The sequence below is a fragment of the Coffea eugenioides genome, chromosome 10 (genome assembly GCF_003713205.1).
Source record: "Coffea eugenioides isolate CCC68of chromosome 10, Ceug_1.0, whole genome shotgun sequence".
NCBI classification, from domain to species: domain Eukaryota; kingdom Viridiplantae; phylum Streptophyta; class Magnoliopsida; order Gentianales; family Rubiaceae; genus Coffea; species Coffea eugenioides.
The window spans coordinates 32,660,971-32,804,178 of NC_040044.1; the positions used below are offsets into that span (position 1 = coordinate 32,660,971).

The 143,208-nt window shown below is 35.8% G+C and overlaps 10 protein-coding genes and 2 pseudogenes across 10 annotated transcripts; 6 read left to right on the forward strand and 6 right to left on the reverse strand.

The window, feature by feature from the left end:
• LOC113749836 overlaps positions 1-321 on the forward strand; it is a 2,288-nt pseudogene extending 1,967 nt beyond the window's left edge.
• A 17,946-nt stretch (positions 322-18,267) lies between these two features.
• LOC113749353 (protein S-acyltransferase 8-like) lies at positions 18,268-25,870 on the reverse strand. Its single transcript, XM_027293053.1, has 5 exons — positions 25,363-25,870; positions 22,326-22,511; positions 21,302-21,607; positions 20,972-21,205; positions 18,268-19,197 (listed from the first exon to the last, which is right to left on the reverse strand). Exons 1-5 carry the CDS (start codon positions 25,399-25,401, stop codon positions 18,691-18,693), a joined length of 1,272 nt encoding a protein of 423 aa, XP_027148854.1. The 5' UTR covers positions 25,402-25,870; the 3' UTR covers positions 18,268-18,690.
• A 13,748-nt stretch (positions 25,871-39,618) lies between these two features.
• LOC113748591 (leucine-rich repeat receptor protein kinase EMS1) lies at positions 39,619-41,563 on the forward strand. Its single transcript, XM_027292063.1, has one exon. The coding sequence runs from the start codon at positions 39,815-39,817 to the stop codon at positions 40,976-40,978; it is 1,164 nt and encodes a 387-aa protein (XP_027147864.1). The 5' UTR covers positions 39,619-39,814; the 3' UTR covers positions 40,979-41,563.
• Positions 41,564-47,852: 6,289 nt separating this feature from the next.
• On the forward strand, positions 47,853-50,239 carry LOC113749929 (peroxidase 12-like). The gene is made up of 3 exons (XM_027293809.1): positions 47,853-48,107; positions 48,682-48,876; positions 49,508-50,239. The coding sequence occupies exons 1-3, from the start codon at positions 47,853-47,855 to the stop codon at positions 50,123-50,125; spliced, it is 1,068 nt and encodes a 355-aa protein (XP_027149610.1). The 3' UTR covers positions 50,126-50,239.
• Positions 50,240-52,133: 1,894 nt separating this feature from the next.
• LOC113749563 (peroxidase 12-like) lies at positions 52,134-55,291 on the forward strand. The gene is made up of 4 exons (XM_027293345.1): positions 52,134-52,410; positions 52,766-52,960; positions 54,338-54,988; positions 55,099-55,291. Exons 1-3 carry the CDS (start codon positions 52,159-52,161, stop codon positions 54,950-54,952), a joined length of 1,062 nt encoding a protein of 353 aa, XP_027149146.1. The 5' UTR covers positions 52,134-52,158; the 3' UTR covers positions 54,953-54,988; positions 55,099-55,291.
• Positions 55,292-59,322: 4,031 nt separating this feature from the next.
• Positions 59,323-61,693, forward strand: LOC113749858 (annotated as a pseudogene).
• A 4,469-nt stretch (positions 61,694-66,162) lies between these two features.
• Positions 66,163-70,110, reverse strand: LOC113750697 (probable serine/threonine-protein kinase At1g54610). Its single transcript, XM_027294645.1, has 7 exons — positions 69,544-70,110; positions 68,970-69,254; positions 68,557-68,874; positions 68,073-68,294; positions 67,707-67,801; positions 66,946-67,045; positions 66,163-66,786 (listed from the first exon to the last, which is right to left on the reverse strand). The coding sequence occupies exons 1-7, from the start codon at positions 70,108-70,110 to the stop codon at positions 66,394-66,396; spliced, it is 1,980 nt and encodes a 659-aa protein (XP_027150446.1). The 3' UTR covers positions 66,163-66,393.
• Positions 70,111-71,852: 1,742 nt separating this feature from the next.
• LOC113749151 (light-harvesting complex-like protein OHP2, chloroplastic) lies at positions 71,853-75,588 on the reverse strand. The gene is made up of 2 exons (XM_027292820.1): positions 75,022-75,588; positions 71,853-72,483 (listed from the first exon to the last, which is right to left on the reverse strand). The coding sequence occupies exons 1-2, from the start codon at positions 75,471-75,473 to the stop codon at positions 72,369-72,371; spliced, it is 567 nt and encodes a 188-aa protein (XP_027148621.1). The 5' UTR covers positions 75,474-75,588; the 3' UTR covers positions 71,853-72,368.
• A 1,768-nt stretch (positions 75,589-77,356) lies between these two features.
• Positions 77,357-81,174, reverse strand: LOC113749408. Its single transcript, XM_027293138.1, has 3 exons — positions 80,847-81,174; positions 79,476-80,125; positions 77,357-77,890 (listed from the first exon to the last, which is right to left on the reverse strand). The coding sequence occupies exons 2-3, from the start codon at positions 80,024-80,026 to the stop codon at positions 77,821-77,823; spliced, it is 621 nt and encodes a 206-aa protein (XP_027148939.1). The 5' UTR covers positions 80,027-80,125; positions 80,847-81,174; the 3' UTR covers positions 77,357-77,820.
• A 16,224-nt stretch (positions 81,175-97,398) lies between these two features.
• LOC113749567 lies at positions 97,399-101,572 on the reverse strand. The gene is made up of 3 exons (XM_027293349.1): positions 101,294-101,572; positions 99,143-99,223; positions 97,399-98,251 (listed from the first exon to the last, which is right to left on the reverse strand). Exons 1-3 carry the CDS (start codon positions 101,450-101,452, stop codon positions 97,844-97,846), a joined length of 648 nt encoding a protein of 215 aa, XP_027149150.1. The 5' UTR covers positions 101,453-101,572; the 3' UTR covers positions 97,399-97,843.
• An 8,620-nt stretch (positions 101,573-110,192) lies between these two features.
• Positions 110,193-114,473, forward strand: LOC113749135 (UDP-rhamnose/UDP-galactose transporter 6). The gene is made up of 6 exons (XM_027292801.1): positions 110,193-110,484; positions 111,061-111,315; positions 111,836-112,020; positions 112,128-112,328; positions 112,789-112,950; positions 113,891-114,473. The coding sequence occupies exons 2-6, from the start codon at positions 111,186-111,188 to the stop codon at positions 114,209-114,211; spliced, it is 999 nt and encodes a 332-aa protein (XP_027148602.1). The 5' UTR covers positions 110,193-110,484; positions 111,061-111,185; the 3' UTR covers positions 114,212-114,473.
• Positions 114,474-114,727: 254 nt separating this feature from the next.
• On the reverse strand, positions 114,728-118,191 carry LOC113749808 (MDIS1-interacting receptor like kinase 2-like). The gene is made up of 2 exons (XM_027293667.1): positions 115,386-118,191; positions 114,728-115,296 (listed from the first exon to the last, which is right to left on the reverse strand). Exons 1-2 carry the CDS (start codon positions 118,180-118,182, stop codon positions 114,959-114,961), a joined length of 3,135 nt encoding a protein of 1,044 aa, XP_027149468.1. The 5' UTR covers positions 118,183-118,191; the 3' UTR covers positions 114,728-114,958.
• Between the last annotated feature and the right edge of the window lie 25,017 nt (positions 118,192-143,208).

Genomic DNA, 143,208 nt, shown 5'->3' on the forward strand with positions numbered 1-143,208 from the left:
GACAGCAGCCTGCAGGCTTGTTAGAGCAAATGTACTATGCTTCTTCATTGGCTCTACTGCATTCTCACTCGTTGCCTTCTACTACTACTACCTTCGCTGCATCCCCTACCCCCTCTTCTTCTGCTTCACATCCTCTGCTGCTTCCTGGCCAGCAAAGGAATAACACCTTCCAAACACAAGGAAGTCAAGATCAGGGAGGCAGCTCGAGTTTTCCGGCACCGTCCTGGACTGATTCAGGCCATTATCCTCCATCTTCAAGTTGATTTCGCCTTTGTTTAAATTTTTTTCAATCAATATACTCCACATTATTTCTTTTTTTTTTTTTGCTATTATGATTTTCTTGGTTCATTTTCTTTTTTTCCTTTTTTTTTTTTTTATAATGTACTATGTACTTGTATGCAGGTTAGGCACCATAGATATCATTATTATTGATGCCATAATCATAGAGGAGGATGAAATTATAGAGATGAGAAAAGCAGTATTTAGGTCTCTTAGGCAAAGTTTGGATTAAAGATTTGATATGCAACTTATCTTTGCTTAGTAGCATCATACAGGAAGTTAGAGAACTGTCAATTTGTCATGTTATCCTTTCTTTTCTTCTACTCTTTGCATTCTCTACCTTGCAAGCTTCTTTAACCTCTCATTTCAACATTTTCCACACTACACTATAATCCTTTAAATTTTCTTGGGACATCAATGTACTTATTTTGCGACAATTCATTTACCAGTTCGATATGAATTGTTGGGAGGAGTCAAACATGAGTTGCTAATGGTTTTTTCAGATATAAACTTATGCATTTGTCTCTTAGTGGAGTATGATTTGGTTTCCTATTGTCTATGGCGTGAGAACACTACTCACTACTTGCGCATGTAGTAGTCTTGTATCAAACTACTATATGTTGTTATTATTATTATTCATTTATTCTTCTTTATATTATCAAGTTTCGTATTCGTAGTCTCATCAAAGAAGTCCTTTAGGAGACGTAATCTCAGAAATAAACCTTTGTCAAAAATAAATTAATTAATGTGGTAGCTGGATTTCGATCAGACGAGGAGGATGCAAATTGCAAAAGCATTTTTGCTGTTTTGGTGATGATGTAATCTCAGAAACTGACGATGAATGGGTGATCTGGAGCTATCTGGACATTTGCTGGGGATCGGTGGTCGCTTTTGGCATTTCTTTGATTTATGTCCTGAAGAAGCTTATCGTACTCTCTGCTTTAAAGCTTCAAGTGGACAATTTGCATGGTAGGCCAAAAGTGCTGTGCCACAAATTACTGCCTGCCTTTGAGTTCGACGTGTTCCACTTGCCCTCTACTCATTAAAAATTACTTAAAAAAGAGAGAGTGTGTAAGATAAGTTTTAATAATAAAAACATTCGACTCGAACTCGAGTTGCTGTATGCTCTTTCGAGTTCGAATTTGTCGAAGTTATTGAAGAAAAGACTTTAGTTCGAATCAATTATTTATCGAGCTCAAAATCAGGTCTCTCTCTCTCTTGTTTCCTAACATTGCGGAGCTCAATTCGAACTTGATTTGACCAATTATAGTTCGAATTGAACTCAATCCTTTTTACGCTCTTTAAGTAAAACAAGAAATTAAATAATAAGAAATATTATGGTGACAAACTCCAAGATTTGCTAATAACGTGCCCTCCTCTATAGAAATGTCTGATTGCTACTATGAGAATCCTTAACCTTCGTGGAGCCTGATTGCTGCTACTTTCCTACCTTAAAAAAAAAAAAAAAAAAAAAGAACCTTAAACCACAAGAAAATGGAAAAAACTAGACAAGCAAACAGAGAAAGCACACTCTGTTGGCGGTGGTGGTTAATAGAGAAGGAATATATTTGTGGGAAACAAGTCGAGCTTTTCAATTTGATTTTCTTCCTCTTCTTTTTGGCCGCTGCATTCGGACTCTCGGAGTCCTTTCGTATCGTTTCGCTTTCATGAAGCTGTTCAAGATACAACATGAACGGTGCTAATTAACTAGGGGGGGAAAAAAAAAAGAAAAGAAAAGCAGATTCTATCAAGGGTGTTAATGTACCAAGAAGACCAATTTGATTAATAAAAGTGCAGATTTTAGTACCCCACCGAAATAAAAAAAAAAAAAAAAGTGAACAATTTGGAGAACAACATCTTATGTGGATCACACAAACATCAACAAAATTATTAACTCGTGAAAATAGAGTTGCAAAATTTCGTTTTCATGAACACTGCCTAAAGCTTCTGGCTCATGATTTGCGTTCCCTGCCGACCTGTCTTTTCCCATTAGTTGCCTAGTGATCATGATAAATTGCGAGTCCATTAAGGCCACGACAAAGATCAAACATATACCCGAATTTAGGAGTCTTGTACACTTTTGGATTGAGACATGAACGTCCAACAACCTTTCAAGAAGCATCCTTGAAGCTTAGGTTTTTACATGCCTGTAATAATAATATCTCTTTTGCCCTAAAAGCAGAGATAATTGCAGAAACATCCTCTAACAAATTGCAGCCGCCTATACCGATGTTTGAAAATTACATAAACCTCCTTTGGAAAGTATGTTTTTGATAACCAATTAGTGATGTAAGTATAAGAAGTCCAATGCGTATCCTAAATTATCCCTATTTGATGTCTAAACAAATTAAGCAATAAAAGAAGTTAGATATGATCACTTCTGTCATCCGTTAGGTAAAAATTTCGAAGGAAGTTCTTTGTAGGAAAATTTGAGCTGCATTTTAAAGGCATCCTTACTTGGTGTTCGGACTTTGATTTGACAAGATACTCGTTTTAACAAATGCATCCTTATTATTAGCTCGTTGCTCTTTGCAAAACTACGTAAGAATTCCATTCAAAGAACTCGGAGTGGAATATAATGTGCTTTCTATGTAAGATGAGATTAGAGATTTTCAAAAAAAAAAGTGTTGGGGAAAAAGAGTTTCCGTTTTGCTCTTTTAGGCTTATTTTCTTCGTTTAGATTTGTAGAGTTTTATGAAGGCTATTGTAATGTTTTCATTTCATGACACTAAGAGCGATAAATGTAATTTTTCAAATTTCAGAAAAAGCCGCTTCAGGAAAGGTTTATGAAAAAAGTATTTACCACAAATCTAAATGAACAAGTGTCGCATATAATTTGATTAATTAGTTTTTTTTTTTTTTTTGGTTGCCCGCCCGGTATCCGAAGCTTTATCCCGACTAATCCGGACCCGACCCGCGTCGCGCACCTGGCTATGGTGGGTGAGTCTCCCAACAGGAGTGTCTGCGTACACTAAGACTCGAACACGAGACCTGCTTAAGCGAATCCGAGCCGCTTACCACTCGGACCAATCCCTGTTGGTGATTAATTAGTTGAGGGACTGTTAGGAGAAAGCAAATTTGATGTAGTCAATAAGAGAAACATAGAAGGGAAAAATATTCGTACACGGTGGGCTCCAAGAAAGTGGAAAAGTGTCTTGAACATGAAAGAATCTCACAGACCCATAATAAATCAAAAAAATAAAATCGATTTTCTCTAATTGTATTCATTTTAAAAAAAAATAATTTCTGCAGACGTGTCAAATAAATTTTCTTTTATGCTTTTCACATTGCTTTAAATAGTTCGAAAAAGGGATTCCAAACTCTAAAGAAATGCTTCTTCCTGTTCATATTGCAAACACAATTGACGTCTTGAGAGTTGATCCTTTTGCATACATCTCCTTTCTTCTTCTTCTTTTTTTATTTTTTTTTTGTATATAAAAGATATTTAAAAGACTAGCAAATATGAACACACAAAGCAAAAAAGAATAATTTTTCATTCTTCAGAAGATTGTTAAGCTGCCCTGCCAATTAAAACCTATCTGTACCTAATTTTTCTTGTGATGATATAAGACACGTTTTCACTATAAACAATGGAGGATATTTTTTTTAGGCCACCAGCTTTTGGCAGCTAATCCCGGACATTGAAACTGGAATTTTCTCACTTTTGTATGCTTTTTAATGGGCAGATATTACTTTGACGACAATAAATTTAACAAAGTGGATTTGTTCTAACCCCAGTTACAATAAACTAGTATTAAAATGACTTTATTAGAAAACGCTTCTAAACAATGAACCCAAAAGAACAACAATTTTTTTATTTTATCATTTATGCATAGCAAAAAAAAAAAAAAAAAGAAAAAAATTGATAGAGACTTGAGATTGAAGTTTTCGTCTGGATCAAGATTTGCTGGTCGCTTTTCCGTAACAATACACGTCATTTTGTATTAAAGATTGAGGCGGATGAGAGATCGGTATCCACGTGGAAACCACGTGATATGATGTGGTCAAGTTTGAGGTTTTGAAAAGGTCCACGTGTGGTGAGTCTAGTTTGTGTATCGAAACTAGGGATCCATTTATGAAACCAACAACCCGGAATGGGCCCGCATAATATATATATATATATACATGTGTGTGTGTGTTATAAGTGTTTTTATGTGCCTAGTGTGGTGCGTGTATATGTTTATAACCATAAATTATTGTGATCATTGTTGGGATATAGGACACGTGCTCTTTTGCATCTTTTGATTTCTCAAAAGTGCTAAACTAGATTCCTTAGAGTGGGAATTGAAGTTCAACTTTTGGAGTGATTGGTTGTTTACCTACCCAATTTGGGTAGAGAAGTTGAATGATATGATATCAAAATTATGCTTGTCAATGAGTTAATTTGAGAAGGTAATTATTACTTTCTTTCACTATTTCTTAGTCAATTCATAATATTGTTGAGTTGTGATTTTTGTCATTGTGTTATTTATAATCTTACAAGAAAAAAAAAAAAAAAGAAGAAGAATACTTCTCTTCTAATCATCAACATTTGTATTTACGGTAAATTTTACATACACTGACAGTATATACATTATCACAGTTAGAACAAAATTTGTTGCTAAGTGTACAATCTTTTTTTTTCTTCAATAGTTTACAAAATTTTCAGCAGATATATATATAGAATAAAATGTATTGTAACATCTTAAAGGGGAATCACACGGACATTAGATAGAGGAGAATTGTTTGGACTGTATTCATATAGTATTAAGGGCAACGTCGGTCGTGTCCCAATCCATTCCTAAGGTTCCCCAACCATCCAAGAAAAGAATCAAAGAGGAGAAAAGACAGAAAAATAAGGCAAACAGAATTTTTCTAATGGTTTGATGGATGCAAGTAAATAATGTGCCATTGTGTGTGTTGAGTCACCAAATAAATGCTACCTAACAAATGCTGCAGCAATCATCAGGGCTCAACTCTCAAGTGCATGAATGGGAACACTCAATCTAAGGGATTAGGCAGTTTTATCATTTTATGTCAAGGAGTATTGTAACATGTTGGCAGTTTGGCTATTTTTCGTTAGGTGTTGATTAGATTTAGGCTCACATAAATGTAAGTTCAGTGAACCAAAGACAATTAATGGACACATTTGAATCCCATTCCAAGCTTTCGAGATGACATAAACCTAACTGTTTACTTTAGTAATGATACTTAGAACCAAGAATAAAATAAAAAGGGAACATTAAGGACAAAATCTGCCTAACAATAGTATTGATGGCCCATATAATTCTTGCAATAGACGACAAGATTGGATAATAACTTTTAGGGTTTTTCACATTGTATTCACACACACACACACACTGAGTATACATACGAACAATTATTTTTTTTTCTCTTACATAGTATTTACATAATATTTTCTCTTCCTCTTACACAGTGTGCATAGTATTCACCTAACTTATTATATATATATATATATATATATATATACATACGAATAATTATTATTTTTCTTACATTTATATACATTTCGTATTTAATTTTGCTTACACTCCCTTGTATTTATTTACTTTTTCTTATTAATTTTATATTTTAAAAAATATAACACTTAAAATATATTTTAACGGAGGGCACTCGTTAGACAAACCGTGAGTGTAAACTGGAAATGATTAGTACATGGATGTAAAGGGCTTGAGGCAATGTGAGGAAAGAGGTGATTAAAAGACTTATTCTAGCCGTGGATCTCATCTTCCAGATAATTGTTGTGGGGGTCATGAGAATTAGATATGGTAATTAAGTGGAAAAAAAATTGGAAGAGGGATTTGAAAATGAGCAAATATCAATATCAAGCGCAAATTATAGTTTAATTCATAGGGCACAAATTAAGGCATTTTCACAATCCGTTGTAGTGCACTGAATTGAGGTGTTGCTTTCAAATTTGAGTCATATTAGTGATACTCCATGAGGGATCTATTTCCGGTTTTAGAGCATTGGGAAGCTGCAAGAATAGGATTAGTGGGATAAACTAAGCCACCATAAACCAACTAAAATTGATGATATACCATGGATTCACCTATCCACCAAATTCTTAGCCACAAAATCGCATCCCAGAGAAATACATTTACAAGTAGCCACCAGTGATGACTATTTCATATATTGGAATGATGTTTTACTCTTCTTCAATTACAAAATGTAGTCAAAACTATGTGGTGAAAATATTACTATTTAGTATTTACGTCCTCGAGACTCAGTTAACTGGTAGCATTAGTCGAAGAATCGTGGTGAGATTTTTTATTCGACTTTCAAATTCTTCCTTTTTTTCTTTCTTCCTAGTAAGATTTAGAGTTTTTCGTCTGGACGAAAAAAAAAAAATTTTTTCTCATAACAGAGTTGCAGTTTTTTGTGTTTGGATTGCATTTTCCGTCATTTTTCATGGAAAAATTACTGTAGCGATTTGATATATGTGAGGGAAAAAGGTGATAGGGAAATGTGATCACGAAAAACGACAATATTTTCCAACGAAAACAAGCAATCCAAGCAACGCCAAATCTCCAGAAAAGATTAACTTGACAATTATTATGTAAAATGCACTGTTTTTTGGCCCCCCAAAAAAAAAAAATTGCGTATCTAAGGAGTTGATGCCAGTCAAGGCAGTCGAGCTCGACTAATTTGAAACCATATATAAATGAATCTGACTACGGAAATTCGTGATGAGTTGAAGTGTTCATCATCTCTGACAGTCAATTCCTGCCAACTTCACGAAATTCAAAATTCAAGTATTAACTACTGAGAATCAAGGTTTTGACTACGAGTTACTAAATAAAAATAAAATCCCATGTGCCCAGAAAAAAAAATAAAAATAAAAATCCTATGTAAACTAGCAATTAAAAAGTACTGCACATAATTTGCCTATATCATCATTCAAAGTTCAAACAAAATGCTATGTGAACTAGCAATTGTAAGGCACCGCACATAATTGCCTATACCATCATTCATCACCGATTCAAGCGTTTTTATCTCAACCAACTGAATCAAGAATGCAATTATACGTTGCTTCAGTGTCAACAAAAGGCCTAGCTATTCGTTCTCTGTGCTCGCAAATTATGTTCTTTTTATTTATTTATTTTTCCTCTTGTATTTATTTGCATATAATATATGCAGGCACTGGCAAAGTCAGCAGCATTTTACATCAACAATGGACAAAATCTAACAAGTGTTGAGTTCTTGACTCTGACTGCATTATATAAGTCCCTAAAAAGCGGTACACTTGGCAAGCTAAGGTCTAAAAGTGGCCCTTTTTTTTTTTTTTTTTTTTTGGATAAAACATAAGCCAACATTATCAATAAACTAGTTGAAAATCGCTCGATACGATTTGCTTGACAAAGAAAGTTACACAAATAACAGAAAATATATAGAATATTTCACAAATATATTTGATCTGAAGAATCATTAAACTTAACAGAACTGCGGGACACAAAATAATAATCTGAGCGGGGTAAAACCTAACATTACATGCTATAGAAGTACAGAGAGTTCATTACTTTGAAGCAAACGAATAATAATGGTAGCTAGTATAGCGTACATTATAGCTTACATCTTGTTTGAAATTGCTAGAAGATGACCAAGAAATTAATGCCTACGGCAAGGATGCAAGAATACTAGGGTTGTTAGATTGGGACCAATGAACAATACAAGTCTGCTGCATGTACAGTAGGTCTATTGTTGGTGCAATGCAATCCATTGATGTAGACCTAATAAATCATGTGACTTTTAGCTGAGAAACTGATGAAAACAATTCTGAGGAAATGCGTGAAACCATTGAAGTGGTACCAAAGACTTCTTGGTTGAGATATGATACAAAGGTTGAAGCAAACCAATCACGTTTTCATGGAGGTGGCCCTGGTCAACTGAGCATACTGAATCGTTGGTGATGTCGAATTCCAGAGTTATCTCATGGATAATCCTGCTTTTTTGACCAAGAAAATTGTGATAAAATAAGGATTCAAAGAAAATAGTAGAAGATGTAACTTGTAAGTGATAAAGCAGCCAGAATTCAAATGGACAGCCAAACTTCGTTAGAAGAATTCAATACATTGGACCCGAAATTGGTGGTGCAATTACATCTCAATCAAATACGTCGTAGGCCATCCATTTTTTGGCCGTTCTAAAGTTGGGCCATTTTGGATTCATTCACATTGTCCAAAGTCCTACTGTGTACCCAGGTAAGCTTATCTTTTAGGGTCAAACAACACACTATTAGAAAAGTTCTTTTTTTTTCTGAAGCGTGGATAACTGGATATTGTTCGTAAAACCCAATTTTTGATTCCCTTTCTCTCTTAATAAAAAAAAAGGTAGATTTTATTCGTGTTAAGAAAAAATATTAACCAAAGTAAGCATTAGTCTTTTCTAAGTCTTCAAGTCATTCAAGATAAAAATGATGTAGATTATGATAGAGATTGATCTCTCCAAAAAAGAAACGTATAAAACACGATAGTTTTATTATTTTCTTTTTATCAATAACAGTGTAATAATGTAAACTCTTCTCAGGAGGACTATCTTTTCAATGGCATTTTCGCCAACGTTTTAAATAACAATTAATAAGACTAAACCAAGATATTTTATACAACGAAACTGATAAGATGAATATCAGGTGTCGTATACTAATAGAAGGGGGGAAGAAAGGACTCGAGAGTTAAACTAAAAACCTCATGGTCCTGATCAATATCCCGACTAGTTAAGTTAATTCTTAAGCACGTATCTATGAAATTTTAGAAGTGATAGCTCGGATTGAGATGCCTCTCAGTGGGCACTAGGGAAAAATTTGACCGGCTGAGTCCAAGATGCGAAGTTAGAGCTCAATTTTGGTGTCCTTTAATATTAGTAATAGAGTAGTAATAATTCAAACTCCTCTTACGAAGAACATCTTTTCAGTTGCATTATCGCTAGTCGTTTGAATAATAACTGATAAAGACCACCAAAATTTTACCAAAAGAAACTGATAAGATGAGAATCACCTGTCACAGGAGGGAAGAAAGGACATGAGAGTCAAAACTGGAAACCTCATAGTCTTGACAAAAATCTTGACTAGCTGAGTTGGTTCTTACGTGCTTTATCCATAGAATTTTAGAAGCGATGGCTAGGATTGACTATTGAGATACATCTCATTGGGTAGCCAGAAAAATTTTACTGGCTGAGTCTAAGATGGGAAGTTGGAGGAGCTCATTAGGCCAGACAAGGGTCCAGAGAACATGGGGCACCGTTATGTTTTAGGCCTACTATTCTCTTGGTAATGGGATTTTTCACTCAGATCAGATGTAATGAAGAACCCTCAAATTGTAAGAATTGAAGAGACAAGTTTACACAGTCAAAACACAATAATTTAATGGATAGTCATTGATATGTCCACACAAAGCTGAACATAAGCTTTAGCAATTTTATGCCTTGATAAAACTGGACCATCAGCAATTTTACTAGTATTAAAAGAATTGTCACAGCTAATTAAAGCGTCACTAGCCATAAGAGCATCATAACTTGCCAAAGGAGGATCTGCTGCCATATCTGCGGGTATGAATCGCAATTGGCCAATGCTTGCGGGATAGCAAGGAATGCACTCTTTGAGAACCAGAACTAGTGTTGCATTTGTGGCTTTGTCCTTGGACAAATTGGCCATGTAAACCTCTGTTGTTGTAAGATTTTGGATCCCTAAATCTACTGCAATTATCAGAAGACTAGGATTATCTTTTGCTGAGGTGCTATTGGGATGTGATTTGAGAACTTTGATACAAAATTCCCTGTCTTCACTTGTGCTTCTTTTGTTGCAGAACTCAGTAACAGCTTTGTATGGTTCAGTTGGTACCATTCGTGCTGGTTTCGCTGCAAATGTTGTCGGTGAATTGAAAAAGAAGAATGCCATCAGCACTGTAACACATGTCAATTTATTTCTTTCAGATGCCATTGTTTTTTTTTTTTTTGTTTTGGGAGATGCTGAAGGTGCTTTGCACGATTGACAACAATACGGTAAAGTATTTATAGGGCATTAAGTGAAAGCCCTATAATAAATATCCTCATAATTAAAGTTACCTTATTGGTTTGTTCATTGCATTGAAAGACTACCAAACTTCATTTAAGTTTAAGGAAATTTATTAAATGCTGATTTGAATAGCAGAAAACGTTTGGTTGGTCAAGGTATAGTCGTCTTGATTCTTGACGGAGGAGGGTATTTTGTGCAGTAAATTATACTTTTGGTACCTGTTTTTGAACCTTGTCTCGCTTGACCCTCTATATATTTTACTTCACACACCCCCCCCCTCTCTTTTTTTACCCTTCCAACCCTCCTTATACTCTTTTCACCTTCAACTGTCTGACATAGAATTCTAAACCTGATAATAAGAAAAATTCTAAGAGTAGTGCTACATGAATTTAATTTGTTCCATTGTCAATGAATAGCACACTCTATTCAGAAAAAGATGGATTGTTTTCACTTTTATGTGCTGATATTTATACATATTCTGACTTAGATCCTTGATCTATTCAATTGAATCCATTTAATCCCTTGACAGTTAACTTGTGCATTAAAAATAATTGACTCCATTAAGAAACTAACTGGCCATGTGAACAAGTTGCAAATATGTCCGAATATCGCATGTTTGCTAAATTCAAATAAAATGAGGTGTGAATGTGTCAACCCAAAAGTAAATAGGGGACTAAACTGAGATAACGTACAAAGATCAGGTATCCAATTTGTAATTTACCCATCAATCTTTAACAAACAAGATCGCTATTCATAATGTTAATGTATATATGTTAATTTCCACATTTAGTGTATCAATTACTCTATTAGCATCAATTATTGTTAATGTAAATATGTTAAGTAGCCTATTAGCATCAATTAGGGATTTTCTTTATATAGCCTAGTTTAGATTCAATATAATAGTTGCCTAGATACATTTTGTATAAACTTATAAATATAGGCATAATCCTTGTATGTGACTATGAAAGATACATAACAATTTCTCCACATAAGATGAAGTGGTTTTCGTTAGAATCCAAACCAAATAAAAGCAAGTAGAAACATGTCGAACACAATATAAAACCGGGTTAAAAATAAAAAAAAATCCCTGTGGTATATCTAATACACAGAAAAATCTCTTGTGATTTCGAAACATACAAAACGACACTTCATGTTTTGAACTAAATTGTAAACTAACAGAATTCGTTAAACTTAACGGAATCCGATAAATTTAACGATAAACTTAACGGAATCCGGTAAGTTTAACAGCCGAAACCGTCATTTTCGTTAACTTTAACGAATTTTGTTAGTTTATAATTTAGTTCAAAACATGCATGAGGTGTCGCTTTGTATATTTTGAAATCACGAGTGGCTTTTTTGTATATTAGATATACCACATGGAGCTTTTTTTTTTTTAACCCTATAAAACCGTTGAGGATGGGATCCAAGAGATAGTACCATTGCCAAAATATCTTCTAACAAGGAAGAAATTGCATACTAGAGTCTATAAATCCTTTGCTTTATAGTGATACAAAAAGACCACAAACAGAAAACATATGCAAATATATTGATCATTCTAAGATTATTAGTACATCCATGAAAATGTATCTCAAGAAAAGATAGATAATCAATTAAAGACTTTGCCAAGAACATTTTTGGTTCTGTAAAGACGACAAAAAAGTTAAACCACAAATATTCGAATTGACTCCTCCCTTAAGAACTAGTTAAATGCATAACAAGGTCGTCAGCCTAGAAAGAAATAGCTTGCAGTGGAGAAACCATTTCCTCCATAACATAGAAACCAAATTTAACATAATTTAAATGCTCTTTGAAATCTCCTCAACAAGCCTTCCGTACTCTATAGCAATCTTCTGCCTGGATAAAATCGAATCATCAGCAACCTTACCAAGCTTCAAAGAGTTGTCACAACTGTTTAGCTCTTCATTAGCCTGATGAGCATCATAACTTGCCATTGGAGGATCATCCAACAAATCTTGAGTTATAAGCAACAATTGAGTAACGCTTTCATCAAATGCTGAAATGCACTCTTTTAGGACCGGGACTAGTGATGGTTGTGTGTCTGTATTCGTGGACAAAGTAGTGAAATAGTCTTTTGTTTTCTTGGCATTTCCCACTGCAAAATCTATTGCAATTTTTAGAAGACTAACGTTATCTTTTGCTGTGACACTAACCGGACTGGAACTCTCACACAAAAAGCTCGGTCTTCGCTTGTGACCCTTTGGTTGCAAAAATCAGTGACTGCTTTGTATGGTTCAGGTGGTGCTTCTGCTTGTGTTTTCTCTGATTTTTCTGCTTTAGCATCACCATTGTTTCCTGCTGCATATGTTATTTGTGAGTTGAAAATCAAGAATGCCATAAACATTCCAACACATAGAAAAGAAATTGATTTCTGCGAGACACCGTCTTTGGAGATCCTAAGGGGGTGCTCACATCAATTGAAGTTTGCACGGTCGAAGACCAATTTAGTCCTGTATTTATAGTTGAACTAGAGAAAGATTTGTTTTTTTTTTTGTTTTTGGGGGAATGTACACTGCAAATGTAACCTATGGCTTAAATAGTAGCTACCTTAAGGTTTTCAATAAAGAAAATGGCATTACTTGTGAGTACTTATGCCTTGTATTGAAAGAATTTTTAACTCCAATTTAACACTTTACGAATGAAAATCAATTAAATGAAGGTTTCAATAGGATTAATAAGCCAAAAGAATGTTTCTATTGAAATTGGAGACTAACAGAAAATTTGGTGCAGATCTCATAAGCTAATTAACGTGTCCCAAAAGGGTTGCTTTGACTAACAACAAATTCGTAGAAATCAAGTGTATATTTGTCAAATTGGTCTTCATCTATGCACAACAAAAAAACAACACACAACAAAACAATAAGCCACAAAATTGTATTTTACTTATCATGCTTTACGAATTCAATCTAATTTTTCTAATAAGCCACAAAATTAAGTTAGGTTGAACACTTACATCTAGCTAGAATTAACTGAAGACACACACATTACAATTCAAAAACAGTAAACTAATAACACACAAATATTGAGGAGGAACGCTAGCATTTAATTATAATAAACTCGCATTTGATGAGATTTGAATTACATATCTAATTCTTGAAATTTCAATCTTAGTTATGATTGTAACAGCCTAACAATTATACGTCATAGCCTGTATCCTTTTTAATTGCGTTTGTTGAATTATGCCAACTAATGCAAGGCATTTAATTGTACTGAAAAATAGTAATCGATGTCTCGCGATCACTGATCTATTCTTTTGAAAATAGTAATATCTATATTAATGGTTAGAAAACAGATAGTAAGTTGTTTAGCACACCAAAACATATAACTTGTACACCTACCAGTTAACTTGTCTTGTGTTCTTCATAACAAAATTCACCTAAGAAATTATTGTTAGAATCTAGGTATAATCTTCTTTGATTGATTATCTGTTTAGCATTATTACCTTATTCAAATATAGTCTGGTATTTGATCTGTAATAGATAAATTTTCAGATTAATATGTGCAAGATCCAATATAATCATATCGCAAAGGATGCCCATTGTTGTTTACCAAAGAAGCGCCATTATCGTTTAACAAAGAAGCTAAACCTCTGTCCAATCACAGGGAGCTTGCTCCCGAAAGGATGAAAGGACAATGAAGAAATATCATTTGGAGCTTGAAGAAGTTTGTGGGAAGCTGAAAACAAAGAGTGTATCTGCTTGTATGCTTTTATCTGATTCTTGAAGGACTCAATATAAGAAAAGAAAAATTGGAATACAACTAAACAGGAAAGTGCGTTTAAGAGATCATGAAATTAACTAGTATTGATTTTGAAGCAACCTTTAACTCCAGTAATTATAGTAAATTCTGCAAATGTTCGGGGAAGTGAATCATCATATCCCTTTATGTGCTAGGACATTGTAAAAAACAAGAGGGCATAAATTAATTTCTCTCTTTTTCAACAAGAAAGAGCAATTGTCATCTAAATACTAAGGGACAACTCCTCGTACAGCCGAGCGTATTCTATTGCAATTTGATGTCTAGAAGTAATTGAATTATCAACCATGTTATTTTTGGCCAAAGTTTCTTTGCACTTGTTTAGCTGCTTTCTTGCGATATGGGTATCGTAGCTAACCATGGGAGGATCATCATCCAAATCTTGAATTACAAGGCGTAATTGTCTAATGCTGCCATTATATGCCAAACTGCAATTTTGGAGGGCTCCCTTCACTTGTGGACTTATTGTTTTACTCTTGGATTTGGTGATGATAAAATTCCTTGTTTTCTTGGCATTGGTCACTGCTAATGGTACTGCGATTTTCAGGAGTGCAGGGCTATCCTTTGCTGAAGCACTTGTAGGAAATGAATTCAGAACTCTATTGCAAAATACTCTATCACTGGATGTTTTTCTTTGGTTGCAAAATTCATCAACAGCATTGGATTTTGCAGCCTGGTCTTCTTTTTCTGCTGCATGTGTTGGTGAAACGAATAAAAGGGATACTACCAAAAGCGTCACACCAAGTTTAGAACTGAACCCCATCTTTCTTTTTGAAGCTTTGGGTAATATGCAGCAAGCAATTAGGTAGGGGATAGGCCTTCATATATATTTATTGGGAAAACTTGAAGGAAGCAATTTAATTGCACCTCTATTACTTGTAACTTACTAAATTTAATGTTTTGATAGAGCTAAATTTAATATCAGAAGTTCACATTAATTTAATGTCTTCAAAGAATTAAAGTGGCATTATAAGGGTGTGTCTTAGAGAAATTAAGAGGTACTGCTATTTAGTAAGAACTTTTTCTAGTGATGGAATAAGGGAAGGATGAGTTTAAAATCCCAAACTAGTTGATTCTACCACTGGACTAGCTTAGCACTTTAGCTCCCAATTTCTTAAGAAGTTGGAAAAGACAGAAACCTCCCTTGAGGTTTGTCATAATATCACTCAGTTCCCCTTAAGTTTTTAAAATTTCGCTTACCTCCCTTGTCAACTTGACAAGACTAAATATTTCTATCAAAGGTCATAAATTGACAACATCACCTTTGCTCTTAATAACTATTTAATCAAAAAGCGAAAACAAAAAAAAAGTTTAAAAGCAAAAAATGTAAATTAAAAAAATTTGCTAGCTACATTGGGGTCATGGTGGGATAGCAAAAGACATGGACAAATTAAATTTAATCAAGATCAACCACTTAGGAGGATTTTGGAGAGTAATTAACACCTTAAAAAATTTCGTGCGCAATTAAAATTAAGGAAGTCAACATGTTTTTTTGAGAAATATGTTTTAATTCATGGTGTAATTTAAGTTGTATTGAAAACTAAAATAATCTCTTCATATGTGTGATTTTCAAGGTGTAAATTTTTCTCTTTTGTTCTAATACAACTAAAATAAATAGTTTACGTCAAGAAATTTACACCTTATAAAAATTTAACCTTATCTTATTTTTTATTGTTATTATAAATTCCATAAGTAGGATAACATAAGGGTAGTATTGGAACAAAAGTTTTATCTTTCTTGTATTTCCTCCAAAGGGGTTAACATGTTACAAGAAATGTCAATCCAAGGGAAGTAAGTGAAATTTTAAAAACCTCAGGAGAGTTAAGTAATATTATGAAAAACCTCAGGGCAGGTTTGTGAAATTATCCCATATATATATATATATATATATAGTTCTGTTAAGCAAAAATGTTAGGTAATCAGCAAAATTCTTCCTGGACTAAATTAAACCAAGTGAAATCTCTATTTATTAGGTTGGGGATGAATACATAGGACACTACCTTTTCTACCCCCCAAAAAAAAATCTACAAATACGTATCTGAACATCGGCCCAAAAGAAGATAGTAGTAACTTTTAGCTAACAGGCAGATTTAGAAAGTACTCAATCCCAACACACTATTGACAAGCCATCGTGCGCTTACTCTTCGTGGGTATTTACGAGTCTTCTCAATAGTGACCAGAAAAATATGCAATGCAATCTCACGAGTCTTCTCCATGAGTGGGCATTGGACAAAGAAGGACTTGATTTTTGAAATTTACAATTATATTGCTGTAAAAATTGAATTTAGCAGTCTCAAGTTGTACTACAAACGTTTCGGTTTGTATCTCGATTAGTTACTTTGGGCCCCAAGTTTCATCTATTCTTCCATGTTATTGATGAGAGCAAACTTATTAGTTCACTGTTGAATGAACTCAGATGAAAGACATTTGTTATTTTTGTCGCATGGAAAGATGATGGAATTTTCTTTTCATGTACAGTATTTTAGATGGTAATTTATTTTGTTGTTGAAATTTCAGTTATTGTTGCTAAATCAAAATTAACTCATTAGAAAATGAGCTACAACTTGCTCCAAAAAAAAAAAAAAAAGAATAACAAGATGAATTTCATAGAATGACAAGATTATTTTCTAGTATGTTTGTCATGCATTTTGTGTAAATCTTTAAGTACAAAAAAAAAGTACGTACAAAGCATGAGAAACCAATTGTCCAGGTGATGTAGATTTTTTTCATTTTCTTTCACAACCTTGACTTAATTGCTTGGTTTTGAATCAATATGTGAATATTCTTCCCAATCAGGGATCCAAAATCATTTGCAAAAACTTTCAAAGCAGTAATAGTATCCTCAAAATCCTTCCTGTCTCTCAAACATGCTAGTTCATCCAGCATATTGACTCAACTAAACAAGATATGCAAGGTCCTCAACAAGAGCACCATATTCCCCAGCAATCCTGTTTCTGTTCGAGATTAGTGGTTCAGAAATTTTTCTAGTAACCAGCAAACTTTGACAGCCTCGTATTTCTTCATTGACCACAGGAGCATCTGAATCCACCAGAGAAGATGTCGGTTTCTCAAGCATAGCTGAAAATTCATTCACCACAACCACATAGATATCAATGCACTCTTTCAGAACTGATTTGATGGTGGCTTTGTGGCCTTGAGCTTCAAACTTTTGCTCAACGTATCAATGATTTTCTTGCCATTGTCTAATGCCGCATTTGTTGCAATTTTCAGAAGCGTAGAGTAATCTTTTGCTGAGGATCTGATTTCAAAACAAAAAGACAAAAGTTCCTCGCGCCACTAGTTCTTCGCTTGCTGCAGAAATCTATCTTTCACTAGTTTATACTTCATCTTCTTGTGGTGCTTTTGCTATTTTTGGTGCTGATGCTGTTTTAGGTGATTTTGCTGTAGGTGGTGGTGCTGGTGTTACTTTAGGTGCTTCTGCAAATTTTGGTGGCGGTGCTACTTTAAGAGCTTTTCCTATCTTTGGTGTTTGTTCTACACCTTAGGTGCTTTTCCAAATTTAAGTGCGTCTGCTTCTTTAGGCCCTTGTTTTGTTTTTGGTGCTTGTGCTGCTCTGGATGCTTTTTCAGTCTTGGGTGTCTCTACTTCTTTTGACGCCCGTTTATTTTTTGGTGTTTGTGCTGCTTCAGGTGCTTTCCCTACTTCAGGCAATTAATACCGCGAGATTTCAATGTGGTTGTTACGAGAACTAGTTTTAGAGGAATTAAGATTTCAATGTTTACGACGAGAACCAGAGGTCTGCCTTACTTAATACCAGCATTGATTCAAGTATTTCATAACCGTAGAATTCCGTTTCGCACAGCTTTTGGTATAAAAGGGAGGAGACTGGGAAAAGGAGCACATGAGTAGTGAAAAGTCCCACACTTATGTGGAAATCGAACTACATCTTATCTCATGAAATTTACCTGCAGTTTTGGTTCCTAGAGGAACAAAAAATGCCGTATTCAAGGAGGAAAAAGACAGCACAAAATTATTCAGTTCCGATTCAAATATCTTGTGCAGACCCAAAAGACTGACTAAAGGAAAAGTGAAGCAGAGATGCAAATATTCCACATCCGAAGACACCCTGGAATTGCTGAATACTACCATCATTACACGATATGGAGAAAAAGTGCTTTACTTCCATGGCTAAACAAGCATTGCCGATTTACATCATAAATAATTCTTGGCTTAGAGTCGATAAATAATTTCAGATCTGAATCGCACTTCTTTACACCGAGTAAAGCAAAGCTCTAAAGTTCCAAATTCACATAAGCAAACAGAATTTAGGGGAAAAAATCAACAGGAAGTGACGATAGGAAATATAATGCACACTACAAAGAATAGAAAAAGCCCATTTCCCTCTCATCATTTCAAGCAATTACACACACACACACACACACTCCCTTCGCTGCTTTCCCAAACACATATGAGCCAGTATCCGCCAGAGGAAGGAGGGACAAAAGCCAATGAAAGAAATCAAAGGGGGCAAAAATATTGTTACCGATTTTGGCCTACAAGGGAAGTTAGATTTGATGCGCTAAATGTGAATAAATGGCATCTTCCTCCTCAAAACAGAAAGCAAAAGAAGTAACCTTGTGCTTAGCTCCTTAAATCAACTTTACAAGTTATTGATATGCTTCTTTAGAAGTAGCATGGCCACGACTCTCTACAATATTGGAGTTCATGCCAAGGACCTCTGGAGCAATTTCCCAGCTCTCACTTCTCCTTCCCCTACTTGAATGCCGTGTCTCTGCTTGAACCGTTGGAGCTCGTCTATCTGAACCAAGCACAGAATCAGCCTCGGAGGAATTATGGTGGATCACATCACTGCCTCTGCTTCTAATATCTGCTTCAATGTCTTCAATATTATGGCGTTGTGAGATCTTTAGCAGATCACCACCAATGTCTAAATCATCCTCTACCTTTATTCGTCTATCCTCACCTACATCTTCTATTTCAACTTCCCTAGTTGGGGGCAAAGTTGCCCTTGGTGCCTCCTGTGCAAAAGCTCGGAAATTGTTCCTAGAAGGCTTCACCTTAGTGCAAAACACTTCAAGGAAGTTATTCAGACAACCACGATCATAGACATTGACCCTGTTGTCAGCTCTGTAGCGGAAATTCTCGTACGTAGTCTGACAAACAAGGAAAAAATCAACAACTGAAAAGTGACATAAAACATACACAACATCAGAAGAACACCAGTACTCTCAGTAAGGAAAAAAAATCTCCCCAGAACAATAATGGAAGTATCAAAATCTAAAAGGCCAACCTCTTAGAGCCAGAAAAAAAAATATCAACATAGATGGGGCTAGTAAATGATGCCACTTCGTAGATAAACTGCCACTTCATAACAAAAACCAAACTCTAATGTTATTAAACCCAATGGCAGGCAACGGATTATCTAAACTTGACCACGCTTGGTTTCTTTTATTTTCCATTGTCAACTTCTAACCAAATCAAGTGCACCGCGACCAAAAATATTAAATCACAGTCTAAAGCATTTTATATCCCAGAAGGACAATGATTGGCCAAAGCATAAGTTTCATTTCTCAAGTGTTTGCTTGATGGACCGTTCTTGCCATGATAGTTTTGCAGACAACAGAAAAAGGACAAAAAGAGAATAATTTGAACAAAAAAGTACAAATACACAAAGAAAAAATTTAGCAGAAACCCATGGTATCTATAAGAGTTTCATTGTCAAATCCTATTCCAAGTTCTATGCAAAGAACATGTTGAAAAAAATTCTTGTTGCAGCTGTACTATAAGTTAAAGGACTTAACCTGCTATTACCCTCAAATATAATCAAGCTACATGATTGAAGACTAGATGACACTTCATCTGGCATACTTGTTATTTCTTGCTATTCATTTTTATGAGGAAAAGAGTAGAATGGATAAATATTACTTAGAGAGAGTATCAGCCGGATAGAGTCAGGGAGACAACCATTACTCCTACGAGTGTCTGAGACATAATGACAAAAATCCATATAAAAAACATAAAAAATTAACATCATGATGTTGGAAGAATAAGAAACATGACATTCTATGAATTATTAGCATATACTTGTAACAGTTACTTTAAACTGCAGGGTCATCAAGTATGAAAGCAACGTGTGGGACGTGAATAGGCAAGAAAGCCTTCCTCGTAGCAACTAGGTGAGCACACCAACAATGTGAATTGCAAAAACACCTCCAGGCAACTAATGAAAGTAAAACAAACAGTGCAAGAAAGCAACAATGATAACTCTATTAGCTCACAACTAGATCTTTCATTTGTCACTTTTCTTTTAATGGCTTTTTCATTCTCAAATTTCGGCAAACTGCTAACAAGTAACCTTTTTTGGTGCCTGAACGTCCACTTTGAAAGGCTTCTCAAAATCAGCAACTTTAGGGGTTAAAAGAAGCCTCACTAGAATCAAATCACAGACTAGAAAATTTAGGAAAGGAGACTCATGGGGTACCAGCCCATTCCCAGCCTGGGAAATGTGAGATAGTGACAAGGTCCCCACTCAAACACCATATTTACTTTTTATATGCTCTACGTAGCGTGGGAATCAAGCTATATGATTTTATAGTTTCTACTCTTATACTATCTTTTTGCATTAGATATCCAACCAAATGTTATTCATACAGAATCTGTTCAATCATACAGCACACAGTGACTAAGTCTTTTAAATTACAATGACGGAACTACAACAAGAAGAGCATAATTCCAGTACAACTCAGATTATTGAACATTACTAATATTATAAACCCAAACAAGTCAGTAGATATTTATGTCCCAAATTTTTCTTCCACTGAATCCCCAATAAACAAATAAAGAAACAACTCCTAACCAGCTAAATCATTTCAACCATAAGATGCAGCAGCTAATCCAAATATAAAGTAACAGGAGAAAGCAGCTAACCTGATTTGTGCTTATGAGATACAAGTGAAAGCCAGTGAGTCCACCAACAAACCACAAGGAAATAAAACAATATGCCATTAAAATCACTGATGCAGGAGACTCTTTCATTGCCTTCCAAACTGTGCCATGATGGTCATCCATCAAAATTTTGATGTACAAAGCCGACAGGGCAAACACATAGATGCACAGGAGTGTGGCGGATGACACAAAACAAAAGAAGTAGCGATAGTTGCGCTGCAGATCATTAAAGGTAACGCAAAATTAATAGCGATCATATGCCAAAGGTGCTATCAAAATGCTAGAAAGATACCAATGTATCAAGCAGCATACCAATCCTATGCACTGGCCAACCCAAGGGCAGTGATGATCAAATCGCTCCACACAGTTGTTGCAGATAGAGCAGTGAGAGCAACGGGGAGGGCGATAGAGCATGCATGTATCACAGTATTTTACTCTGACAGGAATTCCGTTAACCATCACTTCTTTGGTTCGAGGAAACTGAAGACTCGGTGTTTGTCTTCCCCCAATCTCCACTGATGCTGAAGTGTCATAACGGAACTCTTCCTCTGGAGGATGAGCATTACGAGGAACAATACCTGGATCCCTAGCAGATGTAAGAAGCAGTAGCACCAATACCTAGCAAAATTAACCACAGGATCATTCCCAAAATCAAGAATTTCTCTGCAAGAATTCATGAGCTAAGATCTCCCAATAGTTTTAGCCAAAAAGCCAATAATTTAATAGGATTTAAAAACTAAAGTCTAACATCTTAAGAATGAAAAATCACCACCACAAATGCTTAGCACCAACTTTAAGATATGAAATTACGGATTCAAAATCATGCAGAAAAGAAACCACTTCCACATCCCAAGTACCATTAGGTGTGCACAATATGTATAGCATATCATGGGTCTAGAGCAATCAAACTACAGCATTTTGCTTCACCGAGAATCACCCATGTCATTTTCAGAGGGTTAATGTCATGATATGAGCAACACCAATAATTAACATATCCCTTTACTACTTATGTCAAATTACTATCTTATGAAACATTCCCAATGCCAGGCACAATTACATAAATATAAGAATCATATAACCTCAATAGCAATTCTCTTTAATGCTTTAGCACTACATTCTCAACTACTGAAAAGGTTGATGCCGTATTAGGAAATGATCAGCAATCTGATCATTGAAAGCAATAATACAACTTATGCAGGCTAAGCAACTTGATGACCAAAGAGACCATGAATATCTCTTCATTCACCATGATGCAGCATGCACGACAAATGATTATCAAAAGTTGCTAGAATACTTTTACATATGTGCTTAGAGATGAGGGATTAAGCATACTTACATAAACCGTAAAAGCAACAGCTACAGCAAAAATTGCATATCCCACATTATATGGTGAAAACTCGTGTCGAAGATGCCTTGCAACAAAAACACAAAAGATAACAACTGGGACAATGATCAGCAACAAGGTTATGAGCAGCGACCTAGCATCAGGTCCAAACATCAACCTCCCACCAAGAAAAAATTTCTGCACAAGTTAAACATTCTAGATCAAAAAATAATAAGAGCAGCACCAACCTGAACTTTCAGACTGTTATGAAATCTCAAACTATGTACATTCTTCTCTTCTGACACCCAGGTGCTTAGACCCCTAGTTTTCACTGAAACTTTGCTAAATTCAGACTTCAATTAATGCAAATACCATTTGTGTTTATAACACATACATTAGTAGGAAGGTAATATGTACTAAGGTAAGATAACTACAAGCCATACAGATGGAGAACCAATAAGAAGAAAATTGGATGTTAACCAACATTATTAAAGCTATCAAGTTAGCAAGAGCTTGAACCCGATACAGGAAGCTAAAATTAGGATAGTGCAAGCCAAGATAGGGACTAACTGCTAAGCCTGATTTCAAAACAAGACAAATTATAAAGCTTGACCAAAAAATGTACCCAAATACAGAATCTAAAAATAGATAAACAGAGTTCATCTTAACCAAAACTTTCTGAAAATGATTAGAATTCATTGGAGGTAGGTACTACAATCGCAACATTCCCACATCATAGTAAGAAGACAACACTACTGTGAACAAAATTCCTGTTAAATATCACAGTCCATTCTCAGTTTGCAGACAAAGACGGTAAACAGTCAGTTTAGGGCCACCCTAAACTTGACTAAAGATCCTCACTTTGCAGGTTGAGTTCAAAATTTTAGACCATCATAAAACAGCCAATACAATAAAAAAAAAGGAATAAAAAAGGCTTTGCAATCTTAAGCTTCACTTTGGTATTTGCAGAGGACCTTTTTCTGTTAATTTGCAGAGGACGTTGAGCCTCTTTAGGAGCATAAATAGCTTCAATCTGAGTTTTCAATGAACCTATTTTAAGTCTTAGTTAAGAATCCATAAGATTATTAAAAAGTTCAAACTAATCGCAGTTTCACCAGTTTTGCATCGTAAATGGTTTTGTAAAACCTACAATTTATAAAATTAGCGGGAATAAAGAAAATGGAAGTTGTTACTAATTGGAAATTCCATCAGGTAGTCAAATAGAGTAAACGTTAGGGTTTCTTACAGTCTCTAAAATGTTCTGCATCTTCTCATCACACAACTACACCACCTATGATTACACAACAAACCCATTGTAAGGTTAACCCCTAACACTTGCCTGATGATATTTTAACTCACTTTGTCTGGGTCTATGAATCCTGCACAGATCTCCTAGGAAACTTAACTTTACTACATAATACAATGTGGATGTAACTTTAGCATAATCATCAGTCAAAAGAAGCAAGTGGACCTCAAAAAAAAAAAACCAGAGGGAGAGAGGGAGACAGAGAGACTTTGGCCAACTGGTGGCAAAAAAATACACGTTCTTAATGTGATTCTCTTATATTTTCTAAGCCCGATGTTGCCGTATCCATCACTAAACTTCTATCTTTTTCTTTTTCTTTGATTAAAAAAAAAGGATGAAAACTTATTCTATCTTTTTCTTTTTATTTTTCTATCTTATCTTATATTTTACAAAGAAAGCTCCCTGATTAGAGAGGGGGGGGGGGGAGATGAAAACTTTTTTCATCATTTGTCTCCTGTTACAACCATAATCTTTTTCTTTGCAGACTTGTTTAAGTAAATCAACTCATTGTTGTACAGCTAAGTAATTTTCCTTAACAAAATAACAAAGATTAGGAAACTACATAGCCAACAACATCAAACCCAGATTAACAAGAAATGTTTTTTGTAAAAGGAACTCTAAGCTTTCTGATACATCTAATCGAAGGACTGAAAATTTATTGAATCATCAAAATCTACAGATTTCATACTTTTTGGGCATTAAACCAATTACAACAATGCAAAATGACCTTCCTATTTATTCATGAGCACCAAGACATGAACGGTTAACTAATTACGCTTAACAACTACAGCATTCATGCACAGTCCTCCTACAAAGCACCATTGAAAGCTATGTTACTGGACTCGGTACGGGAGTCCTGCAGACATTGCTAGCCTGGTGTAAAATGAAAAGTCCAACACAGTAGGGTAGGGCAAAGTGAAGAGTCTGACTAACACAGTCCCTAACTGTCTGCTGCTTGTAAAGAAGAAACATTGTAACTTCAGCAAGATATGATCATATTAATATATTATCTTCTTTACCCGTGAGCTATAAAATTGGCCTTTCAAGAAAAAATTATGAATATTTAACCAACAATCAAGCTCGAAAAACCTACCACTATCTCAACCAACCTTTTGAGTAGCTAACTGCAACCGGACCTCAGCATTGCACATGTAAGTTTCAGATAAAATTTCCTTTCTTGCAACTCCAGGCAGGTCAAGAAAATCGTTTTACAGGACAGATTTACCACACAAGTTCACAATGCTAAACATACAAAATGCCAACATAAAAAAAAAATCAAACTGTTAAATTCAGACATCATATTCCAAATAAGAATTCTCTCCGTCACCAAACCTGAAAACCCCAAACTTTCACCAACAAGCTTCAATAACCTAATTAAGAAGTTTTCCTTCCATCTGAAGCCCCAAAGTACGCAACATTTAAACTCTTTAATGAAACTCTTCAATTCCATTGGATTCCCTGAATTCCTATAACTTGACCTAATACTGAAATCATTAAACCTTCCTGCTCACAAATTAGCTCAAAAAGCAACAATTAATCACAATTTACCAAAGAAACAAGTTAATCAATCATGACCCATTAAAATTTAAGGAAAACCCAGAAAATTATAAGCACCCCAGATGCTAAAATCATCAAAAATAAAAAAGCAGAATAATTCCAATATCCCAAAATCTCACGTACCAGAAAAACTAAAAATTCAATGAAAAAGCTTAAATTAAACAAAAATAAACCATCTGAGCTTACATTACTTCCTTTCCAAACTTCATACACGCGCTTTGCCATGAGAAATTTAACGGCCCCAAAACCTACGCGCCCCGAAAATTCTTCAACTCCTCTTCTTTCACTTAGGCCGGGACAGAGTCGAAGCTTTGAAACTTATTGTTATCTTTATCATTATTCATCTCCCCTTCTCTCTCCTTTCTTTCTCTCTCACACAGTCACACAGTAGAGACAGAGAAAGAGTTCGACATAAAGATAGATGAATCTAATCCAATCTTTTTCTTTTTGCTGGAAATTTGAAAAAATTCAAGTGAAATTGTGGGGCCAGCAGTCCAAATATGGGAAGATAGAAAGAGGGTTTAGGAAAATTGGAAGAATAATTTGCTAATAGAGACGAAAATGAAGATGGGTTTGCGTAGGTGGTGTGATCTGGAGAAGAAGGGAAGGGGACCTTTCGGAATGGTGGCGGTCTGGGCGTTTTAGAGGTGTTTTAGTGTGTGTAGTGTGTGTGAGAAAGTGGGGGAATGTTTTGGGAACGGACTACCCAGTTGGAAAGTTGAATGATTTTTCTCTTTCTTAGGTCATTGTGTTAAATAATGATTACCATTATTGATTTTGGGAATTAGAGGTTCTCTTTTTTTTTTTTTTTTTTACCTATAGAATATTATTGGTGCTTATTCCTTAATGCTAGTTTAAAAAATTCAACTTGTTTTAAAAAGAGCATTGAATTTCATAAGTTTCCATAATTCAAATTTTACAACGTTTCCAATTTTTTTAGAATAGAGGAAAAAAAACGGTTCAATTAGATACTAATTTAAACCAAAGTGAAAAAATGCGAGTTCCAAACGTTCTAATTTGCACCCTTATTACTCGATTTGGATCCCGAGAAGGAATGTTTTATAAAAGAGTAACTTAAAGAAAATTGAAATTTATTTTCCCTTTTTTGTCTTATGTTGTAATTAGAAAAAGTGATTCTCTAATTAGTGATATTTATGGAATTTTAGTATCTAAACTAACTTTTTCTTGCAAAATTTGCAGATGTTAGGAAACTTGGGTAGCTTTTTTGCAACTCAAGATCGTCTAAAAAACAAACGGAATAAAAAAAAAGGTAACTAATCCTTTTTTCTATTTACTTTTCAGTATTTTCTTGACTAAACATCCTTGACTTTTATAATTTGTCAATAAGGCTTGTACAAAAAGAGTGTAATTAAAATCTCAATCCAGAAAAATATGAAAATTTTGTGTGTTAAAAATTTTTACATTTGACCTAGGTACCACTAACTTTAGAACTTATTAGAACTTAGAATATTAATTTAGACATTTGATCAAGTTTTTGAAACCCGTTTGGATTGCTATTTTCTGAAATTTTATTAAAAAAAAATAGCATAGTGATTCGATGTGTAAGGTAAAAAGGTAATCGAACCTAAAATTCTTTTGGAAAAAAAATGAGAATCTCAATTCTCAAATTGACGAGTTCTTGAATATTCCATAGGGAAAATGGCCAATTTAGTCCCTGAACTTTTTTTCTCCGTCGATTTAGTCCCTATCTATTATTTTTAGCCAATTTAATTCTTAAACTTATATTTCGGTTCCAATCAAGGAACTTAACGGCGGCGCCACCGCATAATGTCAATCAAGCTCCTAATTGAGAAACCCCGGAGGGGTATTTTAGACACTTCGGAACTACCTCTCCCCCACTCTTTCTCAGCCAACAATGGCAACCCAAAAATAAATGACACAACCAATTCCACCATCTGCATGCACATATACAAAGTGGAATCAGCCTTTTGACAATTCAACGAAGCAAAATCTTCAAAAGCATCATCCAACAATTCAATCCCATTCATCCACAACAATACCAATGCCAATGCCCACTGCCTCTCTGCAACTCCAACTCCAAATCCTCCTTTCCTTTTTCATCTCCGCCGCCCCCTCCTCTTCCCCCTTCCCCACTGCCCCTCCCCCTTCTTCTTCCTTTCCAACTCTCGCATTCTCATACTCTTCCTCATCAACTACCACCTCAATCCTTCACTACCTCGGCTTCCAACTACTCTCCACTGCCGTCCTCACCGCCAACCTCTCCTCCACCCCCAAATTCATCTTCAACCCCTTCGATTCCTCCCTCCTCACCTGTCCTTCTTGCTCCCTTCCTCTCCTCCTCCGCCAGTACTCCGTTCCCGGCCTCTACACTCTCCGCTTTCTCTGCAACTTGGCCTCCGGAACTTTAATCGAAACCCTAGCCCCCAACTACTGCCTTACCATCACCACTGCCACCAATGTCTCCTCTCCCCATGCGGTAGCTGCGGTCTTCGTCAACGAAATTGTTTGAGGGAAAAAGGCGCCATTGTCCACAATGGGGTTGGGTGAAAACCTCAGATTGTAGTTGAAATTGGAGAGAATCACAAAGGTCCCATTGGGTTGGAATTTAGTGGTGGGATTGAAGACAGAGCAGGCGTAATCGACATCACCTGAGAAGAAGTCTTCCTCAAGGGTTTCAACGCTGGAGACATGAAGAAAGGCACGACGACGACGGCGGATATGGAGAGGGTGGCGGTGGTGGTGGTATTGCTGGTTGCCAGATAGGTCGAGAGTCGAGACAGGAGATGAAGGACTTGAGAGAAGGGTCTCCATTGAAGGAAGAGATGAGGAAGTGCGCCCCCTTATTGCATTGAAACGGAAGGCAAAAACGAGGGAGACCAAGAAGATAAAGGTGAAGGGATGTGAAATGAAGAATCTGGTGGTTTTCTTGAAGATGCGGACTGCCGATTGATTGCTGATCGGGGAGGGAGGTAAGCTACTGGAGGTGGCTCGGGAGGAGGGTGCCGATTGGTCATGGCGAAAGTGAGTTTGTCTGTGGATGAGAGGAATTCACAGAGCTGCCAGGCGCGGTGGGGTTGAATGGGGGTTATCAATTATCTTTTTTTTTGTACACCACGCATACATTCTCGATGCGAATTTGGATTGGAGAAAAAGACAAAAAATTACTTCTCACGGTTCCAATATTGATTAGTCGCGGCTCCAACGATGAAGTGCCTAAAATACCCCTCCGGGGTTTCTCGATTAGGAGCTTGATTGATATTATACGGTGGCGCCGCCGCTAAGTTCCTTGATTGGAATCGAAATATAAGTTTAAGGATTAAATTGGCTAAAAATAATATATAGGGACTAAATCGACGGAGAAAAAAAGTTCAGGGACTAAATTGGCCATTTTCCCTATTCCATACGAAACAAGGTTTTTTTTAATTGTTTTTATTGGGTGGCTGATTACATATTGTCAATTTAACACTGAATTATAATAAGTTGAATGTGTTTGTTTTCTTGTTGGCTTGTGAGTTCTAAGACAACATGAGTTGGCTTTGACTGGTCAGGAGTAATATAAAACTACTGTAAGTTAGGGGTAGCAAACTGCAACTAAGTCCATGGGCAAGCTGCTGAATAGATATGGATCAACCCTTTTAACATATAGTATTAAAAAAGATTGACTTAATTGTCAGGCTTATATAGTGGATTAGCAAATGTTTAAAAGGGATAAAGAAACCTAAACTCGATCGTTTTTTGTCTTGTATATATGCTTCTTATTTAACTGAAATCCACGAGCATGTACAACGTTCAAGACTAATTAATGCACGTCTAGTACCACAAGACAAAGGATCACTAGCTCAAAGCCTGAAACATCTGAGCTACCTAATGCATTTGAATATTTACATCCAATGGTTTAACCCGAAAATCTAGACCAACCAATGCTAGAATTCTAGACCACCAATGCATTTGAATATTTACATCTTTTTTTTTTTTTTGGTGGAAAAGATATTGTTCTTCTGTTAAAAGTGATGTTATGTAAGGGGATGTTTATCTGATGTTTGAATCGCTGTGGACAAGTTTTATTTTTTGTTTAAGCTTCTCGATCTCATATACATATATTAACATATGCATTTGGATCCACAATAGCCTTGTTTGGCAGATAAGTTTTTTACCAAGTTTGTTTGCTACAAATTTTTTAAAAACTTTATCTACAGTAATGTCAAAAAATTTCTCAAAATTTTTAAATTATACACTTTAAAATATTAAAAAAAACACACTTCAAATATTTTTTAAAAAACTTCTACAGTAAACTACAGTAAAGTTTTAGACAAACACCTAAGAAACTCACTTGCCAACAGGGCCAATATCAGGGCATTTTTGTTGAGGATAACGATTATGTCATTGGAACTTAGAAGGAAATTTTAGTAGAAGACTTCTGCATTTTGGAATTGACTTGAAAGAACGTGAAATTTCACAAATATTTATATTTTAGTATGTAGCAACCCTTTGCAACTTAGCGTCGTACATTTAAAAGTCAATTTAGGTATATTAATTAGTGTTCAAGAAAGCCTGCAGGATGATGTTTTATTTGAAGTTAAGGTAACCTTAGAAAGTCGATTCTTAATTCTAACAATCAATTAAAGAAAAAAGAAAAAAACTTATCTTCTTCTAGTTATAAACCAGGTGAGTAGGTTGTTAGTGTGAAGTTAGTCTACGACTAATTTTGGCGAGTCAAAGAATGTGGGAAAGAAAGGAAAACTATAAAGAACGGTTATATTACGAGAACTTAGTAGGAAATTTTGGTGAAAGACGTTTACATTTTCCAATTGACTTGAAAGAAGATAAATTTATTTTTGAGTACTTGGTGACCTTTTGCAATTTAGTGTCGTTCATTAAGCAGCTCCACTTTTAATTCCTTAGGATCAAACGTGATATAAGTTGAAAAGAAAAGAAAACAAGAAATCAGAGTTTCCAAAGAACATTGTGGGTTTAGTTTATATTTCATGCTGTTTGGCATTTTCCACAGTTCAAATTTCTGTCTTCTAAAGACTAATGTGTTTGGATTGCATTTTCCATGAAAAAATTACTGTAGCGATTTGATGTATGTGAGGAAAAAAGGTAATTGGGAAATGTGATCATGGAAAACGATGTAATTTTTCGACGAAAAACCGCAATCCAAACAAGACTACTTGTCATCAAGCCTCCTCATGCTATTTTCTCCCGCGGTGAAGTTTAGAGTTCGAATTTTAAACTTGACAGTTACGACTAGAAAGGATGCGAAGAGGGCGGAAGAATGAAAAAACGAAAAAAAGAGCTTCTTCATGCCACCATTATTATTATGTTCAGTTGAATTCAATAATCAAGAACCAAATGCCAGATTCGTATATCCTCCCCGCCTAGCTACTTCTTTTCTTTTTCTTGTCAAAAATTCTCTCAAGCTACCAATCACATCTTTATGCCACCATAATAGTTGGCAAATACTAGGCAGATTAATCTACTATGTGTTCCTAAATCACGTAGTTTATGTATAGCCACTTCCCCTAAACGTACAAGGATACTCCTCTTTGTTTGCATCTCATATTGCATGAGTGGCAGATTTTGTGACTTGTAAACCTAATAACCCGTAGTTTTGAAGGAAAGAAACTTCAGGCTACAAGTACTAACTATACTGCTTTCAGTAAATTTCAACTCTTTTTAAGTATACTACTTTTCTTTTCCTTTGGTTGCTCTCTTATGTTTCTTCTTGGTAAGTTACTTCTTGCTGGCTTGGGAGAACTGATTGACAAACATACGACTGCTGGAGTCCTGCATTTTTTTTATAACAAAGGTTATTACTATACATGATGGCTAAATTCATTGATTTGCTAAAACAAAAAAAAAAATTGAAAAAAGGACAAAAGAAAATCAGAAAGAAAACTGTCAATACTTATCGAGTAAGTCGACTTGTGCCATGATACATGATAATCCTAGTCGTTTAAATGCATGAACCCCACCATAATTTTAGTATTTGTACATGTAACTTTTTAGGATTCAATTAACGAAAACCTCGTATAAGCGTTATGGGTGACAGAATAAAATTAAATTAAGAAGTGTTTAGTGTAAAAAAGAAGACAGATGTGAATGTGAACGCGTAAAAGCCAATTTGACTGAACTGATTAGTGTAATCCTGTAGGCAATAATGACCTTTTAACATTACCTTGTACCTTACAAAGTTGAAAACCTTCTCTTGTTTTTATTATAAACCACACGAGTATTATAGGTTAATTGTGAAGTTATAAGGCCGAGTCAATAATAGAATCTTCAAAGAATTTGCGCATGCATGACTAATATAAGAAATCTTCAATAGCTGCAGCATTATCCTATTGACTTAATGGATTGGGGCTATCGTGGTTGATATGCTAGAGCATTGTTCTATGGGGCAGTTGAGCCTTGAGAAAGTGATCAGCACTTCCAGATTAGGTGTGGACATGCACTTTGTACTTAGATTTGACTCTAAATCATTTAGATTCATGGTCATCTTCATATTATTATTACTTGCTTATTTTCTTGTTTATGAATTTTGGCCCTTAATCTAAATTCTTTTTTGTAAAAAAAAATTACAAATTTATCGTTTAATTGGGGAGGATTTTTTTTCTCAAGGGATGTTTCAACTTTTCAGGGGTGTGTTTGGATAAGAGATTATTTGGAAAAAATATTATTTGAAATAAAACTAGTATTTTTTTGTGATGTAATGTGTGCAAAATAAAAAGATGATTAAAAATTATATTTATGATGTAAATTGAATAATATTTTGAAATGTTTTTTTGCTAACCAAACGAACCTAATATGTTTTTAAGACATAGCAAAGTTTAATTGCAATGCATGTGGAATCTCAACTAGAGATTAGAGACAGGGACAAGCGAATTTTGATGACGCAAAAGCTTCTTCTACAAATAAAGAAAAAAAAAAGGAGAAAAGCTTATAATTTGTCTGGGGATATGGTTCTTTTGTAATGTAATAGATGACAAGAAGTGGCTGTAAGGGTCTGTTTGGTTGGAAGTAAAATATTTTTCTTGGGAAAATATTTTCCGTGGAAGTAATTTTCCATGAAAATCATTTCCCTTTCATCATTTTCAGGTGTTTGGTTAGCTTATTGAAAATATTTTCTTACTTCATTTTTCTGGTGTTTGTTTAACTTTTGAAATATTTTCACTTCTATCTCTATCTTTACTTTCTACACATTATAACTACATACTTTTTCCCATGCAAAATAAGAAAATTTATCTCATTGTTTAACTTTAAAAAATTTTGGAGAAATGTATATATGAATAAAGAAGGGTAAAAAATAAAAAAGCCCCCTGTGGTAAACCTAATACACAGAAAAGCCCCCCGTGGTTTCAAAATATACAACACGACTCCTCATACTTTGAACTAAATTGTAAAGGTGACGGAATCCGTTAAACTTAACGGAAATGGTCAAAATGACCAAAATACCCTGATATAATTAAGCAAAAGACAGCTCAAAAAAATCATTTGTTTTATTTTCTAAATAGAGAGAATTGAGGGTTAAGGGGGTAGAATTGGTATATTTGATAAAAAATAGGTATAAAAAATTTTTTTTAGGTTCCAATAAGTCATTTCCGTTAAGTTTAACGGATTCCGTCACTTTTACAATTTAGTTCAAAGCATGAGATGTTGTATTGTATATTTTGAAACTATAAGGGGCTTTTCTGTGTATTAGACTTACCACAGGGGGCTTTTTTATTTTTAACCCAATAAAAAATATCTCCTTAAGCAATAAACAAATTGCTGGTCATTTAGTGTCAAATATCAATCACATGCAATGCTTATTGTGACATATATCTTGCACTCTCACTGCTGAAAGTTTCTCTAGAAAAGAATGTCCCTATTATACATAATTAATTACTAGCATAGGATTAGCAGGATGAGATTTTTTTTTTATTTTGAATATACTAGGGGGAGGGTTGGGTTGGGTTGGGTGGTACGGGGGAGGGAGTGTAAGGAAGAGGTCTTAGGTTCGAGTCATCCTGTTTACACTAAAAAAAAAAAAGAACATACTACAAGATGTTTTCAGTAAGTTTGGAACATACTACAGGCGAGATGCATGCATTTCGGAAAACAACTTCAATAAGTTTGGAAGGGAAGTTGTTTTCCATAAGATGAGTGAAAATATTTTACATAGGAAAATGTTTTAAGTAACTTTTGTGCAACCAAACACGGGAAATTAGGAAAATATTTTCCTAGAAAACATTTTCACCCGAAACAAACGGACCCTAAATTGCAATTATACTCACACGTACGTGGTTATCTATAATTAATGCAACCATTAACGAATGTTTGCATCATGTACCCTTTTTTATCTGCTCTGTGCTTATTACGTAACCAGATTTTATAAAATGCATTTTATTTCGATGGTTCAGCATTGGACATAAAGAGTAAATTAAGTTGATCAAATGACGTCCACACTCATTTTAATCCTTATCAGCTCCTTCTCCCTTAATATGCATAAAAAGGAAAAGAGAAAAATCTTTTAGTACGGTTTAGTCCGAATCTAGGGCCTGTTTGATAAGACTAAAGTTTGAAATATGAATTCTGAAATCTAAAAATTAAGTGGTGAAAGTATTAAATTGCTGAACTGATTAAATTATATCTTTTTGATAACTAACTGAATCATAGTACCGAATTAAAATATGACAGAAATATTATGTTTTTATCTTTAAAAAATTGCCTTTTTTTGTATATTTATAGAGAAAGAAAAGTGTGTATGCGTGTGAGAGAGATAAAAAATAATGAAACAATCTAGGGATGGTGTTCAAGTATGCATAGTTGTGTGGAAGAGTGTCTATTTGCATGTGTGTGTGTGTGTGAATAGAAAGAAAACAAATGTGTATTTGTGTGAGAACATCCATGGGAGTTATAGACTTATAGTATATGTAGTCAACTCAAAAAATTCAGTGCACTTAAATCTTTGTACACAAATTAAGCAATGCAAAGTGGTAAAGTGTTTCTGTTATCAAACATACTGGATTTAAAAAGTTATGAATAAATTAATTTTCAAGATTAAATAGAGTTATTCCTAAAATAAAAAAAGCTGGTTGAGCTCTTCTGTAAGTTGCCATTTTCCTCCCACTGATTTCATCAGTCATATTTACAGCCAAAAAAGAAAGAATCAGGAAACAAAAAGGACTATGAATCTTATAAGAAGTTAATTACAATTCAACCCCCTAAATTTTCTGTAATTGATAATTTGGCAAATCCAAACGTATAACATCAGACACGAATTCCCGAATATGCCTTTAGCATATTCTGATACAATTATCATGTAGTAAGATAAATTGCCACCCTCTACATAAGCCATGGATAGTTCAGGATAACTGTCACAAAATTTTGCCCAAGAACATTTCAACTAATCCTGCCACAAACTTTTGGAAATAGAACTTTTATACCTTTTGTAAATATTAGTTGTACTATGCCTACCCAAAATGCAGCTACTTTGAAAGTGTGAGAAAATGGAATTTGTTCTAAGGTTATTTCAGTGGTTTTGCCAAAACAGAAAATTCATAATACTCTAATTTTTAACAATTTTGACTAGGGAGGGTCGTACTTAACTATGGAGGTGGAGAGCGACTCTTCTCTTCTTTCTTAAGTTTGATTTAGTAGTCAAGAAAACAATAGAATTGGCCTAAATAAACGCCACTTATATTTGTGCTTAAATGAAATCATACTGCAAAAGGGGGAAACTTAAGCCGTGCTTGTGGAATTTACTAGCAATGATTATGTGAAGTTTGTCCAGTTCTTTCAATTGTTTGAAACCGAAACATGAGGAATTAAAGTCAATACTCAATAATGATTTTTGAAAACATCAACTTGGTCCCCAAAAAAAAAAAAATCTTCGATTAGCAATTTGGGATATTGGATTCTTTCCCTGTAGGAGATACACAGAGAGCATGCTTAATTCTATAATGCTATACTTGGATATTCTGAAAAATAAAAGAAAAAGAAAAGGTGAAAATTGGTGGAGAGAAAGAGATGTTAACTGTGATCTTTTGGGTACAAAGGGATAGTTGACTACTTATGGACTGAAAATTCATTCGATGTTTGTTTAACAGTGCCCAGAACAAAAGAAAAAGAAAAAGTGATTACTGGTGGAGAGAGATAAACTACTAACTTTAACCTTTTAGGTGCAAAAGGGGTAATCGATTATTTATTTATGAGTAAATCTTATATACACTGTATACATTATCATCGTTTAATTTATGACATATGTACAAAATCTGAATTTCAAATTCAAATTTTACATAATTGCCATTCATCCAACGTTGACTGTGTATATATTATCGTCGGTGTAGGAAAAATTAATCATTTATTTTATAGAGGGAAAACTGAACTGAAATCTCATCCTAGGATTTGTTTAATGAGTGATTAAGAACTTACCAGTATAGCATGTTTACAAGTTGCACATTTTTAGCAGGTCTTTCTTTCTTTCTCTTTTTTTTTTTCAGTTAAAACGTATCTTTAATATATTCTAATATTCGATTTGGCTAATGGGGGTTGGTTTCAGACGAACTGCAGTTAATTTTAAAAAGTGTCTAAACATAAAGATGCAGTAATTTATATTTATGCATATTTATATTATAATTGTGTTATGTAAAAACTAAGACGTTTAATGTTGCAGTTACACCCATTTTTTCTTGATCCTTTGAAAAAAAAAAAAGATTCATTTTCTTCATAAAAAATAAGAGGTAGAATCAATAAAGATTTCTTTTTCGATCCATCTTGATGAATCACTTTTTTTTTTTCGATTCATCTGTGTAATTAGGCTAGCGGGTGCCTATACCTAGCCTTCATGGGGTCTGCATATTCTTTCTAGCATTTCCAATTCTCCATCATGAATTTCAAACTTTTTTCATGTTCTCTCTAAATGTAGAAGTTGGACTTAGAATCTTTTGCCATTTTCAAGCTTGGCCTCCACGGATTTTCAGTTTTGGTGTATACTACCGTGTTATAAATTTGGCTATACAGGAGTATTAAGCACGATATCTACAGGGTTTTGGCTTGACCGCCGTGTGGGCTCCAACAAGAATATGACCACGACAAGAAAATTCCCTTTTTTTCCCCCTTTTTCTAGTCAAAATCTCTTCTTTAGGCACGTTTTCACCGTCAGTCGAATATCTTGTTTCTTTTTCTTAAAAAGAGATTATGAAAGGGGGGAAATGTTTAAGCTTTAAGGATGCATTACATCCCAGATTCCCAAGTGATATCTTCTTTTAAGGGATCATCTCATGCAGTATCAGGGTTTTGTCGTCCAGGATCAACAGTTTCCATTTAGAATCCCAAGCAAGGAGATATATAACTAGGAAGTTAAAGTTCCTAACTAGTACCATAATTAAAAGGAAGTATATATAGTAGTGTTTTTATACAATTTGGAGTTCAATTCAATTTATTCATTTTGCAGAGCGAAAATTTTTATTCAAGTGGGAAATGCTAATAACAACTTGTGACTTTTGAGTATCTACTTACCCCCCCCCCCCAACAAAAAAAAAACTCTATCCTAGGAGATTTCGAATAATGTATTTTCCCAGCGTAATAGTGCACTTGGATGGTAGATTATTTGACATAATTTTTGAAAAAAAAATTATTGTAGCATCTTTTTCGATATGATATGTGCGAGATAAAAAAAAATTAAAAAATATATTTATAATGCGAGCAAATAAATTTTGACAACTAATGCACTATTCAAACAAATATGTTAAGAGGCTATTCAAGGATTGACTTTCACCGACTTGCTACCATGTATCACGTTGCTTAGCAAGACTAGATACAAACAATTCTAGATTTATACCCTATTTAGCAAAAATTACGCAATGTTAGATGGTCTAACAGAACGTGGCCACATGTTCAATTCTTCCATTTAGTAACTGCTCTTTTTATTTCCAATCATATAAGAATTGGTGGTTAAATTATTTCCATTTTAACCTTGCTTGAAAGTCCCTGAATTACATTTACACCCCTTCAACTTTACTAGTCATTTCAATCTTTTAAGAACTTGCAATCTCCTGCAGTCCTGCTGATGCAGGGACCAAAAGGGCATTCATGGAATAAAAATCCCATCTCACTCGTGACAATAATATTTTAGCTCTACTTGGACTGAATTATTACCAAAATCTCAAAAGCAAGTGTGGTCAACGAAATTTTTTAAAATCTCGAGAGTGTTAGTGCAAGTGTCAAAGTCAATCTAGTAACATGATGGGATTTTAAAGAAGCGAATAATTGGGGTACAGCGTTAATCCCGATAGTGATAATTTTAGAGACTTGCTGACCATAGTAATCCATATTAAAAAAAAAGGCCAAAATATATAATGACAAGAAGAGAATCTGGAGAATAGCTTATATAATATAATGGGAAATGGTGGAATTTGATTTCTCAACTGGCACGTGATACAACCATTAGCCTTTGGACTGGTGGCAAGGCTTGGTGGGGTGGAGGTCAAGGTTTCAATTGCCACAATAAGTAGATTTTCTAAAAAATTTAGATGGGGTGTCGTAGTGCACCCGTTTGGTTCAGTGGTAGTTCAGTTTCCACCTGTTCCCATAGGTCCAGTTGGATCTCCCCTTAGATAGATTAGGATAGAGTAGAATATAGATAAAATAGCGACGAATGACAAAAAAAAAAAAAAAAAAATCTCACATGATACACAGCCAGTCAAAGGTCCCTACACCGATCAAGATTCAAGAAAATGGACCAGTACATTAGTTACACGATGAATGCCTAATTAACATGGTAAGCTAGAATCCTTAGGTTAACAATTTTTATTTTTTATTTTTTGTATAAATAGTTACCATGTCCATATTTTCTATAAGAATGTCAAATCTTTAATACTACTATCTTTGATTTATGTTTATCGGTACACGAATTTCAAGTATGTAGTTGAATAAACACCTTGTACTATTAACTTATATGATGTCATTATGCAATGTGAAAGATGAATTACTTTTCTCATAGCCTTAAAGTCAAGTCGGTCAACATAATCTACATAAAAAGTCTAATCCACACTTATTTTTATCTCTATCACAGATGTTACATTTGTTTGTTAAGGATAATGAAGGTCAATTTTGAGACCTAACTCGGAGCATAAGCCTATAAGGCACTTCCAAACACTCGCACGACTTAACCCTCTCCTGAAGACTAACTAGAAAAAGCCAAAATGTGTGATAGTAACTAGCAAAAAAATAATAATAAAAAAGGAACAATTACAGAGAATAGATTGGCATATATGTTAAAACTAAAGGGTTTGTTTGAATAGGAGATTATTTAAAATATTATTTAGAATGATTAATGGACCATCATCCATCCCTATTTCTGGGACAGATCCCAAAAACGTGTTTATGATGAAAACAAATACTAATATTTTGCAAATAAGCCTCAATCCAAACAAACTCAAAGTATTTGCATACAGTTTCAAAAGTTGATTGATTAGTGGGGACGAAAACATTAATTAAAAATAAAAATATTTGATCTGTGTGCAAAACTTGGGTTTCATGAGCACAACCATTCGTCCCACGAAGTCAAAAAAGAGAAGTTGAAGTCCTCGGAAATACCTTAGAATCTTTACAGTTGAATTTGTGATTGGCCGGCCGGCACCACACATGGCACCAATTTCGTCCCTAAACGTTTGACAGTCAAACAATCCATAGAGCAATTTTATGAGTTGAAAAGTGAAAACACTTAAATGAGTTGGAAAATGCCAAACCCAATGACTAATACCACATAATTAATATTATGTACACTTGAATACTAGTTCAAATTGTTACTTTTAGGGGGTATGCATGCCAATGAAAACAGCATACCATTGTGAAAGAAGTGCATTCTACCCCAAAAAAAAAAAAATTTTGTAGTCAATTCTCAGCTAACTCGTTACTAGTGCATCAGCAGTGCAAGATAATTTAGTTGGTTCCTATCAAACTCCCCTTTTTTGACCCAAAAAAAAAAAAAATTCATCCAATTTTATGCACAGTACAACTAATTTATGAATTTAGAAAGTTCAAATCTTAATCGTTAGTCCAATCTGAATTATCAATTTTGTTGAACCAGTCAAATGGGGCAATCAATCCCTTTAAAAATTTGCGTCTTGTTTGGATTGCATTTTTTTGAATTTTTTATAGAAAAATTATTATAATAATTTGATATATATAATGTGAAAAGATGATTGAAAAATATGTTCACGTAAACATAACAAAATGTCCAAACTTTAAACACGAACATGCAGGGCTTAATGTATAGCTTCTGAAGGTTCTAAGTTGTGCTAAAACAACTAGTTGAAACGTTCTCTTCTATTTTCTTCCCACTTTCCTAATAGTAATAGAAAAAAAAATATAAAGGAAACGACCAGGTTAGAATTTAGATTATATATATAAAAAGAACAAATTTAAATTTACATGCAATTTACATTCATAATTATGATGTTAGAAAGAGCTAAGAACAACCAAACCGTTGACTGGTACACCTCAGTCAACCCAACAAGACAGCACAACACACCTACTCTTCTTCCTTGTAACATAAGATAGATTAAGACCCGTTAATGGCGGTTCATCTCCCTTTTGATCCTGTCCTCCTCTCCCTTCCCTTCTCAGTCGATTCAACCCACAAAAAATATCCACCCAGAAACCCAGAAAAATGAATCCAACCCTCCAAGCTGTATTAGCAGCCATGGCTAGTTTTTTCGCAGTAACTGTTCTTTTCGGAGTTCTTATGGTAATCTGCAGAACCAGCTCGAAACGACAGCGTCCTAATCCACCCCGATCTCGGGTCAGAACACTGGATACCCGGCCCAAGGCAGTGCCCACTAACAAACCGGAGTTTTCTTCTATTACTATAGGAGAAACTACAACCTTTGACCCGAGTTTGAACCCGGTTTCCATGGGGGAGCTCCTTCAAGCTACAGCGAACTTCTCTCCGGAGCTCATAGTCGGAGACGGGAGCTTCGGCTTGGTTTATAAAGCTAAGCTCTCCTCCGGTGTCGCTGTCGCCGTCAAGAAACTCGACGCCGATGCATTCCAGGGCTTCCGGGAGTTTCAGGCTGAAATGGAGACCCTGGGAAAGATCCACCACCCGAATATCGTTAAGATTCTCGGGTATTGCTCCACCGGTTCGGAGCGGATTTTAGTGTACGAGTATATCGAGAGGGGAAGTTTGGACCAATGGCTGTATGACACGTCGTGCCCGTCCGAGGATACCGATGACGTGGACGTGGAGCATTCAGTTTTCAGGTTGCCGTTATCTTGGGTAACGAGGATTAAGATTATCAGCGGAATTGCTAGGGGATTGGCTTATATGCATAATTTGGACACACCAATAATACACAGGGATATTAAGGCCAGTAATGTGCTATTAGACGCGAATTTCGAGGCACACATAGCTGACTTTGGATTGGCTAGAAGCATCGAGGGGTCCCACTCGCACGTATCGACTCAGGTGGCCGGCACGATGGGCTACATGCCGCCGGAATACCTTAGCGGCGCGACGACGGCGACGATGATGGGGGACGTTTATAGCTTTGGGGTACTGATGTTGGAAATTGTCACCGGGAGGCGGCCTAGTTTGCCCTTTCCGTGGGAAGATGGAAAGGAGATTAGGTTGATGGGATGGGTTAATACCATGGTGGCGCAAAAGCGGTACATGGAAATGGTGGATGGTAATATCCTAAAGGATGAGCTCAAGGAAAACGAGGTCATAGAAGTTTTTAGAATTGCTAAAATGTGTGCTACTGAGAATGGTAAAACTAGGCCAGCAATGAAGGAGGTTGCCCAAATGTTGGATGGAGTTTCTCCACAAAAATGAGCCCAGTGGCAGTTTGGAGGGGGTTTGATCAGATCTATCTTTTCTTTTTTGGTATTTTTGGTTTTACCCTGTCTTAGCTTTAGAACCCATGTTTGCTTGCGGCAAATTGAGGTGATCATGACAGGGATGTATAGCATACAGCTTATTATGCAACAGAGTGATAAGGGTTATCAGTACTTCGGCTGAAGAATTCCTCAGCTAAATGATTCAACATAGGAATTTAGAATAGGTCATCAGTACCATAAGTTGTGGTTAGTTTCTAGTTACAGAACCTGGGATGTCACAAATCCCTGTTTTCTGCAATGTGAGGTTCCAACTTCCAACTTCGCTGATCCAAGACTCCTGGAAGTTGAAACTCAAAGTAGTGTTAGGTAAACATGACTTTGTGGCAAAATTTGGTTCCTGTAATGCACAGCAGGAAGTATTTTGTGTAGAACCTCACAGGCGCATTTTGGCATAGAATGGTTCTTGTCACTGATCATTTAGTGACAATTCACGAGAGAGTTTGTGTACTTTCTATGATTAATTAATGTTGTGACGTACATGTTCTTGATTGGAAATTGGAAGGATTTCACTTCATCATCATGTTGTTGTTCTTGTCTTTTGCATTAAGGGCCATCATTATGGGTGCAGGGAGGATGTGGGCATTTCATTAGTTTTTCCTTTTCTGGCTTTCCTCGTCTGTGGCATTAAATGGGAAGGGGGAGGGGGGATTAGGATTCAGGACTGGCAAGAACTTGATCATCCTGATTAAGTCAGGAGGCTGCTGGCAAGTAATTCTCCATCCAGAACCTCTCTGTTCATTTCCAAATTGAGATGTTCACTTGCAAATTTACGTTTGTAGAATTTTGTTTGTTTAATGACTGGAAAATTCCTGGTCAGATCCAGACAAATTGGAATATATGGATAGCGGTTTATTGATTGGTTACAGGAATCTCAGGTTTTCTTCTTTCTTTTTTTTTTTTTTAATAAAAGTTATTTTTATTAATAATGACAACTAATCCACAATGATGGGATTATAACTAACAGATCAGAATTAAGCAAATTTTATCAGTAACCCTTAAATAGTGGACTATAACATATTAATTAGACTGGTAGGGAGGTAAGTATAATTTTTTAAATTTTAGGGGAGCTCAGTGAAATTGTTAGAAACTTCAGGGGAGGTTTCTGAAATTATCCCTTTAAAGTATTTTGGCCATAAAGAGACGAAAAATTCAGCTGAGATACACCACCAATCGTGTGGACGGAAAAATAGAACTTCAGGTTGGATGATGCGTAATAGTGGCAACGACCGGAAACAATCAGTACATCCGTTGTAGTTTTATCACAGATTGTACCTTAATTAGTACTTCTGTTTCGCCTTCGTCCAGTGCTATTTTCTTGGCTCTGCGCCTTTTAAGTTAGCCTTTTCGACGGTCTAAAAAGGATTGCGGTGAAGCCCAATTATTACTTAACTTGGTTGACTTGCTTGGAAGGCGAATTTTTATTAAAACATGTTGGTTGGAATGGGATTTGTCCTCCGCGAACCTGTTTTTAACAGTGCGTCATCATTTCAATGTTTTAAAACTCGGATCGTTAATTGAATCGACGAGATGTTCAAGTTGAGATTCAATCGTTCAGATCGATTCAACCCTGGTTTAATGAATTTTTTTTAAAAAATAATTTATATAAATATATATGTACAAAAAAAGACATGCAATGGACTAATTTAAGATTTTATATGATAAAAAATTTAATATTTTCAAAGAACTTGGATTTTCACAATTAAAAATTTTAAATTATAAGTTGCAACAAATAAATTTCATTTCAATCTCAATTGTATCTACCAAAACATAATCTTAAATCCAACCCAAAAATACCACAATATTCTAAAATTATACAAAATTCGCGTCAATGGGAATCAGACATTGTGAGTTTAAATTATTAATTCACATTTTTTGGATTTAGAGATTGCAACTTAAAAAAAAAGTTTGAAGTTTGGAGGAAGTCAGAAAAATAGAAAATAGAAATGTAAACTTGATAAGAGGCGAAAAATGAGAAGAAAGTGAGTGGATGTGACATTTAATAATTAGTCTTTAGGGTTAAGGAAAACCTATTTTTTATATATATATATTTTTTTTCAATTTAATAGACAAAAACAAAAAAATCGCATGTTCAACTATTCAATCCGGTTCGTACAGTTTTTACTGGTTTTTAAGTTCAGTCAACCCGAGGTATGAACCAAACTGGAACTATGATTGGTTCGCAGTCCGACTGGTCGAACTAGTCGGTCCGATCTGATTTTCGAAACAATGTATCATTTACTTTGAATGACACCACTTGCTACCTAAATTAAACTTAAATTTTTCTCTGTGATTGCCATCTCAACTTGCATCTTAAGTTCCATTTCGCTTCTCTAGCTAATCCCTTGTCAAATTGCAAAGCGTGTCTAGGATTAAAAGCTTACTTGCAAAATTCCACATATCCACATTTTGTTATGCTCCATTATTCAATTATCAAAATGAATAATTGAGCATTTGGTTGATGGAGTGCTCTTCTTTCGACGCAAAATGCCGCCATTTCGACCTATCCTCGGAACCCTAACACTAGACAATTGATGAATCAGTTGAGAAAACATCTACGAGTTTTTGCAGAATAATGTAAAATGTTATTCAGCTAAAAAAAGGAATTAAGACTATATATATATATATATATATATATATGTATGTATGTATATAGGTACATATTAGACCAGAATGACGTGACTAAAGAATTGATAAAAAAAATTGGGCTCGAATTTTATTGGACGCTACGCTAAGACACATTAGACCAGACTTAATTGGCCCAAATTCTAGGTTGAATCGAAAATGAGGTGTATTGTCGAAAAGTGAAACCAATTCCAAGGTGTTCCAGAGATCAGATCTCGGTTAGAGAATATTTTAATTGGAAAATCATCAAATTTTGTCTTGGTCAATATTGAATCTTGGCTCAAGATCAATACTAAAAGTAATCAAAATACTAAGATTGGTACTAATAATTATTAAATAATTACTAACACTGATTGAAAAAAGGGTCCTTCTTATCTTCTCTTCTGCAAATTCTCAAAATAAACTTGTCATGTTAAAAAAAAAAAATTTAGATGGATGGAAATAGATGAAGAAATATTAAATCGTCCCATGTCGCGTTTGGAATTTTGACCTTGGAGATGAGGATTTTTAAAAAGAAAACAAATGACCAATAGACAGAAAAGATGAAAAGTGAAAGAAATGAGATGTTTTGTTGAAAATCTCGGAGATGAGGGTCTAAAAAAAATTAACATTGGACAGATCTTACTATCAAAATACAATCTTCATCCCACTTCCCGCATGGATCTGAATGGCACAGATAAAACCTAGACTTGTGGATCGTGAAAGACTTATGCATCATGAAAGACTAAATGCATTCTACCTTTGCCACGTTTGTCAAAGTCGAAATAATGCAGTCTTAGACACTAGGGTACATTTATGTTCGCAATATAATTTTGTTGCAATTTTTGAGAAATATAATGGCAATTGACTTGCTTTACATTAAGTCTTGCAAATTTCAAAACTCAAATGAATATATTTTGTAAGATCCGAATGGGAAACATATTGAGTTTGTTTGGATAGAGAGAATTTGGAAAAAAAAATTTTGCCTCACAAATCCCAATCACCTTTTTATCTCACACATCATATCACAAAAAATGCTACAGTAAATATCTCAAATAAATCATCCAAATAAACTCTTATCCAAACAAACTCATTGATTTCATGTAAAATAGCAATATTTTTAAGGGTTAATTCCACTTTGTCCCCCCAAACTTTGGATGATTACCCACTTTAGTCTTTAAACTTCAAAATGGGACACATAAGTCCCTAAACTTATAAATACCTCCCAATTAAGGAAAATTGTTAACAGAATCTTGAATGCCGTGGTGGTCGAAGTGTCCCATTTTATAAGAGTTTAGGGATTTAAGTGTCCCAATTTATAAGTTTAGGGACTTAAGTGTCCCATTTTGAAATTTAGGGACTAAAGTTGGTAATCGTCCAAAGTTTGGGAGGACAAAGTCGAATTAACCCTATTTTTAATATGCCTTCTAGATTTAGAAATGTCAAAGAAGACAAAAAAATTTTGTATTATTTTTTTATGTGTCGTGAATTGCATCAACTAGAAATATTATAGTTGTGGAAAAAGATCAAAGAAGAGATGCGCCTAACGCACGGTCCTTTTGGAATAACAAGGTTAAAATTTACTCCAAATATAGATAATATAACAAGACATAACTGTATCCAACAGGTCAAGAAGGGACCTGTTCTAACATTGGATTATTTTATATGTTTTTTTTATTGTTTTATTGATTTTATGAATGTTGATTAGTTTTTCTTTGTTGATGTGTGTAGTGAGAATTTTGGGATGTTTTATGCTGAGAACAAGGCTTAGTTATTCTTGACATGTCTTTTTAGGGGTTGGCGATGCAAAGAACGTTGTGTGTGTGATTAAGGTCAAGTATGGTCAGGTCATTATGGTCTTTGTGATTGATGTCAAGAACTTCCAGCTCCATTTTCAGATAAAACATCTGTTATTTAACGATTATTCAAAAGAATTGCTATTTATAAAAAGCTCGAATCACCAAAAAAAATGATGCAAAATATTAGAAAAAATTACAAAAAAAATGAATAATTGAGCATTTACTTGATGGAGAGTTCTTCTTCCGACTCGGAATACCATTCGGAATCCTGCCATTTCGACCTGTCCCCGGAACCTAACTCTTAGCAATTGATGAATCAGTTGAGAAAACATCAATGATTTTTTGCAAAATATTGTAAAATGGTATTCAGCCAAAAAATACCATTTTACAATATTTTGCAAAAAATCATAGGGGTATTTTGGGAACTTTAGTGATGAAACAGTAGTAAGTTCATCTTACCTTATAATGCTATCATAAAGCTCAGTAAACTGACCAAAAATCACAAAGTAATAAATGCAGGAAAGTGTGAACTCTTTCATCTACGGGAAGTTATTCTCATCTCCTCTCTCTCTCCCTCATTTTTTTCCCTTGGAAAATGATGGGTGGTACGAGCCTTGTAATGCAGTACGTTCTGTAATGTCATCTTCAACGTACCCCCAACCAACCCCACCTCATAATTCTGCAATATCAAGCAATTTGACTTCGGAATCAAGATTAACCAACTTACAAGAACTACGCAAATGATGAGACATGGATCAAGTGTTTATGCGATTCACCCAAAAAAAAAATGTGCTTATCTTTTACTGGAATTTAGAACAAAAAATAAAACTGTTTAAGCTTGGCAATGACATGTCTTGTCTTGATTTCTTCTTCTGGAGACGGTACCAGACCCTCATCAGCCATGACCTACATAAATAAATTCAAGCCCACAATTAAATAGAAAGAAACAAAGCAAAAAGTAGATGTTTTACATATCAAATTATTGCATTTGCCATGTTACCTGAAGCAGGGAAATTGACCAGTGGACCTCCACGGTCAAATCCCAACTAAAACGAAACCAGCTAAGAGCGCGTTAAGTGGATTAAATTCAGGGCAATATGGAGCCCAATAAGGACTGATGTGCAGCCTTGAATTGCACGTTAAAGGAGGATTTACACCCCTAACATCAATGGCTTCTTGATTGCGAACCCAAAAATCTCCTCCTTTATCACTGCAATAATTGGACTCAAATTCCATGCATAAGTAAAGATGCAAAAGAGTCGAGTCGAATCCAATTTTAGCCTAATCAAATCGAATCTTCACTTAATTTTATCAAGCTCAAACTTTAGCTTGAGCTCGACGAGTTGCCAATCTAAAACTCAAGCTCAAGTTCGAGTTCGAGCTCGAAAAAATAAAAAATAGTTATTTTATTTTTAAAAAATGAATAAAATAATATTTTTAGCAATAAATAATTAAAAATTAAGGATATATATGTAATTTTATTATTAAAATAAAAAATATATATATATACTTGAATTAACGAGCTTAATGTTTTGAACTCGAACTCAAATTTGATTTGACCAGCTCAAGCTTGACTCGATCTCGATATTGATCAAGCTCGAGTTAAGATACGAGCCATATTGAGTTCGAGTAAAGATTCGGCTCGTGAGGGGCTCAGTTCGTTTGCAGCCCTATCCATAAATAGGCAATCGATTCAACAATATGAAGAAAACACGGAAAATATCCCATTATTTTCTTCCGGATATTCAAGAAAAATAAGGATTGTGAGAGAAATGTTGGATGGAGAGAGAGAGAGAGAGAGAGAGGAGAAAAATCAGGTTCTTGGTTTAAAATATCCATCGGCGATTTTCAGGTTTTTTCTTGCATTTCAACTAAAGTTTCTAAACTACTCCCGTTTAGTTGGTTAATTAGAAGGCAGATTGGTTTTACATGGTGGTGTCGACGCGGAGTTCTTAATTGGAAGTGCAGCATAATTTAACGGATCAAATTGGTTAGAAATAAAAGTTAGAGACTAAATCAATACTAATAAAAAAAATTTAGGGACAAAATTGGCAATTTTTCCTTTGCATAATTAGACCTTGATTCAAAAGTTAGGCGTTAATCTTGGTGTAAGTGTATATAATGTTTACAATAGTAGATATATAATCAACTTGAGTTGTTGCAAAGTTAAAACCAGGCAATCTGAGCTTTCTATCTGAACAATCTTTTGCAATGTTTCTAGCAGATGCAAGCAGTGAACTCATATGTGGAAATAAATTGTCCCCTGATGTTGAAATTTTATCAAGATGAAAAGATGTGGCAACCACGTGGTCCATTGGAGTGCCTAGTCTCACTTTACTAAAAGACTTTATACGCTGCAGGCTATAAATTACTTTGCATTGTGTTGGCTAGGAAACTCAAAAACCAAATATGGCTTCGATTACCAGTTCTTTAAGCTCTCTACTTTTTCTAGCCACTTCTTCACTTTTGCTTCACAGCTCTTTTCATGTTACGAAAGCACAAACTTATCCACCCCTAGTGGAAGGACTTTCGTGGGATTTCTATGAATCTAGCTGCCCCAGTCTGGAATATGCCATCAGAAATCACCTCAGGCAAGTCTTCAATGATAGTATTGCCGTAGCTGCTGGCTTGATTCGCCTTCACTTCCATGATTGTTTCGTTCAGGTTATACACCATCATTCCAAATAAACTTCATTTCATGATAAAACAGCATGTCGCCTGTTGCACGTAATAATGCAAATTAAATAACGCATCCAAATTCAAAATTAGCTTGCAATATATAAATTCGCATTCTCGTAAAACTATTAATATATGTATGTATAATCAAACCTCTTTTTTTCTTGTACAAACCGCCTTACAGTAGTTATCGCTCCTTTTTTTTCTAATTTTTTTTTACTAAAGCGATTTAAGAAACGACGAGGAAGAGGGATTTGAACTCTAGACTTTAATTCCTGACGTCTCAATTTTGCCCGTTAAATTAGGACCTTCTCGACAAGAGTTATCGCTTGATGTATCAAAACACGTACATACTTGAAGTAGAATTTACGTTCATTAGTAATGAACTAGCATATTCATCCCTAGTTTTTATCTGAGCTATGGACATGATATTATATATTGTTAACCTTTCAATCTTGCACTCTATATATATGCTCCAAATTCTTCATCCAACACACTGGAAAGCTTTTAGGTTTCTACTTATGATACTTTCTCAATTTGGAATTTGAGTTGATCTATGCAGGGTTGTGATGGTTCAGTGCTATTGGAAGGATCAACGAGCGGGCCGAGTGAGCAGGATGCGCCTCCCAATTTGTCATTGCAACCTGCAGCGTTCAAAACCATAAATGACCTTCGTGGAATTATAGAGAGCCAGTGTGGTAGAGTCGTGTCCTGCGCGGATATCACTGCCCTTGCTGCCCGGGATGCCGTTTACCTGGTAAGCCTATTTGGCATTGTTTGTGGCTACGTCGATTCGTTTTGTTAAAATAATACAATTTACAATATCTGCAAAATCTGTTGAACTAGTGAAAGATAGAGATGAAAACTTGAAAAAAAGCCGTAGTACAGAAAGAATTTGGGTTTTTAGTAAAAAAAAAAAAACAATGTACTGAGATGTTTTTGGAATACTATTGTCATCAACCAAGTACTTTGTATTGATGAAACATAACTCAAGCAACCAAACTTCTGCTTTTATAACTCCAAAAGAGGGTGCAGTGTACTACCTGGTGAATTTTCTCCCTCTGGACCCCACATAGGCGCATGCGGTTGGATTTCTTCCTTGCTCCTTGGTCTTGTAGTAAGTTAATACACTGTTTTTCTACGTTGATTCCTGACTATTGTACTAGTTGTCCTTTTATAACGACTAAACACACCGGTCTATTTAGTCCAATAGATTAGGGCAAATCTATGATGGTTGAACAATAGAGGTTCATTAGCAAGTTCTAGTGAAATTATGAAATGAAAAAGACAAATTAAAGTCATCTTTTGTTGATAATCTAGATGTCCTCCACTTCAAGGATTTAATTTGTCATTATCATTCTACAATTGTCGACTTAATCTGAGTGCAGTCTGGTGGCCCTTATTATGATGTTCCACTGGGAAGAAGAGATGGACTCAGTTTTGCTACAAGAAATCAAACATTAGCCAATATTCCTTCACCAACACTCAACACAAGTGGCCTCTTGACCTCTTTTGCAACCAAGAATTTGAATGCCGCTGATCTTGTGGCTCTATCAGGTGGTCACACAATTGGGATTGGCCATTGCCCTTCGTTCACTAATAGACTCTATCCAACTCAAGATCCTGCCCTGGACAAAACCTTCGCCAACAACCTTTATGAGATTTGTCCCACATCAAATTCCACGAATGCTACTGTGTTGGACATCAGAAGTCCAAATAATTTTGATAACAAATACTTTGTTGATCTCCTGAACCGGCAAGGACTCTTCACATCAGACCAAGACCTGTACACTGATAGCAGAACGACGGAAATCGTTACAAGTTTTGCTGTTGATCAAAACGTGTTTTTTGAGAAGTTTATTTATGCAATCACAAAGATGGGGCAGCTGAGCGTGTTGACTGGTACTGAAGGAGAAATTCGGGCAAATTGCTCGGTTACAAATTCAGATAGTTTGTTCCTTCCCCGGTCGGTGGAAAAGGAAGAAATTGGCTTGGCCAAGTGGTGAGCGGTCAAATTGCAGGAGAAAGAAAAAAGGAAATGTTTACATATAATAAAAGTCTAGCATGATATATGTGTTGGAATATTAAATCGATCCCAATAAATAGAAATTTCTATATTATTATTTAACAGTGTTTTAGTGAAATCGGGTTTCTAGTAATTTTATTAGAGTCAAGTTATAGTACTTTTAGTGTTTAGAAATTGGTAATTTATTAGATAATTTATTGTGGTTGTCAAGATTTGTTTACCAAATCATCTAATCTATAAATAGGGGTCATATTATTGTGATAAAATAAGAAGAGTGAAAGGGGGTCATATTATTGTGATGAAATGAGAAGAGTGAAGAGTGAATGTTTGATAGGTTTGTTATTATGGTGTGTGATTAATATATATTATTGGTATTATTTCATTGCGGATGTGAAGATAGAGATTGAAAAAAAAAAAGCTTGTCAAGTGAATTATGATTATTAAAATAACGAAGTGATGGGTTATCAATCAATTGATATCAAACTCTACGATGAAAACAATCTATCCAAAGACATGGAATATTGCAGCAACAAAAGCTTTTGAAGATGAAGAATTCAAAGTGATATTGCTAAAATTTGCAAGTGAGATTATTGATAGTGAATAGTGTTGTTGGTGATTTAAAAGAGGCAATATTGACATATTAAATCAAACCCAAAAAATAGAAGTTTGTATATTGTTAATTAACAGTGTTTTAGTCAAATCAAATTTTTAGTAATTTTATTGGAGTCAAATTATAGTAGTTTTAGTATTTAGAAATTGGTAATTTATTCGGTAATTTATTGTGGTTGTCAAAACTCATTCACTAAATAATCTAATCTATAAATAGGGGTTCGTATTATTGTGACCAATTAAGAAAAGTGAAGAGTAAAGCTTTGATAGGTTTATTATTATAGCGTGTGATTAGTATATTAGTGTCGGTACTATTCCTCTTCTCCCACATATATTACTATTATATATGTAAATTGCCTCCCCATATATATTGGTTCTATAAAATTTATCTCCTACAGCTTTTTGGTCAAATTTTTTGGATTCTACAATATGAAATCTTAACATTTCCTTCTCTCTCTCTCTCTCTCTCTCTCTCTTTTTTGGTCATTTTACATTTGTTAATTTACATTTTCCCTTAATTTCCTACAGACAATAAACTCTACGTAAAGATTATCCTTGTTTAATCAGGAAATGTCATCCACGGGATTAATATAATCTCTAGATTGACCTGTGGACGTGGGACAATTTGAATCTCACATGAACTAAGTGAAAAAATTGAACCAAAGCCAGGGAAATGGTTGAGTTGTTGCCGCAGCCAACTCAGTCGGTGGTAGTTGAATCATAATTCAATTGCTTGGTCTTTGTGATGGATGCATAATACGACACTGGTCCTAGGATTGGCTTGCCACGCAGGTGCAACGTGGTATCCTTACAGACAAGCTTCTTCGGTTTCGAATGAAGGAGAGGGGGACAAAAGTGCAAGAGAATGAGACTCTTTTTTATCGTTTATTTATGGTTCTTTCTTTTACCAGCTAAAAGAATGATAGAAACAGTCAATGATGAAAATTTATGCTCCAAGATATCTGCAAAATACATTTCTTACCGACTAGAATACTACAAAAATCACTTTTGCAGTATCAAAACCACATTGAGGTACTTTTGTATTAGATTTTTGTAGCATTAAAAACTCCTCAATCATGATATAATACCCTTTTTTTTTTTGCCTAAAATGTAATAAACGTGGTTCCTTGGATTACTATTTTCTAGAATTTTTGTAAAAAAAAAAAATACTGTAACAATTTAATATCTACAAAATCAAAAAATAATTAAAATATGTGATCACAAAAAATATAAAAATTTTTATTTAAAAAACTTCAATCCAAACAAGGCCAGCTCGCTCGATAAAGAGTACCCTATACAAAGAGCCCTTTACAATAATAATTGTCTCAACAATTGGTTGCTTTTATTTCCATGCTATAAAAAGCGTCCCAATGTTTAGTCTGTAGATCGATTCAAACATCGACTATGGCTTTGACAACTACTGCTCTACTTTGTCTGGTCTTTTCTTCATATTTGCTTCATAGCTCTATTTACGTCACTAAGGCTCTAAGTCAAAGTTATCCACCATTAGCAGAAGGACTTTCGTGGGATTTCTACGACAGTAGCTGTCCCAAATTGGAATCTACCATCCGAAGGCACCTTAGGAAGGCGTTTAAAGGCGATATTGGCCTGGCTCCTGCATTGCTTCGAATCCATTTCCATGATTGCTTTGTCCAGGTGCTTTTGAGCTTTGTTCGCCTTCGTATTGTTACTACAAAATAATGTGATTCTTCCATTCCTGAAACAATTTGGTCATGCCTAGCAAGTAATTTATGCTTTAGGGCCCTTAACTTTAATCAGAATATCAAATTATCTCTTCCAAGTTTATAGAAACCGACCCAAAATCAGTGCTAGACTACTACTTTTTTTTTGGGTGCACCTAGACTTGTTCATCTAGTAATCTGCAAACAATTTAAGGTAACAAGAAGATCTTCGAATAACATTTGGAAATTCTCACATTTTAGTATGGATTGTTTATTAGTCAAGAAATTGTGAAGTAATATAATTCACTAATCTGAGCTGATCCACACAGGGTTGTGATGCATCAGTACTGCTAGCAGGATCAGCAAGCGGGCCGAGTGAGCAGGACGCGCCGCCTAACTTGACGTTACGGCGAGAAGCAATCCAACTCATCGATGAACTGCGCATGCATGTCCATAGGAAGTGTGGTACAGTTGTCTCCTGTGCTGATATTACTGCCCTGGCTGCCCGGGATTCAGTTTACTTGGTGAGCCTATATGCATTCATTTGCTCAATTCACAGTGAAGTAACCTATTCATTGGGAGGGTTGGGTTGAATTGGACGGTGAGGTAGGAGAAATTATAAGTAGAAAATCTTAGATTCAACACCTGTCGCTCAAGGGGAAAAAAAAGAAAGAAAGCCTTTCATTCCTTTTTCTTTGTTTAAATAATACCAAATTAACCCTCAATTAACAATGGAGTGCAATTCAATTGCTAATTAATACTTGGTAATACTAACTAATAAGCTCTAATTGTTAAGGTCTACGTAGAGTTTCACCATCGATACTCTCCAAAAAGAGTTAAAAAGAAAAAAGGAAAAAGAAGAAGAAGAAGAAGAAAAAATGGAAGCCCTTAACCGATGAAACTTAAATGCCCTTATTTCCTGGCTTGTAGATAGATTTTGTGATCAGAGATTAGGATTGAGCAGTCGATTTATTGTTTTCAAGGAACGGTGACGCAGGCCTCATTTAATGCAAAACTAACTCCAGAATACCAACCAAAAAAGGAACCATTCAATAGAGGTGTAAGGAAAACTAGTCAGACCTTGGTACGTAACTGATCTTGACTGATCACATTTTCTTTTTTTTTTTACCCCCATTTTCTCTCCAGCTCTAACTCAAAATTAATGCGTGATGATGCTGATCTTGGGGTAGGTGGTACAATTATTGAGAAATGTTACAATACCAGTAATTTAGGGTGTACCTTAGCTGGCCCTTCGAATTATTTTGGACCCCGTTACCTCGAAAGGGAAAAAATTATTTCGAACCACGTATAATATAACGTAGTACCAAGCAGGATGAAAAGAATAGGTGCACTTTAGATACTAAGGACAGCCAGAAAGATTAAAAATCATTTTTTTTTTGTATACATTGGAAAGGTTAAATGTACTCCCATTTATCTTAGATTCACACCTGTACGAGTTATCATCGATCAGGAAACAAGTTTGACCTCATGCTAAAGTATATATTTCGAATTTTACTGGAAAAATGGAGTTTAAAAATGCTATATCTAATACCAAACTTGGAATGCAAAACGAAAATATGCACTAAGAAAATTATATTTTTTAAGGATATAACTTTCTCTCCCTTCTTCATGTGCATAAGTTTGTCTATTGCCTTTTTTATGTTGCATAAAATTCTAAGTTTGAGAACAGAAAGCAAATATTCTTTTGGTTTATTGTTCTTATGATTGTTTCAACATGGTTTCGTATTAAATTCTACGATTTTAATGAATAGCATGCAAAAGTATATAACAAAAAAAAGTACATTTTCTTATTTGAATCTTACCAACAATTTGAATTCTTGATTCAAACAAAAATTGCCATTGTCTTAGTGACAATTAATCATCAATATGATGTATTGCAGTCTGGAGGTCCTGAGTATGCAGTTCCATTGGGAAGAAGAGATGGACAACATTTTGCTACAAGAAATGAAACATTAGCTTTTCTTCCACCTCCAACAGGCAACACAACTTCCCTCATAGCTTCTTTTGGAAAACTAAATCTCGATACCCTTGATCTAGTGGCTCTCTCAGGTGGTCACACAATTGGGATTGGCCATTGTGGCTCATTTAGCAACAGACTTTATCCAACTCGAGATCCAGTCATGGAGAATTCCTTTGCCAGAAAGCTTTACCGGACTTGTCCCACTTCGGATTCCAATAACACGGTTGTTTTGGACCTTAAAAGTCCATCCAGGTTCGACAATAAGTACTATGTTAATCTCATGAACCGTCAAGGGCTCTTCACGTCGGACCAGGACTTGTACACTGATCGTAGGACGAGGGGCATTGTCACTAGTTTTGCTCTTGATCAAGAATTATTTTTTGAGAGTTTTGCTTATTCGATGGTGAAAATGGGGCAGCTGAGTGTATTGACAGGAAATCAAGGGGAAATTCGTGCAAATTGCTCGGCTAGGAATTTGGACTTATCTCTGTCCTCTGTGGTGGAAGATGGAGGAAAAGGGTTGTCACAGTTCTGAGGCTGCAGGTTGTGAATGATCCAGTCATGGAGAATTCCTGTTCAAATTAATGTCGTTAATTTGGGAGTGAAGGCTGCTGTAATAAGAAGGTCGTTTTTTAATCGAGTCTGATGAATAAATCAAACCAGTTGCCTGTGTTTGGCTTTTCTAGGCCAGACTGTGATGAGCCAAAATTCTGGAAATAACAAAGTCTCAATATTACAAAAAATAAAAGTCAGGCATAATACGTAACTTTTGGCATCTAGTTTGTCATTTGGCTATACTTACTTTCTTTTCATTTGCTCTTTTCCTCCATCCACTGTTTGACTTTTTCTGATTTATCCAAACTTTTTCGTGCCATTTCTCAACTAGCTTGATATAGGTGTAAAATATTCTGCGTATTCTTGAAATGACCCTACTCTTCATCAGGAAGTGTATGATTCTGTACCTTGCTTGTATTACATAAAAACTTATTATGAAACAGTAGCTTAATTGTAACAAAGACGGCTCTTTTGCGTCTAAAAGAATAAAAATAATAATGATGCTCCCAATGGATAAAATTTCATATGGAAGTGGTCCTTAAAATGAGGTTTATCTCCTTTGACCCGCCAATTGATGCATCAACTAGACGATGTATGACAAATTTGTGGTGGCTAATAGTAATCTTCCTTATGGTTAAGGGAAGAATCTCTTTGACAATTCTTCACGAAGCACTGTTAAAATATTATCATACGCACGAGAGGAAAATTATTCTACCCCACCAGATGGATTTTGTGGTTAGAATTGAGAGGGCTTGATTCACTTTTGAAAGTTTTATGAGAAATCAAACTCCATAATGGGAGGAGCTGACTTCATTTAATGCAAAACTAATTCGATAATTTTAACTTGAAGAAGGAACTACCAAATGGAAGGCGATGAGAAGAGTAAGTGGGATTGTGGTAGCTGATCATGAGGATCAAAGATTTCAATGCGTGATGGTGTTGGTGTTAAGGGCAGGTAGTAGACTAGACTTAGGGAAGCCATGCAACAATACACATGAAGTTCCAACTTTGAGCAGGTGAAGAGGCCTGCCTGAAAATATATTGTCAGTACTTTAGGTTGTACCCTGGCCCTTTTGATTATTTTGGACCTGGTACATTCTAGCACAAGAAAGAAACATGAAAAATTATTCAACTGATAATTTTGGTAGTTTTCATCGACGGACAATAAGGTAAAAAAGATTCATTTGCATGCTAAAGTACATGTCTCAAGTTTTTACTAGAAAAGTGGAGTTGAAATGTGATAATGTTTAATACCAAAAATTAGAATGTAAAAATCATATACGCACTAACCAACTTCATTTTATCAGAACAAAACTCTTTCCATTCTTGATGAGTTGTAACTTGCAAGGAAAATGTAGAATAGAATTTTACTTGCTTGCACATTCCATTAATAGCTACTATATTGATGTACTATCAAACTTCCCAATTTGAGGAGAGAAAGCAAATATACCTTTTTTTTCATTTTAATTTACACTGATCATTGGGCTAGGGCATTTTCAAGAGTTTTTGCTGTTGATCAAGAGTTTGTTCTTTGCGAGGTTTGATTTTATAATGGTAAAAGATGAGGCAGCTTAGCATGTTGACAGGAAATCAAAGGGGAAATTCGGGAGAAATTTCTAACATTATGATGAATTTTAAAAAAATTCTACAAATGAGGCATTTTGAGTGCTAGATTCTGTCCAAGGGGTCTTCGCATTCAGTAAATGCGAGCTTACGGAGCTCGCATTTGCTGAATGCGAAGTCCCTTGAATTTTACGACCAGCAAAACCCAAAAAAAAAAAAGAAAAAAGAAATATAAACCTCGCATTTATCAAATGCGAGGTCTATATTTCTGACCCTTAAATGATTTTTGCGGGCTGCAGGTTGTAATACGCGACCACACAATACGCGAACTCATGGTCGCGTTTTCTTCTTGTGGCCATGATTTTTCCATGAATCTAGATTTTGCCATGATTTTTCTTTTTGCTTCAGTTGTAATGCCATTTTCCCTTGCTTTATGATTTCACTGCAAATTATAACATGATTTACAATTTGCAATGAAAATTTCTACAAATTTTACTACTTAAGGCTCTAAATTCATCAAAACTGAGAAAAAAAAAGATCCCATAATATTGCCATCAATACTTGATAATAATTTGTGGCAATAAATCTTAACCGAACTAGTAGGCTTTCGGCTTTACTGTATCTCGCATCCGATAAATGCGAATTCCTAGAAAATTATATTCAAAATTTGCTTTTTTTTTATTAGGAGCACACAATCATTTTTGTTTTTGCATTGACATTTATCATAAAGGAATAAATCCTTTTTATTTTAAAACTCACACGAGTTAGAAGTTAGCAAATGTGAGCTCTCAGTACAAAATTTTATATACTAGTAATTCTTTGTACATAAATAACAAAAAAGTCATATTTCTTATAGATTAAAAGATTTGATAATTTCTCGGTTAGAAAGGCTGTATGATGCTCAAAAGCTGTTGAGTTGATGGTTTTTAGTAAGATTATGGAGCAAAAATGAAGATTTGTGAATTGGGTGAGTTTGGAAGAGAGAAAACGCAAGGAAGAAAGAGAAGAAGAATGAAGAAACTGACCGCGTATTCGTTTTGTTATGGCCGAGGGATCAATATGCGACCCTATGGTCACGTTTTTAGCTTTGCGGCTGCGGGTTGTAATACGTGACCACTGAATACGCGACCTCATGCTCGCGTATTGTGGTCGACCTCAAGGGCGTTGTGTTCAGATTGCGTACCTCGCATTCAACAAATGCGAGATAATACAGCTCGCATTTGGCAAATGCGAGCTATTTTTCCTTTTTTTTCTGAGAGACTGACCTCGCATTTGTGAAATGCGAAGTATCTGAACTCGCATTTCACAAATGTGAAGATCATAATCCTAGAACTAACTTCAAAAATTACCCCCCCTTATAGAAAAACTTTTTTTTCATCACAATTTAAGAATTTACTCGAAATTCGGGCAATTTGTTCAATGGAAATTTACTTTCTTCTGTTCTTGATCATTCATCATCTGCACGGAAATTTCTGCTTTCTCCCATCTTTGCCCTGCATTTGTTTTCTACTACCCTAGTATATGTATATCAAATATCCCCCTAGTTTATGAAAATGACCCTGACCTTATCAATCAGGAAATGTACGTTTTTTTTCTTTTGGAGGCTTCCTTGCCTTAAATTGACTTTGAAATTTTGGATATGAATAACAGTGAACCAACATGTGTTAGTCGTATTCTTCAGAGGGTTCAGAAGAAATGAATTATACTACCCAAGATAAGTTTTTAAACAACGCCCCTAAATGACAAAATTTCATGTTTACGCTGTTTTCAGCCCTTCTTAAGATGAAAGTGGTCCTTAATTGAGGTTCATCTCCTTCGGCCCTTTGATGATTGAATCCACAGATCAATCGTCCTTGCCCTAATTTCAGCGAATTCACTCATACCCCTTGGCATTCAGCTGCTTCATGAATGTCACGTCCAACAAGTGAATTGACTTCTTCTCCCACCGTTTAGAAGGATAAGGATAAGAAGAAGCTGTTTTTTTTATAAAAAAAAAATTTAAATTTAAGGCTTCCTATTTACAATCGATATTATCTTACCATTCAATCTAACTCTCTCCGAGAAACCAATTATATATAGAGAGATGGTAAAAATGAATTTTTCATTCCAAAATGAGATACATGAGAACTTGTGCCCACTAACTTAAGGATTAAGCTATTAAGATTCCAAAAGAAACTGTAAAAAGTGAAAGGCAAGCCTCCCATGATTTTCTCAATCGCTTTATAGAAGGCCAATTTCAAGATGATGTTCACACCTCAAGTTGTGAATACAGTTCACCTTGCTGAGTTGCTTGGAAAGACAATTTAGACGAAGCTTCCAACTCAAGTTAGAAGAAAATTACCTACCATTCAAATATGAACACTGAATGGGTCACAATCCTGAATTGAAAGGCAGAAACTGATGCTTTTGGTCTTTCTTTGTAATCAAACATCATTTCGTATTCTTCTTCCGTAAGAAGGCATCTAATATTTTCTTGGCAAAGACTTTCGTATTCTTCTTACGTAAGAAGGCATCAAATGTTTGGATAGCAAATTATTATAAATAATATTTCGCTTGTATCAAAAATATATTTTTTAATCCATATTTTTATATTCACAATCACTTTTTTATTTCACATACATCGCATCACAAAAAGTACCATAGTAATTATTCCAAATAATATTGCGTATTCTTCTTACCTGAGAAGGCATCTAATATTTTCTTGGCAAAAGCCACCTTTGATCTCAGTTTAAAACTTTATATATATGACCTCCACTTCGACTAATGCTACAAGCATAAAACCAAGTTTAGGCATTAATCCTTTGCAAGTTCAGCCATCCCAAAATCAACCATGAAGTTTCTTGCTCCTTGTTTAGTAGCTCTATTCTTAACCATCTCCTTCATATCGGTATCTTCATCTTCATCCTATGGCATATCTGCTCCAATAACTGAAGGACTGTCCGCCTCATTCTACCATTCCAGTTGTCCTAAGGTAACGACCATTATCAGACACCATCTAAAAGAAGATCTTCGAGGACGATATTGGTCAGGCTGCCGGATTGCTTCGCCTCCATTTCCATGACTGTTTTGTTCAGGTCAAAACATTTTTGTTTCTTCGAGAAAATAATTGGTAGTTGACTTCGAATTCCTACTAACCTATACTTTATATATAGAAGCTTAACTTTGTTTTTTTTTTTTTTTTGAATATACAACTTCATTTCCACACTAAACCAAGGAGGTTAGTGTCTAAATTGGCATCTAGTAGCAATGGCTAAAAGGATTTTTAGTGTTAATTGGCTCCAAATATCTAAATGCAATAATAAACACAATGTTTCATATTTTTCTTTGTGATAATTGAAATTAAACAAGACTGAGGAGGACATCAAGATATTTACCAACAACATGAGAATTCAGGCATATATGATCTATACTCTCTCTCTCTCTCCCTCTCCCATTAATGGGGATTCAATTTAAGTGCTCTATTATTCTAATGGAGTTAATGAAAAAACTTTTGTTTTTTTTTTTTCACAATTGGGCACAGTCGTGAAGTTAATGGGATAATAAAGATGTACGATGAAAGTGCTCCATTTTAGTGAAGATGTCCCTTTTGAACTTCCAACGGGAATTCAGACGTCCTTGTCTGAGACTTGAAAAAATCAGTAGGTTTTCTATGAAATGAAATTACTAGCTTTAGCTATTAACTGGTAATAACAATTAATTTGTGGCCATTTTTTTTCTTAGTAACGTGATTTGACTGTGTAGTCTAGATGACTAGGTTTTGAATGTTAAAACATATTGCAGGGGTGTGATGCTTCAGTGTTGCTTGATGGATCCCATAGTGGCCCTAGCGAGAAGGACGCACCTCCAAATCTGAGTTTAAGAGCTGAGGCATTCAAGATCATTGATAGCCTTCGGGAGCACGTCCACAAGGAATGTGGAAGGGTGGTCTCATGTGCTGATATTGTGGCACTTGCTGCACGCGACTCTGTTTTCCTGGTAAAAACAAAGATAATTTCAAAAAATTACCTTTCAAAATTGATATCTTGTTTTTGCTTAGCCATGTAAATTTAGGATGAAATCCGTGAAGTCATTTTTTTTCTAATAGGAGAAATATGCGATTTAAGAAGCGGAGAGAGAGGGAACATAAGGATTAGAGAAGGATGAATAGAATTTGAGATGGATGAGTATATAGATAAATTGATTGCAACATGTTTTATCAAGAATAAACAATGTTTGGCAACTACATTATACATAACATGTTTCCTATGATATTGCACTACGTACCCTATATTGCAGAGTTTTGTTGATCTCTTGGTATGTTCAAACAGTTGTTCGCATATGCGTTTCATTAAGGCAATCTTACAATAGATTACACGTATAATATTTTAGTGAGACGTTGGGTTTCATGCTATTGTAGAGTGGAGGTCCGGACTATGAAATACCCTTGGGAAGAAAAGACGGGTTAAACTTTGCCACGAGAAATGCAACATTAGCTAATCTTCCGCCACCTACCAGCAACGCAAGTGCCCTTCTTACCTCTCTTGCAACCAAGAATTTCGACGCAACGGACGTCGTAGCCCTCTCCGGTGGCCACACCATCGGAATCAGCCACTGCACTTCCTTCACCCCTAGGCTGTATCCAACACAAGATCCAACCATGGAGGAGACGTTTGCCAATGACCTTAAACAAACGTGTCCAGAATCTAATTCTACTAGTACTACTGTTTTGGACATTCGAACTCCGAACTTATTCGACAACAAATACTACGTTAATTTGGTGAATCGACAAGGGTTGTTTACATCTGACCAAGATTTATACACGGATAGTAGAACGAGTGACATTGTCACAAGCTTTGCTTCGGATGAGAAATTGTTCTTTGAGAAGTTTGTGCTTGCCATGCAAAAAATGGGGCAGCTCAGTGTTCTGACTGGTGGACAAGGAGAAATTCGTGCAAATTGTTCAGTGAGAAATTCTGATAACAAGTCTTATGTGTCTTCCGTGGTGGAGGATGACGATGAATCCAAGGCTGAATTATAAGGTTTTAGGACTTTTGTCTTGGACTTTCTTTGTACGATATCGTTTGTTGTTTATGTCATGGTTTAGGTGAACTTGTCAAAGTGAGTTGGTAGTGTATTGTGTATTGCAAATCAATTTGTTGGACCAAAACAAATTGCTGTACAAAAGTCAACTTTTCTTAGCAAAAACTTAGAAATTGTGCTCTATATTCTTTGTTCTTGATTCTAATACATATGAGCTTCCTAATAAGGTTGACTAGGTTCATATGGGCGCCACCAAAGTTCATGGTTTTTGTTGTAAAAAGTGGAGCAATAAGCATAACCTTGTGACTTCTGTAAGGTCAGAGTTGCCATGATTTTACCTTGGAGTACTTCAATCTTTTTTCTTTAGCTAAATTGAACATTTGCCTCATCGAGATTTGAAAACATTCAAATGCATATCGCTTTCGTTCTAACAAACGAAGAAATTAACACCTAGCTATTTTCACAAATCATGTGGAAAGAGAGAAGAAAAAAGGTATCAACCATCAGAATTTCATGCCCATATATCACTAGACTTGCTCTTATCCAAGTTCTTAGATGCTAGTGATATAGTTTTTTCCAGCAATGATGAGCCTAAAAAGATTGTGTAAAGGGTTAACAGGTATACAGAAAGGGTTGTCAAACCCCCGACCTATAACCCAAAGAGGGACTTAGTCCCTTTTTCGTGATCACTAAGTTAAAGCTCAGTGGTTAGACGCTAGTAATATAGGAAAAGTAAATTTTGCCGACAGACTATCCTTGTACTGTAGTGCTTATTACATGATTTTCGTGGTAACGATAGAAAAAGTTTCTTTATGTCTTTTTTATTTTTTTTGCTTTTTACATGGGGAAACCAGAGCACGAGGGAAATTTGAAAGGGGGTAATTCCACTTTACACTCTTCAATTATATCTCAATTTCTACTTTGATCCTTCAATTATAAATTGAAACACCTTAGTCCCTAAACCATTAAAACCTTCCCATTTAAGAACAATTATCAATGTGATTCTAAAAACCAATGAAATGCCAGTCATTTTAGCAACATTTTTGCATGTTGCAAGAGCATAGAAGGAAAATCAGATTAAACAATAACAAAGAAAAAGATTTCAAAGTTGGAGGGAAGAAAGAATATTAGGGATCCAAAAAGGGAATCGAGATATAGTTTAGGAATTAAAATATTTCAACTTATAATTTATTGATCAAAGTGGAATCAATATATAGTTTAAGAACTAAAGTGTTCCGATTTAGAGTTTGAAAACCAAAGTGGAAATTGGGATATAGTTGAAGGGTGTAAAATATAATTTACCAATAGCTAGTGAACTTACCCGCGATTAGAAATAGAATCTGAGCTTTGACTTTACCAAGCCATGCTGGACTGACCCGAGAGGCAAAGCAGTCTGGACTCTGTACTCCGCATAAATCCAAATATTGCAGTAGGCCCATTACTAACGATTGTATTGCAATGTGAGGTGGATAAGAATGCAGGTTAGAGAGTTACGGGCCCTAAGCATGGGCTAAGAGAGTTAAGAGCCCATTTATACAATGGGTCCCGTCACTATTTTCATCAGGCGTTTTTCCTTTACTTTCTATCTTCCAATTTCCTTTTTCCTTTTTCACTTCTTCAGCAAACTTATATGGTTGACTCAAGTCATATATGAATCAGTCACTAAAACCTGGTATTCTATATCTAATTCTCAGGCATAATATTATCACTATAAAGTAACTTTTTAGTCTATCATCTATTAATCACAATCACTTTTTGATCAAGTAAAATTGCATTACCGACAGATGTTGATGTAAGTGGAAGGATTTTCATCCTTTAACCGCGAAATTTTGGATTCAAAAATCATGAAAATGAAAAGAATAATATTAATAGGGCTTCCCCTTTAAGAAACTCGATTCGACTTAAACAAAATTAGTTGCACATCGTATGAAGTACGAATACGAATAACTCCATTGGAGTATGAATTACGTAAATGCAATTCTAGCCATTTGAATCATTTCAAAGTTCCAAAAGGGGTTCAATCCTCTTAAATTAAGGCTTTAGACACCTTTGAAAAGCTCGATGCCCCTTTTAGACACTTGGTTAAAGCAAAAAGTTTGGTCCTTAAAATATATATATTCGCCTATTAAAGTGACCATGCTGGACACAATCCAATTGGTATTTACATAGATTTCCCCCTACCCCAAGGACAATTGGCTCATCCTTTTCAAGACATGATAATGCCTCTGAGCCCCACTCAATACCCCACCTGATTCTTGATGGATTTTTAGCCCTCCATTTTTACATGTGAAGTTGTGAAATCAGAAATGTGAACCCAATTTGGGCCACCCAAATGCGCAATCTTGCAAAAGCCAGTCCCCACTAATTTCCTACCATTGCCTCTCATGATTCCCAGCGTGAGAAAAGAAAATTTAGAAAAAGCCATCCTTTTCCAACATGACCACATGGACCTCACAAAACATTTGATGCTTCTTCTGTTCATGCATATGATTTTGGTGCAAGCCTGTATCTCCAACATCAATTGCATGTACAACAATTCTTGCTTCTTTTTTTTTGTTTTTTATATTTAATTTTGTAATAGCTATCAAGATGTTGACAATTAATTGCTGTAGCTGGAAATGAATTACACAGTGAATACACGTTTGTCTTTGGAGTTTCTACACAACTCTCCCCAGTCTCCCCATATGGGAGGGTAGTATACAGTTACAAATTTGGACTGCAGAAGCTTGTTTAGTCCGGCATCACAATCAAGAATCGAGAGATTCAGCCTAAATCAACTTCACCAATGCTTGGCAGTAAAAGATATTGAAGCCAAGATCGACCAAGGACCAATTAAAGAATTGGGTAGTCAAGCAACGTAGAGTATTGGTTCTTTTAATTGTTAGCATTATTGAGACTTATAGTTTTCTGTTATTTTTCATAAGACCCTCTCAACCTATTTTGAAGTTCATTGTATTCTAAACCAGGCAGTAATTGTTAAAATAAAACGTTCCTCCTTCCGAAGTTCAATGTACTTGATTTTGTTGTGGTCCTCTATTAAGATCACTGTAAAAAAATTGAAGTCAATTATTGGATGGAGTCCTATTTTACTTTCACTGTGCTATTCCACAATATGTCTCTCTTGGTATTTTTATTCCATTCGCAAAAAAAAAAAAGAAAAAAAAGGAAGAAGTAAGGAAACTGGCCTTCTAGAAATTGAGTTTAGAAAAGAAGGAATAAAAAAAGAACGTTTTTCTCCTCATGCATACACAAGTACCTAACCTCTGCTAGACTCCCAATTAAAAATAGCGTTCTTACTGGAATGATAGACGGTATAAATTGGTTAAATGCCTCTGTGTCATCATGCATATATATATGAAGCAAAGCAAGGAAATAGAAATGATCACATTAGCAAAAAAAAAAGTGTCCAATACATTGTTGAGGCATGGAGAAAAGTAAGTCATTCCCACAATATTCATCATCTTACTCTAGTGAATATGGTTTCCAGGATCAATCAAACTCGTACATTTTTAATGGTCCAAGCACAAGGGGTGAAGGATTTACCGCATCAAATGATCCAGAGCTCAAAAGGAAGAAGAGAATTGCAGCATATAACATGTTCACAACTGAAGGTAAACTCAAAGCAACTGTAAGGGAAAGCTTCAAGTGGATCAAGACCAAACTTAGTGATGTACGTTATGGTTTCTAAGCTTGTCTTTCTTCTTCCAATCCTTCTTCGTCTCCTTTTCTTGTTTTGGCTGTGGAGTCTTGGGGAGTTTCTCCATGCTTGTTAAAGGATGTAATTGTGATTCTGTTTCCTGATCAGACAAAAATTTGATGAAATGGAGGCAGTCGCATGCGTTAGTTGTAACTTGTGTCATGAATGCAAATTCTGTAAGCCTGTCGAGATGTAAATTCTTGTTTCTGTTAATAAGAAACATCGTGTATCTTTTCAGAAGGAATTTTTGTGGGTACATAGTGAATGGCGATAGAAGATAAGATCACTAAACTACGTACTTATTATCGCTTAATTTTCATGTTCAAGTAACTAGCTTAATTATTATTCTTGTTAAGCAAAGATTTCTGAAGTGTAAACAGCTGCTTAAGCAGGAAATTTGAAGGGCATTAGGGATCTTCTATTGCCCATTCAACATTTGATATCTTCGTGTGGCTACTACTGCTGGCATTTGCTGGATAAAAATGATTGGTGGCAGGGATTTTTTTTCCCTTCTCACTCCTTGATATAAGTGGTGGCAAGACAGCAACAAAGTTCTTCTCTATTTTCCTGCCCATTGGAGCGGCAGTCCACAAAATTCTTGAAGTCTCTCTAAACTTCCCTAGAGTCAACGATCACTTTGGAAGGTTTAATCTTTACTTTCGTGGATACCATAAAAAATTAGCTTCGTGCTTTTCTCTGCTATTTTTTGAAAAGGTAACAATTTTCTTTAATTGGAAGAATAATTGTTCATGTATTGGCATATGGAAGCTGTACTGAGTAGTTTTGAAACCGTCATGCCCAACTGTTAGAACATTAGTGCTGGTTGCAACTGCTATAACTCACTTTTGGTACTTTGATGGACTATATAGACAGATTTCAAATTTTGAGAACCAAAAGAAACTACTGTCTAACAAGATGTTCAATTGGATCCATCTAGCACCATCCACCCTCTAAACAATTTTGGCGCATTTCATAGCAAATTACACAATGAAGTGAGAATATGCAACCGGTAATGGGAAAAGAATTAGTAATGTCTTCTGATTTCAACAATTAATGCTCAAGGAAAGGACAAAGTGATGCAGGATACACATGAAGGAAAGAAGCATAAGTTTTAATTTTCTTCTAGACTTGATTAAGATGGCCTAATCAACTGCATGTAGCTCAAGGAGCTTGTTAAGATCCCGGTTTCGATGTTCCCTGGTGGATATAGACCTTTGTACCTGCTCACGGAACTGGATAATGTTGTCATTCTTATCATTGATGTTCATGTTGTAACGAGAGCTTCTTTTGGGATCCGGCAATGGGGGCCGATTTTTTATGTTTTTATTGGCCTGAGGACGGGCTTCTGTTCTTGAAGAATTCTGGCGATTAGGTATGTCTGGTGATGCCAAATTCCGAGGTAGACTCTCTTTGTTCCCCATGTCTGCTGCGTCAAAGGAGGTGATGATTGTTGTCTTCCCACTAGAGGATGTGCTTGTTCCACTGCTTCCAGGTCCTTGACTGAGTGTGATTGTTTCTGCACTTTTTTCTGGCTCCTGGAAAGTAGCATAGGACACAGATACCACATTTTCCAAATTATAGATCAAGTGTTGTGCTAATTAAGAAGGGCTGTCTGTCAGATCGAAACATTACCAAGCCAATGCCTTCTTCCATACGTGCAGGTTTAGTTAAAATGTGTATGAATCATTACATACCTCAGAGCGACCTGGATCTCCTGGTTTTTCTGCTGCTATATCTTTGTTCCTGTGTACTATATGTGATTGAGACCGGTGCCTCATTTTGGAACGTCTATGCCTGTATGGGAAACAAAATCAACGCTCAGTATACGTTTGATAAAACTGAAATCTGAAATTTGAATCCTTTACTGAATTGCAAATACTAAAAATCCTGAGTACATTCTACATTAAGTGATAAGTGAATAACCTATCAGTTATCACTTATTTTTTAGAGTAAGTTTTGCCTACATAAGTCAGACCTCTATTTTTTGTTATCAAACATATCTGAACATGTTAAGATCTGAATCCATTAAGTTCAAGTACTGAATTGAGTTATCAAACAGGGTCTCAGACAACAAAGCACTACAAAATCTGCTATTCAAGTTCTGTCAATCTGTCATAGATACCGTAAGCCAAATGAACTATCTTGAGCAAACTAGCTGCATACTAAGACCTTCTTCTGCTTCATCAAGTAATTATATTGCTTATTCACTAGTATGTTAAAAGTTCGAGAGTACTACATCAACCATACAAAAACCAGGATCAAGAACCTACAATTTGGAACTTCTTATTATGATGCCCTGCAGTGAATTGGCATCATAATATGGGTATCAGTTATAAATTGGAAACTCTTCGGATTGGCTGATGTATACTACATTTTTAAGCCAAAAGTAATTTGTAAAACTGTTGTTTTACATTTGCTATTTCTTATTCAGGAAAACACATGTCAAATAACTCACTTTCTCCTTTCAGTTCTTTGAATTTCTTCATCTTCCTCTTTGTAAGTCACTGGTAATCCAGAGAGATCACACGCCAAAGGACTTGTACAAAAGAACTGAAATAAATAGGGAGTCCAGTATGTCAGTTTCATGTACACAGTTTAAGCAAGTGATAAGTTCCTGCAGCATGCTTCCAAATGTTAAAACTAAATAAGTAATGGAACTATTCTTTCTTCAATCATGCATTAAAGAACAGGAAAAAGGATAAACAAGGCTCAAATACTGCCTGAAATGTCCTATTTTCAGAACCTTTGATATGTCAGTTCAGATTCATTCTGCAACGAATTTATTACTTTAGCAAGATATGCACTTACAGATCTTTCTTACCTCATCTTGAAGAGCTGATGCTGCAGAACCGCGAGTTGCAGGATCAAGAGCAAGAAGAGTGCTTAAAAGACCTACAGAAGATGCAGGAAAATTCCTGAAAGCTTCTCTAAGTCTAGGCTTATAGGTTTGTGGTGGTCTGAATGTTGTTGCCACCTTCGCTCTTTTCCAAAAATCATTTGAAGGTGTCCCACAAAGCTTAAAAATCTTGTGAACTTGCTCTACCTAAACAAAACAATAATGCAAACAAGTTTGCATTTGGTGACTAAAAATTAAGAGGGAACTATAAAGAACGAACATATATTATATAGCTATTTTCAAGATTTGTCAAACAGGTTTTGCACTGTTCTATACTTTGTTATGATCTATTTGACATGCTCTCTTTTCCTATCATACTTTTCCACCTCTGTCAACTTATGCTGATGTATCATGTATGTTACAATGAATGTTTTGCATACTTCAAACCTGTATAAACTAACTCAATTACCTCTGTCCTACCAGGCATAATTGGCCTCCCTATAAACATCTCAGCCATGAGGCATCCTGCACTCCAAAGATCAATACCTATTCCATACTCTGTTGCGCCTAGCAGTAGCTCTGGAGCTCGATACCAAAGTGTCACAACTCGGCTTGTAAGTGGGCGCTTTTTCTCAGGATTATAATAATTAGCAAGCCCAAAATCTGCGATTTTTAGCATCCCTTTTTTATCAATTAATAAATTGGATCCTTTGATGTCTCTATGCAGAATGCCTTTCTCATGGCAATGCTGCAGGCCAGAAAGTAGTTGATGCATGTAGCACTTGACCTGCACTTTGTCAAAATATTGAATCAGCAACTAACAAGGTCATGCTTAAATATCCAAATGGACAATAAGCGAGTGCACATGGAGAACTTTCTAACCTGTGGTTCAGTTAGCCTCTCATCAGGCCGTGTGATAATGCTTGCTAAATCACATTGCATGTAATCAAAGACTAGGTAGAGGCTATAATGCATTCTTGAAGTAGCCAAACCTTCAAGCTTCACAACATTTGGATGATCCAATTTCCTCAGAATCCTAATCTCTCTTGCCATGAATTTCACACTCTCAGGCTCTGTTGTGTCAAAACGAACTTTCTTCATAGCAACTATCTTTCTGGTGTACTTGTCTCGAGCTTTATACACATTGCTATATGTCCCTTGGCCTATCTACAAAATTGCATATTATCACTAAGCACAGATATTACATTTCTCAAGAAGCATCTATTAGCTATCTTCGGTAGAAACTGCAGACGTAGGTATGCTAATGACTTTATAAACAATTTAAGAATAGCTTATACGTGCAATATCGGTTTGAATAGCAAACTACAGCAAAAACAAAAAAGAAAAAAAGAAAAAAGGGACAGATCATTTCTGATTAATCAAATGATGCTATCAAGTAGCTGATCCTCCATATAGGAGCATATGTGAACCAAAAACAAATAGCGCTAAAACTAACCTTGTCAATCTTGTCATAGGTTTCTGCACTTCTCGGAATTAGACCTTCTAATGCATCTCTAGGGATGTTATCAATCAGCCATTTTGGCCATCCATCAACTAGCTCACCATCTTCTGCATCCCTTCTAGTTGATGATGTTCGAACAGAGGCAGTTCCAACACCACCATTTGCACTCGAACTGTATGTCTGCACCTCTAGATTGATTAGCTTCTTCTCTTGACTTCCTTTATTCTCAGCGCTTGATGTAGTTCCACCCCTACCATAATTGCCACCTTCTTCACCTCCATCATAACTAATTCGTGCTTCTTCTCGAGTGATTGGCTTCTTTTCATGACTCCCTCTCCTGCCAGTGCTTGTCTTTCCACTACCACCTTCATGCCTTGATTCATGCCTGAACAATTGACCAGCTCCAATTGTATAATGCCTCTGTCCAGTTGATCTCCTTGCTGCTGCATAACCTCCTTTAGCATCATAACCTCCTTTAGCATCATAACCATTTTCCATCTTCAACTTCTGCAATCCTGGAGGAGGTGAATTCATTGAAGGCCTGCCCTGAGTACACCCCATACACTAAGCAAAAAAGAATGCAAAATCTTTAGATGATCAAGAGAAAAGAAGCTGAAAGGTGACATATCCATGCAGCAACTGTAAATGAGTAAATCAACAAAAAGGAATAAAAGAAGACAGATGGTGAAGAGGGATAATAGAGATGTAGGCAAGTCTGTAGTAAGCCAAGAAAGAAAGGAAACAAAGGGTAACAGAAGAAGATGTCAAAGAGGAGGAGGCCGGCTGGCCGGCCTTTTGGAATAATTCTTTTAAGTGACATGCTTTGCTTGGTAAAATACTTATGGCCTACCAAGTTTCAATATTTTTAAGCACAATCTTAGCTTCCTCCGGCGAAGAGGTGTTAAGCAACATAACAGAATTATGCTTTGAATTCATAGAATCTTCTGATTAGTGATATCTTCCTAGCTTCATCCGAAAAAGTAAATTATGTAACCAATTTAAGGAGAAACAAATGGCTCCCTTTTAGTTCTCTAACTGCTGCTTAATTTACACAATGCTGGCAAGTTAGATTAGGAAATTCTGATGATTAAAAAAAATTATAATTTTGATTCTAGGAACATTGTTAATGGTCTCACATCATTTTTGGCTACAGGAAAAAAAATGTGATTTTACCACGGGATCAGTTAGTTCTCAAGCTTAGGAATATCAAATCGGTTCTTGAAATATGCTGCTCTACCGTTCTCTTTTCTCTTCTTGAAATTCATGTAGATGTAGAAATTGGGTACAACCTTAGTGTAGCACATAATTAGCGGTACACTTTAAAATGATCCAGCGCTAGTTGCAGGCATGTCATTGATTCATCAAATTTCCAGTTGAATCTTACCTACTGATGTAAGCCAGCGAGATTTCAAGTTGATCAAATCCAGCTTCTGTATCAAGATCACTAAAGCTATTCCTCAGACATAAGAAAGAGTGAATTAGAGCCGAATTAACGCAGATGTTTGTCTTGAAAAACGTCAAAATGTGTACGTGACCACGTCCTGCGTTTGATTCTTATTTGATGCTATTCAGTTCCATTTCGTTAATCCCTTGAGAAGTGCTAGAAGGAATGAGCTGAAAATTGTTGAATCGAAAAATTGGTATATCTAGATAAATCAACAAGAACTAAGGCAAAGGTACACAAATCAACAAGAACTAAGGCAAAAGTACACAAATAAACAAATCAAATGGGATGTTCTTAGATTGTACTATTCGATTGATGACAGCTTAACACATGGTCCAAGAAAAGGGTCATTCCCCCATAGATATTTAAAGTTAACAATGAGCCAAAAGATAGAAAACGAAGGGAAGGGAAAAGGAAAGGAATTTGGTTGGATTGCTTAATTCTATGCCTGTAGAGAGAACTGGTCAATACAATTATAATTTAGGATGGGACAAAAGGGTTGGGATACATCTGAGGATCAACGTTTAGATTATCGATGCCCTGAGCTTTCTTGAAGAAAAGAGCTATGACGGACATGCTTCACCCTTGTTTTATCTTCTTCCATTTAAGGCTCTGTTGACATATGTCTAGCATTTATTGCGGTGGATAATATCTGGATTAGCTAGACTGATTAATAAATCCACTTCGCGGAAAGAAAAAAAAAAGCATGTTTAAAAGTGACCAACTTATGCTTTGTTGCAGGAACAATACATTAAGGAGTTGTTCATATCTAACATGATCCTGTTCTTGATACCAGGGCTTTCTCACAAAACAATGGGAACCTTAAGTTACAACGTAATGTCAATGGACAGAATCCGAATGAAAATCCCAAATCCAATTATTGTTAGAAGGTTCAATCCTGTGCAACTTACAGCTATCCTGGAACAACATAAATTCCTAAAAATGAACTTTTTATTGCGTTCCCTGTTTTCTGTCAAGACCAAAAGCATTAGGTGAATACATTATATATACACACACCTCGGTCTCCTTCTGAACCAAGAAGAGAGGCCAAAGCAGAAGAGTATTAACCGGTTTCCATTGTTTTTGGAGACTATGAATCATTTTAAAACAAGATGCTTAAGACATGCCTCCACTCATCGATTGGCATCATTGACTGGACAGCGAAAACTCCCAAGAACAATGGAGAAACCATGACTTGTATATTATGGGTACACTCAAAGGTTCAATAGATGCAATATTCTGGGATCGAGTGACTTGAGCAAAACGAATGTGGAACAAATTGTGCCAAGAAGTTACAAGGGAACATCAACTATGTGTACATGAGATACAGTAAAGAGGGGCTGGAGCAGTGGCCTTATGGTACTCCATTGAAGAATCATTCCAGATCAACAATTCCAAAATTGGACAGCAGAATCTTAACTTGATCTACTAAGTCAGAACCAGTTGCATATTCTGTTAATATCCCAACAGCAAAACCAAACATCGCCCATCTGCTCAATCAGGATTTGAGAACAGAGAGACAGAAATCATCATCTATGAAAATAATGCATAATGGAAAACAAATCACAAAATACACGAACACCATGGAAAACAGTAACCTGCCTTCTTGACATATCTCTTATTAACAAGTAGCAGAAATAGCAAAAAGTGCTACCAAGGATAACTAGTAAGCAGTTTAACTAAAGTGATAATATGACTGTTTTGTGGTTTGGCTTTTACATTTGTTCAAATAACCAGCATTCTGTTTATGACTGCAGCTATAAAAAAATGAAGTGGATACTAGTTTTATTTTCTCCACCATAACTATCAGTGCGTGCTAAGGTAAAGGGAAGAAATATAACAGTGGTTGATTAGACTATGTTACAAACGAATTTAGTACTACTACTGATTGTAAAAGTAGCTCAAAGATAAATCGTCAATGTAGATCATTTTAATGCTGACAGCAGATAGGAAATGATCTGTGATTCTTCTAGTTCACATAGTTAGACATATCAGTTATGTAGTAATAACTCATAATGAAGCACATACTTATAGCTTACTGGCTTAATTTTGATAGCACTTGTCATAACTATTCCACAATATCAACGAATGGACTGGAAACTGGAACACCAAAGATCCATTTCTACTATTTCACCCAATTTTCAAAAGTGACTATATCATTTTTCTCATCATAACCTTGGCTTTTGTCTGGGAGAGAGAGAGAGAGATGAAATAAGCAATAAAGAGATCTTGTGTAAACGTCAAGTTACTACAAGAGTGAACTTACTTTTATCTTTCTGGATTCTGCAATAACTATAATGAACGAAAAAGAATACTTCTCAGGCAAATTACTCTATAGACTCCTTCAGAGAAAACTACTTTACAAAAATCTAGACTCTTTGGAGAATGCAAAAGTTATTTGTTTGGAGTCCTTGCGATATTGCATTCAATGTCAGAACCATCAGTAGAAAAGAAGTTGTCCCTGTAGAACAATAACAAAGTCGGCTAGCATTCAATGTAAACTATGTTTAGGCAGAGATTTGAGAAGAATAAAGACACATGTATACAAAACAACATTATGAGCAGTAAGCAGACTCCTAAATGCAATATCCAATCACAGAAACTAAGTTGACAACTCCCATAACTCAACTCAAGAGGTGTGACTTTAATTTGTATCAGTAATTTCGGATAATATCCTGCCCTTTGTTAGCTCAAATGTCAGTCAGAATCAGAAAGCACGTTAATCACCAATCCTAGCACACAAAATAAAACAAAAAAAACAGAGGAATGTCAAAATAGGGAATTGCAGGTTTTCTAATTAAGTACTCTTTAGTTATCTGACCAGTTCTGAAAAATCCTTACAATTGAATTTCCACTTGTTATTGCTTTTACCCTACTACCAGTAACATATCCACATGAAAGACTATCATTGGCTGTTCCCGCACAAATATGTGTTCTAACATTGTATATTTCCTAATGGTATTGATTAATTTGACTAGCAAGAAGGAATTTATGCCACTAGAACAGCAGGATTGTCGCAACCTTCAGTCTCATGAGCTTTTGCAAAATGAACTCTCTTGTAACTGGATTGATTCGTTAATCACCTAGTATAGCTCATTAGGATGACCATACAAAAATCAGGTTGTTCTGAGTTTCTCATTCATGTAACATGTGCCTTTGGTTTTCTCTTCTTAAAGACAATTTCCACAAATTGCTTTGTAATAGTCAGAATTCAATGAGGCAAGAAATTGAAAATTGTCCATGGATGGCAGATTGTTGCAATCCTTACAATAACAGCCAACAATCAGATGTTTTCCCATATATGAGAACCACCAATATCACTATCAATTGAGATTTTAAATTTTAAATCGATTAATAAGCACTAGCTTAGTAGCCAGAGCACCAAAACGGAAAGAAATACAGTACACCTTTTCAATTAATCAATCAGGCAACTGTGACATTCTTAATTGAACCAGGTATAGGTCTAACATCATGTCTAGATAAATCTTTAAAATTTTCACTATTTTCCTCAGCAGATGAACTGGGGACGATACGGTTCTTAACACAATAAGCGCACATTGCCAACACTAAATCTCTTGGTGACTTAGCAACTGCAATTGTTACCAAGACTGAATCTCTAAAACCCAAGATTGGACAAGAATACCATCCTCATCAATACTGAACTATATACTGAAATACTCTCAATTGAGCTAGGCATAAGTCTAACATCATATCTAGATAAAGCTTTCAAAATTTCACTATTTCCCTCTGCAATTGAACTGGGGACAATAGAGTTCTCAACACAATGAGTGCACATTACCAAGACTAAACCTTTTGTTGACTCAGCAACTGCATGTTTTGCCAAGATTGAATCGCGTTTTTAAGACCCAAGATTGGACGAGAATACCATCCTCATCAATACAGAAATATATACCCAAATACCCAAATACGGCATCTACTTAGTCTTATAATCCAAGAGAAAGGTGCATAAATTAAAGCCGATAAACAAAAAAAACAGCTAGAAAGTTGAAATTACATTATGTATGTACCTGCCATTTGCAATCTCATTCTTGCCAATAAAACCAAAAAAGGGACCTTGATCTGCTTCTTCAAGTTTCTTCTGCTTAAAGTATTCTTGAAGTTCCCTAGCCTTTTGCCTTTGAAACTCCAGGGTAATGACATTCTTATCTTCCACAGCAGCCACAGCCACAGGTTTGGGAGGGGAAGGAGGTGTTGGCGGAGGTGAAGCAGCAGCAGGGGAAGAAGGTGGAGGGGATGGTGGAGTTGGTTTTACAGGTGTAGGAGGAGGAGCCACTGGTCTTCTAATAGGCCCATCAGCCTGAGAACTCCTTATGGTAAATATTGGGGGCTTAGCTGTAGAAAATCTGAAAGAGGAAGACGAGAATGAAGAAGAAGATGAGGGAGATGATGGAGAGGAGGTAGGTGATGATGGGATTCTCAGTTTGATGCATGGGAAGGATGATGATGATGCCATTGACATCTTCCTGAATTTTTGCTTTCTGTACTTCCTGTTATCTGTGTAAATTCTTCTAATATGGTTGGAGAGGAGGGGGGAAAAGGATTGGGTGATGAATCTGTGCACGTGTTATCAGAATCAGTCTGTCCTGAAGTGGAGTTTAGTTTTGTGGATAAAATATGGCCAAGTTTCTTATGGGAGATGGTTAGTAACTTCTCGTATTTAGACCACTGTCCACGCGAGAGAGAGGTTGGCACAAAACTTTTGACTCTACTGACAGCCAAGAATACAACCAATTCTTCAACAAAGGTGTTTTGGGAAAAACCTGTAGATTACATGGAGCAAGTTAAAAGTTAAACCCTCAAATGTTCATTCTGTAGAATTCTTGCGTGCTGTTTAAAGTTCTTATACATTAAATTCTTGTAAATTGGAGTCTTTAACTCCTATTACATATTAATAGTATGGTTGGAGAGGAGGAGGGAAAAGGATTGGGTGGTGAATCAGTGCAGGTGTTGTCAGAGTCAGTCTGTCCTGAAGTGGAGTTTAGTTTTGTGGATAAGATATGGCCAAGTTTCTTACAAGAGATGGTTAGTGACTTCTTGTATTTAGTCTGTAAAGTTAACCCCTCAAATGTTCATTTTGTAGAATTCTGACGTGCTGATTAAAGTTCTTATACATTAAATTCTTGTAAATTGGAGTCTTTTAACTCTTATTACATATTAGGGATAATTTCAGAAACCTCCCCTGAATTTGAAAAATTACACATACATCCCTTGTCATTTAAAATGACAATTTTACCCTTAATTATTTTAATAAAATTCTCTTATTTTTCCTTTTTTTTTTTAAATTTTTTGCCCAATAAAACTGTACACCCACCGCTATTACCTCTAGATTTCTATTATAACCAAATGTCGAACTGGTGATTTTTTTGATGAGTTAATTTTATATGTAATCCAATGTTTTTACTGATTTTTGTTTTCTATTTTTTGGTATTAAAATTAACAATAAATAAAAAAGAAATGGCCTAAAAGCACTACTAAATAATGATAATCCTGCTACTCCAAAAATTTATAAACTCTAAATGAATTATTTCAACATTTTCTTTTCCATCTTATAAATCTAAATCCATAATAAAATAGCATCAACAATATCATATCATAGTAATAAAATTATTGTTAAGTTGTGTATCAAATAGTAGATATAAACATGAAAAGTTTGGCACCTTCTTCTTATAATTATGCTAAATAATCTTATAATTGTATAGAAAAATAAATTAAAACTCATTCCATAAGGGCATTTTTGAGTATTCATTTAAAAATTTGTCCAAGTCAATATTGTTTTAAAGTTTTATTATTAAAGCTATCAAATCAAGAGAGGTAAATGTAATTTTTCAGACCTTAAAAGAGCTCAGTGAAATTGTCAGAAACCTCAAGGGAGGTTTTTGAAATTATCCCTACATATTAATAAATTCTTATAAATTGGAGTTTTCAGCTTCAACAGTCATCGCGAATTTGCTTCAGGTTCAAGGTTAGAGTTTTCTTCAAACTCAAACAGGAACTAGATAACCAAGGCTGGGATCTTATCGTCACAATCCAGATGACCCAACAAAAAGAGTTCAATTTCTCTTTTTCCTTTCTCGTTTGGTCCCAAAACTTGCAGCAACCAGCAGCGTGAATGACGCTAGACAACACGAAGGGATGCTAAAATAGACTCAACTATTCGCTGAATTGATGAGTTTATAATCATAAACTCCAGTCATCCAACTTGTTTGAAGCGCATTTGTCCAGCAAGGGCTGGATGATAAAATGCTGATTCCAACTTTGTGACAGAAAGGTCTCACTTCAGTCCCAACTCTCAACTCCCAACTGCAGCTTTCCTGCCACAAATAAAGGGGCGTAAACTGTTTCTTGGTGATTGGTTCCAAAATCTACATTCAAGCCTCATATCCCATCGTTATAATGAAAATTTACAGGCTACAAGCGTCAATGGAAAATGTAAATCCCAGATACTCTCAGAAGGAAAGGGGAAAAGAGAAATAAAGGAAAATCTGGAGGAGGAAAAAAATTGATATGAACTGAATGATGATGAAACAATGGACAGGACAATGACCTATATAACATGAATATCATGGAAATGAAGAAATTCTCGGAGACAAAATTGAAACTACAAGAGCTTGCATATGGACACCACAGACCAGTTAAGCCAACTCCAGCATGGAATATCATCTCAGCACTGACCCTCTTTACTGCGCGCCTCAAAATTTGCTTCTCAAACACTCCATTAACAATTGCAGCTCAAATGACTAAGCAGCGTCTAATGTAATATCTTGGCACAAATCAGCCCAAAATGCTTCAGAAGAAGAAGCTCGAAACTACATTATCATGCATGAACAGTTTCTTTCGCTCCCATTGTCAAACTCATCATCAGATCCACCATCGTCGCTGCAATTGCATTAAATGCAAAATAAAAACACTGGAGAAATCAGATATGCAAAAAAACAGGAGTGTTTGATAAGGGTTCTACATACTCTTTGATGAGATTTAAGACCACAAGCATGAAATAAGAAGATAATACATCAAACAGAATCTGCAATCTTCATAGCTCATTATCAAAATTATTTAACACCTGACCAGGAACATACTTATCCTCACATTATGAGCATGTAGCTCTATAGTATTATCTCATTCCACAGTTCCTTGTTCTATCCTACCTTTACACCTAAATTCAGAACATCAACTCCTCTCAACCAGAAACAATTTGATCTAACATGAATTATGATAAAATGTACAACATAAACAACAATTCATAAAGGCAAAGGACTACTTATTTCTTGAGCAAAATTTTTCATGATGGATCAATAAGAATGGAACTAGATAGCAACTTAACACGTATGAGAGTCAAGCTACCATAAGGTCTATCCTTCCTTTTGGCAAACCTTCTACTCACTATCTTTAGATGCAAAATATGTGTAAACACATAGTACTTATATGCATTGATAAGAATGAAACAATAAGCAACATATCATGTTGAACAAGAAAACAGGTCATATGAGTGCTTCTGAGTATACTCTGACTACTGAAAGGATAAGAAACACAGATACACTCCAGAACCTATATATAGGTTTATCACTAATCCATTGGCTACAGAATCACCCATTGGGATGCATTGCATTTCTTTTTGATTTGCTGCATGTCATGCATGAGTTATTCATAACACCAGTTTGAAGCCTTATCTGAACTTCTAACAGAATATGCTTGAACAGACATTGGAAGTAACCATGGCAACAGACACCTCAAATTACTGAAATACGAATTGCACAGCTCATGTACATTCTCCAACTTAGAGGACGAACCGAATTGTATTGCAGTTTAAAAATCTCATTTGTCTCATTTGGCACACCCATGTTCAATAGAATTCCTAATGAATTTAGAAAAAAAAACTCAGCCCAATTTAGAAAAATTTAACGAACTATAGCAGTGGTCAACATTATATATATATATATATATATATATAATAGGTCAACTTGTTTCTCTTCCAGTCTGTATGGATAAAAGATGGTTAACATCTAACAAATTCCCTTAATTCCAGGACCATTAATGAAGGGTTGTTACAAACTAACAACCTCATTGTAACTTGAGAATTAATGTCTGCACCAGTGATAGTTGATAATGCGCAGACTAGATAAAGCATAGACAAAATCTTCAGATGAACATAATTATCCGACACTATTTGTATCTAATACTGCTGGTTAATTCAAGTAATAATACCATTTTTAGTAGGTTTTAACAAGATGAAACATAGGGTCTGTATGAATTGGGTGTTTTCAAATAACAATTCCAACCATAAATTGAAAAAACCTCCTTTAGATTCACAGCTCAAAGTTGCAACCAGTTAATCACAAAAGGCCTGAATAGCAATAAGACAAGTTTTTAGATTCACATCAATTTGTTGGTACCACAAAAGCAACCTTTAATTAGTTTTCGTATAAGACACAGCTAAATTTTTCATGGAAATGAATTGTCATACCTAAGCTCAAATTCTCGAATTTCAACTAGCTCTCCACCAGATGTATCTGTCCACTGAACTTTCCTCGATTCAGTATGAACAACAGCATCAGTGTCCTTTCCACACAAGGCCACACTCTCATCACTACCATCCTCAGCAACAGGAACACTAGTTGATGGTTTCTTCAAGCTACTTTTAAGAGCAACCTTTGGATCAGAATTATGGTCATTAGCATACTGAATCTGATCCCTACACTTCTCAGTAACAGGAGGCTGTGGCAAAACTTCTTGCTGCTGTGCTGGGCCCACTTTTAAAGGGGATGGGCTCTCAAGTCCAGCGGCAGCGCGACCAAAGCAAACAAAGGAGGCGCACCCGCGGACAAACCGATTCTTGCCAGAAGCCAGTTGGAGATCAGAATCAGTATCTTGGTCAACCAACTGGTACTGATTCCACGGCGTCACTCTCATGGGCTTCTCTTCGTTTTTTTGACCCAAGAAAAGAAGGGTCAGTCCCTTGCTATACCCAGAAGCTGAAGAAGAGAAGAACCCTCCTCCTTCCACTGCCAATAACATCAGTTCTTTTGCTCATCCGGGCATCCCAAATTCCTTTATGTTTTCTAAATCAGCTTTTTCACCACCCCTTCTATTAAAGTCGCCTAATTCAAACCAATCCTGGCGAAGCAAAAATCCAAGAACAAAAACAGAAAAGAAATCAGAAGCACAAAACAAAGTAATCAAATTTATTTTCACCAGAAGAAAATTCAAAACTTCTTTAAAAAATTGGAAATTTGCTATAAAAAAGATTAGGCATTTCGTGAAACATCAAATTCAAATACTTAACTTATCTAAGAATCTTATCAAATTTAGTTTGAAAAATTCGCAATAATACTCCAAAATGCATTCTCCTCTTATAAAACTGAAACAATTAATCAGAAAAGCGCCGCCAAATCAGCAACTAATCAACATTTTTACAAAAAACGTATAATACAAACAACAAGACATAACTCAAAGAAACTTTCAGATTGAACCCAAAATTTTGAACTTGAAGCTTTTAAGCTTCTTACATGAGATTTAAATCCCAAAAAGAAAAAAAAAGAGAGAATATTTATAAGTTAAAATTATACTTAAAAGCTTAGTGGAATTATGATAGTTTACCCAATAAGTACTTTTAGCTACCTATTAAGCAAACTAGAACCCAGATGACACCAGAAAGGAAATTCATTTCAACCCAAAAAAAGGAAAAAAAAAAAAAGAAAAAGAGAAGCAAAATGAAGCAGATTTATATCACTCATCAGTGGTGAACAACTTGAGAACAGCTTAAACTATCCTCATGAAATTAAAAATTTCATTATAATTTACGCACGTGTGCAAATTTCCAGAGAGAGATACTTACAGATCCAAATTAAGATAGATCTCCGGCGACGCTTCTTCACCGGACCGGCGACTCCATTTCGTCGATCGCCTCAGCAGCTTCAGTTGCTTTTAGTAATTCACAGGTGGAGAAGAAAAGGAAGATAATTAGAAAACAAAACCAAAAAAAAACAGAGGTGAGAGAATTTATTGGTAATAAAATTGTAGATTTCAGAAGAACTGATTGAACCCCAAAAGAATCCAAAATGAGAATGAAAAGAATTGAGAATCGATTAATTGTGACTTTTTATTTTTTTTGGGGCTGCCTATGTATATAATATGTAAGTATATCCGGAGTGACGAGAGAGAGAGAGAGAGAGAGAGAGAGTGAATGTGGTGAAATTCAGGAAAATTTTATTTATTTATTTAACAATTTAATTTTTTTTTTTTAAAGAGGGATGGAGTGTTAACTGTTAAGTTGCAAGAGGCAGGCAAGTAGTGCCCATGTGGCGGGCCTTACCTTTTAATAATTTTTTATTTTTTATTTTACCAACGATTTGGATTGTCAATTTTTCTTAAAAAATGTTTACAACATATTTTTCAGCTGACTCACATTATACAAATCGTTGCAATACATTTTTTTCTATAAAATTTTAAAAAAAATAACAATCCAAACAGGCAATTTATGAGCTGTGGAAAAAATATTTTGATTCTTTAATGTGTGAGATTTTGAAAGATTATGGTAATATCAAGTCAAATTCTAATATGGGGTTTAAGGATTTTTTTTTCTTTTTTTTTTGTGTAGCCCTGTTTTGGATTGCGATTTTTTATGAAAAAATTTTTACATTTTCTGTGAACATATTTTTCAATCACCTTTTTATCTCACATATATTAAATCGTTACAATACCTTTTTTTTTTTATATAAAAACTCCTAAAAATAGCAATCCACGTGGGGATTAAGTGGAAAAGTTTTAAGCACGTTGTAAGATAGACAAGTTACATGCAAGACGCTTTACTTAGCATTTGAGTACAGATATACAAAGGGGAAAAAAGGTGTAGAAATTTGATAAAATTTGGTTGCAAAACTAATGTGTTGTGATTTATGAAGTTGGTAAAACTATATTGAAGAAGAAGAGAACAGGTGAAAAACTTTGGCCAATACACATTTGAAGGTTGATATTCTATTCTAGTAAATCTTTTGCACCTCTCATATTGGTAGCTGGTTTGAAATCCCAATAATCTGCCCCCTCCCCAAATAATCGAAGATATTGATTTTAGATTTGGGTGTTGATTTATTAGGCATGGAAAGATGATGTTGTTCTTCTTTCTCTTGGATTAGAATTAAAATCATGTTGTTATACACACACATATATATATATATATAAAAGCTAGAATTCGGACCGTCGTGTATAAAATTTCAAATCAAAATAGTAAAATTATTGTTGTTGAAGAAAAAAATTTATTTGAAAAGAAAAGGCTAAAAAAATTTTTAAAAAAAATTGCATCAATTTTAGTGTCAATCTCTGTGAAATTGTGTAATTTTAAATGAAAGTAAAGGACAAATCACGTTGTCGTGCTATTGTTTAAGGTCTTAATTAGTTCCAACTTCCAATTAAGACGAGACATGAGAATAGGGGGTTTACCTTACTCCCCCCATTCTTTATATGAGCTTACGTTTACCTTTTGGAAAAGCAAGGCATCAATAGGTGTATAATCATAATTAAAGTGGAAAGCTTGCTTTTGTTTGCTTGCCTATGCCTACTTTTTACTTTAGAGAAGCATTACGCATTAACACTCTCAGCTTTTGTCATTCATCTACATGTATCAATGCACCTAACCAATGGCAATCAATAGTAATAGTGTAATCTAATTCCCAAGCACCAATAATCCAAACCCAAATCCTCAAATGCAAAAACAGCTGTAAGAAAAACAAGAAAATGGACAGATGTAATTGCCAACAAAGATTTAGGGAAGTAGTGGAGAGAAGAAACTTGATTGTGATATCCTCATTTTGTCAAAATTGCCCCAATTATTTGGCTTTTAGATATTTTGGTGTTAGTTTGGCAATTTGGGATTTACCTGATCTTAAAAGCTCATATGTCAAATCAAAGATAAAACATCAATTCTTAAACGGAACTTGTCAAAGTTTGCGAGGATTGAAGTTCTTTAGGGTTACCTAATCATCTTGATCTTTTGATTTGCAACTCTACATTATTGCAAGGCAATATATAAGGGTAAAAAAAAAGGGTAATATATGAGACCAATTGTTAAAGAGCAAATAATAATATTTTCACTCCCAAACAAAAAAAAAAAAAACTCTAAGTGCTCCAATCTTCTTTTTCACTTAACGAAAAAACACAAAAAACTTACCAAATAATAATAATCAACTATTTTTTAGGGTGTTTTTGAAAACTTTTACTGTAGCAGAGTTTTCAGAGTATTTTAAGATATTTTTAGAAAATATTTTGGAATATTTAAGAGTAGTAGAGTTTTTAAAATATATTTTGGGATATTTTTTAAATATTAAAAAAATTTAGACTACTTTTTAGAGTACCTTTTAGAGTACTTTTTAAAGCATTTGAAAAACTAGTTTTTGAAAAACTGAAGGATCCAAACAGATAGTATTTGATTAGATCATTGAATCATTTATTTCTCTTGTTTTTCTTGAAAATTCTTCAATAGACATTTCTACACTTACTCATGATTCAACAGTTTAGTACGTACCGGCCCTTCTTGTGCCTTGTTGGTATTAGCATGTGTTGCAGACCGTAAGGTCAAGAGTTCGAGGGTTGGTAGAGAGAGGAAGAGAGACGAAAAATAATGAGAAAAAAAAAAACAGTTTAGTACGTAACTCGTTCTAATTGTCCTTCTATACGTGTAGTATATTACAAAATGGGATTCCATAAAAAAAAAATAAAAATAAAGGGTCCATTGTCTTCTTGTTCTTGGCAAAAGCTTATGTAAAAATAAATTGTCCAAAACGTGGCTAACAAAGCAAGTACAGGATTCTCTCACGTGGGTTTAGTTGGATTCTCAAGTCATTTAATTTTAAATATTTCTAAATCTGATTTTGTTGTGCATGGAAATATGCCCTTAAATAATTAGATACCTATAACGCATAGAATTTGACATTCTTTTTATGATTAGCATCAATTCTCCTAGATGCATAAAGGAGAAAAAAGAATGACAAATATTTAATATTTTCAATTATCCTAATATTATTTTTCCCCTACAAATTGGATGAGGAACCAAGAAGACTTTGGGGAAATTGCTCTTTCAGTCCCTTGTACTTGAAACATATCACAGTATAGTACCTCACTTATTTCACATATTTAGACCTCATTGGGAGTTTCGGTGGCCTATAGAGAAGCATATTTGACGCAAGTGCTTTTAAGTTATTAAAATTCAGACCCCTTAAGTTACGAAAATTATTTGCCAAACACCCTAAACATATTTTTAGAACTTAGAGCTTCTTTTATATATATATATATATATCTTAATTATTCAAGAGCTGGACTTAATCCTTCTCAAAATCATTACTGATTTGGGTATTGTGGCGTTTATACAACGATATAAAGCTCTGTCTCTTTCTATAGGTCTCATCCAATCAAGAAACAGGCTATCAAGAAACAGTCAATGGCTGCTATCCAATCAAGGTTTGTTTGGATTGAGACTTAGTTGTCAAAAACTATATGCTTGCATCATACAAAAGTTCTCTTATTACCTTTTTATCATTCTTTTTTTTTTTTTACCCCACTTACATTTTATCACAAGAAGTACTATAATAAAATGTTATGCTCAAAATTTTTTTTTAAATAATCATCTATCCAAAACTATATCCAGCTAGCCTACTTCTGTACACAAGTTTTTGTGGGACATAAGTATTTATGGCAGCCTTGATGATCGAGCACTTTAGTTAAATCTTTCATTAGGAATGACTAATTACAATTTAGCACGTAACAAACTCTTAGAAATACACAAGTATTTGTGGGATATAAGTTTCTATGGCTGCCTAGCTAGATGATTGATCACTTTAGTTAATTAAACCCTTTCATTAGGAATGACTAATTACTATTAGGCATTTTAACAAACTCGTCTGGCACCTAAATTATCGACTGCACCACGGTGAAACTTTGGCTGTATCATGTCATAATAATGATCAATTTCTTAAGACACCGTATGGAAAGAAAAATTAAAAGTCAATCCAAACAAGAAAAATTAAATCCCTCCAATTCTTCTCATTTCCTTTTCCTCTCATTCCTTCAATCCAACGGTGCCTAAGTGAAGCAACACATGAAGGATTTAGGTATAACTAAAAGCAGTTAAGCTTTGAAAATATTTTAGGACTGAAAACGTTGCTTATAAATTCTACGTGCGGGTTCCCTATGCTGCTCATCAGACAAGAAACACTTAGCAGTACAAAAACCAAACTTCGTTCTACTTCTGCAGCGTTCGTTGAAAATGGTTTCCAACATCAATGCTTCGTTTTCTCTCCTACTTTTGACCATTTTCTTCCTTGCTTTAGTCATGGGAAATTCTCCCACTGACAATCCAAATCCAGCACCCGCGCCAAGCTCCAACACTCCAGCACCCGGACTTTCACCAGCTCCTTCAGGATGTACCTGCCCATTGGATCGCCCAACACTGGTTGCCTGTTCAATTTTTCTTGGTAGTCTGGGTACTGGAATGCCTTGGATCACACCAACCATCTGTTGCAGAGGATTACGACGTCTAAATGCGACAGATGTTTCTTCTTGTCTTTGCTATGCGATCAAGTCTGGTGTCACCGGGCAACCCATAGTTAATCTTACCCTCAAAGAAGCCATCCAAATGGTGTCATTCGGGTGCAGGTTTTAATTAGGACTCTTCCGCTGTGCTAAGCAGCTAGTATTTAAGGGTAGATTTCTAAATAAGATGCATTGGAAGATTATACCATACGTGCTTTGCTACTTAAGTACGCACGTTTAAGGGCTCTTCCATTAAGCTAAACATGAGCTATAGCACTTATATATGGATGGATTTCTAATTAAGTACGATTTCATATTTCTAAATAAGAATGTATTGGAAGATTATATTATTCGTGCTTTATTTCTTTTTTCAGCTCTATGTTGTGTTATGCCAAGATTTCGTACTCAATGCTGTCATATTTTGTTTGACTGGAAAATTTTAAGATTTGCTGAATCAGGATCAGGCTTCGTTTATAATATCCCTAATGTCGATGACCAGGAGTAGGGCAGCAACAGTCCTTGAAAGGTTAAGGGCAAAGATTGGCCAAAAAAATAAAGGCTAAGATTAGATCATGTACATGTTATGTTATATGTGGAAGCCACTAAAATTTGCTCAAAATAATTTATATTTTGAAGAAATAAATGTACATTTTATTAAAATAGAGAAAACTGTTGCAGGATGATTGAATTAATAACCGTCCTAGTTTTGTGTTCTCAATCACCACTCGTAGTTCGACTGCACTATATATGAAAAATTTTTGTTAGAGTATTGTACACCGAAATAATTACCCCTCTAATATTGGTTCCTAGCACCACGACTGACTCATGTTTAAGAGTAAATTAGCTCAAGTAGACATACTTACTGAATCTAAAAGCACATAGTGAACCTTTGGGCTTTAATTCATGATTAAATTTTAGAATTTTATAAGTGGCAAATGGTGAAACGCGAGACAATATTGAAATTTTATCAGTGGAAAAAAAAAATACCATTAAACCTTTAAACTAAATAGTTTGTTGGATGACTTGTTATTTGTAAAAAAAAAATTATTTGATTGTATCATAAACACTTTTTTTAACTATTTTTTATTTTTTAAACCACCTTTTTATCTAACATACATTATATCACAAAAAGTACTATAATATTTTTCAAAAAATTATCCTAAATAATCCCCCGTCAAAAACACTCATTTCCATTTTTGGTGTGTTGATGGTGAACTTTTCACCACCTGCAAATAGTCGAATGCATAATGATGTAGTAATATGAAATTATAGTTTGCTAGAAAAAGTTTTGAGATAGGATTCATTTAAGCATACAGTAAACTAAATAAGTTACATGCAAGACCTTTTACGTAGCATTTGGTATCGCTATTAAAAACAAAGAAGTATGGAAATTCGATCCTTTTGTAAAGAAAGAAAACAGACTTACAGGTTAGCAATTTACTAAACATACTTCATTTCTTGTACTTCTCGATTGTTTAAAATACTGATAATCCCCGACTCAGAAATCCGGATAGTTCCCTCCTCTTATTTAGGATATATTATTGATTTTGGAACGTCTCATATGTTTATTTTGGGCATTGTTTTACCAGATAAGGAATGGTGCTCTTTTTTGTAGAACCCAAAAATATATAGGAGATATATTACATAAAATCAATGTATATGGGGATGCAATTTACACACATAATAATATATGTGGGAGAAGAGAAATAATACCAACAATAATCTATTAATCACATAATAAGAGTAAGACTCTTAATCGTTCACTCTTCTTAACTAAATACAATAATATGACTCTCTATTTATCAACTAGATGACTTAATAAATAAGTCTTACAGCCATAAGAAATTTCTTAATAAGATACTAATTCCTTAACAATAAAAATACCATAACTTAACTCCAATGTAATTACTAAAATCCTAACTTGACTAAAATACTACTAAATAATAATATGAAAATTTCTAATTTTGAGTTTTGATTTGATATGCCAACATTTTTTGGTTCACTGGGATCAAAATCATAATCAATGTTATTTTTTTTATTTAAGGCCTTAATTTTTGGAAAAGCAAGTGCCAATGGGCAATTAATTAGACTGGAAATTTCGCTTTAGTTTGTTCACTTTCCTATGGCTGCTTTTACTTTAAATATGTAAAACAAAATAATCCCAATTCAATTGACCAAGACCCTCTAAATTAACTAATAAAGATTTTAGAACTGTCCACTCAATACTATTTGGTTTTTAGTTGTGTTTGGACAGGAGATTATTTGTCCAAATATATTTGCTTACATCACCGTTACAATTTCCAAAACACATTTTTATCTTCTTAATTACTTTTTTATTTCACATACATCACATCACAAAAAGTGTTACAGTAAAAAAATTTCAAATATTTTACAATCCAAACACATGTCAGCATCAGCCTCTGAATCATTACCCATCCATACATGACATAAGGCTCAAACCATCATAAAATTCTGCCATGCCATTGCACTTTTCTTTGCTCATTTAACATTAAAGTATTTAACAACACTCAGTCAGATTCTTTAAAACTTTGTTTGGATTGAGGAATTTGATGAAAAATTTAAAATTCATCCAAATCACTCTAATTGTTTAGAATGTTTAAGAGACGTTTAGATTTGTAATTCACTAATTATTTGGATATATTTTAAATATTAGAATAATAGGTGATTTATAAATTTAAATACCTCTTAAATAATTTACATAACTGAAAAGATTCAGAGAATTTCGAATCATTTGTCATTGGATTTGGTTGTTTAGTTTTACCAGTTGAGTCCTAGAATTTGGTTCAAACCACACGCAAATATAGTCCAAAATTCGCTAAACAATCATTAAAACTTGGTCATCTGTTAAATAACAAAGATTATAAAGAAGCAGAGAAAAAAAATTTGGCACCCTCATTTTGTGGAAATTGCTTAAAACATCTGGCATTCGGAAAATAGTTTGGCAACTTAGGACTACCTAATCATTTTGTCACCTAGATTTTGCAACTTTTCATTATTTGAAGTACTTAGTATGTTTGATGAAACTCTTATGAGCTCATATGTCAAATCAACAATTGAAACATCAATTCTAAGGAAACATGAAACGTATCAAAAGCTTGCGAGTATTGAAGTTCTTTAGGGTTACGTAATCATCTAGATCTTTTGATTTGGAACGTTTAATTAATTGAAGCTAGTATATAAGACAAATTGCTAAAGTCAAATCAATGACTAGAACTTTCATTTCTGTGGAAAAAAAAATGAAATTCTTCAATTTTAGGCGGCTTGGAGTTTTGCTCTACTGCCAGAAAACTCTAACACATATAAATTAGCATTTTTTAGGATAGGATTTAAGAAATGGAGAGAATAAAGGGGGATCTGAACTTATTTAAAATCTCTATTCTCAACATTATTCATTAAAGGGTAAACAACAAAAAAGCCCCCTGTGGTTAAGCAATCATACATAAAAACCCTATGTGGTTTCATATCATACCAGTCGATACACCGTGGTTTGAATTAACCTGAAAAGTGGACGAAAATCGTCAAATATTCGGCGTGTGTCTTAAACGAACTGCAAAGGCGCGTGCATATGCGAAAAACAGATTTCCACCACAAACTTTCACCTGATATGCCTATTTTAGCCTTCACTCTTTAATAATAAGAGACCAGCTTCCGTTTCTTCTGAGTCTTCATGTTCGGCCAAAATTGAAAATTGAAGGCAGCATTCGAAGCCTGTGCAAGTAATCAATCAAGCAGAGCTTGTTGGCTAGCAAAGGAATTGCAGGAAACAAAGCCTTAAGGTAAAAATTTGTATATATTCGGTCTGCAAATTCTGAAGGAAAAGTGGAGAAAGTACCCCAAGATGTCTTCCTCAAGCTCTCGACCAACAAGCGGGGGAAATGGAGGCAGAGGTCTTCGATACCAGTACAAGGTATGTAATTGTCGAAGGAAGGCAAAGCTAAAAATTGTTGAGTCGGAAAAGCCATCGAAAGGATTGTTATATTTTGTGTGTGAAAAAGATGAATGTGGGTTCTTTTCATGGTGTAACCCAATTTACAGAGACGACCCAAATCGAGATGCACCTGTTCCCGTAGTGAGCCAACCTGTTGAAGAAAATGCGTATTTGGGTGGCGTGCTCTCGAAACTGGAAAATTTGGACAATGAAATGAAGAATTTGAAATTACTAGTTGGAGGTTGTGTAATGGTATCTATCTTTTCTATTTTACTATTGTTGATGTCTACCAGATAAGATAATGGTAGGCTGTTGTTGATTATATAGTTCTTCATCTATCAAATTGCTAGTTGGTAGTCTGCTAGTGATGTATGGAGTTTTGTTGCAGTGAAATTGAACAAAATTGGTAATTGACATTTTTTAGTTTTGTTTTGGTAATCTGCATTTTGAAAACGCCAAAAAATGAACGAAATAAGCTAGCTGGAGTTTTGTTTGCACATTAGTAGTCTTAGCTCAACTAGCTGCATTTCAGCAGGTAGTCTTAGCTCAACTAGTTGTGGAGTTTTGTTTGGTGTCTACCCCAACCGAATAATGGTCAGATTTGTTCTGGTGTTTCCACTACGGGTAAGAAATATACCTGCTAAAAATTGGACAACAACCGATACAGAAGACAAACAAAAGAAGATTGGACAGCAAGTGATATAGAAGACAAACAAAAGAAGACAAAATTGAATCTAGTTGCCAGTTGCCATTCTGCATAACATTCATCTCAACTTGCCAAGAACATAGATTCAGAACTATTTCCAGAACAAAGAGTGTAACTACAAAATCTGTTTCCAGATTATTCAGTAACTACAAAATTTGGTTGCCATTTCAGGGAACCAAAATCTGGTACCCAAGAACTTCATTCAGTCACCACAAAAATAGTAAATACATAAGCTAAGTGTATGCAGAACATAGATTCCATCACTGTTTCCAGAATCATTCAATCTGTTTCCAGATTATTCAGTAACTACTGTAGACACCAAATTTTTAGTGTATTTTTATTTACTATTATTTTTATTTTTCATGCTAGTTTTTATTTACTTTTAGTCTTTTATTTTTGTTTTAAGTCATTTTAGCATAGAATTTATTTAAAAAAAAAAAAAGGGGGAAACCCGCAAGCGGGTTTCAGGCTATTTAACAAATTACTTAAAAAAAAAAAAATTTTTACATGCAAGCTGCGTTGAGTTGCACATGCCCATCGGAGGGCCCTAGGATGCCCAGCAAACCTCCCCTCTCATCCTCACCCTTCAGGTGAGGGTTTGAGAGTATGTGTTTGATATAAATAGAACAGAAACGCAGCTTTTAGTCATTTTACATAAGGGGGAAACCAGCAAGCGGGTTTCAGGCAGGCTATTTAACAAATTACTTAAAAAATTAAAAAAAAAAAAATTTACATGCAAGCTGCGTTCTGTTGCACATGCCCATCGGAGGGGTATTTTCGTCTATTCACTCAGCTCCGTCTGTTTTGCCGATTTCTGTCCACTTTTCAGGTTAATTCAAACCACGGGGTATCGACTGGTATGATATGAAACCACAGGGGGCTTTTATGTATGATTGCTTAACCACAGGGGACTTTTTTGTTGTTTACCCTTCATTAAATCAAGATTTCTTTTCGTCCAAATAAACTAACTTCTTATGATAGATCGATTGCTAATTATATTTCTTATGTTTGAGCAAGCAAATAAATTAATCTTTCCTACACTGACAGTATATATACTATCAGCGTTGGATGATTGACAACTATGCAAAATTTGAATTTGAAAATCAACTTTTGCACACATGTCATGAATCCAACGATGATAGTGTGTACACCGTCAGTGTAAAAAAGATTTACTCATAAATTAATTCACTTAAAAAAAAAGAGAGAGAATGTAAATTGAACATAGAGTTGCTATTCTTTTTATTTATTTTATTTTACTTCACCTTTTTTTTTTCTTTTATACTTCAAAAAGCAAAAAACATGTACATGAGAAGAAGATTTCATGTTACTTTTGGATATGAACTAGCACGACGAGGGTTTACGTTTGGAACTCCGAATCATTTCAGAGATGATAAAATGGTCCACTTAGGACTGCTGCATGATGAGTAGGGAGGGACTTTCATTCTAAATCTGCTTTTGTTATGCAATGGTATTATGTAGTTGTAATGATTAAATGCGTATAACGCATAAAACATGACTTTATTTATCATTCGTACCAATTGTATGTCCTAGCTAGATGCAAACCCAAGAAAGGAGGATGACAAATTTTGATTTTTTTTACAACTATTTTTTAACCTTCAATTTGTTTCTGGTAGGCTTTACAACTATTTTTTAACCTTCAATTAAGATAGTCATTGAGATTTTATGTCGAGTTTTTCGTGCATTTATCAACTAATAGTTGTCAATTTTACATAACTGATCAAACTAACAAAAATACAAAAACATACTTCCAAACCAAAACTTGAAAGGTTTTACCAAATAAAACAAACTGAACAAATTCCATATGTTAGAAACCAAAGCTGAAATTCTTTAAACTAAATAGTTTGATACTTCCATGACTAGTTTTCTATAGTATGAGTTTTCTTTTCCCTAATCATAATCCGACCAACTGTAATTGATGTCACTTCATGATGAGCATTCTGGTTCATTTTTCTTAATTTTTTTTTTAATGGGTCTATAGTCTAGGCACCATGCCCCTTGCCTTTCCAGGTCATGATGGAAATATATGCAAAAAGTTTAGGTCAACGACAGGAGGGAAGAAAAAAAGGGAAACAAAGAATTGATGCTTTTTTCTATTATATTTCTCATGGCTAATGGAGCTTTCATTTTATCAGTCAAAGCGCAAAGCTCTCCTGTTTTCAACAGATGACTCTGCTGAAACATTCAGATTTAAATATTGATACAAGGCCCGATCCTAGAATGAAATCATCTTCTCCAGATGCTTATTTCTTGATTCTGACCTTTGGGATCGAGTATCGGGTGTAAATGGGATTTGTTAAGTACTTTATTCCAGCTAGGTTCAAAATTCCAAGTCATATGCTTGAGTCATGAATTGCTTTTTTTGAAAAAATTTTTGGAAAAAATTAGTGTAATATATATTTTTTTAGTGTGTAATTTACTTGAGATTTAAAGGTGATTGGGAAACGTGTAAAAAAATATTCATTGCCTGGTTGATGACTACCAGCGAAGTCGTCCCCCGCACCAGAGCTAATAGATGAAGGCATTAAATCTCAAGTCTATAACGGACGCTATTAATTGCCTGGTTGACTGTCAGAAGCAAAGAGAAAATGCGGTCAAGCAGGAATTTAATTGGGTCTTCGGTCTAAATATGAATAGTGTATGAAATTAAGGAGGAGACCTCATTAATGGAAACTTTTCGTGCAGCCATGAGAAACAGACTCATCAAAAAGTTGTAAGTCCCGTTTGAGACTGCGGCATACTTATAAAAAAAAGGGATAATTTCAGAAACCTCAGGGAGGTTTCTGATGGTCTCATCACCTCTCCTGAACTTTACAAAATATCAGATACCTCCCCTGTCAGGTTATTGGGACCTATTTGTGATATCATTGATGATGAATTGACAGATATACCCTCATAACTTATGATATATTTCGAAACTATTTTGACGGAATTAGTTAATTGAGTAATGTGAATGATTAACCAACTTAGTTAATTGGCTTCTGCCTTCCAAAATGCAATAGGCACCTTGCCTTTTCCATCAATTTCAGATACACCCACTGAAATTTCATTGTTATTAGATGGTTTGTACTGTTCAACAAAAATTAAGGCCCTGTTTGACAAGTGAGTTTTTTGGGTGTTTGTCTAAAATTTTACTGTAAAAGTTTTTTTAATGTAGTGACTTAGGCCAAACAAGGCCCAAGACACTAATGATAATCTTGAGGGCAGATGTGGGATGACATGTTTTTCTCTCTCCTGATACATATTTAAAATTGTTTGTGCATTTGAATTGGGTGAGATTTGATATACTCTACTTAGTTTTAGGGGAGGTAGCTGATATTTTGTAAAGTTCAGGGGAGTTGAGTGAGGCTGTCAGAAACGTCAGGGGAGGTTTCTGAAATTATCCCTAAAAAAAAGTATTTTTAAACACGAAAAGTATTTTTAGAATGTTTGATAACTAATTCCCGCGACTTAAAGAGCCCAGATTGTTATAACTTAAAGCATTTCCGTTAGGAAATGTTTGTTTACAAGTTACAACAACGAAATTTAAGTCAATAAAAATCTCTATGTCCACTCTCTGACATGCAATATTTCCCCTTTTTTGGGAGCGTTTTCAATCCTTTTTCAAAAGTTAAGATAAGATACCCGGAAAAAAAGTTATTACAAGATTTAACAATTTTGAAAGTACTAATTGACAGCAATTGAAAAGAAAGTAAAAAGACAGAGAAAAAAAAAGCTGCACTCATCTCAGGAGGCTCATGATGCTAACTTCCCTTCATTTTCTACATATATTCTTGAAATTCGATCTCCATTGCAGATTAGATTATTTCCCTGGCCCATATGATATTAGTGAACGCCACTACTGACTTTGTGAGTCAAAGGGTGAGTAGCATTTTCATGCATTGTAGACCATCACTAACGAGTTGCGATTAATCTCTGATGTGACAAATTGTATTGGATAAGATATGTGAATTGCATGAGAAAGAGGTTCAATAGAATCCCATGTACTTTTGGGAAGTGAAATTAGAAATTCAATCTATTGCACATTTTGGTGGTTGTTGCTGATCCAAGTCCGTCAAGGAATTTTGTTGGGTGGGCAAAAAATTGAGCATCAACATCCAAAGGCCCAAAGAGGCACGTTTGCTTGACTATAGTTTTGGAATTTTCAGCTAAATTGCAGCTCAAAAGTTGCCTATTTTCCTTTGAAATCGATGGCAAACTATGACTACTGTTTTCAAGCTCTGAAAAAGAAGACAAAAGATTTAACATGAAGAGCTTTGAATGGTAAAAAAACAAATGCTTTGATCTTCCACTTCACTTCCTAGAGTTTTTCAATAAGTTATCCCAGTTGGGTTTTCGAATGTATCTTTCTTTTGCTTTTTCTTCATTTGATTAAAACTAATCAACACTTGTTTCAAAGTGACTGCGTTTTGTTTTCATGCAACAATCTTCCAAATATTCCCCGCAGCAGCCTTTAGCTTATTATTGGAAATGTTCAACTCGCTGATGTTCCAATTGCAAACCAAACTTTGATGTGACCAAATGCGCCAAAGGAAAATGTATCATTGAATACTTCCAATCCTCACAAATCACCATACAGCCAAAAGTTTGAGGTGACTCTCTTTTACTACCACTGGACAGTAGCAGAAAATCGTAGTAGAAGGAAACAGCTTTTGCTGCACTCCATTTTCTCATCGAATCTATTGAAAATTAGCGAGCCCTAAGTACTGCTAGAATATTCATCAATAACGAAAAGAATAAATAAATAAATATCATCAGTAACAATTTCAGTTATTACAAAAAGTAAACCATAAACGGTTTTGAATATGAAACTTATGAATTACTAAAAAAGAACATGACAAAAATCAGGTGTCAACAACAGTACACGTCTTGTTGGTCTTTCTTGATGTCCCCAGTCACATTAGTGATTGTAGTTTGTTAACTATGATTGTCAGGGGGTTTGAATTGATAAGACTACGTGTGTTGATTTTCTTAGGCTATCCAATTATTGGAGAGCTCTATTTGATTCCAACCCTTTTCCGCAAGATGAAATGTATCTAGTAAGTAAGAGGGTTGTGGTTAGCTGAAGAGAGGTTCCAACTCACATTCTTTCCACTTAATTTTCTGCCAGAAGGGACATAGCTGGTTCAGGCCTGTATATGAATTAGGGGGAGCCATGCGTGCCTATAGGTATCTAAACCAAAATGCTAACTGTAGAGTCACGATCGGAGTTACCGAGAAGACCAGAGATCAGCAAACTCCAACTCCGATTTCCTGTACGAAATTAGAAGCAAAGGCGGGGATGTTCCCTCTGTTTGACTACGATGCCTAAATTAGCAAGGGTTGAGTGTTCGGGAATGGATTACCGAATAGAAGGGCTAAGGAGCTGTTGCCTTTTGGGGTTCAAGAAATGAGGTATTTATGGAGGAACCTGAGAGGTTTCATTAGAGTTCGGGCCACATTAATGGGACAAGATGCGGCGATAGGTCGGTTATAGATCTGTTAGTGCAGGAGTATAGAGGCCTGCAAAAGCCTGTATGATATCATGTCAATTACATCTTATCATAAATGTATTCGGCTCATAGATTCTCTAAGTTACCAGGTAATTCCGTACATCGGAAAGTATTCGAGATGGATCGTGTCGGGAAGATGATCCTAAGCACTATACTAACAAAAAAGATCTGCACTCATCCTAGGGGCTAACATCATTATTAATAAGGTTTGTAATTAAAATATGACTAAGTTGCATGAGAAAATGTATGCTATGTACAATAGACTCTCATACTTGTTTAGAACATGAAATTTGTAGTTGAATGTAATGATCAATTGTCATTTCTAAAAAAGAATATACAAAGGGGCACCCAAAACAAAAACGAAAAATAGGTCTTGTTTGGATTGCGATTTTCCGTCGGAAAATTACGTCATTTTCCGTGATCACATTTCCCTATTACCTTTTTCCCTCACATACATCAAATCGCTACAGTAATTTTTCCATGAAAAATCATGGAAAATGCAATCCAAACACAAAAGACAATAAGAACAAACCCAATTTTCCATGCATCTTAGAGGGTGGGATTCTTTTTCTCCACCGCCACTAAAGAAAACAAGCTTGCAAGAATCATTCTGGGCAAGTGTGAGTAACTGAATTTGCTCTTCTTTTTCTTTTCTTTTTTTTTGCAACAATTTTCCCATTATTCCCCTCCTTCATTAGCTTATGGTAAATGTCCAAGTGCAAATTTTCATTTCATCAGTACGATGATCAAGAACTGTGACAACTAGAGCTTTACACGATTATTCCCATTGCATTTGCACACCACACCTGACGGTGACCCAACTCTCCAAAGGAAAATGGCAGGCAATCCATCATTGTAGTGGTGGCTCTCCTTCGTGCTCGTTTGGGTGCGTTAACATCAAACTACTATTTTATCTAAACCCAAAAAAAAGTAGAGAAAGGGAAAGAAAAGACAGTGTAGTTCATTGAAATTTAGTGATGTTTTAGTACCATCAGAATATGCAAAAAATAGAATCAGTCATTTCACCTATTAACAAGAATAAGATACTTAGTGGCCAGTGTTTACCATCAATACTTGGAAAATGATTCTAATGTGTCAATAATAGTAGCTCCTCCTATTCTTCATTTGTCAATTATAAAAGTTTCCTTCTGGACTTTCAATACACTCTTTTCAGCTTTATTTTGTGATTGAGATGCACATCCGTGATCGTTTTACTCCACCATACAGTTCGATTTTTTTTTTTTTTTCCAATGAGTATCCTGGGTGGCCCGTTATTTCCTTCAGTGACAGAATTAGCTCAGTTTGCAATGTACTTGAAACATGATCAGCTCCGTTTGAATTGACCTATGTTTCAAAAATAAGTTTTCCAAATACAATGTTATAATAATACATAAAAAAAAAACTTAAAAAACATCTCATCCACACAATATATCAAAAATAACTCACAAATATATACAAAAAAATTAAAAAAATTAATTCTACGACATTTTCTACCTATCACCGTCACCCTGCTTTGGAGTTGTGGACATGGACCTATGATGATGTGAAGATGCAAGAAACCTAGAATCCCAGAGTTGGTGTCTGGCTATGAAATATAAGTAGAAATGCATAATGAATGGAGTGAATTTTGATGACCCCTACAATAGTGAGGGGGTATTTCTCACTGAATTGCTCGTTAAAACTTCACCCCTCCCTACTTGACAAAAAAAATGCTTATCGTATTTGAAAAAGAGCCTACTATAACTCGTAGCAATTAGAGCAAAATTATATAGAGTCATGCAAACAATAATGAGCTTTCAAATACTATAATAGCTACCAGTAAACAGCCCTTTACATGCAAGACTAGGAAGATTTTTTTTTCCAAAAAAAAAACTGGTCCAACCAAGGTTTGATACTTCTGACAGGCATACTGCTCATCATGTTGCCTTTCTGGCCCATGATCGGTACTTAGGTTTAACATAAATTTCATGGCAAACTCCAAGATTTCACCAGCTTAGTCTTAATAAGATGGCCGCCAACTCCGTGTCCCCATCGATCCTTGTAAACATCCTTTGACAAGCACGACATCTACAGAGACCTGAATAGCAATTCCACACTTCTCCATTTACGACATGACAAGCAGCTCAAGGCACACAAATTCGGACCTTTCAGTAAGTAGACTCGTGACCTGGACTATCCGCATGCATATCCATGGCAGAATCGTTGGAGTTGACAGGATTGGGATCCCTAGTCTGCTGATGAATAAAATTGGATTCACTGCTCCTATTTCCATTTGTGCTGGGCTGAACATTGTTCTGAAAGTATCCTCCTGGAGAAATGTGATAGTTCTGAAGACTTCGACGAACGGGGCTAGAAAGAGCATTTGAAAAAACATAATTTTTTGATTGTTGATCAGAGGGCTCGGAACGAAACCCCTGCACCCCGGGGGGTAACCCAGAAGAGCCAGTAGGAACTATCATGCCTGAGTTTGCAAAGTGCGCAGATTGTAAATGCTGATGCTGTCCTGGTGCTCTTGGTGATATGGGTGGCTCTTCTCCAGAATAATCCAGCTCGGTCTGCCACGGGTATCAATGAATTCTTAGTGGGAAACTAAACAGGATACACTACCAATGATCAACAATATTTCAAAACCCATATTCAAATTTCACACATTCACTGAATTCAACACCAAAAGAACAGGAAAACAACCAGATATCCATTGAAATTTTGCAAAAATGGATCCACATATTAATTCTTAGTGGGAAAGAAAACTGTGTATACTACCAAATAATCAACAATATCCAAAACTCCATATTCAAATAGTATGCATTCACTAAATCAAAACACCAAAAGAACATGAAAACAAGCAGCTAGTGATTGAAATTATGCAAATTACCTCATTAATGTCTCAGCAATACATTTTAAAAAAAAAATTGCCAAAAGTTAGCTACAAATCCCAAGTAGCAACTAACAGGTTCACGCATTGTAACCAATTCCAAGCATTTGTCAAAGGAAAACTGAACATACATCTAGTATCCATATCTCAGTTCCTACCCTAAAATTGATATCTACATCGTTAGACCAGATTTTGGTGTGTGCATTTGTTTTAAATTCTTGGGCTCCTAGACAAAGAAGAAGATTGTCAGATATACTAGGACTCAAATGTACCAATTTACCATCATCATATTAAACCAATAAATGATGCACACATCAGTGATGTTACTCAGCATAGACTATTTAATAAGGTTGAAATTTGTCCAACACTTGAACCTGAATAAGATTCAGCAGATGACAAAGATAATAACAGCCTGCTCAATTGCAAATAGTGTACAACACATACAGATTTAACAAACTTATAGGCCAGAGAATAGATAAGAGTATGTGCAGCTGTGCTTCAATCCAGACAAACTATAGGACAAGCATGACCCAAATGAGCTTCTAAGAGGAAGTTTAGGAAGAAAAGATACCTGCAAATAGCTAAGCACATCACCTGTGGTTACTCTTGACCCACCCTCTTGCTGTCTCAAGATCCACTGATAAAGTTTTTCCTTGTAGAACAAGATGCAATAAAAGTTATTCCGCAGAACCAAGACATAGCCTTTCACAGATGCATAAAGTTTAACATGCTATAAAACTACACCCTACATTAAAGATATCAGGCAAGCAGACATCAGAAAGATCAGGATGAATACCAAAGCCTAGGAATCTAATTGCAGACAAAGAAAATCCAGTATTGAAAAATATCATAGAAGCAAGAAAAAACCACAAAAAATACTAATGAGAATGAAGCTGCAGCAACATTAACAAGAAGCTATTACATTACCTAATACAGTGCTCACAGTTCCAAACTGAAACTTTGTCATTTTGGATAACCAAAAAAATAAGAATTTCTAAACTCTTTCAGTGTAATGACCTCCACTACATTATAAGCATGCGTGCTGTCACTTCTATATATTTTCTTTTGAGTGCCCTGACAAAGTAACAGAAAGTGAGTGATGCTTGCCCTCCATCCAGAATAAAATTACCAAACTTTCAGCCTTCTAGCCCCAAGCTTCAGCTCTCCTAATGTCATAACACCTGATCACCATTCAGGCTTTCCACTTAAACATGAATTTTCGAATTCTGCCAAATAAAGGCAGCACCAATTTCACTTGCTAATTCTAGACTAAAATGTTTAAAGATTAAAAACAAGGACTGGAAGACACAGTAATTGAAGTTGGGGAAAGAAGATTGGTAAAGATGCATATGCACAGGAGCAACTTTACTTGTTGCATCAAATTTTGGTGACAACATTCTTCCAAATATAACTGAAAGTTCTTGCATTTTTATGGTGACTTAACAAGATTCCCATGATCTTGAAGGATGGATCCCTCGAAGTGAAAAATTCTAACATCTATGCAATCAGCTCATCTCCAAGCAACTAACTTGCACCAAACGCAGCAGAAAGTAAAACAGTGCAAGGTGAGTGGTTTTGCTGGCTCATAAAACTTTGAGCTTTGACAAACTTTGCCTCCATTAAGTCCTTAGCATCAAAATACAGAATACCAGACCAGCCTTTTAATGATGGCTTGAAACAGTCTCGACAAATGAAATGCCTCAAATTATTCGTAAATCCAATGCAAGCTGAACCTTAGAAACTTAACATTTGAACCAACAGCCATATCACTATACACTCTTATAACAGCCAAAATTCTACATATTCTTACAACCCATGACAAAAGGCAAAAACTTTTATGGACCAATTAACATTTTAATACTTTTCCCTGACAGATCAAGGATTCAACGTACAAATCAGTATATGGTACTCTAAAGTCAAAAAATAACTTCGTAATTGTTCATCTATCATGTCCACATTCCACCTCCATCCCAATCCTCAAACTCTGCCTCAATAAGAACACGACAATTAATCCAAAACTCACAGCCATCGATCATGAGTCACCTACAATCCTTGTTCCACTTATTGCAGACACAACAGACATTCTCAAGTGGTTCACTCTTGAAAGAAACAAGTTGGGTTGATCGCATTACGTGGACAAATATTTCAACAAACAAAAATACCAATACTACGATTCAACAATAACCTAATGTTGCACAAAATTTTCAACTACTAACCTACTCTAACCCTAGCATTTCCTAACAACAGCAGCTCAATAGACCACTCTCACACACCAAAAATTCACCAATTTGACATCACAAAAAGTTTGATAGCAACTCCATTCTGCTAATAAAAGCCAATTGCTGCCAAAACACCAAGGAAATGACGGAGACACTCTTTAAAACCTAAATTACACATCTTCCCTGGTTTCCAATCGTTCTCTTTTCCAGTGATTGTCTAAAAACAAGTTAGGAGAGGGGAAGAAACACCAGAAACATCTATAATGCCAAAAAGCAATAATCAGTCGAGTAATATTCATATGCAGCAAATTGCCAAAGCTGAAAATTTAATCCAACGGAAAAATCAGACATTATTTTACCACAAGTATGCAAATAAATGCATATAACTACGTACATATAGATACGAATTAAAAGATAATTTTAAAAAAATGAAAACTTTCATATGAATTCGGAAAACAAATATATGCTGTCTAATTAGATGAAGAAATAGGCAATTCCTATACCAGGCCGTGGCGTTCCCCGGCTTGAAAGGAGAGCTTTTGGTGGTTCATCGCCTGAGTATAAAGCTGAGAAAGAGAGTTAGCGGCGGTGCAGAAGGTGGAGTACATGCTCCGATCCACCTCGTCCAAGCTTGTGGCCACAGACTTCCTCTTCTTGGCCATCTGCTTGTGTTTGCTGAGAATTTAGGATTCCCCGGTGATCGTGGACGGCGCTGGGGGAGGGGGGGTTAGATTCCGGAGAGTTTTTCGGCGGAGGTTGAAGTTTGAGAGACTCGTACGTATGTGAACGGATATTGGAGAGCTGCTGAAAAAGAAGCGTGCGCCTTTTTATCACGTTTGATTAACTCGACCCGATATTGACCCGGTTGCAAAGTCCGGACAGACATTTTTCATTTTTCGCCCACGAAACGCTCACCCATGGGCTCCAATTGGCTCAAAAGGTTTGAAGTAATGGGCTGTAATGCATCAAAAAAATTCCAAGATAAAATTTGGAGCTTCTCTTGAATAAAAACGAAAATAAAAATAAATGATTTTACAATTGGGTAGCAATACATTACAGATATTATTTGTAATTATACTACTCCCTCTATCCTATTTTAATAGTTTTGTTTTTCTTTTTCATCAGTCTAAATTATAGTTCACCTTTCAATTTAAAAATATAATTAACTTTTAACTTATCTAAAATACTCCTATTTAATAGACTTCGTTATCAGTAAATATAGTTTACCTTATTTAATATAGTCAACTTTTTCACCAATAATTGTTTTGATATATGTCTAGAGTGGTGCAATATACTTTTAGTATTTATGTTATAATTAATGTAAAGGTATAGTGATTAATAATACTCATAATAACAATGTAAGAGTATTTTAGAAAAACATTAGATTAGATTTACTTTTCCAACAAAGTTGATTAATTTTTCTTAAACTTTATGAGAAAAAAATCAAAACTATCAAAGTGAGATGGAGGGAATAATAAATAGTGAATTTGTTGTAAATGCTTTTTTTTAACAAGATGGAAAAATATTCATGTAAAGAGTAGGGTAGAAATAAATATATAAACAATTATGCAAACTTTGACTCGATTTTTGTTTCAATGAATATTTCCCTAATAAAAGTTTCCAAGATAAGAAGTGGAAGGATCTAATTTTTTTTATTAGTCATATGTGTGTAAAAATTCTAGAATTGAAAACAATAAAATCACTCTAATTCTTTACTTTGTTTTCCTTGACTCAGAATGCTTAAGTTCTTATATATATATATATATATATATATATAGACAAACCTATACATGAGAAAGAAATGCCAGTTTTAAATTTTATTAATCACATGAAGAGGGCAATTGCCTTTCCTCCATAAAAAAAACCTTGAGTTCTTAACCCTCAGCAAGAATTGGATATTTCTCATTCTTTACTTTCTACAAGATGCCAATGATGGATGGTGTTGTGTTTTATTATGTTTTACTTTGTGCAAATTTAAAAAAAAAAAGTAAAGTTTATATACACTGACAGTATATAAATTATTACTGTTGGAATCATGATCATAATTATTAAACTTGGTCCGGAGCTCAATCGGAGAGGTGACCCAATCACCAAATCACCGATTCAATCGTGAGTTGCACAATAGTCAAATTATATAATAATATATTTTAAATTAGAAAATTAGTAAAATTTTGAAATTGATGGTTCAACCGGCAATTTAATAGATGGTTTTTTTCTGGTTCACCGATTGAATTGTCGGGTCATTGACTAGTCAACAGCTTTGTTACTTAATTGGTTTAAAAAGCAACTCAATCTGATCCTATGACCGGTTCACCAAGTTGACCGATTCGACTATTGGACCAAGCTGGGTTTTATAACTATGTCCATGACATATGCGGAAAAGTTAAATTTTAAATTCAAAATTTGTATAGTTGTCATTCATCCAACATCGACATTGTATACACTATCAATGTAGGAAAGATTAATCCTTTAAAAAAACCAAAAAGAAAAAGAAAAAATGGGGTAGCTAGAAGAAAGAAAGATGCTATAATATATGAATAAAAAGGTTTTAACATTAATCAGCACTATATGTGTATTGCGAAGCTCATTTGCACATCATATGAGCTGCAATTAGAGTGTAATGTTACTCGTTAATTAGTTTTTAAAGTCCAATTCCCGGTTAGTGCACGTTTCACATTGATATGATTTTGCTTTTCTCCCTTTCGTGCCATCATCATCATATGAGCATATCTGAGTGCCCTTGATAGTGCGTTACAATGAAGGATCAAAATGTGCAACAACCAGCTAGCAATGACGCAAATGGGAACGCACATTTTGAATATGGTGTTAGACCAAAACATTGTCCCCCAAAGAAAACCCAAAACGAGTATTCTCCCTTCTTTTATTTAAGCTAGTTATTTAAACATGCAGAGTGAAATCAAAACCTCTAACTTGCTGAAGGGGAGTGAGGTTTAATGGAGCAATACTTAAATAAAAGGAGTTGGTGAAGAGAAGTGAAACCAAACTTCTAATTTGCTGAAGAGAAGTGAAACCAAAATATTGTGTGGTTCGGGTTTTGGGGGTGCGTGAGGGAGTTGCTGAAGAGGAGTTGGAGGTTTAATGGAGCAAACTATCCTAGACGAACAACTTCCCTGGGAAAGGTAGGCGGGATGCCAATATATGTGGGAAGTCAAGACCTCTAAATTTTTTATAGCAACTCTTTTTCCATCTATAAGCCTACTAGTTTTATAATATCAAACTTACCAGTGGATTGGAGAGCTGTCTTGCAACTAATTTTGGAGAAAACCACTCCGATGAATGTGGATTTATCGTAGACTAAGCTATTGCAACTTGTAAAAATCTGTAAGTATACTAGTTAAGCTCAACATCTGTTAAATTGTTCTTTTGCTATGTCTATATATGTTAGAAACTTCACGCGAACTAGCAATAAAATTCAGTCGACAAGTCAATCATTCCAAGAAAAAATTGAATTGAATGATAAGACTGGAGCGATTGTAAATAAGAGATCCTTCTTGTAATAAGTAGCATTTTGACATCTGTATAGGCAACAGTGCAAATGGTTGTTTCCCCGCTGCAAGGAAATGTTCAATGTTTACAAGCAATTTGCGAAATCTTCTTGTTCTAGATTGTACTTTTCAATTGATTGTCCATACAAAGACACGACTACTAGTTGTTGGAAAAATGGAAAAATCCATTGTAGAGTGAATGAGAAAATCGTTCTCATAATGGCACTCTTGATAGAATCCAAGGATAATTATCTATCATTCATGTACCTGAAGATTCATGTACCTAGGATTCATGTACTTAGGAATTAAGTATTTATGTACGTAATTGTTAATACATGAATTTGGAGTTTTCTTATCGAGAATACATATATGTACATGAATGTGGTACTTTGATAAATGTGAAGATAATTAAATGGAATTTAACATTTGTTTCCAATTTCTACAATCACCCTTGGCCAACATCTATAAATAACTCTCTTTTTATTTTGTTAAAAAAAAAAAAAAAAAAACAGAGCTCTCTCTCCAATTTTTTTTTCTTTTGCATCTTTATCTTTTATAGTGTTCTATATTGCTCTAGTTCGAGTTCGCTGTGGTGAAGAAGTTTGGTGCTAACATATTCACCTTTAATCCGTTGTATCTTGGGAGACAGACGCCTACTTAACCTCGAGCACTCTACCTGTAGGGAGCGAATCTGTTTGAAGGAAATTGTGCTCACAAGCCTCGGATTGTTATTTTCAATATCCACCTATTTTCAGTTTATGTTTATTCTTTCCTATATTGTACCAGCCTAATTTTTTAATAACACTAGTATAGTATTTACAACTCCTATAGCTGATGGTACCACATTGAGGTGCTCTTTTTTGGCGGTTGCAAGTTGCAAATCTATGGTGTAGAGTCAATTATTAATCATACAAGTTCAAGTTGCACATCAATTTGATTATGACCAATACAAGAGAGATTTTTATAATATAGTCTAGTTGATTAAGTGTCTTTTTTGAAAAGAATATAGTCTTTTTTGATTAAGCGTCTTTTTATAATATAGTCTATTTTGAAAAGAATATCTATATAAGCATCAAATGAATGATCAAAATTCTTTAATTTTTCAACTACCAAATGTGTTACTGTCCACAATTCAACAATGAATTGCTGGATTAAAGCAGTTTTAAAGCTCTACGTCCTTAAATATCACCTTTGCTGATATATCTTGAAATTTGAAGGGTAAGACTAATAAAAATGTATATTCAAAGGGGCATCCTCATACTTTCGTAAAAGTTTTAGGATGCAAGTAAAGTGTACTTATTATACGGGCGTAAGTAAACATTTTAAATGTTTTAAGGGGATGTTAAAGGATTTTCAAAATTTTGGGGAACAGAATCTTATTTTTGCTAGCGCATAAGTGATCATTTTCATTTTTCTGAAAGGGTGTAAAAGGATGTCTTAAATTTTGGGGGGCAGGCAGCGGCCCCTCCTTTAATCTACTTCCTCCTCTTCCGCAAGTATTTTTTGTACTCCGGGAGATTCATCTTTAATCAATGTGTATACATCCAAAAACAACCGTAAATGTTTATAGATGGACAAAATGAATGCTTTTGAAGGGCGATGTTCATATGTTTACTCGGAGTATATTCACTTCTACTCTCGTAAAAAAAAGGGGGCAATAACTCCTAACACGACACTACTAACGAACATTGAGATCCTATAAGATCCCAAGTTTAAATCTAGGACTGAACGATGAATCAACATACTTGTTATTCGAATCAAATTCGACTTGATAACTGCTCGTTCGAGTTTGATTTGCCAACTGGTTAAACCAAATTTGAATAGCATTTTATATTTGATAATTTTCAAACTTAATAAAAAGTTCATTTAAATTCGGTTTGATAAATAAACAAATTAAACTTGTTAAAATAATCAAACAAACTGGAACATTAGAGTATTCAGTTTGATTATACTTGCTTAGACCCTTATTTAAACCTTAGCAAGCTCTTTGGACCCTAAAATAGTCCCCTTCTCCAAGCAACTCTTTTTGGGGCGAAAGTGTTTACAATTACAAGTTGAAATCCATTCCAAGCTTCCCAACCAATTAAGATGGAAATCCATTACTGTCGAAACAAGGCATCACCATGCATGGAGAAACTCCAAAAACCTGACTTGGTGGGGAGCATTCCCGCGCGGAACAAGCAAAGGGGTTTTGCTCACGCAAAAATCATGCGCCTTGACGTACGGAATGGGAAAAGGAATATCCTTATACCTCGTCTCTACGGAACAAATTGACGGAAACCCGTCGCGTTTCGCCATAAACAAACAGCTTAGCCAAATAATTGAACAAAAAGAATAACTTAAGAAGTTGCTGTTTGCTAAATAAATTCTCTCCTTCCTTTAATTTCGTGCATTAAAGGTGGGGAAAAGGGCCTGTCTCACCCATATAAGGTAGAAAAGTGTGGATAGACCTAATTTGCAGGACCCATTGCCTTCTTATTAATCATGATTAGTCGGAAAAAGAAAAGTTTGTAGATCAATTATGGGGCCAAGATGTTGATTTGCGATACTTGATTGAACCTTTTAACCATTATTAGACATCATAAGTTTATATTAGGAAATAGTTTTTGCTTTAGCATTATTTGGTTCACGTCTATCCAAGAAACAATTGGACCGAAAATCTTCTCATTCATACACTTTTTAATTTTAATGCATAAGACCCCCCTACAATGAAACATATTAAGTAGTTAATAATACGATTAATGATTTTTCTTGATCATACTCATCAAAATCATGGGCTAGCTAGGATTTTTTTTTTTTAAAAAATTTATACCTTTAACTCTAGACCTTTAGTCAAGCATTTCTTTAATTTTTTTATTTCGCGTTTTACCAAAAAAAAAAAAGAAAGAAAATGCTCATTCAGTTAATTGGAGTCTTAGAGGTTATTGAGTCTTGATTATGACATTAATTTTTGGAATTATAAGGTCAATTTTGGTCCTAGGATGACATTATTGTGTTTTAATTCCTTCTAGATCACCCTTTCGCTTTCAAAAGTTTACTTTTTAATTATTATGTTTAGGTAAGTTAATAATAACCAAAACCCATGTTCACAAATTTTAATTGCTTGTTTCCAAACAAATCCTTCCAAAAACCAATTATTCGTTCTAAGATGCTAATGATTCTCTAGATTGCGCCAAAATGTTGATATATTGCACTTGAAAACAATTCCTTTTCTTCTGGACTGGCCAAAGATAATTTCTTAATCCTTCTACTTCAATCCACCCGAAAAGAATCCGTTATGCGCAAATAAATAAATGAATAACGGTTTTGTCTAATGAACACTCATTAAGATATATTCCAGGTGTTATATTTTTAAAAATATAAAAATAATTAAAAAAAGTAAATAACTATAAGAAAGGGTAGACAAGATTAAATAAGGAAAGTATATAAATGCAAGAAAAGATAATAATTGTTAATACGTGTATATACATATATATATATGATAGATTATCGAATCAATAAATAAAGTCCAAAATTCACCAGAAATGGGTCATTGGAGGAATACCAAATTAACGAGTTTATATCTAACGATGGATTTACGGCTAGCTAGTTGACTAACATAAAGATCGATTAAAAAGGCAAAAAAAAAAAAAAAAAAAAACAGATTGGTTAGCAAATTCAGATAATTGACTCTTAAGAAAGTTAACCGAAATTTAGTTAAAAAAAAGCTATTAAATGCTATTCCCTGTAAGATCCAAAAGGGATTAATACACACTAAGGTTTCGTCAACTGGAAATTGATTCCCCATCTCAGTAACAAAACTTTTTTGCTCGTTGTTTAGCTTATTGTCAATGAATATCAGTAACATAAATTCAAAAAATGATGTATGTTTTCTTTTTTTTTGCTTTTGGAAAAAAACATTTTGTTGACGAAAATTATTTTTCTTTTATAAACGTCCTTATTTCATTTCATTTATTGAAACCTATACTAATAACAGAAAATTTGACAAAAGCCAAACTTGTTAAACTATTCTCTCGTGCAATCCTTTATATAAACTTAAAACTCATCAAATTATGAATTTAGAAGACAATAAGCGAGAGCGTCATCATAATTCTTTTTTTCCATAAACTGTCTCGTTTCAGCAGTATCATCCTAATTTCCGGAAAATCTTTTACTTGTGGCATTCGACAAAGAACATGAAATTAATTTCTACACTAAGAATCATGTTTGAAAAGGTTACTATTTTAAACTAGTCTCATTACTCTGAGTCTCTAGCTGTTGATGATATTATATTAAACCACTGCAGAAAAAGTTATACGTTGCATGTACCTACAGCAGTAATGATCTTAGTGTTCAGTTTAGTGCTCGACCTTTGAGGAACAGTTATCAAGACGTAGAATGGATTAATCCCAATCTACTGTATTAGTAGCATAATGTAAGTATCGAACATTTGCTCGTTTGTAATTACTTTTATCTCAAATAATATAATCCTACCGTTTCGTCAATTAGACTGAATAAATGGGATTCTATGCATTATTTTTTAAAGAAAAAAAAGTAAAATTAGATTGAATAAATTTTAAAATGTAATTGGAAACAATTAATGAATGTGAGCATAAGCATTTTAGATGATAAAACGATAGAAGTTGAAGAAGTCCAAATAAAAAAAAAAGTTAACAAAGAACGGCCAAGGAGGAGTATAATAACCACTCTTTCATAAAAAGGTTGAATGAAAGTTGAAAAAATTGTAGGTATAAAGTTGAAAAAGCATGCAAGCATCTTCCAAATTCTTAAGTCTCTCCGCACCAAACTTTGCTCATTTGCACAGCCCATCCCATCTGCCGTCCCACACTGCCAAAGTGCCTAACTATCCTCTAAAATTACAAATGGACCACAACACAACTCATTTTTCAACATTGATTTCAACAATTTACTCCTTATTTAATTCCATATGTTCCCTATTCGTAGGTAAGTATCCCTATTACTGCGAGGTTCAAATCCGATTTTAGTCTCCTGAATTGGAACTCCCAAGCATATCACCACCTAGCATGTCGCCATTCTGTGTGGAGTCTTAATTAGTAAGTGTATTTGGCTTCATTGACTCTCTTCGCACCTCCCACGTTCATGTAATTATTTTTAAATTTTCGAATTATTCATTACTAAATACAATCAAGGTCTTAAAAAAGAGCTAGTTTATGACATACGTTGCTTCTAATACTAGTATATGTAAAGCTTTATCGTACAAATCAATGAATCAAGATACAAATATTTAAATATTAGTATGTAATGCGAGTTAATTATCAACTGTACTAGTTATACTCAGTGATTTAACGACACATTCGACTAATTAATTTTCTATATATGTAGATCAACTCGAATCTCAACTACATGTTGAATTTTACTTGTTCTGTTTTGCAACAAATTGAGAGATCATTTATTTTATATGATTAATCTTTTATAAACTGACAGTGTATACTCTCTTATTATTGAGTGCATGACAGCTCATTTTAATTTAAATTTTGATCATGTGCCACATATTCAACTGTGATAGTGTATACATTATTAGTGTATATAAGATTAGCTCTATTTCATATTATACATAAGTGAGTCAAAATAACATGTCGAGAAAGCTTTAGTTTAGTATCTAGAATTAAGACAATAAAAAATAGAGGTATTGGATAAAATTTCTTCTACCGCTCTTTAAATCATACCCTTCTCTTGCTTCACAATTCAAGATAACAAATTTGAAGAAATTTTAACTCCTCCAACTGAAGAAATTAACAAATTTGATTATTATTGGCAATAGCTGAAGAAACAAGAAAAGTAACTCCTCCAATTGTAATTCTTTAAATCTTAAAATTTTCCTTCTGGGGTCAAACCCTAATTATTGTGAGTTCGAAAGCTACTTACATTCCTCTCGGTTTCGTTTCCTCTATCCTTTTCTCTCTCACGCACCCACACACACACAGAGCAGACACACACTTTCTCTGCGTACATTCATCAGTCTTATGCTCTATAAATTCACATGTATGACACTACTATTATTCTACTTCCTTTTCTGTAATTAAATAGAGAAATTAATTAATTACCACATAACTGTATGTACATACACGTATTTATATAGCTCTCATAAGTGTGTGTTGTGGGTGTGAAGAAGATCTAAACTCATCAATCAAAAGGGTCACTTTCCTTGCCTCTATCATTTCCTAACGGTACGTCACTCAATTTTTTAAATTTTGTGCATATTTTTCTTTGAATTTAGTTACATTAAAATGGGTTTTATTTATGATAGCGGTGCATTAAGATCTGTTGAGTGATCTGAATAGGATTTAGATCTGATTTTGGAACAATGCAATTGTACTTAATTTTGGGGGTATTGGGGATTTTGGAACACTTTTAGTGATGTTGATTTAGGAGTTTATGGATCTGTTGATTGAGTGGTGCAATTATACTGTGCCATTGATCTGTTAAGTTAATCTCACTCTGGTTTTTTGACTAATTAGCTGTTTCGCGTACTAATTAGGGTCTTTTTTAATAATTAAAAAAAGAACTTTTGAATTTGGTTGGTAATTACAGATTCTGGTTGCTGAATTATTGTCAATTGCCCACTTTGGTAGAGTTTAAATGCAATGAAGAGGATTCCATTTTTGGAGTGAAGAAAGAAATTTCTGTATAACTATTGGTTCTGACACTGTTTTGGGTTTTAAGGGGCAATAGATTTAGGGTCGAATTCAGTTTAAAAATTAAGTTTTGCTAATGCTTTGTTTGCAATCTTGAACAAATTTCAGGTGTGGAAGCTGGAAGGATTGAAAAGGTGGTTCTTTGAGCTTTAATGCGGGCTGTTAGGGGATTTGCTCTGGTGCTCGAGAGTTAGCAGGTCTCGTGTCACCAGTTGTTGTAGAGGGAAAAGAAAATGGCTCCAGCTAGCAAGGCAGATAAGAAGGCTGCAGTTGACGCAGCAGCATGGCTTTTCAATGTAGTGACGTCAGTTGGGATTATCATTGTCAATAAAGCCTTAATGGCTACATATGGTTTTAGTTTTGGTAAAGTTTTCATCTTTGTCTTTGTCTTACCATTTTGGTTCTCCAATTTCTAGACTTTTAGCAAAATCCTTTTGGTAGTGAGTGAAGTTAGCTATATTTTTATACTATAGATGCATCTAATTATGATTGCCTTGTCCGTAACTGGCTAGAATATGGTGAAGCAAAATAATATCTATGAACTGTGTTTAATTGGCGATTGAAGTCATTTCACTGGCGCTCTTTAATCTTTTGTTATTAACATTCTCCTTCGTTTTCATGTAAACAATGTCACAGCATTCTATGTTTTGGAACAATGTAATAGAAACTGGTATGATTTAGTTTATTTTGTGAAGATCTTAAGCCCAAAGTCAATGTCTCGCTATCCTGTGTGAGTGAATAAAACAAACCCCAAGCACTGACTTAACTATTGCCTACTCCCTATTGCCTTCTTTGGACGCATGAACTCATAAGTTGTTTGATTGCACTGACCCTTTTCTTTTTAAATGGTTGTTCTGGCTCTTAATTGGTACAATCTGTGCAGCTACAACATTAACTGGTATGCATTTTGCTACTACAACATTGATGACGGCTGTACTTAGGTGGCTGGGTTACATCCAATCTTCACATCTACCTTTTCCAGAGCTTCTGAAATTTGTCCTATTCGCAAACTTCTCAATTGTGGGAATGAATGTCAGTTTGATGTGGAACTCCGTAGGATTCTATCAGGTATTTGTGATTAGCTCCATTTTGGAGACTGTTCACTGATAACTTTACTGTACGTTGGAGATGACCTCTGATAATTGACTGAATGACATAAATTTTGTTCTTGTCAGATAGCAAAGCTGAGTATGATCCCTGTTTCCTGCTTATTGGAAGTTGTATTTGACAAAATTCGATATTCAAGAGATACAAAACTCAGCATTGCTCTTGTCCTCCTGGGTGTTGGCGTCTGCACAGTCACTGATGTTAGTGTCAACACTAAAGGATTTGTTGCTGCCTTTATTGCAGTTTGGAGTACTTCTCTGCAACAGTATGTAAGTTGTTTATTCCTCTGCTCAATTCTGTATGTAAGGTTGTATGATGTCTTGATCGTTCATCTGGTTAATGCAACATTAGATCATGCAGTCCTCATGATTATCAGTCCTGGTGATATGATGAAAGGTTTATTAAAGAGTAAAAAAAAAAAAAATTTAATGCAATTCGTCTATTATAGTTAGTAGATGCCCTACTGATATCCTACACCAGATGCATAAAGCATGTGACATCTCTTTGCTCCCCTGTCCATCTGAAATCTGAAGAAATGCAGAGTACAAATCCTACAATTTTATGTAATTAACCCCCACAATTACGTATTTTTAAAGTTGTTTTTGGTGCTTATAGATATATTATTTATATTTAAAAGAAAAAAATACTGTTTGGTGCTTAATCTTTTATTTGTGCATCTGAAATGCTTGGAACCTCAGGTTAATCTAAGAACTTGACTTTCTTATGCAGTATGTTCATTTCCTTCAACGGAAATACTCTCTTAGCTCATTCAATCTTCTAGGACATACAGCACCAGCCCAGGCTGCATCTTTGCTGCTAGTAGGCCCATTTCTAGATTATTGGCTGACAAACAAGAGGATTGATGCCTTTAACTTCACTGTACCGTCTTTGGTAAGTCTTTGTGCCCGATGCTCATGTTAACTGTGATCATCCCAGTTTCTCCTATGGTTATACTTATCTTACATTTTCCTTCTTAATTAGATGATAAATATGTGCTTTAATCTTCGGAACCTTGGAAGTCGCATTGCTGCTGATGCATCTAATTTTGCTTATTGTACTCAACTTTTGGCATGCTATACAAATGGTAATTTCATGCTGGAACAGGTTTGATTGCACTAAAAGTATGATATGCTGGAAATGAGCTACTGGTAATAGTTCACTGTTTGCAAAATAGTGCATCATGCCCTGCTAAAAAACCTTTTGTATATCTTGCCTGATGTCTGTTCAATATTTTCCACATGTTCAACCCCTTTTTTGTTTTACAGACCTGTATTTCACCACATGTCATGCTTAGAAGGAAAAAGAATTCTGCCATATATGATGAACTCTTATTTGTTTTTAGAGTTTGTAATACGTTTGTAAATTGTTATATGACATAGGATAGTGGATTCACAGACTTATAGGAGTGACAGATCTGCACAAGATGTTGACATGATGAGCTGTCCCATTTTAATTTTGCCAACTGTGGGAAAGATACATAATTTATTTGTTTATTTTTTAAATTTTCAAACTTCTTTTCTTTTTCCCTTCATATTTTTTGAATATAATAGCATGGTTTGTGGATAGCCACGCACACTGCTTTTTCTGCTCTTAGTCACGCACACTACTTTTTCTGCTCTTATTCTCATTCTGTTTGTCTGTTTGATCTTAACTTCTTTTTAATGGCATTTTAATTTGTAAACCTTATAATTGTTGTCACATTTATTTGTCCCAATTACAGCTTTTTTTTCCCTTTAATTTGTTTATCATAACATAAGGATGCCTTTTCTTGAGGTGCTTGTTCATTTTAAAGTGTTTCCTCACACTATTTTGTCTTTGGGCTTCTTCTCAGGTGTTTATAGTCCTTTCATGCACTATTGCAGTTGGAACAAATCTGAGCCAGTTCATCTGCATTGGCAGATTTACTGCTGTCTCATTCCAGGTTCTTGGCCATATGAAAACCATTCTCGTTTTGATCCTGGGGTTCTTATTTTTCGGGAAAGAGGGTCTTAATTTACATGTGGTCATTGGCATGATTATTGCTGTCGTTGGAATGGTATGGTATGGCAATGCTTCTTCCAAACCAGGTGGAAAGGAGCGTCACAGTCATTCATCTCGAAGCAGCCAGCAGAAGCATGGTTCAGAATCTTCTGAAATTGATGAGAAAGTCTGAGCGTTTTCTTCTTTGCAAATTGAGTATACAAGGATAGCCCATACAGAGAATTTTTCAGTCGTCTGACTCTAGATACACAAGTCTAAAATCCATCATTGTGTAGTGTTTTCTGAATTTTGTAATTCTTATATATTTCTTAATGATGTCAAAGTCCCTTGAAGCTTGTAAGGGATACTTGGTAGAGGGCTTAGATCACCCCTGGATTTTCCTGTTTTGATTGCTGATCATAATTTATAGAAATTATTTTTTCTTGGTGCCAATACATATTTCCTCTCGATTGCATATTCCTGAGACTTGTCATTATTTCTATTACAAAGGTGCGCAGATTTTGTTAGCTTGAACTTGAAAGTTATGCTTAGCAGCCGTCAAATATAAAGCATTGAAAGTTAATGAACTTTGCAAGGAAGAGATGCATTGGAACTGTTCACCTAAGGTGTGATTTAGCTTTTGCCCAATCTTCTGTGGTTTGTGTCGGATGTTTAAAGAAGCTTGTTGCATATTGCCTAGCAATCGATATTTCTTGTTGCTCTCATGCTGAAAGATAGTTGATATTGTAGAGTACACAATACACATATGAAGCAGTGTTACATCAAGCAAGCCTACCCTCTCCAGCATACCATTATTTTACAGGTTTTATGCCTTTCAAGCTTCATAAAGTGGAAGCCAATAGAAAAACTAAATTTAAAGAGGAGATATGACAACAAAGAAAATAATGTAGCCCATGAGACAGATTAATGTCAAGAAATCCTAAGCCAGCTGAAAGTCACCCTGAAGATGCTTAGGCAGTGCTTGTGCACCCATTGATAAAAAACTAGAAATCATGTGCATGGTTGGCCTTGATTGAGGATCAACAGTCAGACAGGCCCTTGCAAGCTTGAGAATTGATACTAGAGTCTCTTCATCTTCCTGACCGGGATACGGAAGTCGTTGGTCAAGCAAGTCTTTCAGTTGGATGTTTACAGATGTGGGCGATGTAAGGTGAGGAATGAAGTCACCAGGATGGCTCCCTTTGATTACTTCAAGGGTTAGGACCCCAAAGCTGTACACATCACATTTTTCAGTTACTCTCATTGTGTAGGCAAGCTCTGCAAGGCAAAATCATGTCATCATTAACTTTGTGATCATGCTGTAATTAACTTCTTGAATGGTTCAGAAGAGAAAAAAACTATATTACCTGGTGCAACATATCCATAGGTGCCTGCTACTGCACTCCAATTAGACGAGTCTATCTTCAGAAGCTTCGCCGTGCCAAAATCTGAGACATGAGCTTCATACTCTGAATCAAGCAAAACATTGTTGCTTGAAATGTCTCGATGAACTATAGGCGGCGAACAATCATGATGCATGTAAGACAAAGCATGAGCAACGCCCTTAATGATTTTTATCCTTTTCTGCCAATCCAATTTTTTGGCTTCTTCTTCAATGCTCAAAAGTTTAGCCAAGCTGCCCCTTTCAAGGTACTCATAAACCAAAAACGAGTATTTAGCACTCGAGCAGTAACCCTGAAGCTTCACAATATTTCGATGCTTGATCTTTGTCAAGGCCCTTATCTCATTCAAGAAACCTTCTTGATCTGCAGATTCAGACAAGTGGTGGAGTCTCTTTACAGCCACTGTGTTAGCTGGTGGAAGATTTGCCTTGTAAACACTTCCATGACCTCCTTTCCCTATGCAAAATGTTGGATCAAAATCCCGTGTCACTTTTAAGATGTTCTCATACATTTCTTTGCCATCAAATAAGGATATAGAGAACACATCTCCACCCTTTACTTCCCCGTCTTTCACTTTTGGATCTCCCTTTCTTTTTTCGTGAAAAAAGAGAATTCCAGCAAACGCAGAAAGAAGCATGAGTGCTCCCACAAGAGGGAGTGCAATTATGAGAGCAAGTTTCTGCCCATTCTCATGCTTTTTGACCAATTGAGGACTATCACACGGTCGTACCCCTGTAATGTTGCCACACAAACCTTTATTCCCTTTAAGTTGTTCAATAGTGGCATTTGCAAATGCTTTTCCACAAGGAATTGGACCCTCTAACTCATTGAAAGATAAATCAATATGCTGAATACCAGGCAATTCTGCCAAAGCCTTTGGAATGAAACCTGAAAGGTTATTATGGGAGAGATTCAACGTTTCCAGACTGTTCAAACCTCCGAATTCAGTTGGTATCCCTCCGATGAGGGAATTGTGGCTCAAATCAAGAAGGTTAAGGTGAATTAACTCACCCAACCAGGATGGAATACTGTGGCTTAAACTATTGCTGCTCAAGTTCAAAAAGGATAGATGCTGGCACTCTCCTATGCTTCCTGGAATTGATCCATTCAATAAGTTCACTGATAGGTCGAGAGAAAATAGATCTGTCAGTGATCCTAACTCTAGAGGTATACCACCCGAGAGTTGGTTGTCATTTAAAAGCAGCCATAGCAAGGACTTCAGCTTCCCAAGTTCCTTTGGAATCTGCCCAGCTATCTGATTTGAAGAAAGATCTAGGGCGCCCAGATTAGGCAGATTCCCAAATTCTGGAGGAATGTGACCTGTGATGCTGTTATTTGCAATTAAAAGAGTTGTCAAGTTTTTGCATCTACACCAGTTGTTTGAGAGCTCCCCAGAAAAGTTGTTGTTGCTAAGGAAGATAAATTCAAGGTGTGGATAAATACCAAACGATTCAGACAGGTTCCCAGTGAACTGGTTCCCATCAAATCGAGCTCTGACTAAACTTGCACAGTTTTTCAAGCTTTCTGGAATTGGACCAGAAAGGCTGTTATTGTTGACAGAGAAGTCTTGAAGAGTTTGACTGCTACATAGCCCTTCTGGTAAATGACCAGAGAACTGATTTTCATCCATTCCCAAGGCAACCAACTTTGTCAGTTTCCCTAGCTCTGGGGGAATGGAGCCAGAAAGTTGGTTCTGGCGAAGAGACAGAGTTTTCAATTCTATCAAATTGCCAAGTGAAGTAGGAATCAACCCGTTAAGTTGATTCTCAGTTACTTCCAATTTGATCAGAGACTTCAGGTTGCCTAACTCTTCCGGGATTGAACCAGAAAGTTGATTCAGATATAGATGCAAAAGAGTCAGATCCCTCAGGTTACCTAGTGAAGTTGGGATTGGACCAGTGAGCTTATTTCCCCATAGGCTCAGACTCTGGAGTTTTTTCAACTTTCCTATCTCAGGAGGAATGGAACCAGATAGGCCGTTTTCAAAAAGATGCAAAAGCAGTAGGTTATTCAGGTTACCAATCGAGGCTGGAATAGGGCCTGTCAGCTGGTTGTTGTCGATGTCAACCTCAACAAGATTGTTGAGGTTTCCAATTTCACGAGGAATAGAACCTGAAAGTTGATTTTCATAGAGATATAAATAATTCAAGTTTTTCAGATTGCCAAAGGAGGCAGGAATAGGGCCCGTAATGTTGTTTGTACACAAGGCAAGCTCAACGAGAGACCTCAACTGGCCAATCTCCTGAGGAATTGCGCCATTTAAGTAGTTCTCGTTCAAGTGGAGGGTTTGAAGGTTGGTTAAGAGGCCAATTTCAGGTGGGATGGTTCCGGAGAATTTATTATAGGACAAATCAAGATAACTGAGCTTCGAAAGCTTGCTTACCTGAGGAGGTACGCTGCCAGAAAGTTTATTCATGCTTAAATCAGCATATTCAAGATTTGGAAGAGATGAAAATGGAAAGCTGTAAAGCGTACCATTGATACTTGAATTTGTGAGGTTTAACCTGTTTACACTGCCATCAATGCACGACACACCGAACCAAGTGCAAGGGCTGACACTTGTTTTTGGATGATTATAAGTGTTTTGAAGATTCCAAGATGTTAGGAGGGTGTTGTTCTGGTTTGAAAAACTGGCTTTCCATTTCAAAAGGGCTTCAGCCTCCTCAACAGAAGCTGAAGCAAATTGGAGAGCCAAAACTGAGATAAGCAGGAGCAGAAGAAGTTCGAACGATGGCTTTTGATGATTAGCTAAAGAACCCATGATTTTTTTTTTCTGGTGCTTTTTCTATGTTGAACTAAATATGGCTTAAAGTGTACATAATTTATACTGGAGATAAAGCTAGTTGGAGACCCCACCATTGCAACACTAGACTCTGAGGTCTTTCCACGGTTTCTTCCAGCCATAAAGACTGTTCAATGTAACGTGGACGTGCTTGTCAAGTTCTAGGAGACTGGAGTCGACTTGAGTGTGTTTCACTTCTCAAGTCAAGCCAATTTGTCCTTTTAAGAAAGTCAAGCAAAAGTTCAAATTCATACCATTAATATTGGAGTCTTTGAAAGTGAAGAACAAGTAAATTGATCAACGAGACTTAAACATGCATTACTACCCAGCTAAAGAAAGAGCAATGAAGATAGGTAGCGCCCTAAATATTGCTTTTTTTTTGCACAGTGAGCATTAAGGTCCATCAAGAACAGCATTTCATGCCATCTTTTTTAGAGAGAAGGAAAAATTACACTTTATCCCTTGTGGTTTAGTATTTTTATACATAACCCCCTTATAGTTTCAAATGTTATACATAACCCCCTCATGGTTTGGATTAAAGTGTCAAAGTGACGGAATTTGCAATCCATAACGGAGTCATCTAAAATGTCAAAAATACCTCTATGTAAAGTTGAAAATTATTTTTTAACCACAAGGAGGGTTATATGTATATTTTAAAAACCATAAGGGAGTTATATGGTAAAATATAAAATCATACATGGTTAGTGTGTCATGTATATTATATTTATATATCTTGGTCATTTCAACCATTTTAATATTTAAACAAGGATAATTTCGACATTTTAATAGGTTCCGTTATAAATGATCATTTCCATCACTTTGACGTAGATGTGTCAAAATGGGTGACTTGGACGGGTTTGGGTTGGGTAAAATGGGTAATGGGTATAAGTGACTCAACTCATTTATACCCATTTAATTAGATGGGTATAAATGGGTAAGTCAAAAAATTAATTGAGTAACCCAATTACCCATTTATAACCCATTTATTTTAACTTTTTGTAAACTCATTTAAATTCATTTTTGCAAACTAAGTTATCAATTTATACCACTCTTTGTACCCATCATTAGTTTTAAATATTTATTTATAATGTTTAATAAACTTAATTACCAATTTTTTTTCATTTATACTCTATGTCACAAAATTACCTATTATTTAATAATTGAATAATAAGAATATAAAAATTTGAACTAAGTACGATAAAAATTAATATAAAAATTTAATCCAAAAATTTTGAACCTCTAACATTTTTTCATATACAAATTTAAAATTTCATTTTAGAAAGATAAGAAAATAGGCTAAAATTTATCATAAATTAGTAATGCTGAAAAATGAGCAAGTTAACAAACTAAGAGAAAATAAAATAATAAGATAAAATCAACAAATGATAATAATAATAATAATAATAATAAAACAAAAGTAGTTAACATCATGACAAAATGAAAAATTTGAAAAAAAAATGGGTGGAGGAAAAGAAGAGACTTGGGAGGAAGAGAATTCTAAATGGGTTCATTGGGTTTGATGGGTTATCCAATAATACCAATTTAATAAATGGGTATTATTGGGTAACCCATATATAAAAATTTAAGATACCCATACCCATCTATTCATGGGCGGGTATGGGTAAATATAATTAAGTGGGTTGATTTGACACCTCTACTTTGACGCTCTAATTTAAATCATGAGGGGGTTATGTATAATTTTTGAAACCATATGAGGGTTATGTACGAAAACACTAAACCATAGGCGGATAAAGTGTAATTTGCTCTAGAGAAAAAAAATACTCTTTTTTCTCCTAATTCCTTGAGTTTATCTAAAATCTTTTTATCACTGGGTGTAAGTGGTGATACTTCTCAAGTCAACCTGCTCTTAACTCTTGATGGTTCTCGGCAATTTCCTTTAGCTCTAAATGGCTCAATAGCCAATAGGTGTAGATTTGTAATCGATGAGAAATCGGGTCCCTGAAAATGAAAATGAAAATGAAAATGGAGTTGTGTGGAACCCAAAAGACTTGGTCAGAAACATTGGCAAAAAGGCCATTTTTTCCGTCACTAAAAATGATATTTCTAACTTCATAATAAATGGAAATTAATATTCTTGACTCTTTCAACAGAAGATGCTTCTTGGTCTGTGCCAATACAAATTAATGTTTCATAGACTCTTCGGTCATCAAGCCATAGGAGTTCACTAACTTGTCCAGAGGATTTCCGAGAAATGGTGTAAAACAATGTCAGATTTACGCTGAAATTTAAAGACACAAATTGAAATTCTTACCAATTTCGTTGATTTATTTTTGGATGAATTTTTTGGAATTTAAGATGATCAAACTTCTGAAATCCGTTAATCTGTAGTCATTCCAAAATTCTCCACGTAACTAAATTTGTTATATTTCTATGGAAGTTCTCATAACAGGTGAGCTGGAATGAAAGAAATAAAGTAAACCAATTCATTTGCTGGCTCCTAGAAATTGACTTTGCGTACGATTTATTTTTTTTTTTTTTGTCGACACAGGGGTGTCCGGGTCAATCCTTACGGGACCCAAATAATCCCCTGCGGCCCGGGTCCGGCACCCCAGCTCGGCCGAAGCACGATATGTGCGTGGAGGAATCCAGCTCTTTGCGAACGATTCAGCCTTTCGCTTTATTACTATCTATAAAACCCTGTGTGTTACTTCCATGCTTGACTTGTCCACCTTTCTTTCCTGTTTAACAGCATTATTGTTTTGCAAATTAAAAAAGTGTAACATTTATGATTTAAGGAAAATGTTATCATGAGTGTATAAAATATTTGACATGACACAATAGTATGAATACTTTTTTTTTTTCGGTACAGGGGTATCCTGAAATCACCCAGACTAAATTCCCTGCGGCAGAGCAGAGCCCACCCCTTAGGATGCCTAGTGCGTTAATTCGGGGAGAGTCGAACCGTGGTCTGTAAAGATAGATGACACGACCAGATGAACTGCACCCCGAGGGGCTAATAGTATGAATACACGGTGGTATAGTATCTTCATAGTTTAGAAAAATTTGAACATCTTTTAGATCTATGACTTCTAAGTACAAGTATTGCAACAAGATGTTGAGAATCAAAACTTGATAGAATTTGTATTTCGGGGTATAAAATCACCTGCAAAGCAGGTGAGATATTAATAGTAACTATAAAGGCTTGGAAGCGAAAACAAGGAACAAAACGACTTGTTGGAAATCTTTCTCTAGATCGTGCATTTCTGCTGAGGTTACATTAGTTTCCTGAATACAAAACTATATTGCAGGATGCTTTCTGGGACTAATTTGGCTGAGTTATTGATGTATCGAATTTTGTAATCCACAATTCTTGCTACGGTCAAAGTGGAATCGTCTCTTCCAATAACCAATATGAGAATGAGAACTAAAAGGAGGCCTTAGGATTTGTGGAATAAGTATACACTGGTTTTCATCCAATCAAAATGGTTCCTACTGTCTGAATTCTTCCAAGAAATTTGGTTGCCAATCATCTGTGTTTCATGGCTTTTTTCTTTTCTATTACGGCAACTTATATTTTATTATCCATGTGAATTCGTTTCAAGTACTTCTTGTTGTGTTGGGGAAATACCGTCTACTTGCTTCTGATACTTAGTTATGTTCAATGCTTCATTTAGGATACTTCAACTTATTTCAGGGAATGTTTTTCTGAATTCTTACACGGGTTTTAAGATTTCCTAATCCTAGATCATTCTGGATGATAATTCAGGAAATCTAGAGTAAACATTGGACAGATCCTTTGTCAGCACAACCACATATTTCCAATGGGATTGTTGGTTTCCAAGAGAGCATTCCGCCTGTCAAGATTACATTAATATATCTTGATCAAAATTTCCAGTTTGAGCCAAGGATTCTTTAAGATTTGTTTATGAATGAAAATTGGTCTTTATATAAGTAGCGTGCTGACAAATTTTAACACAGGTTTCGATTTTTTATTCTTCAGTGAAAAGCCTGGAAAAAGAAATGGATTCTATTCTAGCAAAATTTGCTGATTCACCACACATCTCTGATATTGCTGATGGAAAAAGGGAAGCCCGTTTCTCCCTTGGACATCGCTGCAATTTCTGAAGCAGCATAGTACCAGAGTGAAGCGTTTGAGGGAAGCTCTGATAGACCAATTGATACTTCTTACCATCAAGACTTGTCAACTGCTAGCATCATGAAGTTAGCAAAAGCCCAACTACTTGAGCTCAAGTACCAGAAGACTGATGTTCTCTCCTATGTGGGCTGTCGTTTTGGAACTCAAAAAGTCTCAACTATGAGGTTCCTGGAGACTTGGAACTTGCATTAGTGCTTCAAGCAAGTGCTTCAACCCCATTCTGATAACCGTTGTTGGGATCTAGATGAGGAACAAACAACTATTGATACATCAAGTACACAACAATTTATTGAAAAACAAATCACAGGCATAAAACATAAACGATACACAAGCTATAACAGATATAACGTGTTTCAACTCTAACATTGAGCCTATTATAAAATAATAAAGCCTATACAAATATAGAATTTTAACTCAAATCCAATTCTTGTATAATTTCTCTCACTTCCTATGAACCTCTCTCGCTCCATGTAAAGATTGCATGGTTTCCTTGTGTGCCATTTTGGAGTATGTCAACCCCTACCTAGTAAATAATTGCTAATTCCTAAACTTATATAGAATAGGAAATAATTTCTAACTTATACAGAATAAGAAATAATTTCTAATTTTTAGACTCAAACTCATACAAATAGGAAATTTCTTGACTATTACTTCAAGTAACTAAATCAATAAGGAAATCAGTTGCCTCCGCACAAAATAAGAAATCTACATAAAAGAAATTAAACCAATTTCCCAAGCTTTCTGCCTAGAACTGCCACAATGGCTAAAGCTACAACTGCTGCAGGATTTAAAATTTAAGGATTATGTCTACGGGTGAAATTACTATACTGACTAACTGATTGAGTGTCTTAAGCTTAATATGAAAACATGTATTCAATCTTCTTTCGCTATTTTCGAGTTTTTTGGTCTGACGATAGCAATGAGCAAGGGTAGGGGGGAATCGGTGCTGGTAGCAGTGAAATCACATACTTCCAGGAACTGCATCATGGTAGGCCTGTGAATTGGACCGGAAAGCCTGTTGTCATTGACTGTGAAGCCTTGAGAATTGATTTGCTACACAGCACTTCAGGTCGGACGCTTCCAGAAAATTAATCAAAGGACAAATCTAGATAATTGAGCTTCAAAAGCTTGCAATATGATGAGGCAGCCAAAAAGTTCAATCATGCTCAGGTCAGCATATTCAACATTTGGAAGAGATGAAACTGGAAAGCTGTACAGTGTACCATCAACACTCAAAAGTACTTGTGAGTTCAATATGTTCACACTTTTAACACAATGCATGATGCGCTGAGCCAGAATGCAAAGGCTGACACTTTCGGAAGATCAGAAGAATTTGGAAAGTTCCAAGATGCTAGGAGGGTATTGTTTTGGTTTGCAAACTGGCTTTATAATTCAAAAGAGCTGTAGCTTCCTGAAGACAAGCTGAAGCTTTCTTGAGAGCCAAAACTGAGGTATATAGGAGCAAAACATGTTTGAAGAATGGCTTTCTATGATTAGCCGAAGAACCCATGAATCTTTTCAATGTTTAACTGAAGCTGGCTGGAATTATTACTAAACGATCCCACCATTATAAGACTAGACACTGAGATTGTTCAACATAACAAGAATATGCTTGTCAATATTCAAGGGACTGAAGTAGACTTGCCAATTTGTCTTTCCGAGAGTCGAGCAAAAGTGGACAGTCATACCAGTAGTAACCAAGGAGCAAAAGTGAACAACCGAGCTGATGAGCGAGACTTGAACAAAATATTGCCCAAGGAAGAGCAATTAAGATAGACAGATCCCTAAACACTAGGTCCATCAAGATCTGCAACTTGTGACATTTTGTTTATGGAAAAAAAAAAACTCTTTTTCCCCTAATTACTACAGTTTATCTACAATCTTTTGTATTAACGATTCAGTACAATAGCTGATACTTCCCAAGCCAACCTGATCTTAAAAATATATACTTCTATTTAAAGATTCACGATGATACTTCAAAAAAGTTATCTGGGAATGTTTTTGTTCACTATCACTTGGCATTTAAGATTATTAATTCCTAGTTTAATTCATTGCGGATAATTTGAAAAGGCAAGTTCCGACTGAATGTGTTTGGACTTTTAATTCCTGGAGTATTACTTTTCTAGGTTTCTCCCACCCGAAAGACGGCTTTTTTGTCAGGGCAACTATATAGTATATACTGCTCGCGGATTTTTGTTGGCTCCTAAGAGAGCATTCCACTTGTCAAGATAACAGCTTTTGCCTCTAGTGATCCACATTTAGTTTGAGCAGAGGAATCATTTGTAAGATGGAATTTTCAGTGCTCTAAATAGGTGGTTAGTTGAGAAATTTTACATAAAGCGATCTCTGTTCTTTATTATTCTCAGTGAAAAGATTACTGGAAAGACATGGATACAAGTCCAGCAAATTATGCAAATTCAGTACCACATATATCCTATCTAGCTGAAGGAAAGAAGGAAAGCCCGTTTCTGCCATTGACATCGCTGGAATTTCTGAAACAACATGGTACCAAATTGAAGCGTTTGAGGGAAGGAAATCTCAATGAGCTGAGCTCTGATACGCTGATGGATACTCCTGACCATCCAGCTCTGTCAACTGCTAGCCTCATGAAGGTAGCAAAAGTGCAACTACTTAAGTTCAACTCCCAGAAGATTGATGTTCTTTCTTATGTGGCCAGTCGCATTGGAACTCAATCTGGTCTCCACTCTGAAGTTCCTGGAGACTTGGAACTTGCACTGCTACTTCAAGCTGCTGCCGAAAAGGTGGCCAATCAACAATATGTGCAAGCAAGGAAGTTGCTCATCTTGTGTGGTTGCTTTGCTTCTAAAAGTGGCAGTCCTGTCCAGAGAGTTGTGTATTGTTTCGCTGAAGCTCTTGAAAAGAAGATTGAACAAGAGTGGGGAATAGCTCCCACAGAGGAACTGATAGGGAAGCTAAGGAAGCCATTGGACGAGATGCTAGCCCAAGTATATATGCAACCTGCAATGATGACATCTCAACAGGAAAAACCCTTCACTCTTTTTACTGAGTTTACAGCAACAGAATCCATCTTGAATGCTGTAGCATCAGCAAAAAGGGTTCATCTGATAGATTTTCAAATTAACAATGGAGCACACTGGACACTGATTATGCAAGCTTTAGCTGTCAGATACGAATGTCCCTTTGAACATCTCAAGATATCGGCCGCTGGAACCTCTAAGAAGATAATGGAAGAGACTGGCAAGTGGTTGTCATCTTTCGCTGAGACCCTCAATTTGTCTTTTTCATATAAGATGGTTGTATCAGACCTGAAGGACCTCAGGGAAAATTATTTTGAGTTGGAATTTGATGAAGAGTTGGCTATTTACTCGGACATGCGTCTTTGGACTCAACTAGTATGGCCCAATCACTTGAAAGCTCTAATGGGTGTAATCAGAAAACTGAAGCCAAGAATAGTGGTGGTCAAAGAATTCGAGGCAAATACAAATGCACCAAATTTCCCCGAGCGCTTTGATGCCGCACTCCTTCTATTCAGTGCAATGTTTGATTGTATCAACTCTTGCATGGATCATCACGTTTTGTATAGAAAGATGACTGAAGAAGTTATCTTTCCACGTATGGTTCAAAACATTATCGTGGCTGAAGGAATGGAGAGGTTTCAACGACAAGAAAAAATCGGTTTTTGGAGGAAGCTTTTCGCAGAGTTCGGAATGGTTGATAGGGTGCATTTTAGTGGGATATTTCGGATAGTATTGCACAATTCTCTGATTAAATACTGCATTAGTAGGGTGGATTCTACGGATATTTTGTTCTGGTGCTAACTGCAGGAACTTGTGCTGAAAAGTGCTAAAAATCAAGATTTAGAGGATTTGTCGTACGTGGGCCATGTCCAGCAGTGGGGTCCGCTTGGGGAGATGAAGAAATTAAAATTGTAACAGACTCTATTTTATTTTTATTGAGGGAGTCTTGTTTATTTTTGGAAGGGCAGTTTCGGATAAGAAGGAAATATTTTCCTCTATTTTGGGAGACTACTTGTTGAGGGGATTTCCGTTGGCTTAGGTTGGACTGTCGCTTTTCTTTTTCTTTGCGTTTTAATTTGGCTCGGCCGTAACTTAAAAAGGAGAAACATTGAGGGACAAGGCCACCATTGTTGACTTTGTATTGCTTTTCTATCTGCAATTGACCTGGCAAGTTGTTTTTCCAATTGTATTGACCAAATTGAGAAATCAAGAAAGAGCTTTTCTCGTATGCTTGTGAGCAATTAGGAGAAAACAATTGAGCCGCCATTATTGACCCTCATGGCTTTGCTTTTCAGTTGGCTTTGACCGAAAGTGGAAGAAGGCATCAGACTCTCTTTTACGTTGGATTTTTGGAGACAATTAGACGCAATAAAATCCTTTGCTTTTCCTCCTGTTGTTGACCGAAGTTGGAGGAGACAGTCGCAAACCTTTCCCAAATCAACACACGTGATTTGTCCTCTATTGATGGAGGCTAATTCTCTAATTCTAGTCAAGGGGCAACTGACAAATTGGTTCAACGATTACTGTGAGATCTAAATTATTTTTAATTATTTTCTTCATTTATTAATATTTATATGTTCCTTGATTTTAATTGTTATAGCCTTGTGTATGATTGGTTAGTGCGCAATAATTAATTATTCATATAGACTATTCTGTTAAATTGGGGTAATTGAATCCGTAATTGTTTGCTATCTCTGTCTTAATAGCAACTGGCGTAATCGGGTTTATGTCAGGGGAACATATGATCTAATTTAAACAAACCCTCGTAGCGTGTTTGTTAGTTAGGGTTAGGCCTTTCTAATTATTAATACAAGCTAGAAATTAAATCCTACGGTCGTACCTAGGGTTGTTTTTGGGTTAGGAAAATAGTTAACAGTCGTACCTTAACTATCGATAAATTAAGGAAGGGTTGATTGTTTATCGCGTGCATGACAATTATAACTAATCTATTAATAAATGTTGGAATTATCTGTGAATCGATAATCAGTGCATGAACCATTTCTGAAGTGTACCCTTGGCAAGAACTCTCCTAATTATTTCTTTTAATCAATTACTTTTCTGCAATTAAATTATTTAGTTAACATTTTATTCTAAAACCTCCTATTTGTTTTGACTTGAAAAGAAATAAATTTCTCGCTAGTTCCTGAGGAGACGACCCTGCTTGCCACTGTCTACTAGTTAGTGGAATCAGTTAAATAATTAATTCAGGTATATCGGATTAAGCAAATTCTTCGGGAACAGGGTGAATCAAGTAACCCATTGCACACCTAGAGTCCCTGCTCCAGTACTAGAATTGATTATTGACTGCTTCATGTGGTAATTAGGTTTTATTTATTATTATTGCACAGGTTCGGCACCTGTCAATTTTTGGCGCCGTTGCCGGGGACTGGTGTTTGAAATATTTATTTCTTTTTGGGTTCATTTTTTTTTCTTGATATTTTTGCAAGTTTATGCCCCGTTCTTCTCGCACAGGTGAATTGATATACGACCCTGAAGTTGAGAAGGCAGCGCATAGGCGAAGGCAAGAGACCAGGAGATGTAAAGAAGGGCAAACATTTACGGCAAACGAGTCAGTAGAGGACGAATATAGCATGACAAACACCCAAACACTAAGGGAGCTGGCTACCCCGGAGTTGACTCACCAGCCCTTGTGCATCACATTCCCCATTTTGGCAGAGAATACCGCCTTCGAGTTGAAGTCAGGGTTGATTCACCTCTTACTTTTTTTTCATGGTCTCTCTGGTGAAAAATCCCACAATCACGTCAAGGAGTTCGAGGTGATTTGCTCTAGTATGAAACCTCCTGGGGTCACTGAAGAGCAAATTAGACTGAGAGCTTTCCCTTTCTCTCTCAAGGATGCAGCTAAAGATTGGCTATACTACTTTCCAGTTGGTAGTATTACCACATGTGCACAGTTGAAAAAGAAGTTTTTAGAAAAATTCTTCCCTGCATCCCGAGCTGCGAGTTTGAGGAAGGAAATCTGCAGCATTAAACAGTATCCCGGGGAGTTCTTGTATGAATATTGAGAAAGGTTTAACAAGTTGTGCACTAGATGCCCGCGGCATCAAATTAGTGAACAACTGTTGATCCAGTACTTCTATGAAGGGTTCCAATCAACTGATAGGAGTATTATTGACGCTGTGAGTGGGGGAGCACTGGCAAACAAGACACTGAAGGAAGCGTGGGAGCTTATCGAAACCATGGCAGAAAACTTCCAGCAATTTGGCTTCCGCGAGAGCAACCCCACCCATAGGGTCAACGAGGTAGAGACGTCATCCCTTCAGCAGCAGCTGTCAGAGTTGACGTCGGTTGTCAGGCAATTAGCCATGGGGAACGTGCAGCGAGCGAAGATCTGTGGTAGCTGCATAAGTATGGACCACTGTACGGACACATGCCCCTTTTTGCAAGAGGATGGGGCGGAACAAGTGAACATGGCCGGAGGCGTGCCCGCGCCCCGTAGGCAGTATGACCCGTACTCTAACACGTACAACCCCGGTTGGAGAGACCATCCCAATTTCAGTTATGGGAACAGGCCACAGAATTCACTCCCAAATCGTCCACCAGGGTTCTAGTAACCATGGCAACCCAAGCCTCAACCTTCATCCTCCAACTCAGGAAGTTCTTTGGAGGATATTGTCAATAGTTTAGTCACGGCTACCACTCAGATCCAGCAAGAGACTAGACAACTCCAACAGGAGACCAAATCATTGACCTCAAATATGGCTCAACTCCAGCAAGAAACTAGAGCCTTAACCATGAGCACTACTCAATTCCAGCAGGACACCAGAGCAGGCATGAAAGATATGGGGGCTCGAATGAGCCAAATGACAACTGCCATTAATCGCCTGGAGTCCCACGTCTATGAAAAATTACCATCACAATCCGAGATAAATTCCAGAAATGTAAGTGCCATGACACTGAGAAGTGGCAAGGAACTGGAGGGATCTAAAGTGAAAAATTCAAAAAGCAAAAGTGAGGAGGAGACAAAAAAAAATTGAAGAGGAAGGACGCATCCGTGAAGACCCTAAGGTAACATTCACTCATTTACCTCCCATCAAATCTAACTTACCTTCTTTTCCTTGCATGTTGGAGAAGACAAAGAAGGTAGAGAAGGAAAAAGAGCTTTTGGATGTGTTCCGAAAAGTGGAGATCAACATCCCCTTGTTGGATGCAATCAAGCAGATACCAAAGTATGCCAAATTTTTTAAAGACTTGTGCACCCACAAGAGGAAGCTAAGAGGAGATAAACAAGTGGCGGTGGGAGAAAATGTGTCGGCAATACTCCAAAGAAAACTCCCTCCCAAGTGTGGGGATCCAGGTATGTTCACAATTCCATGTAAAATAGGAGGTACCCCAATTAGGAAAGCGATGTTGGATTTGGGGGCGTCAATTAATGTAATGCCTAAGACTATTTATGCGTCCCTTAATCTTGGCCCATTAAAAGGCACAGGCATTATAATCCAACTTGCAGACCGTACCAATGCTTATCCAGAAGGGTTAGTTGAAGATATTTTGGTACAGGTCAATGAGTTAGTTTTTCCTGCAGATTTCTATGTCCTAGACATGGGGGATGAAATGGCACTAAATCTGTCACCTATTTTGTTAGGCAGACCATTCTTAAGCACTGTTAGGACAAAAATAGATGTAAATGAGGGTACCTTATCGATGGAGTTTGATGGTGAAATTGTAAATTTTAATATCTTTGATGCGATAAAGTACTCGGATGAGACTAACTCTGTTTTTGTTTTAAATGTTATTGAGTCTCTTGTGCAGGAAACGTTCGAATTGGATGGGAACGATACACTGGCAATGGCATTAGCCTAACATCTTAAGTTGGGAGGAACTCCTGATGTAGAATTAAGTGATGAGTTATACCATGCAGTTGAAGCACTGCATTCGCTCCCACCAATTTCTCCAAGGTATGAGCTTACTTCTCTATTTGTACCAGAAACTTAGGCAAAATTGTTGCCTTTTGTTGTGCAGGCACCTGAGTTGGAGCTCAAGCCTCTCCCAAAGCATTTGAAATATGCTTTTCTCGAGGACAAGGAGACACTGCCGGTCATCATATCTGTACACCTGTCACCAAGGCAAGAAGACAACCTAATTCGTCTTCTTCGAGATCATAAGGAGGCGATTGGGTGGAGTATAGCAGACATCAAGGAAATTAGCTTGTCCTTATGCATGCATCGGATTTGGCTTTAGGATGGTGCAAAACCGGTAAAACAGGCACAACGGAGATTGAACCCACTAATAATGGAAGTGGTAAAGAAGGAGATATTTAAACTCCTGGAAGTGAAAATCATCTTCGCCATCTCAGACAGTCCATGGGTGAGTCCGGTCCAAATAGCCCCGAAGAAAGCGGGAGTAACGGTGGAAGAAAATCAGGAATGTGAGATGATCCCGGCTCAGAAACCCACAGGATGCGCCAATGTATCGACTACCGGCGTCTGAATGCCGTGACAGAGAAAGTTCACTTCCCTCTCCCTTTTATTGATCAGATGATAGAAAGATTAACTGGTCGTGTCTATTACTATTTTCTTGATAATTTTTCAGAATATTTTCAGATCACGATAGCACCGGAGGACCAGTAGAAAATCACATTCACCTGTCCCTTTGGTACGTTTGCCTACCGGAGAATGCCTTTCAACCTCTGCAATGCTTTAGCAACTTTTCAAATGTGCATGGTGAGTATCTTTTCCGAATATGTAGAAATAATTATTGAGGTGTTTATGGATGATTTTAGTGTGTATGAGGATAGTTTTGATATATGCCTTGATAATTTATCTTTAATTTTGAAAAGACGCATAGAAGCGAATTTAGTCCTTAATTGAAAAAAATGTCATTTTATGGTGAAGCATGGTATTGTTCTAGGATATGTAGTGTCGGCTAGGGGCATAGGGGTAGATAAAGCGAAAGTCGATATTATTTCTGCTTTACTTTACCCCGTAAGTGTACGGGAAGTGCGGTCCTTTTTGGGTCATGCAGGGTTCTACAGGAGATTCATCAGAGATTTTTCCAAAATTGGAGCGCCCCTATTCAAGCTGTTGCAAAAGGATGTAGCATTCGACTTTACTGAGGAGTGCAAGATGGCATTTGACAAATTGAAGGGATCGTTAACCTCACCGCCCGTCATCCAATCGCCGGACTGGAGCCTCCCCTTTAAAATAATGTGTGACGCAAGTGACTTTGCAGTGGGAGCGGTGTTGGAGCAAAGAATTGGCAGGGCGGCACATGCAATCTACTATGCATCAAAGGCGTTGAATGGAGTTCAACTCAATTATTCTACAACGGAGAAAGAATTACTAGCTGTGATTTTTGCATTAGAAAAATTTAGACCTTATTTGTTAGGTGCAAAAATAACAGTTTTCTCTGATCATGCAGTCTTAAGGTACTTGATGACGAAGAAGGATGCAAAACCAAGGCTCATCAGATGGATCCTACTCCTGCAAGAGTTCAACTTGGAGATAAAGGATAAAAGTGGGGCAGAGAATTTGGTTGTTGATCACTTGAACCGCTTACTGACACATAAGAAAGAGCAACCATTGAGAGAGACATTTTCAGAGGAGCAACTCCCTGACGTTGATTCATCTGTACCCTGGAATGCTGATATTGTAAATTTCTTAGTAACTAATCAATTGCCTGCAGGTTGGCCCAAGACTAGGAGAGATAAGTTAAAAAGTGATGCCAAATACTACATTTGGGACGATCCCTACCTGTGGAGGCAATGCTCGGACCAGGTACTAAGAAGGTGTGTGAGTGCAGGTGAATTTCACTCCATTTTAAATTTCTATCATTCGTTTGCATGTGGAGGGCATTTTGGGTCCAAGCGAACAGCTCGCAAAGTGTTAGAGAGTGGGTTTTATTGGCCACCCTTTTTAAAGATGCTTACTTGTTTTGCAAATCCTGTGATAAGTGTCAAACGGTGGGAAATATTTTTCGTAGGGACCAAATGCTCCAAACCCCCATGTTGTTTGTTGAAATTTTTGATGTTTGGGGGATAGATTTTATGGGTCCCTTTCCCTTGTCTTTTGGTTTCGTATATATATTACTTGCGATTGATTATATCTCCAAGTGGGTGGAAGCAAAAGCCACCCGTACTAATGATTCTAGAGTGGTGGCAGAGTTTCTTAAGTCTAACATATTTGTCTGCTTCGGGATGCCGAGAGCTGTGGTAAGTGATAGGGGCACGCACTTCTGTAATAAGACTATTGCTGCCCTGCTCCGAAAATATGGCGTGCTCCACAAGGTATCTGCACCGTATCACTCGCAGACGAATGGTCAAGCCGAAGTGTCAAACAGGGAGATTAAATCAATTTTGGAGAAGATGGTACGCCCGGACAGGAAGGATTGGAGTTTGAAATTAGAAGATGCACTGTGGGCGTACCGCACCGCGTATAAGACGCCGATTGGGATGTCCCCATACAGACTTGTCTTCGAAAAGGCTTGTCATCTTCCTGTGGAGTTCGAACACAAGGGGTTCTGAGCAGTGAAGCAGTGCAACATGAATCTTGAAGAAGCTGGTTCCAAAGGAAATTGCAACTATAAGAGTTGGAAGAGATTAGGAATGAGACATACGAGAATGCCACGATCTACAAAGAAAAGAGTAAAATCTTTCATGATCAGCAGGTTTCAAGAAAATCTTTTGTAGTAGGGCAAAAAGTCTTCTTGTATCACTCGAGGCTTAAACTTTTTTCCGGTAAATTACGTTCTCGTTGGATTGGTCCATTTGTCATTTCTAATGTGTTTCATTATGGTGCAGCGGAGATCCAAATTTTAAAGATGGAGAAGAAGTTCGTGGTGAATGACCATCGTCTCAAACCTTATTTTAAAAGATTCTCTGCTGAAGAAGTGGAAGTTATACACCTCAATGATCCAATTTATCTTGTTTGAGGGTTCCGGCTGTGTCTAGTTAAAGACATTAAAGAAAGGCGCTACTTGGGAGGCAACCCAAGACTATTTGTTTTAGTTTTCGTATGTTTTTGAAGTTTTAGTTAAGTATTAGTGTCATTTGATAGTTTGTTGTTTTGTGGCAGGAAGTTGGCAGTTAGATGTGTCTTCGCTAAGTGGTCACGTCTAAGAAAAAGTGTTGGAAGGCGACGGTCAGAAAACTCTATAGCAGTTAAGCGTGCCCACGCCAGGTGGTCATGCTTAAGGGAAGGAAATTCTCGCCCGCGGTCAGAAGACTCTACAGTAATTAGACGTGCCCATGGCAGGTGATCACGTCTAAGGAACTCAATTTTTGAGAATTGATCAAAAGACTCTATAGCAGTTAGGCGTGCCCACACTAAGTGGTCACGCTTAAGGATCAAAAATTTTGACGGACGGTCAGAAGACTAGAGGGCAGTTAGGCGTGCCCACGCCTAAGACAGGGGTTCCTCGTAAAAAAAAAGAGTAAAAAGATGAAATTGCCCTTACTCAAAAAAAAAAAATAATTTCAAAGAATCGAAACCCTACTCTTTTCTTCTCCTTCTTTCTTTTCTTTTTCTTCTTCTTCTTCCTTCTTTTCTTTCTTCTCTTCTTACTTTTCTTTTTCCTTGTCCGCCGCCCACACGTCCGCTGCTACACGCCCACCGTCGCACCCGGACGCACGCAGCTATTGCTTGCTGTCCGTCGCCGCTTCTCACCCAACTCCAGCCCAGGCTCGCACTCCGGAGCCACCCATCCGCCAGCAGCCGCAGCCCACCGCATGCGTCTCCTTCGTTCGAGGGCCAGCATAGGCACCTGCCTGCACAGACGCAACCGACCTCGAGCCCAGCCAGCAGCGGAAACCTCCTCGCGCGCGTCCTAGTGTGCAACCAGAGCAGCCATCAGCAGCCTTCTGCGCGCGGGCTTCGCTCCAATCGTGTGACCAGCGCGCGACGCCCGACCTCAGGCGTGACCCATTGCGCGCCTGTCGCTCCAGCTCACCGCATGCTTGCTCAGCAGCAGCCCAACGCGCGGACTACCAACCTCTGCTCGCCAACCTCTCCGCGCGCAACTTCAGCAGCTGCAGCGTACCAGGTGCGCCCAAGCCCCTTGCGCGCACCTGTATCATCTGTGCCCAACTCTTGCGCGCGAGCTCTACCTAAGCGCGATCCATCCGAGCGCCTCGCCAGCAGTCGCCATCTCCAACGCGCGTGCCCATCACGCGCCTTCCTCCACCCCTGTTGTCGCTCCTGCTATCTACTTCACCCACTGCCAGTCAAAAATTCCGGTGATTTCTTTTTAAATTTTTGTCACTTTAGCTGAGGCCAGATTGTTAATTTTTGTGTAGTTGAGGATAGATTTTTAATTTCGTAGCTGAGGCCAGATTTTTTATTTGCTAGCTGAGGACAGAGATTTTGTGCTTCTTAGGGTGCTGTGATATATCTGTCGCTGATTGTTGACTATTTGTTACATTTTGTGCTCAACCAGTGATATTTGGGGGGAGTTTTGCTGTGTTTATTTAATTAATTAATTTTTGGGTGAAATCTGTAGTATTTAGGGGTCATTTTGCTGTTTACATGCTTAATTAGCTTTTGGGGGTGCATTAATAGTCCGTTTTTGTAATTGTCTGTGGTTGGGAGCTGTACTTGGGACCCTTTACTGAATCAGCTGCCTGTTGATCTCTTTTGTGCACCTTTGCCTTGCCTCTGCCCTATCCAACAGACCAATGACCAGACCAAAGAATAAAGGCAAGAATAAACCATCCACTTCCACCCCACAGCCTACGGTCTCCTTGGGTGGACCTGTCCCATCGACTGGCTCGGGAGGGCCCCGGACCTACCTTGGGCGGAATAGGGAGGTTCATATCTCCTCTCCGACCCACTTTGACAGTCACTTGACCTTTACCCGGGCTGCCGACAAGGAGCGGTACGCCTCGGCTTGCACAAGAAAGATAATTCATTGTAAATATATCCACGACCCTACACTTGATCAACTGAATCTTAGGGATAAGGTCACAAAGCATCTAGCCGACATAGGTTGGACCCGCTATGCTGCTATCATTTTACCTGCTTTTACTAAGTTAAGTTGGGAATTTTATGCCACTTTTGAATTTAATATCCCTGACGAATTCTCTGTTACCACTCCTGGGGTAGTGCGGTTTAGGTTAATGGGTAGAGAGTTCACCCAATCTATCACTGAATTTAACTTGGCCCTTGGGTTCATTGACATTCCCTACTCCCAGAGTGAGGAATATATGCACAGTCCATGCGAATACTCGGAGCCATTTTACTATCATAACATCGGTTATTGGAGAGAGTTGTCGGTTGACCGACACAACTATGACCCCAACCAGTCTAAGACATCTTATCTTAAGAGCCCCGCCTACCGTTATTTACATAGATTTATGGCTTACAGTTTCTCTGGTAGAAAGGACAGTTCGGGTACTTTGACCAAACCTGAATTCTTTTTCATTTGGCGCATGGTTGTTCGGAGGAAGGTCAATATGGGTTGCTGGTTTGCCCTCCACCTCCGAACTGTCTTAAGTAAGAAGAATAAACCATTAATCTTGGACTCATTTATCACTCAATTGACTGTAAATCTTGGGATTTTGGACTTGAATAATCATAATTTGCATCAGGCATGTACTATGGAACCCCTAGATTTAGTTTGCTTGAAAAAAATGGGTCTTGTGCAACGGTGAATGGCGCTTTTCAGTTCGCCCCCCCCGGGGCCAATTTATGTTGCTCCGAAGCTCAAAGCTTCCAAATCCACCGCCTCGGAGGCCGGTGGTCCTTCCACGGATGCCCCTGGACCGTCCTCCTCGGCCCCTCCACTGTCTTCCTCCGCCGATAGCTAATTTGTAGCCCTTCGGTTCCAGATGTAGCACATGGACACTCATATGGAGCGGATGGAGCTTCAAATGGCCGGAATGACCCAGAATTTGGCGCAGTACCTCGACCACGTGGGTTTCCAGCCGCCATTCCCTCCACGGCCTTAGTTCACTTCTGCCCTCCTCCGTTTAGGGAAGTGTCGTTGCCCTTTTATCTCGATTTTGCTCCTTATTTGCTTACATTGGAGGCAATGTAAGGTTTATGTGTAAGGGAGGGTTAACTATGCTTTTAATGGAGTTTTTAGTTGTTTGGTGTGCATTTTTCTTGCCTTAGTAGTTAAACGGTGATGAATGCGATTGAGATATGAGTATAAGTAGTAAGTTTATGCCATGGGGTGTTCTACCATTTCTCAATAATGAATTGATTGATGAATATGCTGAACTTGACATTAATTTGATCACTTGTGCAATTTTTGAGCCTAATTTTTTCGTTTGTTGAGTGATTAGTACAAATGGTTTGTCACTTTAGAACTTGCTCGGTTATGCGTGTCAAGACCACATTTAAATGAGTTTAATGCATTAAAGTGATAGGGCACCTAGGATTGAACCATTCTTGGACTTTCTTAAAAAAAAAAAAAACCAACCTTTAGTTTATTTACCATTAGGGAGCCAAGTTGGGTCTTAAGCCTTATTCTTCGCTTGATACCCTAGTTTTTAGCCTTAAAACCTTTTTTTAGACTCTCTCTTTGAACCTCGTGTAAAGAAGTGCTTTGATTTCATTACATGGAAATCTGGAGTATTATTTGAGAGGCATTACATGTATATATGTGAAAGAGTGGAAGAAAAGGGGAAGCAAATGACAAAAAAAAAAGCAGAAAATGAAAAAAGAAAGAAGAAAACGCAGGCAATCAGTTAGTGAAGTTGATTCCCATGGTGTTAGTATTTATTCAAAAAAAAAAGAGAAAAAAATTGTGAAGAGAAAAAAAAAAAAAAAGAGAAAAGAAAAGTCAAAGGTTGTGGCGAGAGCCGATTTTTACTTCACTTGGGGGATTGTTGAGGTGCTTTGAAGTCCCAGATGTGCAAGAATCTGTGTGATGAATTTCTGAGCATTTTCTTTATATTCTTATACCCTTTGAACCCTTTGTATCCTACCTTCTCACCCCAGCCCCATTATAACCTTGTAAAGTCCCTTGATTGATGCATTTAAATTCACAAGTGCGTGGTGGCGATATGATATATGAGCAAGCTTATGGTGGTGTCATTCTATCGTGTTGATTTGAGAGCCATCTTATATGCATGCCCTATACACTTTGGAATGAATGAGTGCACTTTAAACTGCGAGAGTTGTTGATTTGGTATATTCTGATTTCGATGAGGTTATTGGAGAATTTGGAATGCCATTTTTGGTATGAACTGCTGTAAATTGCTTGGTATCATGATTGCATTTCTGAGTTAATTATGCTTGAGGGCAAGCATAGTTTAGGTGTGGGGGAGATTGATAGGGTGCATTTTAATGGGATATTTCGAGTAGTATTGCACAATTCTCTGATTAAATACTGCATTAGTAGGGTGGATTCTACTGATATTTTGTTCTGGTGCTAACTGTAGGAACTTGTGCTGAAAAGTGCTAAAAATCAAGATTTAGAGGATTTGTCGTACGTGGGCCATGTCCAGCAGTGGGGTCCGCTTGGAGAGATGAAGAAATTAAAATTGTAACAGACTCTATTTTATGTTTATTGAGAGAGTCTTGTTTATTTTTGGAAGGCCAGTTTCGGATAAGAAGGAAATCTTTTCCTCTATTTTGGGAGACTACTTGTTGAGGGGATTTCCTTTGGCTTAGGTTGGACTGTCGCTTTTCTTTTTCTTTGCGTTTTAATTTGGCTCGGCCGTAACTTAAAAAGGAGAAACTTTGAGGGACAAGGCTACCATTGTTGACTTTGTATTGCTTTTCTATCCTCCATTGACCTGGCAAGTTGTTTTTCCAATTGTATTGACCAAATTGAGAAATCAAGAAAGAGCTTTTCTCGTATGCTTGTGAGCAATTAGGAGAAGAAAACAATTGAGCCGCCATTATTGACACTTGTGGCTTTGCTTTTCAGTTGGCTTTGACCGAAAGTGGAAGAAGGCATCAGACTCTCTTTTACGCTCTATTTTGAAACTCGGACCGGACCGGCCGGTCAAACCGATCAAATCGGGAACCGGCCAGGTAGCCGGTCCGAGTCATATAAAAAAACCGGAAATTTAAAACTCGGTCAAAACCGGTCAAAAACCGGGTTTGACCGGACAAAAACCGGTTTTTTCGGTTCAACAGTAATTTTTTTTTAAAAAATTCAAACTTTTTAATATTATGTTTTGACCCCCTAAATTGTTAAAACTTATTGATATACCTCAAATATTTGATACTTTATAAATATTGTCCTAAAATTTGATGTTATTTTTCAATTAAATTCATAATTTTAATTCTAAACTTGTTAATATTTATTAAATAATATAAATTGCTACTTGATTGTTCTAATTTATTTGTATTTTCTTGTTAAATATATTTGAAACATCAAATATATATGAATATACCTTTATTAATATCAATATATTATTAGATATTATATATATAATATTTTAATTTTTAAATAATTTTTATTTATGACGTCATCCGGTTCGACCCCTATCGACCCCCGGTCGAACCCATTGACCCCTGACCTCGGCCGAGTCGCTATCCGGTCCGGTTCTGAAAACATAGCTTTTATGTTGGATTTTTGGAGACAATTGGACGCAATAAAATCCTTTGCTTTTCCTCCTATTGTTGACCGAAGTTGGAGGAGACAGTCGCAAACCTTTCCCAAATCAGCACACGCGATTTGTCCTCCATTGATGGAGGGCTAATTCTCTAATTCTAGTCAAGGGGGCAACTGACGAATTGGTTCAACGATTACTGTGAGATCTAAACCATTTTTAATTATTTTCTTCATTTATTGATATTTATATGTTCCTTGATTTTAATTGTTATAGCCTTGTGTATGATTGGTTAATGCGCAATAATTAATTATTCATATAGGCTATTCTGCTAAATAGGGGTAATTGAATCCGTAATTGTTCGTTATCTCTGTCTTAATAGCAACTGGCGTAATCGGGTTTATGTCAGGGGAACATATGATCTAATTTAAACAAACTCTCGTAGCGTGTTTGTTAGTTAGGATTGAGCCTTTCTAATTATTAATACAAGTTAGAAATTAAATCCTACGGTCGTACCTAGGGTTGTTTTTGGGTTAGGAAAATAGTTAACAGTCGTACCTTAACTATCGATAAATTAAGGAAGGGTTAGTTGTTTATCGCGTGCATGACAATTATAACTAATCTATTAATAAATGTTGGAATTATCTGTGAATTGATGATCAGTGCATGAACCATTTCTGAAGTGTACCCTTGGCTAGAACTCTCCTAATTATTTCTTTTAATCAATTACTTTTCTGCAGTTAAATTATTTAGTTAACATTTTATTCTAAAACCCCCTATTTGTTTTGACTTGAAAAGAAATAAATTTCTCGCTAGTCCCTGAGGAGACGACCCTGCTTGCCACTATCTACTAGTTAGTGGAATCAGTTAAATAATTAATTCGGGTATATCGGATTAAGCAAACTCTTCGGGAATAGGGTGAATCAAGTAACCCATTGCACACCTAGAATCCCTGCTCCAGTACTAGAATTGATTATTGACTGCTTCAGGTGGTAATTAGGTTTTATTTATTATTATTGCACAGGTTCGGCACCTGTCAATGGCAGAAACAGACCGAACCCGCTCATCATTATGTGAAGCAAGCTTGTTCCTTAGAAGTTCTGAGCGCTTGAGTTCTTGTACTGTGGACATGGATGGGAAATGTCTGATCATGGGGTGGAAGGGTGCCCCATTTCAATCTCTTTCAGCCTGGAAGTTGCAGAATGAGTACGAAATCTAGGACTGCTGCAGGAGATGAAATTTATGGATTCTGTCAACTGCTGGGCATGATTACCGACTAGCTGATTGACTACTGTTTTAACCTTATTGATAGACTACTGCATTTTCTTTGCTATTTCTTAGTTTCTCTTGTGAGACGAGGAAGAAGAAATGTTTATGTTTCTGATGTTCCCAGTCTCAATGAAGTCAAAATCACACCTCTCTGAAATCTTCTATTAAACCATTCAATATACCTGCATTTGACTTGTTCTTTTGGTGCTGCACTCGGGTGAGGTTTCGGAGTGACATTTATAAGCACATCCAGACTTGGGGAATTCCCCCAATGGTATAAAAGGTGCCGAAACTTTGTCATTTTTCTTATGGATTGCACTAAAGATCAACATTTCTAGCTATTTACACTATAAGTCTATCCATCAACACGATAACAGGCATGTGGAAGCTGGAGAGATAGCTGGTTGATTATTTGATTCTCATAGCTGGAAAACAAAATACTAGCAAGAAATTTCTATCTTAGCTAGTATGGTTCATTTCAACTTTATGGTAGTCAGCTTTAGAAGAAACTTAGGTTGTGTTTGGATTGCATTTTCCATGATTTTTCATGGAAAAATTACTGTAGCGATTTGATGTATGTGAGGGAAAAAGGTAATAGGGAAATGTGATCACGGAAAACAACGTAATTTTCCGACGAAAAATCGCAATCCAAACAAGGCTAAGGCAGATTGTCAAAACTTTCTTCGATTCTTTTCAACAAAGAAGTCAAAAATTTCAATCCAAATTGTTTTCTTTTCTTCTTTTACTTGTTCTCAATCTTTTGCCTTTTCTCCCTGTCTTCTTCCCCCCCTTTGGGATCTTTCCGCTTCCATTCTCGGCCTCCAATTCTCCTCCAGCCTGTCTGATGCGACTCCGATTCCAGGCCGGACGATGACTACGAACCATGGTCCCCTGTATTTGTTTAAAGAATGTATATAAACCGGGAAGAGATGCCAAAACATGGTCGTCCTCCATGTGCATTGCACGTGGTTTTGTGTGAGAATTTTTTTGTTTTGATGAATATTCGTGTGTTGGAATCCAAAAGAGACTAATAGAAAGGCTCTTCTTTTGTTGTCTTGGAAGTTGGAACGAAAAAGGTTTTGCATGTATGTATGAAAAGCATAAAAAAGTAAAGCATGCATCTGTTCGGACTCTCTGTCCAATGTGCCAAGTAACACGTTTCACCGCCTCCCCTCTCGGAAACTTTCTCAAAGTCTCTCACTTCTCAAATTTTTTTCCCCTGCTCTTCGGTTGCCCACCAGAACAGAATAGAAAAAAAGGCAGATGACTCCTTTGTCTCACCCATTTCTCCTCACTTCTTCGTTAATGGTCAATTCCTCTCAAGCTCTCTATTCAAATAATAGTAAAGAGGAAACAAAGATGAAGGGGGAAGATGTTTGATTCATCTCAGTCATCTGAATCATTTTTTTCCCCAAACGTAATCATGGTAAACTTTCACCCTTTTTGCCTATGTTTAATGTCCCTGTTTTCTTTCTTTTTTTTCGGTAACATTTTCCTTCTTTGTTTTGATTCAGTCTCTCCAAACGCAGGAGCAAGAACCATTGTCCCTCTACTAAGATGTGGAAAAATCTGATATAGGTACCCAAAATATCTAGAATTTTTTCCCTTCATAAACAATTTTGTTGACAGATTTCATTTTTTGTGGGTTTTGTTGGAACTTTTTTTTCAGAAATATGTGTCCATTTATTGTTTATTTAAAGTTTGCGATTTAGGTTTGAGAATTTATTAAAAGGTAAGGTTTGTATGACCTCATTTCTTATTTTATTGCGCATATATTTTATCTATTTTTTTCTTTCTTCTACTTTCTCCTGAGCTTAGAGCATTTCAAACCATTAATGAAAAATTTTAGGAGGTCTAAAAGGAAAAAAGGGAAAAATTTGAAAGGTTCTTCTCACGTGAGTTGTTTACTATTTTTAATTTCCAATGGTAAAATTCAAGCTGAACAAATAATTTATTGTTTGACAAGTAAATATGAAATGCAAAATTTTTTCTTTCCATTATGCCCTAATTACTTACTCTCTTGCAGTATGTTTTATATGTCCTTTCTTCCTAATATTTCTTTGGCACATAGCATCTCAGACCATTATTGACAAATTTTAGATAATTTCTTCTCACGTGAATTTCTACCCTATTCTTATATATCAATGGTGGAATTCAAGTTTAAAACGTAATACCTTAACCTTTCAACCAATATTTTTTCTTCAGCAAGAATAACATGCAAATGTCTCGCTGTTGGAGATCCTGTTTTCTTGGCACCTTTTTTTTCCTTTTAGATTTGTTATTAGTTTTTTTTTCCAGTGTTGTAGTTGCATGTTTGAAGATTTTGTCATGGATTACTAACATTCCTTAGTGGATGAATGGCAAGTTTTATGTAACTGAAAAGTACTTGTTATATATTTTCTTTTGATCGATAAAGAAAATAGTTAGCCATCTTTCTTTAAATTTGAGGAATTTCTCAATTTTATGTGGTGCTTTAAGGCTGTAAATTTTGGCTCTTGTGCAATATAGCAGAAGGTTACTCTATTCCCTAAGTTTGTTCTTGAGCATGGTAAATGTTCAATGCATTTTGGTTGGCTTTGCTTTAGGTGGTTTTACTCCCTAGCTCTTTGGAATGATCAAGAACAAATGGTCGTTTTTGCAAGGGGGCAAGGACCTTTTTGCTTGCATGGTGCTAGATAATTATCCCATTAACCAAGCTTTTATTGTCTCCAAACGAGGCTAGAATCATTGGAGTTCATAGTCAGCTTTCCTAATACAACCTGAGAACCTATATTGTATCCTACCCTGTTTCTTTAGCAAATGCTCTCTCTACCTCTCTCTACATCAGAGACACACACTACATTCTATTTTTTTTTTATTTCCTTCTATAGTTTCCTTTTTCTGTTTTTAAATAGACTAATAGGTCATCTGCATGGTTTTCTAAACACCATCAAATGTTCAAACATGTTAGAGATGCTACTTCGATTTTGTTGACTTGATATATGATGAATCAAGAAGCCAATTATATTTTAAGAGATGCTATGCACCTACTTAGATCAGAAGTTGTAGTGGTTTTACTGAAAAATGTTGTTCACATTTTGGTTGTTGATTATTATAGAAATTGACTACTGTCACATTGGCTAAGGTCCTAAGGATGACTTGAGACGTTGTGAAGA

What these genes read in the sequence shown, in the direction of transcription:
- LOC113749808 (XM_027293667.1), bottom strand. Translation starts at nt 118,182, where the DNA reads ATGGGTTCTTTAGCTAATCATCAAAAGCCATCGTTCGAACTTCTTCTG. An exon ending in CTATGGATATGTTGCACCAG is followed by an intron (nt 115,297 to 115,385) that starts GTAATATAGTTT and finishes TTTGCCTTGCAG; the next exon opens with AGCTTGCCTACACAATGAGA.
- LOC113749408 (XM_027293138.1), bottom strand. Translation starts at nt 80,026, where the DNA reads ATGTTATTGGCAGTGGAAGGAGGAGGGTTCTTCTCTTCTTCAGCTTCT. An exon ending in ATTCGAGAATTTGAGCTTAG is followed by an intron (nt 77,891 to 79,475) that starts GTATGACAATTC and finishes ATGCAATTGCAG; the next exon opens with CGACGATGGTGGATCTGATG.
- LOC113749929 (XM_027293809.1), top strand. Translation starts at nt 47,853, where the DNA reads ATGGCTTCGATTACCAGTTCTTTAAGCTCTCTACTTTTTCTAGCCACT. An exon ending in TCCATGATTGTTTCGTTCAG is followed by an intron (nt 48,108 to 48,681) that starts GTTATACACCAT and finishes TGATCTATGCAG; the next exon opens with GGTTGTGATGGTTCAGTGCT. An exon ending in CCCGGGATGCCGTTTACCTG is followed by an intron (nt 48,877 to 49,507) that starts GTAAGCCTATTT and finishes ATCTGAGTGCAG; the next exon opens with TCTGGTGGCCCTTATTATGA.
- LOC113749567 (XM_027293349.1), bottom strand. Translation starts at nt 101,452, where the DNA reads ATGGCCAAGAAGAGGAAGTCTGTGGCCACAAGCTTGGACGAGGTGGAT. An exon ending in CCGGGGAACGCCACGGCCTG is followed by an intron (nt 99,224 to 101,293) that starts GTATAGGAATTG and finishes TTGTTCTACAAG; the next exon opens with GAAAAACTTTATCAGTGGAT. An exon ending in ATGTGCTTAGCTATTTGCAG is followed by an intron (nt 98,252 to 99,142) that starts GTATCTTTTCTT and finishes TACCCGTGGCAG; the next exon opens with ACCGAGCTGGATTATTCTGG.
- LOC113749135 (XM_027292801.1), top strand. Translation starts at nt 111,186, where the DNA reads ATGGCTCCAGCTAGCAAGGCAGATAAGAAGGCTGCAGTTGACGCAGCA. An exon ending in TACATATGGTTTTAGTTTTG is followed by an intron (nt 111,316 to 111,835) that starts GTAAAGTTTTCA and finishes CAATCTGTGCAG; the next exon opens with CTACAACATTAACTGGTATG. An exon ending in ACTCCGTAGGATTCTATCAG is followed by an intron (nt 112,021 to 112,127) that starts GTATTTGTGATT and finishes TGTTCTTGTCAG; the next exon opens with ATAGCAAAGCTGAGTATGAT.
- LOC113749563 (XM_027293345.1), top strand. Translation starts at nt 52,159, where the DNA reads ATGGCTTTGACAACTACTGCTCTACTTTGTCTGGTCTTTTCTTCATAT. An exon ending in TCCATGATTGCTTTGTCCAG is followed by an intron (nt 52,411 to 52,765) that starts GTGCTTTTGAGC and finishes TGATCCACACAG; the next exon opens with GGTTGTGATGCATCAGTACT. An exon ending in CCCGGGATTCAGTTTACTTG is followed by an intron (nt 52,961 to 54,337) that starts GTGAGCCTATAT and finishes GATGTATTGCAG; the next exon opens with TCTGGAGGTCCTGAGTATGC.
- LOC113748591 (XM_027292063.1), top strand. Translation starts at nt 39,815, where the DNA reads ATGAATCCAACCCTCCAAGCTGTATTAGCAGCCATGGCTAGTTTTTTC.
- LOC113749353 (XM_027293053.1), bottom strand. Translation starts at nt 25,401, where the DNA reads ATGGCAAAGCGCGTGTATGAAGTTTGGAAAGGAAGTAAT. An exon ending in AAGTTTGGAAAGGAAGTAAT is followed by an intron (nt 22,512 to 25,362) that starts GTAAGCTCAGAT and finishes TAACTTGTGCAG; the next exon opens with AAATTTTTTCTTGGTGGGAG. An exon ending in CTGTTGCTTTTACGGTTTAT is followed by an intron (nt 21,608 to 22,325) that starts GTAAGTATGCTT and finishes TAATTTTGCTAG; the next exon opens with GTATTGGTGCTACTGCTTCT.
- LOC113749151 (XM_027292820.1), bottom strand. Translation starts at nt 75,473, where the DNA reads ATGTCAATGGCATCATCATCATCCTTCCCATGCATCAAACTGAGAATC. An exon ending in AATGAGATTGCAAATGGCAG is followed by an intron (nt 72,484 to 75,021) that starts GTACATACATAA and finishes CTGATTGAGCAG; the next exon opens with ATGGGCGATGTTTGGTTTTG.
- LOC113750697 (XM_027294645.1), bottom strand. Translation starts at nt 70,110, where the DNA reads ATGGGGTGTACTCAGGGCAGGCCTTCAATGAATTCACCTCCTCCAGGA. An exon ending in TTATGCCTGGTAGGACAGAG is followed by an intron (nt 68,295 to 68,556) that starts GTAATTGAGTTA and finishes TGTTTTGTTTAG; the next exon opens with GTAGAGCAAGTTCACAAGAT. An exon ending in CAAAGAACTGAAAGGAGAAA is followed by an intron (nt 67,046 to 67,706) that starts GTGAGTTATTTG and finishes TTTCCCATACAG; the next exon opens with GCATAGACGTTCCAAAATGA.